This window comes from Lepidochelys kempii, chromosome 10 (assembly GCF_965140265.1).
Source record: "Lepidochelys kempii isolate rLepKem1 chromosome 10, rLepKem1.hap2, whole genome shotgun sequence".
Taxonomy (NCBI): Eukaryota; Metazoa; Chordata; order Testudines; family Cheloniidae; genus Lepidochelys; species Lepidochelys kempii.
The window spans coordinates 47,987,844-48,112,587 of NC_133265.1; the positions used below are offsets into that span (position 1 = coordinate 47,987,844).

At 51.0% G+C, this 124,744-nt stretch overlaps 3 protein-coding genes across 14 annotated transcripts; 2 read left to right on the plus strand and 1 right to left on the minus strand.

The window, feature by feature from the left end:
* The first annotated feature begins 3,814 nt into the window (after positions 1-3,814).
* Positions 3,815-6,732, plus strand: LOC140917931 (zona pellucida sperm-binding protein 3-like). Its single transcript, XM_073361461.1, has 9 exons — positions 3,815-4,222; positions 4,936-5,054; positions 5,137-5,240; positions 5,312-5,489; positions 5,567-5,687; positions 5,788-5,879; positions 5,968-6,113; positions 6,251-6,387; positions 6,709-6,732. Exons 1-9 carry the CDS (start codon positions 3,815-3,817, stop codon positions 6,730-6,732), a joined length of 1,329 nt encoding a protein of 442 aa, XP_073217562.1.
* A 9,763-nt stretch (positions 6,733-16,495) lies between these two features.
* Positions 16,496-50,799, plus strand: NEIL1 (nei like DNA glycosylase 1). 8 transcript variants are annotated; one of them, XM_073303457.1, is made up of 12 exons: positions 16,496-16,632; positions 18,079-18,150; positions 20,807-20,846; positions 29,791-30,278; positions 32,330-32,449; positions 33,425-33,488; positions 35,651-35,753; positions 37,309-37,433; positions 40,139-40,166; positions 40,778-40,839; positions 42,322-42,562; positions 43,071-50,799. In XM_073303457.1, the coding sequence occupies exons 3-12, from the start codon at positions 20,835-20,837 to the stop codon at positions 43,115-43,117; spliced, it is 1,290 nt and encodes a 429-aa protein (XP_073159558.1). In that variant the 5' UTR covers positions 16,496-16,632; positions 18,079-18,150; positions 20,807-20,834; the 3' UTR covers positions 43,118-50,799. The 8 variants fall into 8 exon arrangements, 5 of the variants coding, with proteins under 5 accessions (XP_073159558.1, XP_073159557.1, XP_073159559.1 ...); XR_012153950.1 differs by lacking the exons at positions 16,496-16,632; positions 18,079-18,150 and adding an exon at positions 18,815-18,880 and having other exon boundaries at positions 43,071-43,348; positions 43,762-50,799; XR_012153951.1 differs by lacking the exons at positions 16,496-16,632; positions 18,079-18,150 and adding an exon at positions 18,815-18,880 and having other exon boundaries at positions 43,071-43,348; positions 43,810-50,799.
* Positions 49,325-79,792, minus strand: MAN2C1 (mannosidase alpha class 2C member 1). 5 transcript variants are annotated; one of them, XM_073303451.1, is made up of 28 exons: positions 79,610-79,792; positions 77,400-77,525; positions 74,823-74,946; positions 74,114-74,190; positions 73,436-73,613; positions 72,807-72,996; positions 71,231-71,337; positions 70,744-70,854; positions 68,551-68,643; positions 67,716-67,832; positions 67,229-67,324; positions 66,592-66,737; positions 66,199-66,322; positions 65,039-65,160; positions 63,941-64,026; positions 62,333-62,494; positions 60,723-60,805; positions 60,455-60,549; positions 59,899-60,003; positions 59,370-59,526; positions 57,851-57,994; positions 56,979-57,088; positions 56,260-56,339; positions 55,901-56,046; positions 54,760-54,863; positions 54,570-54,683; positions 51,404-51,464; positions 49,325-50,420 (listed from the first exon to the last, which is right to left on the minus strand). In XM_073303451.1, exons 1-28 carry the CDS (start codon positions 79,708-79,710, stop codon positions 50,346-50,348), a joined length of 3,234 nt encoding a protein of 1,077 aa, XP_073159552.1. In that variant the 5' UTR covers positions 79,711-79,792; the 3' UTR covers positions 49,325-50,345. The 5 variants fall into 5 exon arrangements, 4 of the variants coding, with proteins under 4 accessions (XP_073159552.1, XP_073159553.1, XP_073159554.1 ...); XM_073303452.1 differs by having other exon boundaries at positions 49,326-50,420; positions 74,114-74,184; XM_073303453.1 differs by lacking the exons at positions 49,325-50,420; positions 51,404-51,464 and having other exon boundaries at positions 54,001-54,683; positions 74,114-74,184.
* Positions 79,793-124,744: the final 44,952 nt, after the last annotated feature.

Consider the following 124,744-nt stretch of genomic DNA (forward strand, 5'->3'; position numbering starts at 1 on the left):
CCCCACAGGGGGCCGCTTTGAAGGGACTTGAAGCCTGGGGTGCATTGATTGTCAATCTGCAAGGCAAAAGACAGGGCTGGGTAGTCCAGAGAAGAATGCTTGAGGGGCTGATTGCCTGGTTGCATTGGGGAGTTAACATCCAGCTGGCATAGGCAAGGCTCCCTCATACTGGAGACAGCCTAAGGGGAGGATCCACAACGTCCGGGATCTCAAGTAATTACAGGGGACAACTAAAGCTATAACAGGGACGGGTGTGAGGTCACAGGGCTGAACAAAGGGAACCTGACAGGGACACCGAGCAGAGAACCCTGGACAGTGCCAACTGCTCCTCAAAGGTGTCAAGGGAGAACTCCAGAACCAGCTTCCAGAGGTTGGCCAGGAAACTCAGGGCCGGGACCAGGGTGTTGAGGCAGTGCCAGAGCATGGACAGGACTAGTTGGTTCAGTACCAGTGCCCTCCCTCGGAGGGAGAGGCACCGGAGTAGTCCTGCCCATCTCCGGAGCCGCTCTGACACCCTACCCTCTAAACCTTGCCAGTTCTCCAGTGGAGACAGATGCATGGCAGAAAGATAAATGTCGAGACAGAGCAGCAGACCTGCTCTCCCCCGGATGGCCTGAAGAGCAGGTGGGAGGGAGCTCGCCTGCCACCCATCCCTGACCACAAGGTCAGAGCTCTTGACCTAGTTGACCTGGGCAGAGGAGGTTACCGAGTAGACGGCCTGGCAAGCCTCCATCCGCACTAGGTCGCCCGGGTGCTGGACAGTGAGGAGCACGTTGTTGGTGTACGCTGACAGGACCAGCCGCAACTCCGGCTCTCGCAGCACAAACCCCATCAACCTTCGACAGATGAGACAAAGGAAGGAATCAATCACCAGTGCATACAGCTGGCCTGACAGCGGGCACCCCTCGCCCAAAGCTGATCAGGGTCCAGTTGAGCTTGAGCAGACACTCCGCGGAAGCATACAGTACCTGGAGAAACCCCACAAACTGGAGCACGAAACCAAATGCTCGCAGAGTGCCCAGGAGATACTCGTGCTCCATCCAGTCAAACACCTTCTCCTGATCTAGAGACAGGAGGGCAAACGACAGACCATCCCTACACCCAAGTTCAAGGAGATCCCGGACCAAATACAGGCTGTCGAAGATGGAGTGGCCCGGGACAATGTAGGTCTGATCGGGGTGGACCACATCCACCAGCATGGATCCCAGCCGCAGCAAGATGGCCGTCACTATGACCTTGTAGTTCATGCTAAGGAACGAAACAGGACACCAATTCCGAAGGTTGCAGAGGTGAGCATGGCTTGCCCAGGCCCTCTCTTGGCTTTCAGAAACAAACCATTCTGGGGGAGGGGAGATATGGGGGCAGATATGGGGAACACATTGGGGAAAACAACTCAACCCCGCAAACTCCACCCCTACCCTGGAATGAGAACACCAGTTTTGGAACTCATCTGACGCGTTATGCATATATTAGAGAGGACACAAATTTCCCCTTGAACAGAATTCAGTTTTGCATTTATCCACAGTGGAACAGTCGTTGGGCCAGACTGAGTGAGCAAGTGACCAGGAATGCTGCTGTAGCCCAGTGGAAGGTGGAAGCACTGGGGTCTGGTCCCTCTTTCATTATTTATCCACAATAGAATAGCTTGAATGGGAGAGCAGGGGGAAACCCATCATCAGAATGTCCCCTAGCCCAGTGGTTCAAGCATTCTTCTGAGAGATGGGAGACCCCTGTTCCATCCTTTCTCTACCCTGCAGCAGAGAGGGGGGATCAAACCTGGGTCTCCCACATTCCAGGTGAACGCTCTAACAACTGGGCTAAAAGTTCTGAGATGGACACCACGTCCTGCTCCAGTAAAATTGTGAATGGGGACCAAGCCAGTAAGCAGCACACCAAGAAGATTGGAACCAACATGCGACTTAGGCAGCCAAACGCCTAACTTCCCCTGGCTAATGGGTAGCTCTGGGCTTAGGTCCTTTTGAGTGCAAGGATGTGGGCAGGAGCTAGCTCGCCCACTGCTAAAAGCCCCTCCCTCAGCCTAGGGAGGAGCTACTGAACCAAGAACCCAACCAAGTTCAGGGGACAACAAAGGCAATAACGGGAACAGGCATGGGGGTCAAAGGGCCAAAACTAGGGAACCAGAAAGGGACAATGAGCAGAGAGCTCCAGACAGTGCCCACTGCTCCTCAAAGGCAACGAGAGAGCTGGGGGATGCTGCCCAGAGGAACTCTTCCCAGATACGTGAACGGATAAAAGAACGAAAGACAGCCCCACAGTCGCAGGACCCCATCTGCCAACCTCCTCTCCCTGGTGTTACAAATGGACACATTGGCCATGGCCAGGGGGAGCCTGATGAGGTGGTCCCACGACTTCATGGAGCCTCGGATCGGATGTATGTAAATAAACAAGTGTGGGGAAAAGTGCAGCCAGAACCTCAATAAGAGGTTCTGGAGGAGCTGGAAGAGGAGCTGCAGCCTGGCGTACTGAAGGTACGCATGTGCCAGGGTCTCCCTCATGCCACAAAAGGGACAGGCTTCAGGGACAGAAGTGAACTGCACCAAGTAGGCTTAGGTGGGAGATAGGTATCTGGACTCCTAGAGGGAGGCAGCTGTGCACATGCCCAGAGTCTGAAACATGGGCACCTTGGGAACTTTATACTTAAGAACATAAGAATGGCCATACTGGGTCAGACCAAAGGTCCATCCAGCCCAGTATCCTGTCTACTGACAGTAGCCAATGCCAGGTGCCCAGAGGGAATGAACCTAACAGGTAATGATCAAGTGATCTCTCTCCTGCCATCCATCTCCACCCTCTGACAAACAGAGGCTAGGGACACCATACCTTACCCAGCCTGGCTAATAGCCATTGATGGACTTAACCTCCATGAATTTATCCAGTTCTCTTTTAAACCCTGTTATAGTCCTAGCCTTCACAACCTTCTCAGGCAAGGAGTTCCACAGGTCGACTGTGCCCTGTGTGAAGAAGAACTTCCTTTTATTTGTTTTAAACCTGCTGCCCATTAATTTCATTTGGTGGCCCCTAGTTCTTATATTATGGGAACAAGTAAATAACACTTCCTTATTTACTTTCTCCACACCACTCATGATTTTATATACCTCTATCATATCCCCCCTTAGTTTCCTCTTTTCCAAGCTGAAAAGTCCTAGCCTCTTTAATCTCTCCTCCTATGGGACCTGTTCCAAACCCCTAATCATTTTAGTTGCCCTTTTCTGAACCTTTTCTAATGCCAGTATTCAGAGTAGCAGCCGTGTTAGTCTGTATTCGCAAAAAGAAAAGGAGGACTTGTGGCACCTTAGAGACTAACCAATTTATTTGAGCACAAGTACTCTTTTTCTCAATGCAGGTATATCTTTTTTGAGCTGAGGGGACCACATCTCAAAACCACTGTAATAACTTAGATGCTGCTGAGTGAATTTAGGTGCCTACAGATTTGGCTGTGTGATTTGTGGATCACAGTGAAGCCAAACCCAGGATTTACAGGCCTCCATTGGGGATTGAGGGGCCTGGGTCCCTTTGTGGTGGAGCCCACTCTTAGCCTTCCATTGAACGAAACAGGGCAGGAATTTCCCAAACTGCAGCTGATGTACTGACCAACAGGTGGAGCTGATTCCCATTGGCCCTCCTATTTCCTTGCGCCAGGGTGTGGGCAGTGGGTGTAATTGGGCCCCACCTGCCTGCAAATTAGCGGAGGGTGTTAATTACCTGGGGCAGCTCTGAGCTGGCTTTAGGTGCAGGGTATAAAGCCCCAGAGCAACAGTGTCCCTTCATACTGGGTTTGCTGCAAGCAGGCAGGATGGGGTATAGCAGCAGCTTAGGCTTTGCTCTTCTGTGCTGGGCAGTCAGTAGGGTGACCTGTTACAATCCCTGGGATTTCTCTAGGAGTAACTCTGCCATCTGGAGACCCACCCCCAGGGCTGAGCCCCCTCGCAGAAATGCCAATGTGCCCTCTCTTGCCCAGCCCTACCCCTGGGCTAAAGTTTCCCAGCCCGGGGCTGTGTCCCTGCTGCAGCCTGTCATGCTGCAGTGTGAGGAGGCTCAGATGGTGATCACTGTGCACAGGGATCTGTTTGGGACAGGGCGACTGATCAAAGCTGCTGACCTGAGCCTTGGCCCAGCTGCCTGCCGGTACACGTCCCTTAATGCTGCAGAGAACACAGTGATCTTTATAGCTGGGCTCCATGAATGTGGCAGCACCTTACAGGTAAGGATTCGTGCAAGCGAGGAGCCCCTATTGATCCCTAGCATCACTGCCCTTGTCTTGTCTGATGGGGTTAAAAATGCAGGAGGGGAGGGAACGGAGGGTGGACTCTTGTTCCTGTCATTGACCAGCTCCCTGTTTTTTCCTGGGTGCTTCTTTCTAGCCTCCAATTTCATGCACTAGTCAAAGAATTCTGCCCTGCTCTGTTCCTGGAGCAGGCTCATAAGTGGAGCCTGAATAGGGCGCTCTTGTGGCTCAGACAGACTTTACTTCTACACACCCCTGTCCAAAGACTGTCTGGAAGCTCTACAGACAGGACCACTGAACTGAATATGGTGATTGGTATTTGCTGGAGCTCTACATAAGATGTAGGGGAGAGAAGGATAGACACCTGTCTTCCTGAAACATTGGTTAAAACTCACCTGAATGCAGTTAACAGGTTATATCTGGGGTAGGGGTGGGGGGAGGCTACTGTTTGACTCTTGCACAATGTGCACAGAGAAAACTAGTGAGTAGTTGTACAAAATGGCAGTACTCTGGATCCAGTATTCTGATGGCTGCTCCAGCAAACTGAGCTCTGAAGTTCCCAGTTGATCGCTTGTTGGAAAACTTGAGCTCTCTTCTATCTGGCTGAGGCTTGTTCTTAGGCTTTTCTGAATGACTTAACAAATGCTCTGTGTACTACTGTTAACGCTTCCATGTCTGCTCCTTCCCAGATGACCCCAGACTCCCTGGTTTACAGCACAAGCCTGAACTATAACCCCACCCCTGCCAGCAACCCAGTGATCCTGAGAACCAATCCAGCTGTGATTCCTATTGGGTGTCACTACCCCAGGTGAGTGTCTGAGGTGCTCAGATCCCTCCCTCCCATTTGGTCCCTGATATTGCTCAGTTATTGAGATTTCCTCTTCTCCCAGGAAGAACAATGTGAGCAGTAAAGCCATCAAGCCAACATGGGTTCCCTTCAGCTCCACCCTGTCTGCTGAGGAGAGGCTGGATTTCTCCCTGCACCTGATGAATGGTAGGTGGGAGAAGCCTCCAGGGGAGCCCTGCCTGCCTGTCTGTCCTGCTCACTGTGAACTTGCCTTGCAGATGACTGGAGTGCTGAGAGACCCTCCAATGGATTCCAGCTGGGGGAGGTCATGCATATCCAAGCTGATGTCAGCACTGGGAACCATGTGGCTCTGAGGCTCTTTGTGGACAGCTGTGTGGCCACCCTGAGCCCAGACAGGGACTCCTCTCCCCGCTATGCTGTCATTGACTTCAATGGGTAAGAGGTGGCAGCCTTTTCTAGACTAAAACAAGACCGATCAGGGACTCTTACTGACCTTTGGGTCTTGTGTGTAGGTGCCTGGTGGATGGGAGATCAGATGACACCACCTCAGCCTTCATATCCCCCAGGCCCAGGCAGGACACGCTGCAGTTCATGGTGGATGTGTTCAGGTTTGCAGGAGATGCCAGGAACTTGGTGAGAGCCCACATTTCTGCTCCAAGTCGACTTCCCCAGGCTAAGCAGCTGTTAGGGTCCCCTGGGATGGTCCTAACCCCTCTTCCCACTTCCCTTCCAGATCTACATCACCTGTCATCTGAAAGTCACTGCAGCTGAGCAAGCCCCAGATCGCTTGAACAAGGCTTGTTCCTTCAACAAAGCAGGCAACATGTGAGTAGCCTAGAACCCCATCAGGGGAGTGACAGGCAGCCTAGAACAGAACTCTTCACTGTAGATGACTGTTCCTGTTCTGTTCCAGCTGGTCTCCAGTGGAAGGCACCCGAGACATCTGCAGGTGCTGTGAGACTGGGAACTGTGGATTGCTTGCAAGACAGTCCAGGAGAGCAAAGCATTTGAATAGATGGCCAGGAGAGCACTTCCAAAGAGATGTGGTATCCAGACGCGGTAAGTTCTATTTCAGCCACTCCACCTGGAAAGATGTCTGGCTTGCTCAAACTGACTGGTCTTTGGTGCTCTCATCCCAAAGTGAGACTAACTAACCAACTTAATGGGTTCTTGCTTATGCCTCTTCCCCCATACAGGTCCTCTTTCCAGGAGGGAAGCTGATGTTGTAGTAGGACCCCTATTCATCATGGATGCCTATAAAGGATCCAGGGATAATCTAGCAGATCCAGTGGAAGTGGGAAAGGCAGCCTCCAACAGGAGGTGGCATCAGAGGGTATCTATTTTCTAGCTTATAAGTGTGTGTTTTGGCTGGCTGTCTTGGTCTGTCATAACTGCAGTGCTGGGTTGAAGCCCCCATTGGTGGTCTGAGAAGCAGAGGTTGATCAGGGATTTACAACAGAGGTGCCTGCATTGTCGTGCAGGCTAAAACTCCAGTTGAGTATGGATAACAGCAGCGTTAGCTCAATGGAGCACACAGAATGCTTCCAAACTGCTGCACTCTGTGAATTGGCCAAGTCATCTTGGTGGACTTGACAGGGCGATGGAGGTAGATAAATTCCTTGTCCTGATTTCTAACTACCTGTATCTCTCTCAGGGGCAGGAGAGAAGGCTTGGCTGAGGCTAACCATGGTGGCTGTATAGGTTTTTACCTACTTGTAGGAGGCCTCCTCCATTTCAAAAAGCCGCAGTTTCATTGCGGGAGCTGTTGTGTGAGCTGTACCTTCTGTATAATGACAAATAAAATCCACTGTGTGAGGCTGGCCTGTACTGACTCTGTAACAGGGGCAGCCCTTCAGCGCAATGGGCACACGAAGGGAATTGTAGGGAGGAAGAGGAGGCTCTGAATGGGTGCGGGTGACTGTCACCTTATTTGTTTTGTCAAGGGACAATTCTGCTTAGATATTAAATGAGCCGCCTCCTGCAGCCCCATCACTTTAGAAAAAACAGGGAGGGGTGTAGATACGTCCCCATGTAGAACATGAGATGGGATGAGATTGAGATTGTATCTGGTAAAGTTGGGAGTGGGGGCAAAAGAGGTGTAAAATGGCATGTGCTGATACCATAACCCCCCTTCCTTTATAGCAAACAATCCCCCTTCTGCCCCCCCCCACCCAAGGTGCAAGTCAGAGTTCTACAAATTGGGTGTTCTCCCTCTCCCAGCCACCGGTTCTCTGCATGAAATAGCTTCCAAGGCTGGTTGACTTTGGCAAGGTAGCTTTACAAAGCCCTCTACCCCAGTGCTACTCAAAGTGGCAGTCCACGGACCAGTGCTGGTCCACGAGCCATTGGCTGCCGGACTGTGTGCACCTTTTGTGGGGGGAGGAAATAGTGCTTCTCAAGCTGCTCTAGGCTACATCTAGGGGCACAAGAGTCTCTCAACAGCTTAGCTGAATGGTGGTTGCTTTAGTTTGCAGCAATGGCCAAAGTTCTGCCCAGTGCCCCTTATGGGCTATTGGTTGACCTGACCCTGTGGAGGGTCACAGAGGAAGTGCCTTAAGTGCTGGCAAGAGAAAGCTGGTGTTCTGTGGCCCAAGCCAGGGCCTGAACCCCTCCTTTCAGGGGGTTTTAGAGACAGCTAGTTTTGCCTTTCCGAGGTCTGTATCTGCTGCCTCATCTGTTCCTGTGGCAGAGATCCAGCCTCCCCTACCCATACAGTTTCAACCCTCCCATCGCTTCCTGATGTACCTAACATACATCTAGGCCCTTCACCTGTTTCTTCCTCAACTGAGAGCTCCCAGCTGCTGACTCCCTTCCCTGCAGGATGATTCATTTCCACCTCCAAGAACACAACTGAATTTATCTCTAGGGCAGCTGTGTGAGGCAGAGAAGCCTCCCTCTCTCTGGTTCACACAGGGGGAATAGAGCATCCCCAAGGTTAAGGTGAAACTGAGGTGCCAGTACCACAAATCCTTGTTTAGTGATTTGTCCCACAGGAAATCTGGCCGAGATGGCATAGATCCCTTTCCCTGGGCCTTAGTTCATTGACAGAACCATAATCTGTCCTGGAATTCCTCCAGCATCACTCATCCTGGGGCAGGGTGGAGGGAATTATTCATAACAATGGGGGTTGAAGAGGGAAGCAGCAAACCGAGAGTCAATGGGGGCGGGGGGTCTCCACTGAATGCCTGTTCCAGTCCATCACAGCTAGGCTGTGAAGAGCGTTGGTGGCTAGGCTGTGGTCTTTGATCAACAGCTGGAATTATAAGGCCTGTATGAGGAGCTTAAGCAAGTTAGCATAAGTGTGGTGAAGTAGGCTAGTGACCTTTTGCATAGATAAATGACCTAATTGTCACCCTTTTAGATTTTGGGGAACTGAACATCTTTACCTAAGTGTAGGAGATGGAACTTAACAGACAGTGACCACAGGGAACGCTGCAGGAACATGGATATACTCACCATAAACCAGTTCAGGCATGGAGTGGCAGGTTTGAGAATGAGCTAATTGGTGTTAAGATGTATAGCTGAGCAGACCATGAAATACATGAGTCTGCTATGAGCCTGCATGGAAGGTTGGGTATTAGCATGAACATTCATGATATTGCTCAGGCCCTGTACAAAAGGCAAACCACCCTGTGGAATTAGTCTGTCTTATTCTGTTATTTCTTCCTCTTCCTTTAGCTTTTAAATTTTGTAGCTGTCTATTAACTTAGCTACTCAGCATTTGATTCTTCAGCTCTATTCACCTTCATTGAGGAAGCTGGACCATAGGGCTCACTTGGCATGCCAGAAGCGAGGCTGGTCCTTTATCTCTTACCACCAGGTACCCCAGGAAGGGTGTGAGTGTCCTAATCTAGGAGCGTGATAAGGAATGATACCACAGGTTCCCCCGGTGCTGTACTGCGTGGTCTGGAGTTTTTGTAGCCTTTTCATTAACTTTAATAAAAGTCTCCAAGGCTGTTTTGTTCTCCAGTGTGAGTGTCCTTGCCAAATGCCCTGCAGGTCTGTACAAGACACTGAACTCACTACATCTGTGTAGCCTGATTCCAGGACAAGAACCTTATCTTCTGGTCAGATTGATGGGGGAGCCTATATTATACTAACCTCTACAATCAGGCAACAAGTTCAACCCTGGCTTTCCTCTTCCAGCAGCCATAGATCCTGCGCTGCTGGTGGGGTTGAGCGCAGCAGCTGCTACCCCAGCTTTGGCCTGTCTTACTCTGGGACCTTTTCTTGTAGGCACAAACTCCAGCCAGTCCCTGCCCGAGCTGTCAAGTGACACTGCCATCCTTGCAGAGTAAATGAAGAGCACTGAGGTGGCTGCTGCCTGCCTGAGGGGGATGTTCCCGCTAGTGAATGGGCGAGGAAGGAGGTGACCCCTTTAGCTGTATCCCAGACTCTCCCACAAGAAGTTCCTCCCTGGGGTGGGCTGGAGCGGGGGTGACCCCTGTATTGCCTGGAATGCTGCTATGAATGCTGTTTATGAGCAAGGGGGCCAGGAGGTCAGACCCCTGGGCACTTTGGAAAACACCTTTATTCCCCTTCAGGAGCCTCCCTGGGAGAGGCAGGGTATGCGGCAGGGAGCTGCATTTCAGAGTGTGGCTTTGTTTCCCAGGAGCCCCATGTTGCTACTCTTGGGGGTGTATGTGTGGAAATCCTTGTGTGGTGCTGCCAGGGAACTAGCTGCCGCAGGATGAAGGTGAGGTCAGCAGCACCCCATGTCTTCCTGTTCCGCCCTGGAGCTGCGGACTCAGCCCTGATGCTGTCTGTTCCTTGTCGCAGGGGGGAAGGTAGGAGTCCCCCAAACCCGCTGGCCTTCATGGATTTGCGATCTGAAGGTGTCAGCTTAAATCTGCCTCTAGCTCTCCATTGAAATCTCCTGAGAGCCTCTTCCTAGGAGACACTCGACCACTTCTCCCACCTAGTGTGCTCACGAATACCCTGGAGACCACAGTCCCCGCTCAGCTGGGATAACTGTCCAGCTCTCTTCCAGCCCCATTGCCCATCAGAGCCCCACCGCTCAGGGGGTGGGAGCAGGGACTCCACAGGTCCCGGGCTCAGTCCCCTCCCCAAGCCCCTGGTCCTGGCTGAATGGATTTGGAAGAGGAGTTAACAGGGGAGGGTCCCTCCTTTCCCACCCTGATTCCAGTAACTGACATCCCATGGTAAGCCATTTCCAGGAGCCAGGCACGAGTTAATGCTCGCAGGCTAGAGTGGCAAGATCCTGTGCATGGCTCTGCTGCTTGGAGGGCACGGCTGAGCCCACCTGCTTGGAACAGCTGGTGCCCAGCTGGTGTCTGTGGTCCAAAGGCCAACTCCAGCCTCCCGCAGTGAGCGTTTGGGCTGGATTTTGGTGCAGCTGGGTGTCCTTTGTCCTACAAAAGGAAACCTGGGCGGTCCTGGACCTACAGGCTCACTCAGTGCTTGTTCCTCTAGCACAGGGTGCAGGGAGAGAAGAACAGGCCCCTCCCTTCAACTACCCTTCCAGCGCTGCTCTGTGCCCAGTGGCCTTTGGCTAATTACAATAGTGAACAGGTGTGGCCAAACTTTCAAGACTCAGAACTGAGGTGGGCGCCAGGAATGTAAGAATGGGCCTGGGGAGTTTTCCGGGGAAGGGTGGCCCATGGAATGTTTTTTCTGCTGCCTCTTGTTCCCTGCCCAGCTCACTCCCTCAGGACAGCTCTGGCAAGACACTGGTTCCAGAGCAGAGGTGCCCTTTCTCCAAGGGGCTGTGCTGGGCGGGGGGTCCCCTCCCTGCCCTGCCCTGCCTTGGGCAAGTCATTTAGACCCAGATCCTCAAAGATATTCAGACTCTCAACTTCCATTGAATTTAAATCAAGGGAAAGGAGGAGTCAAGTACCTTTTGAGGATCTGGGCTTTAGTCTCTCTGCCTCAGTTCCCCTTCTGTGATATGCACTTCCCTCCCTCCCTCCCTCCCAGGAATGTTGTGAGGACAAATACATTAAGAGCATGAGGTGCTCACAGCCTATGCAGCTGGGGGCCATAGCTGTACCTTAGCTAGCAGGGTTAACAGGCTAGTGGACATCCAGTTGCTCAGTCATTGACCTCCCTTTCAGAGTAGCCCTGGGCGGAAGGCAAGGTAGAGTGTTTGCTTTGCAGTAGGGAATAGAACGCCTAAGAAACAGATCTGAAGGCCTCTGCTGCCCCCTGTTGGCAGCAGAGAATTATAGTGTTGCCACGTGATGCACCTTTCTGACGTGGTGCCTGGCTTTTACTGTGTGATTGTTTGTCACACTGGAAGTGGTAAGAGCTCCTTGACTCTCGGGGGTGGCTCTTTTATCTGCTCCCTCCCTCCCTCCCTGATTCCTCCATCAGGGGTTTACATTGAGTTTATTATAGTTTTGCTGCCATGGCCCTTCCTAGACTCTAGTACCTGGAGCCGCTAATCTCTGCTCTGCTGGGAAGGAAGCGGGGGGGGGGGGACAGGGAATCAGAGAAGGGGAGAAGAAGGAACCAAAATAAGGGAAAGGAGCAGGGATTTGTTTCTCCCCTTTTACTCCTAATGGTGCTAAATCTAACATGGCTTTTACTTACTTTGCATCAGAACCATAGCACAGTTCCCAGAACAGGCGTGGAGAGGTAACATGAGCCTGGCGTTGAGCGGTAACTAGAGCATTGGAGTAGGCCTCAGAAGATCTGGATCCTGCTCCTGGCTTAGGGTTGCCAACTTTCTAATTGCAAAAAAACTGAACAGCCCTGCCCTTTCTCTGAGGCCCGGCTCACTCCATCTCCTTTCCTCCATCACTCACTCTCCTCCAGCCTGACACTCACTCATTCATTTTCACCAGAATGGGGCAGGGGGTTGGGGGTGAGGGCTTGGGGGTGGGCTCTGGGATGGGGCCTGGAATGAGGGGTTTGGGGTGCAGGAGGCGGCTCTGGGCTGGGGCAGGGAGTTGGGGTGCAGGAGGGGGTGATGGGCATGGGCACCCGATGGCGCTTACCTCGGCAGCTCCTGGGAAGTGGCTGACATCCCTCTGCTAGGCCTAGGGGTGGCCACAGGGGCTCTGCATGTTGTACTTAAAGTATTGCACAGAATCTTTTCAGGGGGGATAAGGCAAACTGCCACATTTATATATTACACTCATGTACTCACATACACAAGCACACTCCGTCTTATTGTTACCAACTAGTTCCTCCCCTTAAGTTCACTGGCCAGGCGCATTAGATGCGGGAGGGGTGGAGTCGGGCTTCTGTCAATCCGGATCAATGCTCTGATGTTGACAAGACATCCTGGGGTCCTCTGCAGGATACCTCACATTTATAGCAGTTCCCCTCTCATGCAAATCTATACCAGATTCAAAATCTGTGTCAGTTGGTCATCTGTGGTGCTTCCTTCTGGGTGTTGTTTTCATGCTGCCACATTTATTTTCAAAGCGGGTGTTTTCAAAAGAAGGTGCTTGCTTCTAACTCCCAAGGCTGTCAATATGTCTGATCTTCTTTAATGAGACCGCTTGACAAGTTCTATTGTTCTTGAGTCTGGTTTCCATCCTCTCTCCAACTGTTGCAGCTGGCTGGAGGTGCTTGCCTTCCACGCCTTACTCATTCGCACCTCATTCATTCAACAGGGCAATTGATTAAAAGTGAGGGGAGATCTTATTCTACGCCTAGCAAAAAGACATTTTTCTTCTACCTTTATCCTTAGGGGCTATAACATTATACCAAGGTTCAATACAAAGTTTCTATATAAGGATTTGATACAAAGTTCCCATATCAAAGGACTTGACACAAAGTTGAATGAAAACAGAGGTCACACATGGATAGACTTAATACAAGGTTATATGAAGAGGCATAATACAAAGTCATATGAGAATGATACACAATTATGCAAAGATGCTTAATGCAGAGATTTATCTACAGGCGCACTGCCCCCCTCTGCAGAGGCTACCCCCACAGCTCCCATTGGCTGCAGTTCCCACAGAATCCCCATAGCTGCTCCTCCACCTAGGAGACAGAGGGACATGCTGGCCGCTTCCCGGGAGCTGGGTGGGAAGCCTGCCAGCCTTGTGCCAACTGGACTTTTAATGGCCTGGTCAGTGGTGCTTACTGGAACCACTAGGGTCCCTTTTTGACCAGGTGTTCCAGTCAAAAACCGGTTACCTGGCAACCCTATCCTGGCTCAGCCACACACCTGCTGTATGATCTTGAGCAAGTTACTACCTCTCTCTGTCTCAGTTTTCCTTCCCAGCCTGGGTCTGTCATGCCTAGTTAGATTGTGAACTGTTCAGGGTATTTTCCACTGAATGCATCCGATGAAGTGAGCTGTAGTTCACGAAAGCTTATGCTCAAATAAATTGATTAGTCTCTAAGGTTCCACAAGTCCTCCTTTTCTTTTTGTTCAGGATAGGGATTTCATGTATGCACAGCACCAAGTACCATGAGGCCCTGATTTCAGCTGGAGCCTCTAGATGCGACTGTAATCATAGGCAGCAAGTTATATGGGCCCATGGTGCCCGTGCTCCACCAATATTTAGGAATGTGAGCCCGGCTCCACCAATGTTTGGGCTTACCGTGCTTTGGGGGGCCCCACGCTTCGGGGGGATGCAGGGTCCAGAGTGGTCTGGAGGGTTAGCGGGGCGGCTGGCAGCAGCAAGCAACCCAGCCCCAGCCCACCCTCCTCTGCCCCACCAGCTCCTGGCGTCGCTCGGGGGAGGGACGGAAGCTGGAAAGAGATGGAGCGGGAGCTTGGGGGAAGGGGTGGAATGGGGGCAGAGCAGGGGCAGGCTGGGACCAGGTTGCTTGCTGCTGCTGGCACCAGGCCCCCCACTAACCCTCCAGGCCACTCTGGACCCCCTGTCCCCTGAAACACGGGGCCCCCCAAAGTGCAGGCCCTGGGGTGGTTGCCCTGGTCTGTCCTATGGACAGGACAGCTCTATCTGGACCCCTCATCCCCCCCAAAGCATGTGGCCCCCCCCACAGTGCAGGGCCTGGGGCGGTTGCCCTGGGGATGGCTCTGCTTGGACTTGTTCTGGGCACCATCAAAAATTATACACACCTGGCACCCATAACTGTAATATAAATTATAATAGGCATATTAAATGCAGCTGCACAAAAGATTAATGTTTAGGTCCTATATAAACATTGGCTTTTAACAAAAACCCTACTGTCTGATAAATTGAACACAATAGCTGTTTAAAAGCATGCCAGTTTTCTCTGCTAGCATGCAACCCCCTGATGTTATCTCGGGTGAGTCACTTAAACTCCCTGACCCTCAGTTTCCCCATTTGCTGTGAAAGAATGTGTGAGATCAGGATGAAGACAAGGTTCTGTCCCAGACACTTTACAGGCTAAATACCCAGATGAAGGGTGGGGCAAAGGATGCAGCAAAAACAGGCAATGGAGCAGTGACATTAGCTCAGGCCTTGTCAGCTCCAAGATTAGTGTTTCAATATTTTTATGGCCATTTTGCTCCAGCTGCTTTGAACAAGAGCTCTGGGCCCAAGGGTAGAGAGATCTTCTAGGAGACTGTTTTTAAGGTGGAGAGGCGAGAGGTGGGTTCATGTGTGAGAGGAAATACTACCACTGAAATCCTATTGAAGCCAATGGGGGTTTTGCTACTGCCTTCTCCAGGGCCAGGATTTCACGCTACAAGGTTCAGCTTGCAACATTCTCCCATCATTTTGGGGGAGTGTGTGTGGGAGGGGGGCTAATCACCCAAGCAAAAGAGGCAGGGAAGTTGGTGCGTAACCCACTGGATGTACCTGGCACCTGCATAGCCCTCCCCAGGTCCTCTGGGCAAGGTGTGGTGCTGGCAGGGAGCTGGTGCTCCTCCCTCATCCTCCTACCCTTCAGTATGCCCAGGCTGGTTCATTCTCATGTGCAGCCAGAGAGGGAACGATCTTTCCATTGACCTAAATCCTGGGTGTGTGCGAAACGCTATACCCTAAGCCAGGCCCCTCAGTGGCCTCCTTCCTTTTAGACCCAGCTTCACCTCCCTCTGCAGAGCTGCTCTTAACTCCCTACAGCTGTGGGACACTGTCTGCACCAGGAACACACAAAGGGGACCAGTGTCCCAGTGCAGCATGGGGAGATTCCTGGCCAGTTACTGAGCGAAAGGGAGCTGGAGAGGGGAAAGGTGTGCGGAGCTGGAGGCTGGAAAGCCAATGGGTGGCCAGGGAGATAGGAAAAGGCTGTGAGCAGGAGCCAGCCCACAGCCAAAGCCAGGCTGACCTGACCCTCCCCTGCCCATCTAAGCTATTAGCCCTTCCTGAAGGCATTGATGCCCTCTCACCCCGTCCCCAATCCCTCCTGCATTCCCCACAGCAATGTTAAGGAAAGCATCAAGCTGTTCTGAAAGTGACTGCATCTTAGTAATAACACAGAACCACTCTATCCCCTAAAGCTTCCCCCACCACCACCCCCGGCAGTGTGTCATAGGCACATTTTTGGAAGAGCTTGGACCAAACCTGCTCTGGATTCAGATCAAAATCTGAACTCCCCCCGAGACTGGACACGTTTGGATTTAGGGTTCCAGTCTGGCCCATCAGAGAGAGAAACCCAAGCAATGACATTTGGATCAGAACTTCCCTAGAATTTGGGGGAGGGGTGGAGTTGGGCTCCCATTCTTTGGCCTTTGTGACAATTACCCAATAAAACTGATCATTCACTGCTTTAATTTAGTGACAAAGTAGGGTGCTGGATTTGACTCAGCTCACTTTATCATCTGTCTCACTCATGACAATTGGTGTTTTGCCTTAAAGCCCCAACTCATGGAGTCATGAGATTATGTGAGAATCTCAGGTTCCATTTAAAACCCCCCCACCATTTTCCAGTACCCAGCATTGTATAGAAAAAGCTTCAAAACGTAAGACCTGAAGCCTCAAAAACCAGACACCAAAGGAAAAGAACCCCTAACGGTCGTAGCAGTCTTTTAAAAACTCATGGTTTTTTTGGATGCAGTGTTGTTCCAGCTGTGTTGGTCCCAGGATGTTAGAGAGACAAGGTGGGGGAGGTGATATCTTTTATGGGATCAGCTTCTGTTGGTGAGAGAGACAAGCCTACACAGCCTGGCCCGAAGAAGAGCTCTGTGTGGCTCGGAAGCTCCTTTCTCCCACCAACAGAAGCTGGCCCCATAACAGACATCCCCTCCCACACCCCTTGTCTCAGGGGACTTGGTAACCCCCCCTGCTGGCAGCAGGGAAGAGCTGCCAGGGGCTGAGGCTCAGTCTGTGCAATAAGTCAGCAGGCTCCACGGCTGAAGTGTCACTAACCCTGCGGTCAGCTGACTCGGCCCAGCGAGCTGCTGACAGGCTGCGGCGCAGGGAAGTCTGTGGTCAGCTGACTGCGCTCCGAGATCAGCTGATGGCTTCCAGCCCTGGCGTGGGTGAGGGGTCCCGTGCCCGGCGTTGCAGAGACAGCCGGAAACCATGGTGAGCGCAGGCGCCGGGCATGGCTGGCTGGGGGGTGTTAGGCCTTTGCTGGGATTTGGGGGCCGGCGGCGATGCAGAGCTGAGTTCCTGGGGCAGCAGGGACTCTGGGTACAACGGGAGCCATGCCTGGGGGCTCCCCGTTACTAGCCCAGTCCTTGGGGTTCGCCAGGCCAGTGTCACGAGCTTCCTAACATGTGCGTCAGGGAAGGGGGAGAGCTGGGGGGAGAGGGGAGTTGGGGTTAAACATTGTGAAGGGTCTGGCTTAAAAACTGCTTCCTCCCTCCGGTGACCTGAGATCAGTGGGGTCCCAGGAAGGAGTTGGAGCAAATGGAAAGCGCTGCCCCTTTGCACAGTGGGTAATTGGCCTGGGGAACCCACAGTGGCAGCTGGGGAATGGAATGACGCCCCTTTGAGTTCTAATACCTCTCCTAGTTAAATGTGCTCGGGATAAATGAATCTCCTGCTTCAGGGTGCAGGCCAGTAGCTTGCAGGGGTCAGGAAGGAAACGCTGCCTTCCCTGCCTCACTCCCACCACCCAGAGTACTGCCCTGCAGGATGGGGCAAGTGACAACTCCTTGTAATGCATCTTTCCTCTGAAGCAGCCAGCACTGGCCAGGGCTGGGGGCAGGATGCCGGGTCTGATGGGCTGTTGCTGTAGCAGCACCTGTGTTTCTAAAGCAGGGAGTACTAAAGGCTTCAGCACTGGATGTGCAGGGGAATGAGTGGGAGGGGAAAGGATCATTTCAGAGCCACGTTAATGTTAAACACTGGGGGGATCAGCCATCCTGCTCCCCTCGACCCAGATGTCTGCCCCCTGCTCTGAGCAGCTTATGCCAGGTTCTGTAGCCTGTGGACCTGTATACGTGAGCTCCCAGAGACTTGTTCCCTTGCACTCACTGCCTAACTGCAGCGGGTATAAAGCAGCTGCTCCAGGATGCAGGCTCATGGTCTGTACCAGCGTTTGCTGGGTTAAACTGCTGAAGCTGCGGCTTAACTGGCAGCTATTAGGAACGGAAGAGGTTTAGAAACAGGAAGGGGCCATCTGCCCTGTCCCACCTTCACCCCACCCCTTCATCAGACTGATCCCTCTGGGCATACCCCAGCCCCCTCCAACTCTTTCCTTCTCTGGGGATGAGTCTGTCTCCTTCAGACTCTGGGCCCAGTTCAGCCCTGGGGGAAGCCCTTTGAATTCAGGGCAGTTGCATCCCCTCGTGCCAGGGCTGAGCTTGACCAGCTGAGTCTGGTTGTTCTCCCCAGGAGCTTGCTCCAAAAGCTAACGGCCTCCGTGCACGGAGCCGCTGCGCCTGAGTTCACAGGGGCGTTATACAGTGGGGACCCAGGGCCTGAGGAGGAGAGTTATTTGTACAGCTCTGGATCGACCCAGCTGTTGTCCGACTCTGCAGCAGGCTCAGTCAGAGCAGAGACCGGAGATGAGGGCAGCCAAGTACCCAGAGAGGAGAGAAATCTGGGGGGCGGCTCTTCTGGTGCAATGGAGACAGGGCAGCAATAACAGTGGGAAATGAGGGTTCCCCTGCTCTGGCAAGAAGAGCAGGGCTGCCCTGCAAAGGACTCTCTGCCACTGACGTCCCCTGGCCCAAAGGCCACCTGGGTCCTAATTGCCCCCGATCTTCTCCTTCCAGAGGTTCCGGTTCTGTGGAGACTTGGACTGTCCCGACTGGGTCCTCGCCGAAATCAGCACCTTGGCCAAAATAGTTAAGTGGAAACTTCCTCTTTCTCTGTCTTCTGGATCTTATCCGGTGCCCAGCACCCTGGGATCTGAGCACTTTTTGCTCTTAAACCTCCCCTCAGAGACGGTATTGGGTGCTGTGAAACCAGACAGTCAGCACGAAGCCTTGGCCGTTGAGAGGGGTACGATGGCCTTGGGGAGCAATGGGAATATCTGAGTGATGCATCCCGATCTGAGCTCTGGGACTCGGGATGTCTGATGAAGGGGGAGAGCTCAAGTCCCTGAGCGACCGGCGTGAACTCTGCACCTGTCCCTGGTTGAGAGGGCGTCTCTAAGAGAGCAGGGAGAGGCTCGGGAAGTATGTAGAACAGGCTTTGATTGAGGGCTCGAGCAATACGCTCAGTGCACTACAAGAGCTGGCTGGGGCTTTAGCCTGAATGTTGCATCCAATGCTCAGGGAGTCTCTTTGTGGAATCCAAACCATGGTGTGCCCCAAAGTGGCAAGAAGTGAGTGGTTTATAAACAACCCAAACCAGTGGCTGTTTGGCTGGGGCAGGGCAAGGTTGAAATGGGTCCCCCTGATGTGGTGGAAAGCGTGTGTTTTGAGGGGAGCTCAGACTCCTGCCAGACAGAGCCCGCCAGGCCCAGCACTGTGGTGGGGTTTTATTTTCTTGCTCTCTCCTTTCCAGTCCTCGGTGAAGCTGAAGCTCATCTGTGGCCAGGTGCTCAAGGACCTGCAGGGCGAGGGGATTGATGTAAGTGAAGGGCGTTCTTCTCCCACGTTCAGCCTAGCTGAGCCGGGATCCAGCGATCGCAGAGACTCAAGTCTCCCCTCCCCCTGGCTGCGTGGCGTGGGCCATGTCGAGCTGGCCAGCCTTAGGGCAGGCAGTGCGGTGGAGTGGATGGGGTATCAGAGTGGGAGTCAGGACATCTGGGTTCTATTCCCAGCTCTGCCACTGATCTTGGGCAGGGTGCCTAAAGCCTGTGTCCCTATCTGTAAAAGAAGGCCAGTGATACCTCCCCCTCCCCCCTCTCCCATCGGGGAGATCTGCTGGTGGAAAAGGCCGTACGGCTGCTAAATACTTACTAGTAAATGTTAGTGTCTGTTGCTCTAAGGGTCCTGTGTGGTCTGCTTCACCTCATCCACCCATTGGCCCTGCCATCGCAAGGAGAAAGGCTGGTGGTTGACAACACGGATTCCCTTGAAGTCTTGCAGCAAAGGGGTTTGGCCACTAGGGGACATGGGGCTGAGCCATTTGTAACACCCATCGCATACAGCAGCTGACCCACTGTTTGGATCATGGAGGTTCCCTGTAGGACATTCCTGGAGCACTAGCAGCCAGTGGGAATGGCCTCTCCTGCACCCCACATTGTGAAGGCAGCTTGGTCTAGTGGGAGGCAGGAACCCAGGAGTCCTAGTCCCTGATAAGCCACATGCCATGTGGCCTTGGGCAGGTTACTTAGGCTAAATCCAGTAGCTTCTGGTAATTTGGGTTCCCCCTTGAGACACTTCGGCCCCATTACTCAGAAGTGCTGAGCCCCCACCACTCCTATTGACTCCAAGTGCACCCAAAACCAGAGGCCCCTTATGGAATTGTTGGCCTTAGCCTGGCTCTACTTGCCCCATGGGGGATCTGCTAAGAGGGCTCAAAGAACAGGAGGACTTGTGGCACCTTAGAGACTAACAAATTTATTAGAGCATAAGCTTTCGTGGGCTACAGCCCACTTCATCGGATGCACCAAATGGAACATAGAGTAAGAGAGAGAGAGAGAGATACAGATAAGTTGGAAGTTACCATACAAACTGTGAGAGGCTAATTAGTTAAGATGAGCTATTATCAGCAGGAGAAAAAAACTTTTGTAGTGATAATCAAGATGGCCCATTTAGACAGTTGACAAGAAGGTGTGAGGATACTTAACATGGGGAAATAGATTCAATATGTGTAATGACCCAGACACTCCCAGTCTCTATTCAAACCCAAGTTAATGGTATCTAGTTTGCATATTAATTCAAGCTCAGCAGTTTCTCGTTGGAGTCTGTTTTTGAAGCTTTTCTGTTGCAAAATTGCCACCCTTAAATCTTTTACTGAGTGGCCAGAGAGGTTGAAGTGTTCTTCTACTGGATTTTGAATGTTATGATTCCTCATGTCAGATTTGTGTCCATTTATTCTTTTGCGTAGAGACTGTCCAGTTTGGCCAATGTACATGGCAGAGGGGCATTGCTGGCACATGATGGCATATATCACATTGGTAGATGTGCAGGTGAACAAGCTCCTGATGGCGTGGCTGATGTGATTAGGTCCTGTGATGGTGTCCCCTGAATAAATATGTGGACAGAGTTGGCATCGGGCTTTGTTGCAAGGATAGGTTCCTGGGTTAGTGTTTTTGTTGTATGGTGTGTGGTTGCTGGTGAGTATTTGCTTCAGGTTGGGGGGCTGTCTGTAAGCGAGGATTGGTCTGTCTCCCAAGATCTGTGAGAGTGAGGGATCAGCTTATGCTCTAATAAATTTGTTAGTCTCTAAGGTGCCACAAGTACTCCTTTTTGCGGATACAGACTAACACGGCTGCTACTCTGAAACCTGTCATTCAGAGGGCTCTGTGATCATTCTGCACCGTGCTGTGTGCCCCGGGAATAGAGTGCCCTGGGGCTGATGGACCTGCGTGTTGCTCTTCTCTTGCAGTATGAAAAGATCCTGAAGCTAACGTCGGATGCCAAGTTTGGTGAGTGTCGTTCCCTTTCAGAGCAGTTGGGTGCCCGTAGCCTGGGCTCCTCTAGTGCTGTCCGTGAGGCCGTCACGGTGGATTTGGCTCTTTGCCTCACCCGCCTTCCAGGGAGCTTTGCTGGCTTCATTACTAGAACTGACATTCCTCTGTCTGTGCTTACGGCAGGAAGGCTGCGGAAAACCGGTGGCTTTGAGATGCTAGGCCAGGCTTTGGCTGACTCTTACCTCCCCCCCGGCCCATTCCACGCCCCAGTGCCCTGGCCTGAGGACATTTTACCTGCAGTGTTTATGGGCGCCAGGCTCAGCTTTGTTAGCCACATTGTCTGAAAAGCGTTGCTGGCTGGGGTCTCGAGTGGAGAGGCACGTCCTGAAGCAGTGAAGGCCTGAAGAGTTAATGCTCAGCCATTGGAAACCAACGGCACCCTCTGCTTGTGAGCAAGCACAGGAGCCCTGCTAATCTCCCAGGGTCCTTGCCCCTGTTCTGTCTGGGGGAGACGCTGCTAATTGGCAGCCTGACGAGTTTCCCCTTCTCACTCCAGACGCTGCCCTGGCTTTATATTTTTGGGTGGTTCTGGGCCCTTGCGTTGGGGAATAACACCATTTTCCTGAGCGTGTGGAAGAGCCCTGGGCCTGATGGTTGTGGTGATCACAGTAACAATCAAAACTTCCCAGGCGCTGCCCGAACAGCCCCCGTCCCTGCCCTGCAGAACTTGCTGTCTTAGTGTGGCAATGCAGAGGGGAGGGGAGGGGTCCCAGGAACTCAGCCTGGTCGGCGCAACAAAGAGAAGGTTAAGGGGTAATGTGATGGGAACCTGTAAGTACCTACCTGGGGAACAAACAGCTGATAATTGGCTCTTCAGTCCAGCAGACAAATGTCTAACATGAGCCAATGGCTGGAAGTTGAAGCTAGACCAATTGAGACTGGAAATAAGGTGTTTTTAACAGGGTCGTTAACCGTTGGAACAACTGCCCAAGTGCTCTCAATCACTGGCGATTTCTAAATCCAGATCTGCTCTGGTTCAAACAGGCATTAATTCAGGGACGCCCGGTGGGCTGTGTTACACAGATCAGACTGGACAATCGAGGCCAGATGGGACCATGATGTAAGCTGTGAAATGTCTGTTTTGGTTTTTATGAATGAGCTGACCCCAGCTGAGTTGCCATGCTGTGGCTTGGCCCTTACTGCCACTTGGGCCTGATGGTTGTACAGTGTTAACCTTAGGCTTTGGCTGTATGAATGGTTAGTTTCAGCAAACCAGGGTGTAAATCGGCCACATGCTAGGTGACCGGGTGGACCCTGCTCCACACCCCGAGTTCCGCAGTGTGCCTGGGATCTGCCCTGCTTGGAAACAGGAGTAGGTGAAAGTGCCCTAGGGAGCTGTTAGTCTGCAGCAGCAGGGTCCACGGACAGTGCGCAGCTGGCTAGGGCAGGGCAGCTTTACACCCCTGCTTGCCACGAGCTAAGTGTTCGGTTAGACAGGCCCTTACTCCTCTGGCCCTTGGCCATTATTAGTATTTGGATCCCTAGCATCAGTTGATTCTAGTTAGACTTAACTCCTGCCTGTCCCAGGCTTGTTTAAATCCTAATCTGTTTTGAGCCCTGCTGGTTGCATTGACTCCCCCCTCCCTCCCACATACATATCAGTCCGCTGCCCATTGCTGCTTCTCACCCAGGTTGGTGACAATGAGTCCAGCTCTTTATGCCTGTTTCCCTGCTGCCCCTCGTGGCCCAGTGCGAGGCGGCATCTGTCTGTGCACCCTCTCTAGTCTCTTGCAGACGATGAACTGCAAAGGGCAGGCCACGTCAAGGGCTGTTGGATCCTACGTCAGTGGACACGGACCCTTGCAAGGGTCTATCAAAGCTGCCTCCCTGCGGGGAAGAGCCCTGCTGCCATGCAGAGGCCCAAAGGTTTCTCCTCCTCTCTCCAGAGTCTGGGGATGTGAAGGCCACTATTGCTGTGCTCAGCTTCATCCTCTCCAGCGCGGCCAAACACAGCGTAGACAGCGACTCTCTGTCCAGCGAGCTGCAACAGCTGGGGCTGCCCAAAGGTAGGGGAAGTGCCAAGGGATGGGTCTCTTGGAGTAGGCTGCAGCACACTGGGGAGCCCTGGGTTTGGTAGCGGCAGCCTGACCCTCTGGTGCAATGTCAGCCAGAGGAGGGTGCTGGGGAGCAGAGCTGAGTCTGTCCACCCCATGCACCAGGCTGTAACCCTGGATAACTGTGTCCTACCAGCCTTGCTCCAGCCCTGTGTGGAATTCAGTACCTTGGCTCTCGGGGGGAGGAGGCGATTGCTGCTGGGTTGTGTGTCCCCCGCACTCTCCCATCCGTGAGAAGTTAGAACTCGCTGTGTTAACCATCAGGAAGGACTTTGGAGCAGTAGCTGGGCCATCTTCTGATTGAAATGCCCTAGGGTACCATCATCCGCCCGTTATCCCATGTGCGCCCCAGTGTCAGCATCCTGTTAGAGTCCCCCTGCTAAACAGGCCAACTCAGCTGTTCGCAGCCAGGGTCCCTTCTGAGCCTGTTGGAACCAGAGTCGTGTTGTGCAGGGACCGATCTGATGCTCTTTGGTGGGTGATTTCTTGGTCTCTGTGTTTTGTAGAACATGCCACAGGATTGTGCCGGTCCTATGAGGAGAAACAGAGCCCCCTACAGGACAGCCTGAGGGCACGCAGCCTGAGATGTAAGTGTTCCCCCTCTGGCCGTGCAAACCTGACACTGCTCCAGGCCGCGGATGAGAGATGGTCCTTCAGCAGGGGTACAGGCCCTGCTGGTACCCACTGCCCCCACTCCTCCAGCTGTTCTCCTGTGTCCATGGATGGAAGTTCAATAGGACTTTCCCCAGCCATTCTCCTCTGGGACTTCCTGGGGAGAACTTGCTTCTGAGGGCTGCGGGACAGGGTCAGTTTGCTGAGGGTGACTGGGTTTTCAGCAGCAACAGAGGGGATGACCAGGAGCTGGGACCAGAACCCTGTTGTCTGACTCCCTTGGGCTGTGACCTTGTCAGCCCGGTAGGTTAGGAGCTGCCCAGGTTAGTTCACCTCCAGGACAATCCAAGTGCAGCAGGGAATGGTGCAGGTGATGCACTAGGCCAGGGACGGGCAAACATTTTGGCCTGAGGGCCACATCGGGTTTCCAAAATTGTTTGGAGCGCTGTGCCTCCCCAAACAGCCAGGCATGGCCTGGTCCTCGTCCCATCTCTGACCCCCTCCCTGCTTCTCGCCCCAATGCCCCCCCGCAGGACTCCTGCCCCATCCAACCCCCCACCCCCCCCGTTCCCTGTCCCCTGATGGCCCTCCCAGAACCCCTGCCCCATCCAACCCCCTCCACTGTTCCCTGTCCCCTGACTGCCCCCGGACCCGCCACCCCTGACTGCCCCCCCTCCGGGATCCCTGCCCCCATTCAACCCCCCTGTTCCCTGCCCCCTGACCGCCCCACCCCCTATCCACAACCCTGACCACCCCTGGAACTCCCCTGCCTTCTATCTACCCCCCCCCGCTCCTTGCCCCCTTACCGCGCTGCCTCGACAGGCAGCCCCGCCACGTGGCTGGAGCCAGCCACGCAGCACAGAGCACCGGGTCAGGCCACGGCTCTGCAGCTGCGCTGCCCATCAGGAGCTCACAGCCCCGTTGCCCAGAGCATTGCGCCAGCAGCACAGTGAGCTGAGGCTGCGGGGGAAGGGGAACAGCAGGGGAGGGGCTGGGGGCTCCCCTCCTGGGCCAGGGGCTCAGGGGCCGGGCAGGAGGATCCCGCGGGTCAGAGTTTGCCCACCTCCGCACTAGGCGGTGCTCTGCCTTCTGAGCCAACACTGAAGCAGCGCCCCAGCAGGGCATTGCAGGACACTGCGTTACCTCTCTCGGCCGCACAGAGAGACAGAGCTGAGGCGGTGCTAACCACTTGGACTCATGGGAATCTTTGCAATGAGGGTTGTGGCTGGGATAACACAGCTATCTCGGAGCGCTCCACTCCACTGACTGAAACTCCCTTGTTATTTCAACTGGAGACATTTCCTTCCTGTAATGTCTTACATTGTTGCTGTGGGCTGGTAAGACAGTTGCTGTGTTGCGCACACACCAGAGGTGGCTGCATTTCAGGGGTGGGAGAAGCCGCTTAATGCTCTTGAAAAATGCTTCCCAAATCTATATCGCCGGCTCGTGCATAGAGAGAGTGTTTTACACTGACAGTGCAAACCTGAGACTGGCTCTGCCTCTGTCCTCAGTGAACCGTCTGGACTCTGTGTCCTGGAGGGTGGATCACACACTCAGCTCCAGCGAGCTCCAGCAGGTCAACGAGCCCCTCGTGCACCTGAAGTTCACCGTGCGAGCTGGGGACCGAGGCGGGACGGAGCCCTTTGCCATGACCATGTCAGCAGAGAAGTTCCGGGTCTTACTGGCAGGTGAGTAGACAGCAGATGGGCAGCTTGGAATCGCTCGCCTCGTCCCTGCCCTGCCAGCTGGTGCTTCCTTTCCTGTGTCCCCTCTGCTCCCCCTACTGGCTGGGGCAGAGATCGGCTGTCTCCTGTCGTGTCATTTCTCTGTTCCTGCTCACAGCGGAGAGGTTATTCTCTGCCCTGCTGTGACCAGTGAATTGGGAACTGGCTGCAGCGTCCCCTGTTGAGATCCAGGTCACTCTGCCCCCATTGGCTGTTTGCATCTCCTCTTCCACTTTCAGAGCTGAGACAGGCCCACGCCATGATGAAAACTCTCAGCTGAGGAGGGCAGCGAGCGTGGAAGGAGCCAGCTGATTGTGCAGAGGCCCATCGGAGAGTCTGGTGGGTGCGGTTCCTCCGCTGGGGAAGCCCCTCGCTGCACACAACCGCAGACACTGCCTGGGCAGAGGTTGGACTGGGCTCTCTCCTCCCTTCTCAGATCCCTGCAGCTGAAACTGATGACTGCTCTTCCCACTCTTGCTGGCTGCTGTCTCCCCTGCCCACCTCTCTTGCTGTCTCCTGCCTGCCCCTCCTCCAACCTGCCTACAAGCCCTTGTGCTTCCAGGACCCCCACCCCAGGACCCATCCCCAGAGCAATGGTGGATGGGGGCTTGGGGGCTTCTGCATCTGCTAATGAGATCTCCACCTCGAGACCAGCTTCAGCTCGGAGTTCCTATAACAAAGGTGTCCAAACCCTTGGGCCATGCCACCGTGTTACACACACACACCTCCGGAGAATACCCAGGCCTGCCGGCTGGAGGCTAGTTTAACATTGAAAGACCCTGAAATCCCCTGCCCAGCCCTTTGTTGGTGGCTCTGTTCCTGAACAGCTGCAGGGAGCTGATCTGCCCTTTTGCTTCTGCCTGAATTGTCTCCTGTGGCTACTCCAGGGCAGGCGCGCGGGTTCCCATGTCTCCTCTGGAGACGTAGCGTGCTGCAGCCCACCAAAGGCTGCGGCTAGGCCAGCTCCACATCACCTGTTGACTGAACTCCTGCAGCAATCTGGGATACCTGTGGCTGGGGCAACTCTCCCAGTCGTACATAAGAGGTTGGGAAGTTTCACCAGCTGAAGCAGATGGAGCGTTCTCTAGTCCCTTCTTGCTCCCCCGCATCCCACCCCTAAAAAGCACTTTGCCACTGTTCTTTCCACTTCCTCTAAAGGAGCCTTTTGCCTGTGGGGGGGATAGAAAAGCTGCATTTATCTTTCCTTCTCCACCCCCAGCCTCCCCCCTCCACACCTACCACCTTTTCAAGGGCAGCTCAGTGCATGGAATAAAGGATCAGCAGGAACATGCATCTGTGAATCTCTCCATGCGTTTCCGGTTGGCCTTGGCACATGAAGCCAGTTATATGTAGTTTCCTGTTTTGCCAGCGGGATCCAATAAAGCCACGTGGTTAACAAAGGCAGCGCCCCACAGAAGTGTTTTTAATTTGCACTGCTGCCTCCCTTGTTACCCCTGTGCCCTCATTTCTGAAACCCTCATGAGATGGGGAACAGAGACTTGTCTTTAAATAACTGGAGTAAATCTTAAGTCAGGGATCAGCAACCTTTTGCACGCGGTCGGTCAGGGTAAGCCCCTGGCAGGCCATGCCAGTTTGTTTACCTACAGCCCCTGTTGGCCTAGAACGGCGAATCTCGTGGCCAGTGGGAGCTGCAATCGGCCAAACCTGCAGATGCTGCAGGTAAACAAACCGGCCCGGCCCACCAGGGGTTTACCCTGATGGGCTGCATGCCAAAGGTTGCCGATCCCTGTCTTATCTATTTGAAAGGGAGAGACTGATGCCGCAGGCAAAATTAATCATACTGGCAGGTACTCTGTAACCTATTGCCAGCCCCTGCAGCTCTGTCAATGTCTCTCCATCCCACATACACCCTCCCTGTTCCTTCAGTCCTGACCTTTGTAGAAACCAGAGCCAGCGTAGGCAAAGTCCATAAACTATTCACTCACCCCAGCCTTGTCTTGTAGCAACCCTGGCTAGTCCAGCCGTTGCCCCAGGCACAGCTCTGGTAACACAGCCATCGAGGGACCAGTTGGGTTTTGGTAACTTCATTTAAATTGTGCTCCGTTTACATTGGCCCCTGCCACTGGTGCCCTATTGTGCTAACCCCCTTTCCTGGCTACAGCTCAGGGCTCTGATTTACAGGAACTTCACAGCTTGGGATCATGCAGTTGCTCCTTTAGAGCAAAGTCAACATAGCCCGAAGGCAGTGAAGTGGGTAACCATTTTAACTTTGAAATAATTTGGTAAATTGCTGCTGAACAGCAAAAGACCAGGGCAGCCCTGTATTTTTAAGAACAAGGCCGTGGTCCATTGAATTGAAAGGCAATACAATTAAAATGGTACAAACAATAGCTTGTTAGGTATTATTATTAACTCTTCTATCACACTTTCAGAAGTAAATCTCAACACACTTTAAAAAGGTGGTCAGTATTGTTATCCCCAATTTACAGGTGGGGAAACTGAGGCAGTGGGGGCGGGGGAGTGACTTGCCCAAGGTCAGCCAGCAGAGGAGCTGGGACTGGAAACTAGTTATGAGTCCTAGTCCAGAGGTCTGTCACCTCAGCCACACTGCCTAGGTCACACAACAGATAACTAACTGTTGTAAGATATTGTGGCAAATAGCTTGGTAAGATTTACCTTAGTGTTATACATGGATAAGAGTAGCTTGGGGGGTAGAAGATAGGGTAAAAGTTGTTACAGCTACCACACATCAGTGTGCTTCATTCTGTCGGTCTCTGAAGCTTACGCTGGAGGCAAGATTAAATGGTGCTGGGGTGGGGAGAGAGAGGAATCATCTCTATGAGAGAAGTTGGGGCATGTTGTGACCTTGTGCCCAGCAAGTAGGTGATGAATAACTCTGCTCTGTAGGCTGGTTCTGGTAAATCTAACTGTGGGGCAGGGAGGCTACCCATCCGCACAGTGCACGGGGAAGCTGGCAGCAGTGCTGCTGAGGTGGTAGCTGCTCTGGCTGGGGGCAGGATGGTGGTGGGATGCAGGGGTGTCCGTGTGGTAGCTGCTCTGGGTGGGTGCAGGACGGTGGGATGCAGGGGTGCCCATGCGGTAGCTGCTCTGGGGGGGCCACAGGACAGGGGGGCTGTGCAGTAGATGGTTGGGGGTGGGGGCCTGTGCGGTGCTTTTCCCCAGCCAGCCAGCCATAGACTACAAGGCACAGGGCGGAGGAGGAGAATTCCATTCCCCGCCCGTGCCCCCGAGCCCCTCCCCGGCAGCCACGCGGGCCTGGGGACCACCGCTCCCCACCCTGTAGGCGGGAGCTCCCCTTTGCAACTACTACTCCCATCGTGCCCCGCGTTGCCCCGCCCCTCCCAGCAGGGGTGGGGGGGCTGTTTAACCCTCTGGTTGCCGACGAACAGTGCGAGCGGGAGCTCAGGTGCCCTGGCCGGCTCTGTGCTGGGACAGGCTTTGGGGAGCCGGGCCGGGGGGGACAGGCTGAGGGGAACGGGGGAGCCGGCCCCGTGCTGGGGCTGTGGGCGGGGACTGCGGAGCCGGGCTGCTGCGGTGCCTGGTTGTGTAACTGCCTCCAGGCCCCCTGCAAACCCGGCCGGGGTGGGAGCTGGCTGGAGCAGGGAGCAGGGAGCCGGCCCTGTGCGGGGGGGGGCACTGGCTGCGGGGGGGGGAAGATGGCCCTGTGCGGGGGGGCACTGGCTGCGGGGGGGGAAGATGGCCCTGTGCGGGGGGGGGGCACTGGCTGCGGGGGGGGGAAGATGGCCCTGTGCGGGGGGGGGCACTGGCTGCGGGGGGGGAAGCTGGCCCTGTGCGGGGGGGGCACTGGCTGCGGGGGGGGAAGCTGGCCCTGTGCGGGGGGGGGCACTGGCTGCGGGGGGGAAGCTGGCCCTGTGCGGGGGGGGGCACTGGCTGCGGGAGGGGGAAGCTGGCCCTGTGCTGGGGGGGGCACTGGCTGCGGGAGGGGGAAGCTGGCCCTGTGCTGGGGGGGGCACTGGCTGCGGGAGGGGGAAGCTGGCCCTGTCCTGGGGGGGGTCACTGGCTGCGGGAGGGGGAAGCTGGCCCTGTGCTGGGGGGGGCACTGGCTGTGGGAGGGGGAAGCTGGCCCTGTGCTGGGGGGGCACTGGCTGCGGGAGGGGGAAGCTGGCCCTGTGCTGGGGGGGGGCACTGGCTGCGGGACGGGGAAGCTGGCCCTGTGCTGGGGTTCCTGTGGGGAGCTTCCTGGCTCACAGGGACCCAGGGCCCAAATCTGTTCCTGGTCCCAGCCAGCTTGGTGGTGCCTATCTCCTGGCTGTGCACTGGCTCCTCATGGAATGGGTTAGTGGCTCAGCCCATGGCCAGGTGGCCCCGTCCCTAATACCCATTCTCCATGGTATCCTTGTCCACTGCCTCAGCCTTGCAATTGTCCCCTGCACACCTACTGTTGGGTCCATATTCACCGGCCAGGAGGGCCCAGCAAAGCCAGGGACTGAGAGAGCTGCCCGCCCTGATTAGTAAGATGCATGTGCTACAATAGCTGCTCTGCCTTATGCTTGAGTCTTGTCTTAGGTGTCTAAGATGCCAGAGGGACCAGAGCTTCACCTGGCTAGCTGCTACATCAACACGGTATGTGCAGGGCTCATCTTCTCGGGGAAGGTGGAGAAGTCTGAAGTGAGCAAGAACCCAGAGGTGCTGTTTGAGAGCGACGCGTACCTGATCTCTGCCACCTCGCGGGGCAAAGAGATCAAGCTGACCCTGATGCCACTCAAAGAGGAGAAGAATACGCTCCCTGGCAGAGAGAGGGGCAAGGAGGGGCAGAGCCAGAACGGTCCCCAGCAGCCCATGGATCTTGTCTTCCGCTTTGGAATGTCAGGCAGCTTCAAGCTCACCTCCGGGGCCGAGCTGCCCAAACATGCCCACCTGCGGTTTTACACCAAGGAGAGCCCGCGCCGAGCCCTCTGCTTCGTGGATTTCAGGCGCTTCGGGCGGTGGGAAGTGCACGGGACGTGGCAGCTGGACCGAGGGCCATGTGTGATGCTGGAGTATGAGAAATTCAGGTGAGATCCACCATGACGTTTCATCTCTGCTTGAGAAACTGACTAGGAGTGTGTGTTGAATGGGCAGGGACACGGGCTGAATGATCAACACAATGTTCTAACAGTGAATTCTGTGTGGCGCCTGGTGATAGAATATGGGGTCTTTTGCCATTACAGGGATACTTCTAGCTCACGTTTATGGAAACTTTGTCTTGGATTGAAGACTGTCTGGTTTGTGTGGTGCTTTGTATTCCCTGAGATCTCACTATGAATAAGGGAACAGGCTTGGTTTAAACAACCTACTTTGTGGCTTTTTTTTATATAACAAGTGAACAGCACAAAAATAATTCTTAAGTGTTGCAAGAAGGAAGAGCACAGCTGAGCTATTTAACCCTCACAGCAATGGCTCTCCAGGGCTATGCAGACCACCTTGCTAGCCACGCAATTCAGCATGTTGAGAACCAAGCAGGGGGAGGCTGAATGGTTGAGAATGAGGTAGGTCCACGAGGAGATGTCTGCAAAATGGGAGGCTGGAAAAAGCTGGAGATCCCCTGGGTTAGGACCTGTTAACTGACTACGACAGATTTCCGGAGGGCTTTGGTTGAGCTCTTGTATTATTTTGTCCAAGTTAATGTTTCACTCTTAATGTGTCTGTTACAGTTGTGAAATAGTGCAAGAGAGTGAGAACCCTGCTGTAGCTACTTTAACACCCGCAAAATCCCATGGCAGGCAAGGAGGGGCTTTGTAGCTTGGTGGACAAAGGACCAGGTCCCCAAAGATAATGAGGGTCCTAACTTCTATTGGAAGAGCCTAAATACCTTAGAGGCTGTGGGCCAAAGTGCCCACTTTGTATTTCACAGGTAGAATTCGTAGCTGAAGGGCGTATCACAGACTGACAGAGGTTGGAGATTGAAAGGGGTCATTGGGTTCTCTGGTGCACACACGCATGTCTGCCCGCCCACGTACCATGTGGTACGTTCATTAGTGGATTTTCAGGGTTAGTTTTTAATTTGCTGAGCATTGGGGTTTCCACTGCTTCCCTTCCAATCTTTTCACCCCTCATATTCTTAAATCTTCCTTTCCCTAATTATATCCCATTCAGTCATCAGAGACTTGGTGAGTTTGTTGGTTAATTCCCTGAGCACCTTGCCAAAGGCAGATTGCATAAAAGGATTCCAGTATCTCAGGTATTGAGTCATTGTTAGTTTCATCCCTCTCCTCTTTGATGAATGAGCTACTCCCTCTTCAGTGCATTTCTGTGTGGCCACTTATGTTTATTTCCCTTTGGCAGCATTCCTTGTACCCTTGTCTCTTCATTGCAAGCCTCACCTGACTCTACGTGTTGGTGTTCCCTTATTTCTTTGCTCTTCTATGTGCAGATCTTAGAGCAGCCCTTCATAAAGCCACTCTTCAAAGGCTCCTTCTTGTTCTTTGTATTCGTCTGTTTCAGCGGACTCTTAGACTGCCTTCGATGCTTTAATGGCGATGTGTCTTACTGTTCCTCCAGCCTTCTTCACGCTGTGATGGGTCTTTAATGCTTCCTCTTATCACACTCAATTTCTTAATTTGCTTCCCTGCAATCAAATACCTTTATAACTGCTGCATTCCAGGAACCCGTTCTGTATGGGGCTGAATTCAAGTAGCTTACAGCACTGGAACTGCAAGTCCATGTGCTGCTCCTGCTAAGGAAACAGTGGGTCATCCCTGTACCTTTACCCAAAGGGTTTCTCCTCTACCTTTATCATTACCTGTCTTATTGTAATGCCTCTTGATGTCTAATGCTGCCCCCTCCTCTCTCCTACACAGACTGTTCACATCTATATTTACAGTCTTGCTATAAGAACCATCCCCCAAGGTTTCACTTGTGCCCGCTAGACCATAGCCTCCATCATTTTTAGTTTCACTTCTCCCTGCTTGTGTCGGGAGGCAGACCCTTCTTCAGCAGAAAACCCCACTGGAGAACAACCCCACCTCACATGTTGGTTACTGTGTTGGAAGCACATCACAGGTTGAGTGAAATGGTCATTTCCCCAGCCCCTCCTCCCTAGCTGACCGGCCCTGCTGTCTTCCAGGGAGAACGTGCTGAGGAACCTGTCTGACAAGGCATTCAACAAGCCCATCTGCGAAGCCCTGTTAAATCAGAAGTTTTTCAATGGGATTGGCAACTACCTCCGAGCTGAGATTCTCTACAGGTGAGCAGGGTGCAGAGCAGAGAGGAGGAGGCCAGCCCAGTGAAGAAGTGGGTCCAATTCCCTATTCCACCCCAGGCTCCCTATGTGACATTGGAGCAAACCAGGCCTTGTTTACTCAGGGACGCTGAGGAAAGTTCAGATGAAATAACTAAAGCTGTGAAGTTAATGCACGGGAGGTCAAGTGCATAAAACCCCCAAGGAGGATTCAGCTACTGCAAACTAAGGCCACTTTACTTCTGAATGAGCCTCTCCAAATGGGGGTTTATGATGAACTTTCACTGATGTGCCTTAACTTCACAGCTTCAGTTAACTGGTCTGAACTCCCTATGGAGACAAGCCCTTAGCTGCTCCTTGCCTCAGTTTCCCTATCTGTACAATGTCGATATTAGCACTGCCTTAGGGGTTGTGAGGATGAATACATTAGCGAGCATAAGGTGCTCATGTATAGGGTCCCTTTTACATAGTAAGTAGATATCAGACCTTGTTATTCCCATCACTGTAGCTATGAGACCAGCACCATGTAAGGATCCAAACTGTTGATAGGCCACCCATTTCCATTTCCCTTGCTGAAATGCAGCCAGCCCATATCCATTCCAGTGCTAAGCACCCACAGACAGCACATCCAGTGCACCTCAGCTTTGAGTACTTTGCAGTTCCTGCACTACGCTCGCTACCAACACAGCCCTGACCTTTATTTTTTTTCTGAGTACCCTATATGTGCTGGGCATCTCAGATTTGGCCTGCAGTGACACTTTCAATCCGGGACCTTGCCTGGGGAGCTGAATTACAGCATGCTCATGTGCTGTAGTCAGAATGCACCAATGTTTTACTGCGTAGATTGCATCCAGCTCTTCAGAGGTGAAAAGCCAATGCTTTCACCCACTGCGTCAGCAATCTCCCTCCTTAGGCCGGGACTCCATTTGCACTGGCTGGCATTTGTGTTGGGGTCCTCACGTAACAGATGGACTCTCCTAGGTTAAAGATCCCTCCCTTTGAAAAGGCTCGGACGGTGCTAGAGGCCCTTCAGCATCGGAAACAGGTGAGGAGGATGAAGAAGGCTTACACACGTGCACAGAAAAGTTGCAGCTCATCACACAGAACTCAGGGTTCAGTGCTCACCCTGTAGCGCCTGGGGATTGCAGCACATGGGGTGTGATGGCGTCAGTGGCTCTTGGACCCTCTGCAGCCCCAGTTACAAGTTGTAGCTTTAACCTTAGAACTTCCACCATTTCTGGTTTGGGTCCTGTTGTTCTTTGTTCTTGTTAGAAGTGGCTGCTGTCTTGGAGGTGGATCCTCATCATGAATCAGGAGGCCAGACACTCTGACTTCAGGGCCTGTTCTTTGTCTCTCAAAATTCCTTCTCACAGGGGAATCTCAGTTTAATTCTTCAGGCTTTACCCCCCGTGACGTGCGGCCACACTGCCATGGCCTGGAGTCTGTCAGATCCCCCTTGCTCAGCTAGATCGTTATGTGCATGGCTTGGATGGGTGACCTGTGCAGACAATAGTGCTGCCCATTTAGTTGTTGGCTCTGAGTCAGGCCTGGAGCAGGCAATGCCCCTGCATGGGGTTTGGAGGGGTGGTTTTCTGGAGAGCTGTGAGACGGGGCCTGCTCCCATGTAGTCGTTAAAGCTCCTCTGGCACCTTGCCCAAGCAGGGAGGTTAGCACCAGCACCCTCGCCAAATCCCAGCTCTGCTGACTGCATTCTGGCTCCTCAGTTAGCCATGCAGCTTGAGAAGGAGACGGACTTCTTCCCTCCCCATACTCAGACTTGCTTTAACAGTTCAGTGATTGCATTTGGCTCCTCCATGAAAGAATCACTCGCTTCCTCGTGTGATATACGGCATGTGTATGGTTAGTTTATAAAGCACATTTGGGAGGACAGATGCTACGCAAATGTCTGCTTATCTTCTGTTGCCTTTAACTCCTAGGAGTTGCTCTGCAAAAGTGCTGCATGTAAAACTTGTTTGCAAATCTTGAGCCAGATGGACCGTGTCTGCCTGTCATGGCATATACATCTATGGCTCCTGTGTCGTGTATGCACCATCCTTTGCTGAGGGGGACTGCGCTCTGCCTTGTACAGTAGCCTCTTGCATATTTCACTCACTTTACCATTCCCTCCCCCGACCAATCTCAAATATACTCAAAGGTATTTAGGCACCAAACTTCCACTGATTTCAAGGGAAGTTCAGTGCCTAAATACCTTTGGGGATCTGGGCCAAAGATCCTAGTTTGCTGTGAAAAGAACCCACAACTAAGAGGACCACGGTAGTTTAGGCTCCAAATCTGACTATTCTGGTCTAGTGCTGTGTGGCCTCTGGGTTTTTTTTAAAATAGCTACTTCCCCTCCAAATAGTGTTTTTGTCTGACCGGCCTTCCTCCCTTCCCCTCCCCCGGCCTGTCTCTGTAGTTAAGTTACAAACACCTGCAGTGCAGTCAGTGATGCGTCCCAGCCATAAGGGATCTTTAGCCTTCCAAAGCTGCCAGGCTAAATTCAGCCCTGCGTGGAGTGGTAAAGTGACTGATGTGTATACAAGTGGGTACTGTACAGAGGCAGGTCAGATTCCCACTCAGCGAGAGCAGCTGCTTCAAAGTCTATGGAGTTAGCCCTGTTTATGCCAGGCCTGAATTTTGCCTGGCATCTGGAAACAGGGAGCATTTAGCATGTGGAGGGAGAGGAAGCTGACTTGGAGCAGTCAGGGCGGGTTTAGACCTCTGGTAAGGGAAATCTGGGGGAGGGGTGAGGAGCAGGATGGCTTGGCAGCTGTGGAGGAGTTGCCTTATAGGAAGGGCTGGACAGCTGGGAGGGGACTAGGCTGGTTGGTTTTTGGGTGGGACCAGTAGCTACAAAGCGGCTTGGAGTAGGGTCTACACCGCAGTCAGAAGTGTAAGTGCAGCACGGGTCGACATACCCAAGCTCTCTTTGATTCAGCTGGCTCGCTAAAACTAGCAGAGAGGCTCTGGCGCCCAGGTTAGGCACCCGAATACAAGCCTGCCTGGGACCCTGGGTGTGTACGCTGGTGGCTATTAGCAAGCTGGCTCAGGTATGCCTGCAGTGCTCAGTTGCACCTCGGATTGCAGGGTGGGCCGACCCTTGCTGGGAGGAGGAAGGGCTGGATGGCTGGGGAAGGGTTGCATGGGAGAGGGTTGGCTTGGGCTGTGTCTGGGCTCCCTGTTTGAATCTCCTCCTCTCAAACCCAGCAGAGTCCGGACCTGACCTTGAGCAAGAAAGTGAAGCTAAAGCGGGAGAATCCTGACCTGCTGGAGCTCTGCCATGCAGTGCCCATGGAGGTCATTGACATGGGTAAGGAGATAGCTCAGGGAGCACAGCCCCGGGTTCCTGCCCTGCAGTGGGCCATGGAGCCTGTGATGGAGGTGACTCAGCCACACCAGCAGGAAGAGTTGCAATGAGATGTTGGGGTTGGGGTTGGATCCCTGCTGCCTTCAGCTGGGCAGACGCTCCGCAACGGGGGAGGGGTAGGGCAGAGCCCTACTCGGGTGGGTTGGGGCAGGGGTAGCAGGAAGCAAGGGCACCATATGAAAGCGCTCAGGCTGGGCGTTTAATGCCAGTGGGAGGAGGCTGGGCCTTTACATGAGAGGCAGGGTGACACCAGACGTGCCCTGTGGGGTGCGCAAGTGGCCCCTACAAAGCTACTTCCATCGTTCAGATTTCAATGGGTAGCTGTTGTCATCAGCCAGTAGCAAAAATCCCCAGCAGCCAGAGATGGGACACTTGATGGGGAGGGCTCTGCGTTACTACAGAGAATTCTTTCCCAGAGGTCTGCCTGCTAGGTCTTGCCCACATGCTCAGGGTCTAATTGATCACCATATTTGGGGTCAGGAAGGAATTTTCCCCCAGGTCAGATTGTCCAAGATCCTGGAGATTTTTTGCCTTCCTCTGTAGTGTGGGGCCTGGTTCACTTGCAGGTTTAAACTAGTGTCAATGGTGGATTCTCTGTAATTTAAGGTCTTTAAAGCATGATTTGAGGACATCAGTTACTCAGTCAGAGATTAGGGGCCTATTACAGGAGTGGGTGGGTGAGGTTCTGTGACCTGCAATGTGCAGGAGGTCAGATTAGATGATCCTGAGGGTCTCTTCTGACTGTAAAGTCTATAATAGGAGAGACCCATGGTGACCCTGTTCGCTAAAGAGCGGAGCACAGGTGCATGTCCTGTCACTCTGCTCAGTGTTCCCTACACAACTGTTGATTGCAGGGGACAGACTTCACTCCCTGTCCCAGCTGGGATGTGTTCCTGTCTTTCTCTCTGGGACTAAGCAAGGAGAGGCCCCATGGTCCATCCATTATTTTCCCTCTCTTGCATCCTTTTTGGGTCTGCCTCTGCTTCAGCCTGCCATAGGTTTTTCCCAGACTTCCCCTAAGGATTTCAGCAGACAGACCCCTCCGCCCCACCAGAGCTAACTGCATTGCACACTGACTGTGGTGAGCGAGCCAGACAGCTGCAGACATTGGTGGGGAAGCAAATGCAGACGAGTGAGGCCGGATACGAGAGAAATTGACGACCTCTTGGTTTATCGGAGCAGTCAATGTCTCCAGCTGGTGTGGAAATAGAGGCAATCCCTTAAAAACACCAAGCTCCAGAGAGCTGAATGCTTTCAAGCTGCATGTGTGCAGGCTGGAGAGGTGCAAATCCATCTCCAAGCTATCCCACATGGGGTATGTGAGAGGGAGCCCCTGGAAGGGTTCAGAAAGCTGGAGCTGAGCATTGCTGCAGCCCCCAGCAAGGGTCACTCTAGCATAGAGCAAAGCCCACAGCAGATCAGCCCCTCACTTCTGGAGTTGCAGGGGGAACCTTGGACCTGAGAGTTTTCCCTGATGCTCATTTTTGTGTCCCACCAGGGGGGAAGGGTTATGGCCCGGAGCCCTCTGATGATACCGCAGCCTTTGAGGAGTGGCTGCAGTGTTACTGTGTCCCTGGCATGAGGTCGCTGCGTGATGGCAATGGTAGGACCATCTGGTTTCAGGTATGAACTGCGGTGGCCTTGCACTCAGAGAGGCTTGACTCATCATTGCTGTCCTACCGTGGGGCCTGGACCCCGCTGTAAGAGGAGACCGGCAGGCCGTCTTCCCTAGGGCCGGATTAATGCAGGGGCTTTAGGGGCTGCAGCCCATGGCCTTGGGCTAAGGGGGGCCCCTGCAGGCCGTGGGCCAGATGTGGCCCGCTGCTTCTTTTCATCCAGCCCACAGCAAGTTTCTACGCCACAGGCAGAACACCGGTCCCTGAGCCTTGGCGCCCTACTCCGGGCCTGGAGCTGCAAGCGCCAGCTCGCCAATGCGGCCCCAAGGCAGGGAGTGTTGAGGGAATCTCTGCGCACTGCCCCCACCCCCAGTGCCAGCTCTGCAGCTCCCATTGGCCAGGTACTGCAGCCAATGGGAGCTGTGGAGGTGGCGCCTGCGTGCATAGGCAGGGTGCACCACGCAGAGCGGCCTGGCCCCTCTGCCTAGGGGCTGGACATGCCAGCCACCTCGGAGCAGAGCAGCGCGGAGCCAGGGCGGACAGGGATCCTGCCTTAGCCCTGCTGCACCGCCGACCAGGAGCTGCCCAAGGTAAGCGCCTCCCGGCCGGAGCCTGCACCCCAATCCCCTGCCCCAGCCCTGAGCCCACTCCAAACCCCCAGAAAATCTAATAGCCCCGGGCCCACAGGAGAGAGTTAATCTGGCTCTGGCCTTCTCCCAGCCCCTTCCGCTCTTCATCACCAGGAGACATTGGCTAAGCCTAGCACAAAGTCTGTCCCTTTGTTACCTGCACCAATTGTCTGTCACTTGCACACTCTAGGGCACCCACGTCTACCTAGTTCCTAGGGCTCAGGCATAACCCTCTTAATTTAGGCACTCTGTGGGCTCTGGGCTCTACTCCTCTGGGCTCAGAGCAAACACTCATTCCCTCTGGACTCAGGGCCTCATCTTTTGTGGGTTTATGGGGTCTTTTACCAGTGAAAGAGCCTTACACAGTAGTATCCTACTTAACCTCTATTTATTAACAATCACCAAAACAGAATGCACATGCTACACATACAATGCTCACCACTCCCAATAAAACAGATGAACTTTTCTTGATGGCCAGTCAGGATCAGATCATCTGGGGGACTCCAGTTTCTGCACGCTGTGATTGGCAGTGTGTAAGGTCTGGCAGCTCTGATCCTGGGGCTGTGTCCTGGAGTTGGTTCCCAAGAATTTCCTTGTAGACCCCAGTTTATATAGTGAAACTTGAGTCCTGCTTAGCTATGTCGTAACCAATCATTTTACTAAAATTTTAGTAACCAATCCTAACATATTGTAACAAAATTCTCTAACCAATCATACCCCACTACCTTAATTAATTAACACCTAGCAAAATTAATTATGTAAGATAGAAACAATCAAAGAACCAGACAAAGATCATACAGACAAACAATAGGTAAGTGGGGTCCATAAAGACAAAACAGTAAAGTGTAAGGTCATGCATTTAGGGATTAATAACAAGAATTTTAGTTATAAGCTAGGGATGCATCAATTAGAAGTAACAGCGGAGGAAAAGGACCTTGGAGTATTGGTTGATCATAGGATGACTATGAGCTGCCAATGTAATATGGCTGTAAAAAAAGCTAATGCAGTCTTGGATTGCATCAGGAGAGGTATTTCCAGTAGGGATAAGGAGGTTTTAGTATCGTTATACAAGGCATTGGTGAGACCTCACCTGGAATACTGTGTGCAGTTCTGGTCTCCCATGTTTAAGAAGGATGAATTCAAACTGGAACAGGTACAGAGAAGGGCTACTAGGATGATCCGAGGAATGGAAAACTTGTCTTATGAAAGGAGACTCAAGGAGCTTGGCTTGTTTAGCCTAACTAAAAGAATGTTGAGGGGAGATGTGATTGCTCTCTATAAATATATCAGAGGGATAAATACTGGAGAGGGAGAGGAATTATTTAAGCTCAGTACCAATGTGGACACAAGAACAAATGGATATAAACTGGCCACCAGGAAATTTAGACTAGAAATTAGACGAAGGTTTCTAACCATCAGAGGAGTGAAGTTTTGGAATAGCCTTCCAAGGGAAGCAGTGGGGGCAAAAGATCTATCTGGCTTTAAGATTAAACTCGATAAGTTTATGGAGGAGATGATATGATGGGATAACATGGTTTTGGTAATTAAATATTCATGGTAAATGGGCCCAATGGCCTGTGATGGGATATCAGATGGGGTGGGATCCCAGTTACCCAGGAAAGAATTTTCTGTAGTGTCTGGCTGATGAATCTTGCCCATATGCTCAGGGTTTAGCTGATCGCCATATTTGGGGTCGGGAAGAAATTTTCCTCCAGGGCAGACTGGAAGAGGCCCTGGAGGTTTTTCGCCTTCCTCTGTAGCATGGGGCACAGGTCACTTGCTGGAGGATTCTCTGCTCCTTGAAGTCTTTAAACTACGATTTGAGGACTTCAATAGCACAGATATAGGTGTGAGGTTTTTTGCAGGAGTGGTGGGTGAAATTCTGTGGCCTGCGTTGGAGGTCAGACAAGATGATCATAATGGTCCCTTCTGACCTAAATATCTATGAATCTATTTCATACCCACAACTATTGATAAGTGATTTCTTGCCAGACAGAATGCTGTCAAATTAAATGTTCTTTAACCATCTTAAGATCAGTTTCTTTATCTGGTGACTGTCTAAAAGCTCTGCCTTCCTTTGCAGGGGGAGCCTGGACCTATGGCCCCGAAAGGTGAACATCCGCTTTACTCTTCCGTGCTTTGCAGGGTTCTCTTGCTTCTGGTTGGGTTGGGAGAGGCAGGGAGATCCTTCGCTTGCTGTGGAATTATTAAGGTTAAGGAAACAAGCTACACTCTTCTCAAACTCTAGTTCACTGTCCTGAATCCAGTAGTGGTTACTCATCCTTACCACTGGGTGGCAGTTCAGCAGCCCGGGTGAAAGGAGATAGTGAGTCTCCAAGGGTCCCATTATTGTTGGCAGCCCAGTATCAAGTGGCCTGTGTACCCTACAAGTGTCCTTGTGAACGTGGGGAAGCTAGGACTGTCGCTCTTTGTACTATACCTGCTCTGTGGAGGGAGAGCTATGCAAACCAGCCCACTCTGAGCACCCTCTGTACACTCAGTTCACGTGTAGTCCAGGCAAGATGTCCACAAAACCAGGCCAGCTGTGTCCAACCTCTCTCAGAACCATCTCCAAGCTTCCAGACCATATGTGGGAGCTTTTCTTCCCTGGATGGCTTCCCAGAGGAAAAGAGGGCTGGGGATTAGACCTCTGACTCAGCTGCAGTCAGGCCCCTTTCTCGCCTCCAGAGTTAAACGGTCATCTTAACGTTCTCTTCTGCAGGGGAAAAGTCCCGCAAGAGGCGCTCGCGGGTGAATGCTGACCCTGAGCCTTCAAGTCCAAAGGTACAGAGCCTTAGTCTAGATGTCTTCTGTAACTCTCAGTGTTTATGGGGGCCCCTCTACTCCCAGACTCATTCTCCTGCTGCCCCCATTGTGCATTCCATTGGATCTTTGGATGGAAGAAGCTAAACACCACCTCAGCCTTCACAGCCGCCCATTATTCCCAGATGAGAAAACTGCAGAACAGAGACAGACCAATGTGTTGCCGTTAGGGGTCGGTGAATCAGGACTAAAACTAATAGAACCCAAACTCGCACGCTTGTCCTCTAAACACTGCCCTAGATAATACTGCCTCTCTCAACTAGCCCCCTAAGTCATGGACACTTTACTGACACATATCCTGACACTAGGCACATGTGTGCATGTTTTTACACTCTGTTTGTACACACATCTCTGTAAAGAGGCTCCTCATCCCAGAGATGTTCTGATAGCTGGGATCTCAACCCCACGCTCTCATTAAGCTCATCTCAGGATGAATTGAACGCAGAACACGAATAACAGGTTATTTTATTTTTTAGTAGTCTCTGCTGGTTCGGCAGTTCTAACTGTTGCCTGCTGGCCTCAGGGGTGGGGTTAAAGAAACACACTTCTATTGTCCAGACATTATTTAATCTCACGTTTGAAAGTGAGCAATGTACTGCAAATGTCAATGTTGCAGTAAGGGACAAATCGCTAACAGGGTCATGCTGATCAAGGAGTGTCTTTGGAACAATGGAAGTTGTGCAACCTGGCGAAAGGAAGCGTCTTAAGGGTGCATACAGATGCAGCTTTTTTAGCTGCAAAGTCCCTGCAAAGCGTTTAATCAAAATACAGCTGCTATTGACCCGAGGCTGTGGCATATCTTACTGGTACTACTGCCCTTGTTTGGGTTAATGGTGAAACAGCTAATCTATTCCCCTTTGTTGTTAAACTTTGCAAATCCGTAAACATCCCTATGCATATCTGACTGGCGGATTGCAAAATATCTCTCTCTGTCTGTCTGTGTAACATAGGCACTATCAGAATAAATATGATTCTTTCTAAGGGCCAGCCAAGAACCCCACTGCGCTGGGTGCGGTACAGACAGAGTAGTAGACGGTCCCTGCTCCAAAGCCAATGATGTGAGCTCTGTCTTTGCCTTGCACAGCACCAAATGTTCTCTCAGCATTTACTGTAAGGGTTAGTAGTAGCTGCATGAACAGCTGGTGATGTGCATTCCTGAGGTGGAGAACTTTAGGGAGAACAAGGCCAAATGTTCACATTTGGTGCCTGACTTTAGGCAGCTTACGTTTTAAAACTTGCCCCAGTTTTCTCCCAGCTGATGTGTGTGGAGTAAACTCCATAGGGCAGATGGTTAAACCTGTGCATCTGAAGGTCAATCCCAGAACAGCAACAGCACTTCCCACAACAGCCTTTGCCCCCGGTTCCCCTGAACTTTCAAACGTACAGAAGAAGCTCAAGTCGCTTCCCTGTGACTGAGAGTGCACATTTCAATCATCTGCCTAGGTCACAAAGCCAGTGCCTAAGAGAAGTTCGAAGGGCAGCAGCAGCCAAGAGAAGGTAGCAACGCAATCTGGCAGGAAGAAGGGGAAAGAGCTCGTCCCAGGAGCTGAGAACGCCAAGGGAAATAAAGCAAGAAAGCCAAACGCCAGGTCCAGAAGGAAAGCTTCGGCAAGCCAAGAGTCTCCCATGAGCAAAACTCCTGCTGCAGATAGGAAGAGGCAGGCATCTGCTCGGAGAAGCACAGGTTAGAATTCTGCTCTGGCTCCAGCGTGAGCATGGGAGGGGGATAAGCCCAGATGGCTTATGCTGGTCAAGGTCAATCAGGCTTTTTTTCAAAAGTGGAATAAAAGAGCTTGTGTTCTGCAAGGAAAGGGAAGCCCCATCAACCACCCACACGCTGTAGGATTGTTGGCCAGCCACTGGAATTAGAAACTCTGAAGCTAATTCTCTGTGCACGTGTTGTGTGACCAAATCACTGACCGTAGGAATGGTGGGTCCGCAACGAGTGAATCCTTAATGGACACCAGGATAGCAGACTGGTGGGTTGGGGTGGGTGATACCTTACACAGGATCCTGGGGCCCCAGATCTGGCCAGGACTGAGATCTGAGTTCTATTAGGAAGCAATTGGCACTCGCCTCCTCCCTCAGTCTTCCCACGGGAGAAAGTGAATTTCCCCTGCTGCAGGGAACAGGTAGCTTGACTGTCAAACTTTGCCCTCTCACTGCTCTGACTTTCTCTCCTGTCTTTTTAGGAACAGCTACTGTTGCCCCAAGATCCAGGCGGGTGAAGGCTGAATGACTGGTCTGGCACGGCATCTGTCCTCGCTTCAGCCTGGAGTAACTCGGATGGCAGCTCGCTTGCTACTGCTGCATGTGCTGAGGGAGATGCGCAGGGAGCAGCTGCTGGGGTGACTCTTCTCTGAAGCGAGCATGCCCGCTGCATTGTTTCTTAGATCCCTTCTTAGAGGTGGCTTGCTGCAGAGGCTCTAAGCAGCTGACGCAAGAGCCCCCACCCCATGAAATGGTGAAGGTAATGCCATGGCGTCAGCCTCCCTGCTCGGTTACAGGGTTTTATTCCTTTTTAAATGCAGCTTCAGGACCCAGCAATTGGGCGACTTTGTATCAAACCCCTTGGAAGCTGCTGGGGCACCCGCTGGTGACTGCAGCTGAGAGCTGGCAGCTCTGGGCAGAGAGATGGGAACACGCTGAGTGTGGGAAGTCTGAGTTGAAACAGTTTCCTGAGGGTCAGGTTAAAAATCCTCAGAAGACCATAGCTCTTCATTCCCTGCTCTCAGCTGCCCTTTGCAGCCTCCCTGCACGCTGCCATGAGATGGCTCTGGCTTCTGAGGCTGTGTTTGGCCCAAGTTAATGGGGACAGAGCAGAGTTTGCAAATGTTTTTATTGCCCTGGCTGATTCCAGAGTCTCTAACCCTTGCTCTGCAGGAGGGATGAGCTTTGCAGATCAGCAGCATTTTATCTCATGTAACTCAGGAGGAGGGCGGCAGTGGCATGTCTGAATAAGGGATCAACTTTGCTACTGGACACACGTGCAGACTCTGGGCAGCGGCCACGCAAGCTTTTCCTTGCTGTCCCCGCTAGTGTGCCTGAGCGCTGTCGCGGATCAGAAGGTAGGACAGCCTGGATGGCTCTTTCAGAAATTGACCTCTGCAAAGGGGATGTGCAAACACTTAGCTGTTGTGTGGAATGAGTCCATCAGTCAGTCGCTCCTGAGCTGGGCTGCCCAGAAACCAGTGCCCTGAGGTTACAGGCTCAGCGGCTGAGCCAACCTGCCCACCCTCCCTGTAGTGTGGTTCTCTGACCCAACTACCAGTGCTTCTAGCAATCTGATTTCAGTACTAACAATAAAAGCTTTCCATAAACAATCCCTTGTGTGGCTGCTTTGCTGTCACTGCAGGAGACTCTCTGCTGTTCTGGAGGCCAAGTATTAGGGCAAAGAGGCAATATAGCCATAGTATGGCTTACAGCCAGCTCAGGCCATTCTTCTGGGACCTGCCCTTTCTGGGTGCTAGTGATTTGGATGTGCCTCCTTTCCAGCCAGCTAAAGGGAGGTCCTAGTGGCCATAGCTAAGCTTTGCTGGATTCCTGTTGTGAGCGTTCACATGGGGATTCAATGTGAGGATTCAAATGGGGAAGGATGCTATAGAAATACCTGCCCATAAATGGAATAAAGAAGCCCTTGTAATAACTGGGAGTTAATGGCAGATTCTTCTGGCACCAGTTCAGGTGTTAGCCTGGATCATTTGGCTAGAACTAGTTTTTTCATGTCTGGAGGGAGTGGGGGCCTTTGACTGTGGGTGAGAGCCATGGCTCCCCATCTGAATTAGGAAACTGTTGCAGTGAAGCTGAAGGGCTGTTGAGAATGCCCCCTGTGACAGTCTGTACCCTTATGCTCACCACTTTTACAAAACCATGATCACTCTTGTACAAAGTATGCCTTGTGAGGTATCATTTAAAAGCCCATAATCTGCTGAACATTATTGTCCTGGTAAAATGCATGTGGCAACATTGTGTGTAAAATTATAAGATTCTACTGTGTGATTTTACTGAGACATGCTCCAAGTTTAGAAAAACAGCTTCAAACTATTTGCCCAGAGACCAAGGCTAGCCAGCACCTCAGCCAGCTGGCAGCATAATCAAATGGACTATCACCTGGTTAAGCAATCGTTCTTTGGCAGTAAGAAAGGTGTGAGTGAGAAATTTGGGAATCTTGGCAATGGAACAGCTGGGGTAAACAGAGTGGCTGTCGCCTGAACTCCAGCTGGAGATGATCTTCAAAGAGGAGGAAAAGATACAAAAATGAGGAATAGAGGTCCCAAATCACCTCTCTCCCCTCATCTCTACTCACTGCATCAACAATGTTTGAAAGACAAAGAGAGCATCACGGTACCTGGGGAGGAGTCCTGGTTTGGGAGGAATCCAGCCAGAGTGTTGTAAACCTATGGTGAGAGAAACCTTCTTGCTCTAAGTTCACTTAGCTTGTTAGGTTAGGTATTAGTTTGTGTTTTACCTTTTATTTCTTTGTAACCATTTCTGACCTTTATGCCTCATTCCTTGTAATCACTTAAAATCGATCTTTCTGTAGTTGTTAAACTTATTTTTCTGTTTTATCTATCCAGCAAATCCAGTGTATTTGGATTGAAATGTTTGGGGAAACTCCATTTGGATAGCAAGATTTGTGCATATTATTTTCTATTAATGAAATTACAGGCTTTCTATGAGCTTTCCTTGTCAAGGAGAGAGCTGGGCACATTTCTGGGGACATGTCTGGGACTGGGAATTTGCTCGTGTCCCTCTCCAGTATAATTCAGGAGTGGCTAGCTAAGAGCACTCATCTAACTCAGCTGGGAGTAGTCTACATGCTAGAGGCTGTGTGTGTGAGCAAGCCAGGAGTGGTTGCTCTGACAGCAAAGCAGCGTAAAAGGCAACCCATGTTGGAGAACTGGGGGGACACAGCTGTCCAACAGTCCAGATTGTACCCTGGACAGGGGTGAAAGGGAGCCAGTACGGTATCAGCCCGTACGCAGCCCACGTTAAAGTGCTGCCGTGGCAATGCTTTAACATCCCTGCCCCTTTTGCACAACATAGCTGAAGTTGTGTATCTGAGATCGAACACCTGCGGTAGTGTAGACAAGCCCTAAGAAAGACCCTAAAAAGCAGCACATTGTCTTGGCTGGAGAAAAATCTATCAATGGTTGAGCTACCAGACTCCTGTGAGCCAACATTAGCTATTACTGACATCACGAGGATTCTGCCGCCAGTGTGCACCAACCCTGCCAAGTGAAAAACTTTTGGGGAGCTGTCTGATCAGCTACTGAACTCTTATCCTTCGACTAAAAGGTCAATACCCTGCTCTTGGTGCAAATGAAGAGTTGCAGTGGGGAAGGTTTAGATTGGATATTAGGAAAAACTTTTTCACTAAGAGGGTGGTGAAACACTGGAATGCGTTACCTAGGGAGGTGGTAGAATCTCCTTCCTTAGAGGTTTTTAAGGTCAGGCTTGACAAAGCCCTGGCTGGGATGATTTAACTGGGAATTGGTCCTGCTTTGAGCAGGGGGTTGGACTAGATGACCTTCTGGGGTCCCTTCCAACCCTGATATTCTATGATTCTATGAAGAATCAAATGAATGAAATCAAAAGAATGAAAACTGGTGAGAGAGCCCACAAGGGGAATGTCCAAATATAAGAACTTTGGAACCACACTGTGGTAACACCATTACCAAAGCAAGACTTGAAGATCATATCAGATTCCAAGAATATGCGTAACAATGCAAACTTTCTCTTCAGTTGACGGGATCAAGGAGTGTGAACAGAGATGATCAGCTGGTTGTGAAGTATAGCTTGCTGGTGGGTTTCACGACATCGCACAAACAGTGAAAGTAATGCCTGGCACCCATTCTGCAATACCAGAACTTGAGGCAGATCACAAGGAAGCAGGTTTGTGAGCCACATGCAAGAACATGCTTGAAAGTCTCCAGGAAGGAGAACACCAAGCTGGAGTGTAAGGAAAAAATCCCAGAGTTAGGACCCTCCTTCAAGGTAAAGACATAGTATCCTCTCCCATTAAGGATACTCCTCCATGGGAGGTAACCCCAGTTATTGGGAAGAGATGGGGAATCATAGGACTGGAAGGGACCTCGAGATGTCATCTAGTCCAGTCCTCTACACTCATGGCAGGACTAAGTATTATCTAGATAATGGGGATTCGATTATTAGAAATATTGATAGGTTTTATGATGACTGGGAGAACCATATGGTGAATGGCCTGCTGGTTGCAAAGGATGTGGACCTCTGAAGACATCTAGATTGACACATGTGCAGAGTTGGGGAGGAGCCCTTGGTTGTGGTATGTGTCAGACCAATGACATAGGGAAAGGTAGGAGAGAGATCCTGCAGGCCAAATTTAGGTTGCAAGGTAACAGATTGAAGTGCAGGAACTCCATAGTCACATTCCCTGAAATGCTTCCAGTCCCACACACAGGGCCAGTTAGACAGGAAGAACTGCAGGGTCTCAATGCATGGATGAGATGCTGGTGTTGGGATTTAGGTTTATTAGGAACTGGGGAACCTTTGGGGAAAGGAGGAGCCGATACAAGAAGGATGGGCTCCACCTAAACCAACACGGAACCAGATTGCTGGTATGTAAAATTAAAACAGGTCATAGAGTTTTAAACTAAGGGCCAATAGCTGCAGAAGAGCACAGTGTTTAGACAGAGACATCCCTTAGGGGAGGATTAATTTAAAGGGGATACTCTATATCCTGATAAAGAGGAGAGGATAGAAGCTGATAAAGTGCAGGTAGGAACTGAAGAGTCAAATAAAAAAAGAGTCCCATTCAGTTATATCCCATGAAGGCAGATAACTAAATATTAACATTTTATAAGTGCTTGCATACAAATGTTAATATTCTAAATACAAAGATAGGTAAACGTGAGTGCCTCATATTAAAAGAGGCTATTGATATATTAGACATCACGGAAGCTCAGTGGAATGATGATAATCAATGAGACACAGTAATACCAGGGTACAAAATATATAGGAATGACAGAATACATTGTGCTGGTGGGGGAGTGGCACTGTATGTGAAAGAAAGCATAGAGTCAAATATAGTAAAATCTTAAAAAATTAAGATTTTCAAAGGAATCTTTAATTTTTAAGGAATCAACTGTACCATAGAATCTCTGTGGATAGACCAGGCTTGAATGATAAGAATATAGCAGTAAGGATATGCTACCACCCACCTGACCAGGATGGGGACAGTGACAGTGAAATGCCGAGAGAAATTAGAAAGGCTCTAAAACCAGAAAACCCAGTAATAATTGGGCGGTTTCAACTATCCTCATATTGACTGGGTCCATGTCACTTCAGGAAGAGATACAGTAAGAAAATGTCTAGACACCATTAAATGACTGCTGCTTGGAGCAGCTAGCCCTGGAATCCATAAGGGGAGAGGCAATTCTTGATTTCGTCCAAAGTGATGCCCAGGATCTGGTCCAAGAGGCGAATAGAGCCAAACTACTTGGTAAGGGTGACCATAATGTAATTAAACTTAACAGCCCAATAGGGGGAAAATACCAGAGAAACCCACCAAGGTAGCATTTAGCTTCAAAAAGGGGAAGGATACATACAAAAAGGAGAAGGCTAGTTCAATGGAGCCACAAGAGTGAAATGCCTGCAAGCTGCATGGAAACTATTTTAAAACACCATAATAGAGGCTCAGATGAAATGTACTGTATACCCCAAATAAAAAAAAAAAGTGAGAGGACCAAAGAAATGCCACCATGGCTAAACAATAGCATAAAAGAGGCAGTTAGAGGCAAAAAGGCATCCTTTATGGAAGTCAAATCCTGCTGAGAAAAATAGAAAGGAGCATAAACTCTGGCAAGTCAAGTGGAAAAGGTAGGTCCAGAAAGATTTTGAAGAGCAGCTAGCAAAAGTAACTGGTTAAAAGATTGAAAACTGACTATTCCTACCCTTTGTTTTCTAAGTGGAGAGAGGTAAATAGTGGGGTTCCCCCAAGGAGCTGTACTGGGACAAGTGATGTTTCACATATTCCTAAATGGTCTGGAAAAGGGGGTAAACAGTGAGGTGGCAAAGTTTGCAGACAAAACACAATTACTCAAGCTAGTTTAGTCCAAAGCTGACTGTGAAGCGTTACAAATGGATCTCACGAAACTGGCTGACTGGGTAACAAAATGGCACATGAAATTCAGTGCTGATAAGTGTGAAGTAATGCACATGGGAAAGCACAATCCCAACTGTTCACCCAAAATGATGGAATCTAAATGAGCTAGTCCCACTCAAGAAAGATCATGGGAGTCATTGTGGCTAGTTCTTTGAAAAAAGCCGCTCAGTGTGCAGCGGCAATCCAACAAAATGTGAGGAACCACTAGGAAAGGGACAGCTAAGCCAGAAAATAGCATCATGCCACTTTTAAAATCTGTGGTACCCCCACACCTTGAATACTGCATGCAGTTCTGACCTCATCTCAAAAAAATATAGATGTATAGAGTAGAATTGGGAAAAGTATAGAGAAGGGCAAGAAAAATTATTAGGGGGCCAGAACAGCGTCCACATGATAAGGGATTTTAAAAAACCTGGTCCGGTTCTGCTTAGAAAAGAGGTGACGGGGGTGGGTGATAGAGGTCCAGGAAATCATGAGTCGTATGCAGGAAGTCGTCTTTATTCCTTCACGTAACACATGAATCAGGGGTCACCCTATGAAATTAATAGGCAGCAGGTTGAAAACAAACAGAAGGAAGTGCTTCTTTGCACAACACAGTTAACCTGTGGAACTGATTGCAAGGGGATGTTGTGAGGGCCAAAAGTATAATTGGGTTCAAAAAGAATTTGATCAATCCATGGAGGATAGGTCCTTCAATGGTTATTAACCAAGACAGTCGGGGATGCAACCCTATGCTCTGGGTGTCCTTAACTTCTGATTGCCAGATGCTGGGACTGGATTGCTTAATAATTACCCTGTTCTGTTCATTCCCTGTGAAGCACCTGGCCCCGTCCACTATCGGAAGACAGGCTCCTGGGCTAGATGGGACCATGGGTCTGACCCATTATGCCCGTTTGTATGTTCAAAGCAAACACTCAAAGTAAGCAGGGTGATAATGTGGAGCTTGGACTCAGATAGAGCAAGATCTTGGGCTCACACGTGCACTATTCTTTGGGTGGTACTAGCAAGGAATTTCTGTACCCAATTTGTAGTTACTATGTAATTTAATTTTTTAACCATTTTTTTTCTTGCCTTCATGTTGTTTGCTGCCAGTGGTTTGTTGATTTTTACCTGTGTGTTGGTTAAATAGTTTAGCAAGGTTATGCACATTGTAAACGTTGTACAGCAATAATAGAGAAATCCAGCAATAACACAATTGGTTTGTACACAGTAGCCAAATTCAGTTAAATGACAGTTTAATTTGGTCCAGTTAGTGGTTTCTAGCTGATTGCCAATGTAATTGTCCATATATTGTAAACTGAGGTGTAGTTGACCAGTCTCTTATTTATAAAGCACTTTCCTTTTTTTTAATGCTTGGGGGTTCCTTCACTGTATACTGATGTCTTCTGCTGTTTTTGGTCTGTGGGATGCAACTTTAAACAGTTAGTTAGTTAACCTAATAAAGTTTGTTTGCTTGACATTTCTTCTGGCGTTTAATCCTCCAACTTTAATACACAGATTAACTGACTTTGTTTACAATGTAATGGTGACCGAGTCTTTTATAACGCAAGCTTTCCTTTTGCAATTGTAGAGATATTAATTTTTATTTGAGGTGCGTTACTAATATTTGATACTAAATGTAATGCTTAATTGCTAGAATAGAGGCTCACAATCGTCTTAATGTTGAGATTTCCTCTTTCATTGAATAAAAAATAAAAATAAAAAAACTGATTAATAAAAGAGAATGCTTTTGGTTTTTAATTGCATTATTTGTTGAGGCAGAAATATACGTACATATATTTATAAACAGACCTTTCTGAACTTTAAAAAAATGGTATTAATATTATGTGGTACCACTTTTTTATATATATATATTTAAAGGTATAAAATTGACTTTTGTTGCAACAAAATAAAAATAATTTAAAAAAAAAGTGATGTTACACCCATAACATACAACACAGGGCAGCATACGTGACAAACTTACAATTAAAAACAAGTGGCGCCAGAATTCTTACTGATACCTACGCCAGGTAAGACAAACAAAAATAAAAAAATATTTAAAATAATAAACAAAATGGTTAGCTCTTTAAAGAAGCAAGTTATTACTTTATTTAATTTTTTAATAAAAATAATAATTCATATTGATATTTGCAAAAATTGTTGTATTAATTCAGTAACGAGGCCTTTTCCGTTACTTTATATTGACTTTATTTTAAAACTCTGCTATGTGGTAATAAGGAACGCCCATGTTTCAAATATTAGTGAGTGGTTAGGATTAGAAGCAGAGTGTGCATTTCTGTTGCTTGGCAATCATAATTCAAGTTAGGAGTAATTCCAGCAACTGCATTCCTGAAGGGTTAAAATTATTAATTTACTGGATATTTTTTAAAGTAAAATGTTTACCTTGTTTTTTTCTTTGTTTGATTGTTGTTTTATGTTTTGGAAGTTTCTGTAAAACCTGTAACTTTTAAAACAGAGAGAGAGACCAAGTGAGGAGAGGAAGGGGAAGAGGGGATGAAGAGCAACTGAGGAAGGGAGCGAGACTTGAGCCAAGAGAAATTAACTCTATAAAGTTATCTTAAGGTACTGGCAGCAGCAGCAAGTTTAGCAGACTGAGAAAGGCGATAAAGGAAAACTTAACTGGTATGTAAAAATATTTGCGAAAGGTGGTTATATTTTTAGCCATGAGCAAGGAGCGTGGCTCCAGGGGTTAAAGCAGTTGGGAACTTGCACCCCTGGTTTTTATCTGGGCTTTGAAAGTGGGGGTCATTACCTGCTCTTGCAAAACCTCAATTTGTCTCCCCCACCCCGTCCCAGTGTCTGTTGCTTTTGTCTGCATGCCACCTGGAGTGCAGGAGTGCCCTTATATGCTTCAGTTAACTGTTTTGGGGCAACTCCATCTGTTAATGCATCTTTTCATTTTCCTAGGGCCACCTTTCTTCATTCCTGTTCCCACTCTTCAGGCACAGGGTAGCTACCTGATGCCTGCTGACCACCAATATATATAATGGCACAGCACCTCTCTTTTTTTGTAGGTTTTTTACAGCTGTTTCCACAATGTTTTATTCTATTCCTGGATTGCTTGCTGACCTGTTAGGAGAGCGGGAGCATTCCAGGGCTCTATGGCTTCCCCTGCTTCGTTGAACTCTTTCTTTGTTTCTGTTATTTGCCCTGCCAATGTTGTGGCATATTGTCTTAACCATTTAACAGCCATGATTATAGTTTGCAATAGTCTACATTTTAAGGCTACACTCTCTGCCCTAGCCTTACAGATTCCATTCCATGTTCCTTCCTCATGTGTGTCTCCGGCAGAGCAGATAACATCAAACTATGTTTTATAATTAAGAGGTAGGGGGTCTTATCTGCATAACTTCAGAAAAATAGCAGATGGAAAACCTTTTCTCAAATTAGTACATTCTACAAATAATGACACATATTTCGATGTAATACATGGTACAAACAAACTCATAATGTTGTGTGACCACAGACTTTTGTTTTAACCAAAGGCAAAACAACACAGGAATATGTATAAAATATATCACTGGGGGGACTAAATATTTCCCAATCTTTCCAAACCAGTGTTGCTTTGAGTATATAGTTTCATTACCAATTGTATTTCAATGCTTTCTGCCAATTTTGGTCAAAATTAAACCACCTTTCTATGAGCTGTGGCTCTTTTTGTGACTGGATGCCCAACATTTAAATATTGCATGATTTAGAAAACTGCACCATTTCCAGCATCTCCATCCATCCTGGTGATGAGCACCAGATAGGTGCCTAATGTGGTAGCAAGAACATTTTTCTAGCTGATGGTTACCCCTTAGCGCTCAACATAGGTCCAAGCTAGTAGACTACTTGGGCAAGCCACATCACTGCTCCGTGCCTCAGTTTCCCACTGTCAAGTGGGGATAATGATACTGAAAGCCCTAAGGCCTGTATCCACAAAAGGGTCTGAGGCACCACAATGCCTAACTTTTAGACACCTAGAAAATCACAGGAACAACCCTGCGGTAGGGGCCTTCACAGTGAATGGGGTGAGACAGGTGCCTTTGAGAACAATGCATAAAGCCAGTAAGGTAGGTGGGGAGACAATGGAAGAGGCCAGGAAGAGGAGTGTGCTAAGCCTTGCCCCTTTCTCTGAGATCAGCCCCTAAGTCTGGGCTGGTGGAAGGCACCTATCTTTGGTAGGAATCCACAACCCAGGAGCAGACAGGGGTTCGGCTGCCTAAGTCACAAGCGGGGCCTGATACAGTAAGGGTACTCAGAAGCTGCCTAATTCCACAAAAGAGCATGGACAAATGGGGTTCAAGTCCCTCCTCTGCCAGCTGAGAAGGGATTTGAACAGACCTCTCAGGTGAGTGCCCCAAGCAGAGTCATTCTAACTTTCTCTGGCCCTGTTAATTATTCAATTATTTAATTAAAGTGAAAACCTCAATAGGAGAGATTGAGGGAGACTACATGAGAATATCCCATGCTCAGGGCCCCTGACCTGAGAGGCAGCAGATCCCTGCACAAATCCCTTCTTCTTATCCAGCAGAGGGGAGACTTGAACCAGGGGTCTCCTCCCAGCAGTCTAATCACAGGGCTACAGCTGACAAGGGAAGTGTTGCCCCCCCTCCTCCCGTCCCCCCCCCGCAGCTGTCCTGTGGAGCTAGGCAGCCTCTGAGCATGTTCACTGGCCCCACCTGTGACTTAGGGGAACACCAGGCCGTGGCTCACTCGCTCTGGGGGGTAGGAAGGACACCTCGAATGAGGCAACAGCCTGCGTGTAGAGAGGCAGAAACCCTAGCACACACTGCAGAACCGAAGGGGCCTGCAGGGTTGGACGGCAGCCGAACAGGAGCTTTGAGAGTCACAGTTGAACCTAAAAACAGGACTTAGGAGCTTAGGAAGCTTTGTGGCTCCTACACTAGGGATTTTATTAGCGGCCGGGCACTGGTCTGAGTGAAGGGCAGCGGCCCCATTTCTGATGCCACAGGCAAGAGTCAAACAGTCAGAACTTTACTCAGCAAGTGACTCAGTGTTTAATGCTCAGTTTTTACAGAAAGACTAGGCCCAAAGAAGCCACGGCTGCAGAAACAGTAAAGCGCCTCGCTGTTAGTGTTGTGGAGAAAACCCCACCCAGGGAAGCACAGGACGGTTAGGAGTTGTAGGGCACGCAGAAAAAGGAACCGATTCTGCCATTATCAAGGATCAAACCCCTGCACCTCTCCCCTGAAAAGGACAGGATTCTATTTGGGATGTTCACTAGTGGGTTAAGCCAGTACAACACCAGCTCTGTGATCTTCCCCCACAAATCAAGATCTCCCCACCCCACGACGTTACTAAGGTCGTAGCCCACCAGTCAGGCATTTACACTCAGAATCAGTGCTGACTTGAGCCCAGAGGCAGCTGAGCTCTGCCCTGACGCACACTGAGAAGGGGCAACTCATTACTACCCCCATTGTGTAGCTGTGGTGCTGGAATCGACGTGTCCATGATTTGAGAAGCTAGTGAATCGCCCCGAGCACAGTGATTTCTGCCTGGTGCCGGGATAGGGGCTGGGCTGCCAGCAGGGTAGTCCTCTTACTGCCTCAAGATCAAGAGGACAGAGCGCACTTGGAACGGCGTAAAAGAAAGCTTCAGGCCATGCTCCTCCAGTGGCAGATGACTGCTCAGGTCTGGCCGCTCCAGGAGGTCACAGCTGGGGAAGGAAGAAGAAGAGAGGATGAAGGTGAAGCCCCAGAATATGTGGCCTCCCCCTTCCACCACCTACTTACCTGATTGCTTCCTTCACAGGAAGGGAGGTCTGGAGCCACGTGACCACCGTGCTGCCATGTGACTCATACAGCCTGACTAACAGCCCGTCCAGCCTGTCCTCAGCCTTCATGGACAGAGAGAAACGTTATTCTCAGGATCAGCCAGATGGCTAATGATACCTGATCTCCAAATGCTTTACCACCCCCGCCCTCCCTTTGTATCATTAACCCATATTAGAGACAGGGAAACTGAGGCACGGGAGGGGAAGGGACACACACCAAGTAGGCCTGTGGCAGAGCTGGGCCTAGAACCCAGGTCAGCTGAGCCCCAGTCCAGTACTCTAGCCACTAGCATATGCTGCCTAGAGGGCATGGTGCCTCCTGCCAATCATCAATGTTCAAGAGCAGCTTTGGTTCACCATTTCAACTAGACAATAGCCAGCAGAAAGAGGTCAAACTCTGAACCTGGCTGGGTCGCCCCCTTTTAGAACAGACAGATTCTGAGTTCTGCAGGAGGCTGTAATGAGGAGTAATGCTTTGCAATTCTCTTCCAGAGCCCTCAGAGTGCTGACACAGCCAGGAATTGTTCAGCCCATCCAGGCCTGAATTCCCAGAAGTGGCCACTGGGTTTAGATGCCTGTACTGTGAGTGTTCATGTTGGGCCTGATCTCCAGAGGAGCTCAGTCCTATCCCCACCCAGCAAAGTACGCTGGATTTGTGGGCGCTCAGCAACTCTGAGCATCAGGCCCAAGGCACTGTAAATTGCGTGCCCAAAAATGGAAGAGAAGCTGCCACAGCTATGAGTTCAAGATTTTGGCTACTGCAATTCCTCCAAGTCCAAACAGCGAGCCAGGCTGCCGGACTCGCAGACTCCTGCTATAACCACTAGCCCACACGGCTTGCCCTGTCAGTGTAGGGAAATTCCTGCTCAGCTCAGCTCAGCTGAATGCCAAAGACCTGGGAGGTGGGGGCAGATTAAGGATGAATGAAAAGGACCAATCACTGGACTAGGACTGAGAGCTGTAGCTAACTCTCCTGCAAGGCACTTGGCCTCTGTCAATCCAAACTGCTGTAACAAAGCACAATGCTAACACAAGAGCTGCCAGTGCTCTGTGTCTTTCAACACACCACCGCCCTCCTCGTCTCTCTCTGGGGCACGTGCCTGTTTGACGGTTTCCAGCACGACAGCTGGTGAGTGCACAGAGAAGGCACTCCAGGCTGGGCGCTGCGCTGACAAAGCTGGCCCGGTGTGCAGGGGGAAGTTCAAGTTGTAGGCATAATGGATCACACCCGCCTCCTGGAAGGAACCTGCACAGAGAATACAACAGCAGCTGTCAGGAGCTAAGCGCACAGCACAGTGAGAAACAGCAACGGCGCCGTCCCCAGTGAGAGGGGAGCGGTCGCCATGCCGCTGCCCCACACCAGGAGAGGGCGATCTTCTTTGCCCACATGCTCCCTTCATGAATTGGCAGGCTCCTATGGGGCATATCAGGGCTGTGTTGCTCAGCCCCCGAAACTCACCCCTGTGAGGCATCAGGGCATAGGTGAACTGATGGGGTCCAATATCTGCAGTGGCATCTGGTGACTTTGGCGCTCTCAGCCTGGAGGAGAAGGGCGGATTAAGGGGGTGGAGCCTCTTCCACTGGCAGTGCCTAGAACCGGCCCCACTCCCTTTAAACGCTAGTGCAAGCACGCTGCCGGTGTCAAACCACCCTGCCGTTCCAACACGCAGCAGGGACCCCTGCAAACTGCACCGCAGTCAGGCCCCGTGGTGGTGCCCCGTTGGAGGAGGAGCTCCTGCCACATGACCACTGCACTCACACGCCAGAGGCCTAGTTCTGACTTGACTTGTCACCAAACACTGACCCAACACCAGGATCAAAGTGTTCAAGAAGTTGATCCCACTGTAGAGAGCAAGGTGCTCTCTAGATCAATAACTAGATCAATGACAGTGGCATGCATTAGCAGCACGCATTCCTGACCGCTGCAGGAAAGGGTTAAAACCTCTGTACTTGACGGGACGGGGCAGAGAGCGGATCCCGTTATAAATGGGACACATTCTAAAGCACAGTATGCACCAGGGCTTCCATTTCCAGTCCAATCCCGCTGCTGTATACAGGGTGCAGACCACAGCGTTTGCAAAGTTAAACAATAGCGCACACGGGACTGCAGCATCCCCAGCGAGCAGAACTGTAAAACCAAGGCATCCATTGCCCAGACCTGCCCCCCTGCCCACTCACAGCGAGAGGCTCATCACGTTCTTGTGCATGGACGCGCCGTATTTGCAGTCATTCAGCAGTGCCACCCCGAAGCCGTGCTCAGACAGGTCCATCCACTTGTGACTCCACACCTTGGGGAAAACAACCAGCCTGGCATTCGGGGGCTGTCACCCAGGATGGTCATTGTGGAGCAAGGTGGGTGCTACACAAACTGTCTCACTGATCAAGAACACAAGGGGTGGCTGGGGGACGCAGCCGATGGCCCCCTGGGCTCTGCAGAGATTACTGGGGCCAATCCCTGTCAACGGCCTAGGTGCACCAATCAGGAGCGTAACGGGAAAGCTAGTCCCCATGAAGGAAAGGCGGCTCGGGCTCCATCACCAAACTGACCGGCAGCTGCAGTGAGGCCGGGATGCAAACTCCCTAGCTCTGGGGAACTGCATGACCCACTTCACACTGAAATGCAGCCTCATCTGCCCCAGGCCGGCAAACCACAGGCCTTTCCAAGGCAGTTCAGCCCCGACCTGGATCGCCCGGAGGGAGCTGGCTATTGGGCCGTGGGAGGCTGGTACTTTGCCATGTCAGTGTACAAAGCCCTGGTTGGGATGGATTTGAACAGCAGTGCCGACACAGCGACCCAAGATTTCGCTCTCACCGAGGTCCCTGCTTAAAGTGCTGCTCTCTTGGGATACGGGGAATCTGCTCCTGCCGGGTTCCCCTCCGCCCAGGAGGCAGCCTATCCCTGCAGCAGTTCAGCAAGCAGCTGTGGCCCGAGGCGAGCTGTTCTCAGAGGGCACGCGGGGTGGGAAAAGAAGGGACGGTGTCCATCTATCAGGGCTATTTCTACCTAGAGAGCTGGGGCAGCAGCAGGGCCCAGGCTGCTGCCCTCCTACCTCGAACCGAGCCCAGTCCCAGGACGTGTTCCAGTGCGTCGGCCTCTGCAGGTGCCCAAACTGAATCTCATACGTTGCATTCATGCTCCGAACCCGCAACGGGAACTCCACCTTCAGGAATCGGTGAGCCTCGTTCCAGTCAACCTAGAGCAAACCGGGCGGCCAAAAGGAGGCTCAGGTCATTGTGTGGGAGACAGGAAAGACGGCGTCATCTTCACCGCAGCGGCTCCCCTGTGCTCGCTTCCCCATTGTCTGCCAGCTCGTTAGCCCCACCAACAGGGACCTGGTTCAAGGGCAACAGCAGGAAAGTATCAAGCAAGGGCTAAAACTGGCCCTAGGACTGTACTCTTCTGCCTCTGAACATGGGAAAACCTGATCACATCAATCCATCCCAGTGGCTTTAAACAATCCCAAAGCTCTTCCGAAGTGCTTCGTTATACGCCAGGGGTGGCCAAACTGTGGCTCGCAAGCCACATGAGGCTCTTTTACAGTTAAAATGCACCTCACTGAATCCCCCCATTCTCCCCCTACCAGACTGGGTAGGAGAAGCGGGGGAGGCCCAGGGCTTCTGCCCTGCGACAGGGTGGTGAGGCTCAGGGCTTCTGCCAGAAATGACTGAAACCTGCTGAGGGTGGGGGGCAAAATTTAAACATTTGCCCCCCCCAACAGCTTGAGTGATGCCCTCCCAGGCACACACCCCCTCATACCCTCAGTGGCCCCTGCCTGCAGCCTCCAGGTGTTAGCTCCTTGTGGAGAGACAGCGGCAAATAGCTGGGAGCTGCAGCGAGGGGCTGCTGCTTTGGCTCCGTGGGGAGAGGCAGCAGCAAAACACTGTCTCTCCCTGCAGCTCCCAGCTGTGTGCGGCTGCCTCTCCCCACGACCGCAGCTCCCAGCTTGCCGGCTCCAGCAGCTGCTGTGCAGGGATGAGGCCTGGCAGCACCATGTGACCGAGTGGGGCTAGCAAACCCTGGCAAATATCTGGTGGGCACGTAACCCACCGTGTCCCATCCCTCCCCATGTCACCTCCACCTTCTGCCCAGCAGGGCAGGGGGTCTTGGGGCTCAAGTCCCATGGGACATGCCTGCCAGGGCGTAGGGCTTCAGCAGGAGTGGGGCTGAAGCCCCAAGCCCCAGCAGACATGCCCTGCTCTCAAACTTCTGTAGATTGTCGTATGCAGCTCAGACTGTCGGTAAATTTGGCCACCCGTTATTTGCAGTAAAGGCTCGGTGGGAATAGGGGCATCCAGGAAAGGCAGCAGAGGCTCTGGGTATTGCCTCCAGTGAGGAGACGTGGCTGTCTTTGCTTACAAACGTTCCCTATCTTGGCTGCTTCTTGACTCTCCTCCAGTTCTGGTCTTGGCTTGCCTAGAATGCAACCTTTCCTTGGACCTCGCCCCGGCCATCCACACCTTTGCCACTCTATGCTCCATTTCTGCAAAGCACTCGTCCTTCTGGGATTCTCTCCTCCCACCACGGCAGTCTGTATAAGGAGGGTTTGGCCTGCACAGGCCTTTCCAAACCTGGGTCAAGAATCGAAGATAAGGACACATGGCATCCAGGATGACTTCTTGGGTGATGACACTCCGCTCGCTGATCTGCAGAGAGAATTTCACACTTCCTCGCAGGCCCCCAGCCAGGACAATCTCCAGAGGCTTCAGAAGGGTTGTGATTGGCTTCCTAAAACAGATGTCAAGCATAAGGGTTAAGATTCAGGGGGTGACAGCAATGCGTTCAAAAGGTCAATATCAGGCTCCTACACTTGGAAGACAAGCAGGGAGCAGGGATACTGCCCACCCACCTGACGCTCCGTTTTTCTCACCAGAGGAATTCTTAGAACCCCTCCCAGGTGCTGTGTAATCTTACACTACTCTACGCTACTCCCCTGGACACAAAGCGCTGGAAAGAACAAGCACATAGTTTTCCACTGCAGAAGTTTTGTCCTCTCTCTTGGTTCTTTGCTACAATCCCAGAGTAGCAAAGAACCAAGAGGCAGAGATCTTTGCAGGGTCCTAAAGAAGTACCGGTACCCACAATGCACTGCTCACCTACCTGGTTTCCAGGTGATAATCCATCACATCCCAAGCATCCCAGTACAAGGGAACGTCATCAAATATCACAAACTGGTTAGCGCAGTGACCATCCTGGACTGACTCTCTGAAACAAAGCAGGGAGGCAGAGGATCAGCAATGGAACAAGAAGCTGCAGTGGATGACAAGAAATTCTGTGACCTGAAACAACATTCCAACAGCCTGGAAACAGACACCTGCCACTTTAGGTTCTCTGGTGAGAGAAATGAACCAGCCTTTCATTTGGCAGACTGAGGTTCAAGCCCCACAGGCAGCCTTAGTTATGATGAAACTGAGTAGAAGAGGCCCCAAATGAGTCCCCACTGGGTTTCACACCCGGTCTGTGGAATCACTGGATACGGTTTCAGTGACAGCAGATCCATATTCTACGAACATTAAATAAAAACAACGTAGACCGTCAGCTCTTTGGGGCAGGGTCCATTTGCTCCCGTGTTTGCCCAGTGCCTGGCACAATGAGGCCCCAATCTGGATTGGCCCTCAGGCACAGCTGCAATAAACACGAAGAATCATCATCATACCTCCCCGAGTGCACTAAGCGAAGCGACACCACACGCCCCATGGAGTCCAGGTGAGCCACGATAACCCCGTTCTCCATGGTCACAGAGCCATCCACCTGGTGAGAAAGAGGAAAGAATCAGGAGAGAGCACAGGCTCCGCATCAGCCAAAGAGTGAGTTAGTGTGTGGAATGCTACAAATTATTGAAAACGGTGTTGCAAATCCAGCTTGGGAGCTTTGCCCGTGGAGCTTTCTGATGTACAAACGAGGAACCCCACTGGGCGGCTCACCTGTTTCGTCACCGTCACGGGATGAGGGGGTGTTAACGAATCCTCCACGGCAGAGTAGCCCATGCTAGGCACCTTCACCAGGGCTGAAAGGAAGAGAGGCAGAGCGGTTCACTCAAACGCTTTGCCCTTTAAGAGATGTCTTCTCTCTCGCTCCGTGCATTGGGCCTCCTCTTCACTAGGAAATACCTCCCCCATGCTCTGATGCCCAGGAGCTTCCCATATAAAAATAATTTTCCATGTGGTGCTGAGGGAGATGGAGCCTATTTCTAAAGATCATGGCCAATGTTCCCTCTAATTTTTGACAGGCCGGGTGCACAAAAAATTTATTCTGTGCAAATTTCTGAAGCCGAGTTCAAATTTGTGCGCCATGAGGCAAATGCGTCCAATCAAGTAAAATACTTATACATTTACAAAGTTTTAATTTGCAATTTGTGTCAATTTATATGGGTTTTCAGATAGAGACATCATAAGTAAAAAAAGAAAAACAAGAGTTTGTTTTTTAAATTTAAAATTTTCCTAAAAAAAATCAATAAATGATTATCAGCCAAGAATAAGATATGTACTGTAATTACAAATGCATTTTAATTTCCTTACTGGTCGAACTGTCAAAGACTGCTAAACTAACCTTAATGTTTTTCCCTGCGATATTTTTCATTTGCCCATTCAATATAAACTCTGTCCAGATCTATCAGTCCTCCAACCAACTGGTAACTCTTAATACACATTAGCATGTCCAAATGATCCACTGCCCAGCGCCCTCCACCACCTCACAGCCCAGTCTCACAGACCCCCCAGACACTCACTCCATCATGCCCTGCCCCCTTCCCTGGCTGCACTCATCAGCCCTGCTGGGAGGTCTCTGGCTCCTAAGGTCAGAGTGGCGAGGGGAGAGGGCAGGGAAAAGTGCCAATGGGAGCTGCCGGAGCCGTGGAGCAGGGCTTGCAGGCGCCGGCAGTGTGCAGCGATCCTAAGAGCCAGCAGGTCCCTCTGGCTCCTAGGGTCAGATCAGGTTGGGCGGGGGAAGCAGAGAGCTCTCTGCCCACTGCCAGTGCCTGCAAGCCCCACCCCTGCAGCTCTGATTGGGCAGGAGGGAGCCAGTGCAGCACATGGAGACCCCCTCCGCCTCTATGCCTGGGGGCTGTCCGCACTGCCAGCGGGCAGGCGCACCGCCAGCAGCTGCCCCAAGAATCGCCGCCACGCCAGCCCTGGGACTTTGGCGGTGATGATGAGCGGTCCCCAATATCGGGACAAAGGGCGTCCCGACCGATGTGCAGTCGGGATGAGGGACTAATGCGCGCGCGGTGTTTCGCCGTGTGCGCGGGGTTTTGGATCTGTGTGCGTGCACATGGACACAGCTTAGAGGGAACAGTGATCATGGAGAACCCTGATCTAGAGATAATGGATAAGCCAATGTCCTTTTCAGCTGTGCGAAAGGCAATGGTTCTGTATCCTCCATGTGAGTGGAATTAGCCAGCCATCACTTTGTTGGCCTATTTTTCCTGGTTCACCTCCCCTCCTCTGCTCCTGTCCCTACCACCAGAAGATTTAGGGTGCATCTGTGCTTTGCGGGGGACGATCTGGAAGTCCTTAGATAGGCAGGACAATGGCACCTAAAGTCTTTGCTCCAGTCTTAGAGACAACTTCAGTCCGTTCCCAGGGCAAAGTGTTCAGAACAAGGAGGCTTTCTGCTGTCTCGGGACCAGTCAGCAAAAGTTCTCCAAACAAGGACCGAACAGCATCTTCAATGAGGAGACCACCCACGCTACGGATTTCTGGGCAAAGAAAAGACATTTCAGTTCAGAGCAGACTATTATTAATTATAGAGCACCCAAAAGTTGGCGAGCCCCTTTAGAGACATACAAAAAGACCATGGAGAGAGAGAAAGGATGTAGTACACACTGTCCTCAGAATTGCTTGTCCATTTGCCCCATTCATGCCTAATCTTACTAAGCAAGTTCTCTTTACTCTTAACCCTACTTCCCCCAACTCCCTTCCATTCATCTGCTGTGTTTAACTCTGTGCTGCATTTTTTCCAGTTAAACTCTGTATTCCCTCCTTGCACCATCCTAACATTCCTCCATCTTCCATGCAAATTCAGACTGGCCATAAAACATACTTTTTAACAGTCAGGGTAATTACCCATTGGAACAACCTACAAGGGTCGTGGTGGATTCTCCATGATTGGCAACTTTTAAATCAAGGCTGGATTTTTTTTTCTAAAATATCTGCTCCAGAAATTATTCTGGGGAAGTTCTCTGGCCTGTGTCATACGGGAGGTCAGCAAATTCTTTCCCAGGTGTCTGGCTGATGGGGCTTGCCCACATGCTCAGGGTCTAAATGATCTCCATATTCAGGGTCAGGAAGGAATTTTCCTCCCAAGTAAGATTGGCAGAGATCCTGGGGAGTTTTTGTCTTCTCTGCAGCATGGGGCATAGATCACTTGCTGAACTAGTGTAAATGGTGGATTCTCTGTAACCTGAAGTCTTTAAATCATGAGTTGAGGACTTCAGTAACTCAGCCAGAGGTTAGGGGCCTACTACAGGAAGGGGTGGGTGACGTTCTGTAGTCTGCAATGTACAGGAGATCAGACTAGATGGTCATGATGGTCCCTTCTGGTCTTAAAGTCTATGAATCAGTGATATTATCACAATGATTCCATCTAGCCTTGGAATTGACGCATCTCTGCAGCCATTCCTAGCACCTTCCCAACAATCCTCCCCGTCCCCACTGCTCAAACCAGCCCGTCCCATGCACGGTCTCTTCCAGTGTCACAGGGCTCCTGGGAGCCTCCACCTATAGGGGGAGGTCTCTGCTTGCCAGACTAGGACTGTGTAACCAGACACAGTTGGGACTTGTGTTCTCTGGGTATCGACAAATGGCATAATGCAGACTGGCTGAGTGCAGGGGGGCCATGGCCCAGGGCACTACATGCATCCTTCCTCCTACAAGCCTCACTGGAAGCAGGATGGGCAGGGCAGGAAATCAGGTCAGGTCCCATTAGTTATTACTGACACCAAGAGCACCCCTATTAATGTAGAGTCCCCGATGCCTCTCAGGCTTGTAACAAAACCAAACCACAACCAAACATTCACCAAACCAGGTGAGGAGTCAGGTCAGAAAGCAGGAACAAAACCTTTCAAAGCCCACCTGACAGAGGGTGTTACAATGAACCCAACCCACTTGGCAGGAAAAGCCTCTTAGCACAAATCACTCCTCACCTGCGTAGTATCTCATGGCATCCTCCACCACTAACTGGATACAGCTGCCCGGCAACACGTCATGGAACTGATTCAGGAGCAGCAGCCTGAGCACAGGGGACCGAGGCAAGAACCAGAAGAGAGCTACGGATTAGGATCGCTATGAATGAACCACGCCACCCTCATGCTAGAGGACAAAGCCCTTTGTATCCTGCAGCCGGCTGATGGGGACTGCAATAGTCAGGCAGTTCTCACATGCACATGGTAACTTCTGGCTTCAGGTCACCACTTTCATGCCATCCATCAAAAACGGGAGTTCTGCTGGACCCTGCTCTGCTGCTATTGGAGACAAGAGAGAGAGCAGCCGGCTCGCCGGCCCTGAGCTCTCTTAGCAGTCACCTGAGCCAGGCATTTCCTAGCCTTCTTCTGGGAGGATTCCCTGGGCACAGGTTTGGGAATTCACAGAAACAAAGGTACTTGTTCCTTCAATTCCCTGCCTTGGCAGTAACCTTGGGCATTGGTGGCATCTTAGTCTCTCCTGGTCTCTGCCTGTGGCACACAATAGTTCTGCCTCCTGAGGACCAGAGGGGTATTTCTAATCGCCTGTGATATACAGGAAACTATGACATACTTGTCCATAAAAGGAATTCTTCTAAATCAGTCTGTTGTGAGATTGTCTGGGGTTTGGTCTACGCTAAAAATGAATGAGGCTATTTTTTGGTTTGCTACTTAATACATTGTTCGTTACGATCTCATCTAATGAAAACACTGTGTCTGCTTGTTTTTTATATACCTGAGTGTGCTTATCACTAGACCCCTGCAAATCTGCGGTTATCCACTTTATACCCGCAGATATCTGCATCCACTGATGCAGTTGTGTTGTTTGCCATCTTTGCAGATCACGGATCAGATGCGGATCCAAATTTTTGTATGCACGCAGAGCTCTACCAGTGAGGTAGGGTGCGGATGCAAATGCATATAAAAGGGGGAGTGCGGACTGCAGGTCAGATACAAGTTAATTATCACAGATGCAGATCCACATTTCTGTATCAGCGCAGGGCTCCAGTCATGCTTGCAGCTTTATCCAATCAATGGTGGCACTCGGACGAAGTACTTTACCTCCAGAGATGCTGCAGTTTGATGGAAGGATACTGGAAAGTATTTTTGTGGGTCAGAGCAAAACTGCTCAGTACTTCAGCATCATGGAGTATCCGCTCGCACTCCCGATTCCCTTTCTTTATCTGATCCCAAAGCAGGAGAAAACAGGTTTTTAGGAAGAGCTATATCAGAGGAGATTATTGCAATCTTTAGCAAAATATCAGATCAGACATTGGGATGTAGACAGTATCTATTACGTATTCACAAATAGCAATCAGATTCTCTTTTCCTTGAGGGTTCCTTCTCCAGAGCCCCTCCCACTCTAACAGCAGAGATTACAGTCGCTCAGAAATTAGCTAGCTGTTCTGAAAGATGGTACTTCCCACAATGCTCTGTTAAATCGACAGCAGCACCCAATGCTGCCGTGTCAGTTTTGGAAACAAGGGGCTTTGGGTGGCAGCCTTTCTGTACCATGTTACAAAGGTTAGGCACAGAGACACACTAAACTGAGGGCTAAATGCCCCTTCCTACTACAGGGAAAACCCCAGTGGCTCAGCAATCAACCCGAGATCCAATGAGCAGCTTCAGATCATCTCTGGCCCAAACAAGAGCATCCCTCTTGTTTTCAAACACAGTTCAAAGAGACCCTGTCAAATAGTTTAAAGCTGAGATTTAAGACCTGTAAAGAAGAATTGAGCAATTCTTAATTCTGAATTAACCAAAAGCAGTGCTAAAAACCCCAACCCACCAATGCTGTCCCAGAGCATGAGACCTAGAAAGCGGAACCGACTAGAAACAGGGTGTGTCTACACTGGAACAAGGCTAATAGAAATGGCATTCAAAACGGGCCATCTGCAGGAGTCTTGTCTACACTAGGGCTCACGCCGATGGGAGTTTTCTGTTAATTTTTCAGGTGCAGCCAGAGCACCAATCACTGTAGCACATAGGGCTCTGTCCTGATAACTTATATTGGACTAACTGGGGAAATTACATGGGCTCACAGCTTTAGAGAATCACAAGGTCTTTATCGGGTCCTACTATGGTGCTAAATTGCACCAACGACAGCACACCAAGGAGGTGGATTCAGAGTGGAAGTGTTCCCTACTGGTCAGAGTTAACATTGAGCTAGATAGTTTCCACCCACTGCCTTATCTCCCCTCCCATCCCGGGCAAGTGGTAACCTGGGCCTGAGTGGTATAAGTGCCATTGTGCAGCTCCAGGAACAGTTCTCCTATCCAGGTGAACAGCTGGGTCTTCTCCTTCTCCAGCATAGAGAAAAACCGGTCAGGTGTGGACATCTGAACCCTATGGGGGAGAAATGCAGATAGTGACAAGACAGGCTTAGCAGCTGCTGCCCACTGCAGAGGGAACGAGGAGCCCTGTGGTTCCTTCCCTAGCATGAGTCGATGGATTGCCAGTGGGAAAAACAGCCCCAGCCATGAATCATCAGCTCCCTCCAGCCCCGCTCTCCAGAACGCTAGGACCAAAGGGGTTAGCAGAAAGCTTTCAGGAGTCAGCAGTCGGTACTGAGCTCTGAAGGACACACGAGAAGAGAAGGCAGTCTCTCCCTGGACCTGGGTAGCCCATCTGTGTCTCTCATTCTCTTCAGTCTGTCCAGCATCTTCTGGGTCGGGCCACCTCCTCCGTCTCCAAACCCAAAGAGAGCGGCGCTGTGGTTCACACGGCCTTTGTCTCTGTTGTTGTTCATGGTTTTCAGCATCTAGAGGAGATTACGTATACACATGACACGTAGTGTCAGGCCCTCACATAGTCAAGGAGAGCCCTGCAGGCGTAAAGATCAGGCACTAGCTTGTTGTCTTCTCACCATGTTCACTCTCTTTTCAGCTCTGCCTCCCGAGACACATCCACCAGGGCCCAGGGAGACAGGAGAAGCTGGAGAAGTTGAGAGCCCTCCTGCAGTGACTCATCAGCTCCCCACTCCCCTGTGGATTTATCTTTAAAATGCCGCTAATTATAAAAACTCAAGGATCTGACACATTGCACAGACAGACAAATCTGGGCTTTACTCTGAACATCTAAAACCCCCACCTGCTCGTCCTATCACCTTCTCCCCACCTCTCGCCATGTGGCGCTCCCCTACAACAGCCTTTGCTTACAGCCCAGATGGCGGTGACATTCCCTTGCAAGCTGGGTACACTGGGACAGAAAGGCAGATGCATACCCATCTGCCTACCATGTCACATCGCTCACCTCCTCCACTCGACCTTTTAGCTCATAGGAATTGCCAGGCGGGAAATGGGTCACAACTTGGGAGCCGTCGATGCCTTCCCAGAAAAAGGTACTGTGCTGGAAGAGAGCAAAATGTCACCAAGGGGGAGTCTATAACAGCCTCACAGGGGGACACCACAGTGACAGCCAGAGTGGGGCACATTAGTCCAGGGAGCTACTGAAAGGAAACTTCTGGTTGCCCACCATTAACTTTTCAAAGCTGTCAGCTTCATACTTCAGCACCTTACCACAATGTGATCAGTAACCAAATCTTCTCTTGTCATGGGCTATGAACTACCTGATCCAGTCAGTCTCACGTACAGCTCTGGTGAGCTCTTTGAACGAGGGCTTAGGCCCAGAAAGCCGAAGGAACAGTTCAGCTAGTAGGAAGTTTGGTCACACGCGAGCCCACTGGGCAGATTCCCATACACACCCACACACACACCCACAGCAGGAAAGCCCAGCTCACCGGGAAGGTGTTCACCAGGCTCCAGCTGAGTTTCTGAGTCAGGAACCATTGTATCCCACAACCACGCATCAACTGGGGCAGCTGGGCCGAGTATCCAAAAGTGTCTGGCAACCAGAACTGGGAGCAGAGAAGAGAGTGTGCGAGAGAGAGAGAAACACAACCCTGTCACCTGCTCAGGTGTCTCTCAGACAATGTATCCGGGTGCACCTATCTCTCCACACATCTCAAGGGCAGAGATGGGAACAGGCCCAAATTCTGGATACCCCATACAGTCAGCCACGTATCACTGTGGCCCAAATGCCCTGCACAGGGCCCCCACAGCCTGGAGGAAATATTGCTAGGTAGTACGTGCTATATGAACTGCTCAAGGCCTATATACTGGGGAGTAGGAAGAGGTACACTGCACTAATATATATAAGACCCTAGCAGCCTCCAGCTGGAGTTTCTTGTGGATGGTCCAGTGGTTCAGGCACTAGTTTAGGACTTGGGAGACCTGGAATAAAGTCCCTGCTCTGCCACAGACTTCCTGTGTGACCCTGGGCGAGTCACTGGGCCTGTCTGTGACTGAGTTTCCCCAACCTGTACAATGAGAATAGCAGCACTGCCCTACCCCACAGGGGCGCATGAGGATAGATACAAAAGGGATCGAAAGAACTCAAATACCACAGTGATGGGCCACATACATACCTTAGATAGATCACTCCTAAGTGAGCGTGTCCCACCAAGAATGAAGCAAAGACAGTGGGAATATCAGCTCTGGAAGGGACTACATGCATCACCTCCCCCACACACAGAGAGGGAACGCGTAGAGGATCCACTGAGGAGGAACACGTACCTCTGAGCAGAGCCTCCCAAACTGCTGCTGGAAAAACCGCTGTCCCTGCAGGAACTGACGCACCATTGATTCACCACTGGGAAGATTCCCGTCCTGGGAAACAATGGCAGCCCTGAGGCATTCTGTGCAGATCTCCCGAACCCCTTGCCAACAGAGAAAGGCGAGTGGCCACCCCAGTAGCATGCACCCCATGGCAGGCCCAATCCATACAGCTCCCCGCTGAGACACTGCAGTCATGTATGGACTTGACACACCCTCCAGAGGGGTGGGGGAGGGCGACAGGGTCTGGGGAAAGGGAAGAGCTGTGTTGACAATACAGCTGAGGGTGTTACCGGGTTACGGTTCCAGGGTATAAGGTTGCCTAACCTAGAGTTAGGGGTACAGAGGGTAGGACTCCCTGGAATAGGGTAAGGATTCCAGTTGGTAGGACTATCCAAGCTCGCATTATGCTTCCAGAGGGTTGGGCTCCCAAGCCTAGGGTTCACATGGATAGGAGTCCTGCAGCTAGGGTTGGGTTCCAGAGGGCAGGGCTCCCCAAGCTAGGGTTAGATTTCCAATGGATAGGATGCCCCAGCTAGGGTTAAGTTTCCAGAGGGTAGAGCTCCCCAAACTAGGGTTAGAGTTCCAGAATGTAGGACTGCCAGGGTTAGGGTTCCAGAGATAGGGCTCCCCAAACTCAGATTAGGATTCCATCAGGTAGGGCCAGCCCAAGCTAAGGGTAGGGTTCCAGAGGGTAGGACTCTGCAAGCTTAGGTTAGGGTTCCAATGGGTAGGGCTCCTCAAGTTTGGGTTCCAGAGGATAGGCCTCCCCTGGTTAGGGTTCCAACAGGTAAGGTTCACCTGAGTTAGGGTTCCTGAGGATAAGGTTCCTTAGGCTAGGGTTAGAGTTTAAATGGACAACAGTCCCCAATGGTTAGGGTTAGGGTTCCCAGGGAGAGGACTCCCCAGGCGAGGGTTAGGGTTCCCAGGGTAGGGCTGTTGTGAAAGAACAGGATTTGATATAACTCGCAGCCATCTTGTGCACTTAGCCCCCCATAAGCTGGAAGCGAGGACACCACATAGGAATAATCTGGCCTTGCTTAGGCAGACAGAACAAAAACAGTTGCAAGCTGCAGTTTTACTGGCTGGGATAGATAAAAGTGAAAGGACAGATTCATGGGAAGGCGTGTGTGGGAGGGAAACATGGAAAACTGACCCTGATTCTGGTTGTCTGTGTTTATCAGGGTTTTTTTGGCTGAAGCTGCTTTGCTTATATGGAGAATAATGAATTGTTATTGGCTGTTGCTAGGGAAATTGTTAGCCTGTTAGAGGCTATTGTGAGTTATGCGCTTTGTCTGGAGAAAATCTATAAAGAGTTTAGTTAAAAAGCATGCTTTGGAGCAGTCGGAGGAAGCTTTTCTTCAGGCAAGGAGCTGATACCTAAACTCCCCATCAGCTGGACAGAAGGGCCCCCGGAAAGCTGGCTGGCTATCACTCGAAACCATTTCAGACTTTGGGTAAATATAAATGTTTGGAATGCTCTAGCCCTACTGCTGAAGCATTTAGATGTGTGCGCGCTTCAGACCTCATAAAAAAGTAGTTTTAGGTAAAAGCACTCGTTTGTGCCAATCATTTATCAGATGGAAGAGCTGTGTCCCCACTGATTTATTCCTGACGCTGCCTGGAGAGAAACAGTTAAGTTACCACTGCAGCGCTGTGGGTTCTGAAAACCCGGGGTAACAGGGCTGCCCAAGCAAGCATTAGGATTCAAGATGATACGACTCCCCAAACTAGGGTCAGGGTTCCACAGGGTAGGGATCCCCAAGGTAGCCTTATGGTTCCAACAGAAAGGACTCCCCACACTATATTTAGGTTTCCAATGCAAAGGACTCCCCTGGCGAAGGTTAGGGTTTCAGAGTATAGGGTTCTTCAGGATACATTTAGGTCCCCAACGGCTAGGATTAATGTCCCAAAGGGTAGGGGTCTGAGATAGTGGTCTTCAGGTACTATTAGTGTTCCAAATGGTAGGGTTAGGGTTATACTTCCAGAAGGGAGGGCTCCCCGGGCCAGGGTCTGGGTTCCAAAACCCCTCTCATGGTTCCCGTTGAGGGTCTGAGCAGAAAAACATGTTAAAAGAAGGCATCTGAGACTCAGTAACTGATCTGTTATAGAGAAGACTCAGAGGGTGGTGCAGAAGGGCTGCTGTGATCTTACCATTTCTACCCAAGTGCCACCAACAGGTATGAACCGTCCCTCTTTGGCATAGTCCTGAATCTGAGCGTACAGCCCAGGATACCAGTTCCTCACCCACTCAAACTGCTGGGCCTGCAAAGAAAACGGAGCCAAGAAGCACATGGAAATTATTCTAGAGATTATCCAATTTGGCTAAAGCTTCTGGCTCACAGCAGCTGCAAACCTAAATTTTCAGCAGGCATTGGAGCTCAGTGCAAATAGGACTGGTCCCAGACCTGGCAGGACAGCTCTCTGCTGCCAGGCAGGAGGCTTGGGCTGAAATCTGCACCTGGCATCTGGGTTTGGGAGCATGGTAGAAGCAACTTGGAGACTAGGGATAGAGAAGTCCCTTGCATAGAAGCCCCCCTCCCAGCCACTTACCATGCTCCTTAGAATATGCACTGACCTTCCTCCTGTCTTTGCTCCAGGAGTTTTGCTGCCCACCTCGGGACAGAAGACGCCAACTCACCTGTGAGCAGACAAACGTGAACTCCGGGTTCTTCTCCATCAGGCGTATGACAGTCACCCAGCTGCGAGCACACTTGCGGATAGACTCCTCGTATGGCCACAGCCAGGCTGCAGGGACAGAAGCAGGCTGAGCTCACCGTGGCCACATGGCTTTTCCATTTTAAATGGCCATTATTTTATATACACACACAGCCTGAAGCCTGCCAGTGCCCATTGTGTGCTGCCTTCCCCTGGCTGGAAAGACACAACTGAGCCTCATCTGTAGGGCCCTACCAAATTCTCGGCCGTGAAAAAAGTCACAGACCATGAAATCTGGTCTCCCCCGTGAAATCCGATCTTTTGAGTACTTTTACCCTATACTATACTCTTTTATACCATAGGGTAAAAGTATATACAAGTACACAGCGTTTCTCAAACTGGGGATCCCAACCCAAAAGGGGGTCTCAAGCCCGTTGTATAGGGGTCGCAGTATTGCTACCCTTACTTCTATGCTGCCTTCAGAGTTAGGTGGCCGGAGAGCGGCAGCCGCTGGCCAGGCACCAAGGTCTCAAAGTAGTGCCACTTCCAGCAGCAACACAGAAGTAAGGATGGCACAGTATGGTATTGCCACCCTTACTTCTGCGCTGCTGCTACTGGTGGCACTGCCTTCAGAGCTGGGTGGCCGGAGAGCAGCGGCTGCTGGCCAGGAATCCAGCTCTGAAGGCTGCGCTGTTCCTGGTGGCGCCGCTGCCTTCAGAGCTCAGCACCCGTCCAACAGCCGCCATGCTCCAGCCACCCCGCTCTGAAGGCAGCACAGAAGTAAGGGTGGCAATACTGCGACCACCCCTACAATAGCTTTGCAACCCCCTTTTGGGTTGGGACCCTCAATTTGAGAAACGCTGACTTAAGGGCTTTACAGGTTTGTATTTTTCCGGTTTTCAGTACATATTCATGCTTTGCTACAACTCCGGGAAATTTAAGATTTAAATATCTGAAATCGTGACATTCAAGATTTTTAAAATGCTACGACCATGAAATTCACGAAAATAGACTGTGAATTCAGCAGGGCCCTACTCATCCGGGATCCAAACTGTGCTGCCTTTACAAGAATCAACTATTGCGGGGAGTGAAGACATGGGAAAAATCACACTATTAAAATGAAAATGGATTGAAGCACGGTTGTAAATCCTGAGGAGTCCCCACCTCACGGGGCGGCTGCCTGTCCTGGATGCTTCACTTCCTTTCCCCACAATAGCATGACTAGAGAAAACCCCACTGGGAATTTGAAATCTAGGGGCCAGGCAAAGGAAGTAAGGAATGGGCATGGAAGGCTTTGACATGCCCCTTTGGCAAGGATGCCTTTCAGCCCTGTGGTAAATCACCATCTCCAGCCAGGCTGACACGGCTACGTACATTTCGTAGCTGATGGCTGGGATGTCCCAGTCCCTTCCCCTAGAGGCTCAGAGCATCACTTCTACAGAATGCTCAGTGCCTGCTCGCCTGAGAACCGCTCCCCTCTGGCAGAATCCAGCGTCACTGGCCAGCCCTACTAACCACAGACATTTCAGTAAGGACACATCCCCTGGACTCATTTTTACCAGAATCGATGTGGCAGTGGCCCATAGCGTGGATAGTGTGCTGGCTCTCTCCATTTTTCTGGCTGAAGACGGAAGAGGCGAGCTGACGCACTGCAGGGAAGGTAGAGGGGTCAGTGACGTCAAGCAGGTTAACCATCTGATTGGCCACGTACAGGGTCTGGAAGCTCCGCTGGTTTTCCTCCCCGAGGAGCTGAGGGAGGGCAAGAGTGAGAAGAGATAGACGCTGAGCTCAGCAACTCTTATATTGAACAGGCTGAGTGTCTATACGAGGTGATGGACAGCATGCTGAACAGCATGCTGCACATGTGGACAGCCCATTAGCCGTGTCCTACCAACTTCCCACCTCTACCAATGACACGTGGAGCCTGATGCAATACAGACCCAAAGGTGGTGTTTCCTTCACCTAGTGTCTGCACCTTGCTTTTTTGGAACTCAGAGGCTGCAGATGTTAGCTGGCATGATTAGACAAAGGAGACATAAGCTACGATGGCAAATCTTCTTGGTCTTTTTGGTAGAGGCTGGAGCGCTGAGGGGAAGGAGGCTAAATCAAGGGAAAGACATGAAAAAAGGAGGCGGGAGGGAGGTAGAGGAGCTGGAGAATAAAAGAGACAGAAGATTAAAGTATTTACCTTGGCCATGTCCACAAGTATCTCAAAATCTACCAGCAGCTCATGGACATCCCTGTTGAAGACCACAAGCTCCGCCTTGTTCAGGGTGAACTTCTTGTCAGGGTCAGGAGGTGCAATCAGGCTGCCTTTTCCAGCCCCAAAGAGACCATTGCAAGCAACTTCCACATAGACAGTCAGGCTGTAGAAATGAGAAAAATGGAAACAGAAGTCACCAGAGATCAATGACCAACTCACTGTGTTCTCTGCGTGGAGACTAGGAAACAAGATCTGCCAAAAGCACAGGAACGGTTGGACCAGGCCAGACACCAGTGGCCTGTCTAGTCTGGTATCCCGTCTCTTATGGTGGCCAGTGCTTCAGAGACAGACATACTACACCTCCCTAACTCCGCAACACTGTTCCACAGGGGACAATTTTCTTTCTGATCCTAGCTAGTGAGCAACTCACACCCTGAAGCACAGCACTCAATAAACCTTGCCATTGTAATCCAGCCTGACGTTACCTCAGGAGCTGAGCAGCCAATGGGTGACAATGCTGCATCACTGGTCTTCACACAGCTCTGAACAGGGAGGCCTGGGCACTTTCCCTGCGTGCTGTGGCTGTGCCAAGAGTGCCTCATGGCCCCTCCAACCAGTTCAGGGTGGGGGTTTCCCTGAATTTCAGCAAGTGTCAATGCTCACCTGTGAGGCTCCGCCTCCTCGAGGCCTTCTGTCAGGATGTAGCTGGTCTTCTCCCCTTCTTTAGTCAAACCCTGTGTCTCAGGACAGGGAGGAGGGACATTAAAATAGCTCCATGATAACACTCACATCAGAGATGTTAACAGGTCCGATGGGAACGGCTGCCATTCTGCATCAGTACAGAATCACTAACCCACGGCTTGTTGATACATATCAGCAGAGGGGCCCCTTCTGACACATGGCAGATTACCATGGAGTTGTGTACTGAGATTGTGCTCACTGTTTGCCTATGGAACTAGTACAAAGAGTATTTGCAGCACCCCACTAAATGAAGATTTTGCTTAAACCCCCTAGGACATGTCTCCATGCCTCATCAAACACACACTAAAAACATTGTGGAAAGGGTTGGCTTCTCCTGGAGAGCTGCTGCAACCCCAGTGTGAACACCAATCCCATGGGTATTCCATGCCACAGACCAATGGTCAGGACTATTGCATTAAAAATCTCAGAAAACAGGGAAAAGCGCTATATAATTAGGAGGAAATTAAAATCCAGTCTGATTGAAACCATGTAACAAATGGCAGGGCATTCCTACAGCCCCGTTATAAAGGGCTGAGACAGAGGACACATCATGGAAACAGCATTGATTGCAGCACTGCCCAGGATGTACTTCTAATGAAGATCTAGCATTGGCACATGTACTTCCTCTTACCTGGACTGGCTGCGCATCCCTCCACACCATCCCCTCCCCATCGCTTTCCCACAGGAGATGCACTTCCTTCCCCGCCCATTCTCTGGGGATGCTAAGCTCCACTTTAAACCAGCAGGTCCACCACCTGAAAAAGACAGGCACATACACTCCTGAACTCATGTTGAGCCATTAATGATTAAGCATTTCCCTATGAAAGGTTAACCTGCACAGGACACTACCGCCTCAGTAGAATCTCTAAGGAGGTCTGTGGGGAAACCACGCAGTATGTACAGACACCAACGCACACACACACACAGGAGACAATCCCTCCAGGGCTTGCTTTTATTTTTTCCTAAGAGTGAAAGATGCTCAGCTGACAGCCCCACAGACAGAGGTCTGCTCTGTATAGATCAGATACAATAGGGCATAGTCAGCAGCAGTACAAGCACCCCACGCTCTGCCTCCACCCATACACATCAAGCCAGATGCGCCAGGAACATCCATGGGCAGTTTGTTCTCCATGGCTCAGTCAGTCAGAAGGTCACCAAGGAGGGGGAAGTTTAGAGGCGCTTTTACAGTACAGACACCTGTCACCTAGGAACTGGACTGAGACACCCACACATTCCACCTTGGTCCCCAAAGACCCAGGGCATCTCAGCCAGCTGTCTAGCAGTAGATTTCTCTGACAGCGCAGGTCAAACAGGACACTGAGATCAGCTCCCTTTTCCATGGCATTCCCCAATGCAGCAGGGCTTGGCAGTGTTGTAGGTAGCAATTCCAGGAGGACAAAGGAGCTGCCATGCTGGAAGCAGAAGAGGCACGCAAAGGGGGGGTCTCACATTACCAGCATGGGGTGAGACCAGAGGAGATTGTGACTGCAGGGATAGAGCAGCTACCCACCAGGCAGGAAAAGGCCTCAGAAGGGGAGAAAAGGGATGAAATCAACCCTAGTTCATGAAGCCCCAAGTCTCAAAGTTCCACTCCCCGCACCTCCGTAGTCTAACATGAAGTATTCCACACGGACAGCTGTCGGGGGAGTCAAGTTGAATGACAGGGGCTCTGGATGGACAGAGACAGCTAATTAGCTTCCAGAGATCTTGGGTCAAGTTTTAGTCCGGAGTTTATTTTTATGACCAAATTATAAACACCCAAGACAGAGGTATTTATGATAACTCCTTTAACTGCCCCAGCATTATCACAGACCTTCTGTTCTGCCTGGAGATTTGCTGATAGGCCCAAGGCATAAATCAAAATCCAAGTCCTAAACATGGAGCTGAAAGAATCCAAAAGAGTGAGGTAGAAGGCTGAGCGAAGAGATTTCAGAGTGCCTGGCTCGCAGGCTAGTCCTGCCTCTGACACTGACTTGCCATGCGGCCTCACTCAAGTTACTTAACTTCTCCATGCATAACTTTCTCCCCAAATGTAAAACAGAGACGATTAAATATCTTCTGTCCTACTTCATCAGGGGTTTCTAAGGATTAGCTAATATGTCTACAAGCAACCTCAAGATGCAAGGTGATAAAGATATCTTTAGGTGTAGAAAAGAACTGTATACACACACATGTTGCATACAGTTCTACTGATTAATCTGCAGCACCTGGGGAGTAAACCTCACACACGGAGCTCCTTGTGTCCCTCAAGGGGAAAACCAATGGTGTCTTCACACCACTTCCTCATTTAAATAAGAAACAGTTAAAAAACAAAAAGAAAAGGAGTACTTGTGGCACCTTAAAGACGAACCAATTTATTTGAGCATAAGCTTTCGTGAGCTACAGCTCACTTCATCAGATGTATATCGTGGAAACTGCAGCAGACTTTATATATACACAGAGAATATGAACCAATACCTCCTCCCACCCCACTGTCCTGCTGGTAATAGCTTATCTAAAGTGATCATCAGGTGGGCCATTTCCAGCACAAATCCAGGTTTTCTCACCCTCCACCCCCCCACACAAATTCACTCTCCTGCTGGTGATAGCCCATCCAAAGTGACAACTCTTTACACAATGTGCATGACAATCAAGTTGGGCTATTTCCTGCACAAATCCAGGTTTTCTCACATCCCCCCCACCCCCATACACACACAAACTCACTCTCCTGCTGGTAATAGCTCATCCAAACTGACCATCCAAACTGTATGGGGGTGGGGGGCATGTGAGAAAACCTGGATTTGTGCAGGAAATAGCCAGACTTGATTGTCATGCACATTGTGTAAAGAGTTGTCACTTTGGATGGGCTATCACCAGCAGGAGAGTGAATTTGTGTGGGGGGGTGGAGGGTGAGAAAACCTGGATTTGTGCTGGAAATGGCCCACCTGATGATCACTTTAGATAAGCTATTACCAGCAGGACAGTGGGGTGGGAGGAGGTATTGGTTCATATTCTCTGTGTATATATAAAGTCTGCTGCAGTTTCCACGATATACATCTGATGAAGTGAGCTGTAACTCACGAAAGCTTATGCTCAAATAAATTGGTTAGTCTCTAAGGTGCCACAAGTACTCCTTTTCTTTTTGCGAATACAGACTAACACGGCTGTTACTCTGAAACCAGTTAAAAAACAGTTCATGTCACTTTGTTCCTCTAAGGCTGGTACTTACGTGGGTCCAAAGGAATCCCCAACTTTCGCAGGTCTGAATTCTTGTCTGACAGCTTCATCATGTGGGATTCGCTGAGGGGTCTGGAAGCAGGAGAGAGACACCAGGGAGCAGGTGTCCCCAAACAGCCTGCAGTAAAGATGACAGGCAATAAAGCCAAACGCCCCAAGGTACGAGGATCTGTCTCCCAGTCTCCCGACCAAGACTAAAACTTTGTCACACTTGGTTTTTCTCAGTGGTTCACCACTGCAGAAACATTCAGTTTAAAAAAACCCCAAACCATGTTTTAAAAAACTAACAATCCCGTTTCTTGTTAGCCTGACAATAAGCCTGGGTGCCCAGAGTGGCACGTGGTCACCATGAGCAGCAGAACACCTGTATCTGCCTTGTATATTTTCACTACCACAAGTGCCAAGCCATGGAGATTTTCTTTGTTCACACAATCATAGAAATGTATGGCTGGAAGGGACCTCTAGCCCAGCCTCCTGTGCTGAGAGAGGACCAAGTAAATCTAGACCATCCCTGACAGGTCTTTGTCCAAGGGGTTCTTAAAAAACCTCCAATGATGGTGGTTCCACAACTTCTCCAGGTAACCTGTTCAGAGCTTAACTATCCTTATAATTAGAATTTTTTTCCTGATGTCCAAACTAAATCTCCATTGCTGAAAACTAAGCCCATTACTTCTTGTCCTATCCTGAGCGGATGTGGAGAACAATTGATCACCATCCTCTTCATAACAATGTTTCCCTTTTGTTCCTTTCTATTTAAATGGCAGTAGCCCCCATTCAAAGCTTTACAAATACCTTTGCAAGCAAAGGTTACAGCAGTATTCCCCATATTAGCACTGGATGAAGCTATGACAGTCTACACCAGCTGAGGATCTGTCCCTACGTGTACTCACATGAGCCACGTATAGCAATACCATGGTATAGTTATCTACTTGTACAGATTTTAAAGACACTAGCTGTACAGTAATAGTCACATTATGACTTAAAGCATCAAGAGATTTATAGTCCAGACAGAAATTCCACTCTTGAAGCAACAGAGTGACGTAGTCTTAGACCCGTCATGTCATTCGTTTATCTGAGTTATGAAGAAGAGGGTTACAATGCAATTATTGGTTTGTTCTTTTCCAGAAAAACAGGATTGAAGGATTTTTTTAAAATGTAATACAAGTGGGGGGTTTCAGACATCCTCCCAGGTTAGTGGCTGCAGCATGCTGCTATCAGAGTAGCGCACGTGGGCAGGAAGCTAGCTGTGAGAATAGCAGTATTGCTCTGAGGCTGGTTGGTTCCCACTTTCTCCCACCCAACCCAGCCTACATGACTCCTTTGTGCCCCATGGCAGGATTGGAAGGGGGGGGGGGGACGACACACGTGGCAATACTGTTGATCTCACATCTAGCTTCCTGTGCATGCGTAGATTCAGGCCCCAATCCTGCAATTTATTGTAAATGGACAGGCTGTGCGTCTATGCAGAAGCCCCATTAACGTCAGTGAGGCTCAGCCTCCACCCTGAGCTCCTCCTGAGCGGAGCCAGTTTCAGGAGCAAGGATTTACATGACAGCTGCCAGGAACAGAAGCAGTCATGGTAGGGTCTATGAAAATAGTCTTTTTATTTAAATATTTGAGAGCTAAACAACAGGAAGATTGTGGTGCTGGTAAGACAGATGGGCCTGTGAGAGGATCTGTTATGAGCTGCTCCACAGGGTGAAAAGGAGCACCTCCGTCCTACAGTGTGAGAAACCCAAAAGGATTATCAGAATCGGAGGGAAAGAAGCAGCAAAACTGAAACTGACCAGCCGAACTGCAGAGTGAAACGGCAAAGGGGAAGGAAAGAGCCGCAGAGCACCTTTGATTTTTCAAGGCTTTAATTTTAAACGCACAATGAAGGATCTTGTAAGTGTCCCTGTACCTCCCCTCCCCCGAGCCTGCGCCCCGCTCCAGAGCGGCGGCCCCGTGCTGTAGCAGGCGGGCCCCTCCCACCCGATCTCCCCCGCCCCGGGCACGGCTGGAGTCACCGCCACTCCCAGGCGGACCCACAGCCCGAGCAGCGGGTTTCCCCGGGGAGAAGCCACGTCGCTGTCCAAGCCCGGCCCCGGCCCCCGCGCTCCGCCGGGCCAGCAGGCACCAGGGGCTGGGAGTGCGGCGACGCAACTAGCGCCCCCCTCGGCCCGAGGGGGCGGCACTAGCGGGGCACGGTCCGGCTCCCACCTGCCCCGGAGGTTGCAGTCGGGGAAGCCGTGCTCGGAGAGGAACTTCTCGGCCCGCTCCAGCGTGGTGCGCCGGTGCTTCAGCACCCGGGGCCCGGCCATGGCGCAGCGCGGACACGGGCCGAGCCGCGGCTGGGGAGCCCGGTGTAACGCAGGCTACGGCTCCGCGTAAGTGTACTGCGCATGCTCTGTTCATCTGCGCATGCTCAGTAACATCTGCGGAACCCAGGGCCCTTCACCCTGCCCTTACTAGCCGTAAAAATCTGCGGCCTGCTACTTGCAGGGCTTAAAAGGGGGCGAATCGGGGCAGGGGGGTGGCCAGGGTCCGCGCAGGGGGCGGAAATTGACTGGGCGGGGGCGGGGGCAGGGGCAGGGGCAGGGTCAAGGTCAAGCAGCTGGAGGCAGGATAAGGAGAGGGGCTAAAGGGCAAAATCAGGGTGGAGCCGGAGTTAAGCTGGGAGCGAGGTGCTGACAGAGGGCAAAACCCGGCCCAGGCAGGGCACAGGGGGTAACAGGTACCCCAGTGGGGCTGAGACACCAGCGTTTGCCAAAATGGGGGGGGGGGCAAAGGGGCTTTTTTGTATTTCCCCTCTCACAGACAGCACCTCTCAGCATCGGCTTCCCGGGGCCGGGTTCTTAAAGTCACAGGCATCCAATGCCTCCTCAATGCAGCTGCTCTTTGTCTTATCTAAGCGGCTGAGGCTATGTCTACACTGCACACTTCAAAGCGCTGCCGCGGGTGCCAGTGCTCCTGGTAATCCGCCTCGACCAGGGGATTAGCTCCGAGCACTGGGAGCCGCGCCTGTCCACACTAGCGCTTTTCAAACTTGCGCTCGGGGGCCGGGGGTGATTTTTCACACCCCTGAGCCAGCAAGTTAGAGCGCTTTAACTTGCCAGTGTAGATAATCCCCGAGACTTAATTCAGTGAAACATTTTACATCTATCCCCTCAGAAACAAAGAATCCCTTATCACTGTATCTGAATGCATAGAGTCTCCAAGCAGTTTCCCAAGTTGTCTTATCTGCTGCTGGGATTCCCTGAATTCCCTGAACTTTTAATTCTAATTTTTTCTTCTCATTTTTAGAGCAGATGTTTATTCTGTTGGATCATCTGACTTCCACTGACTGAATTTCTGACCTATTGTCAAAACTCTGTTTTGAGTCAATCCACCAATGGTGTAAATATTGGTGGTCAGACAAATAGTCCACCTAATCTAATATCCTGTCTCGTGACAGTGGCCAATGCCAGGTGCTTCTAAGGGAATGATCAGATTAGGCAATGGCTCATTGAACCATCCCATTGTCCACTCCCAGCATCTGGCAGCCAAAGGATGGTTTAGGGACATGCAGAGCATGGGCCTGCATCCCTGATTATTGTGACAAAGTGGGAACATTCTTAATGTTTCCTCTGAATACTGTAGGGGTGCCTCAGTTTCCTCTTGTGGGGGCAATTGCTGTAGACCTAACCCCCTCCCCTTTCTACAGCTCCATCTATGCATTATATGCAACATATGCAAGGGCTGTAATGCAAGAGGCGTACAGGCCTGTCTCCTGTAAGACTTGGCTTGAGCTAAAGCATTGACGTATGCTAGGCTATGGCACTTGACACAAATAATGGACTAGGCCAATTTCTAACTAAATAAGAACCAAAGGGCCTCTGAAAAGGCCCTAGCTGCCCCTTGTATGCACCCTCCACCCTGCAAAAAGTCCCTAGTCAAAATGCTGCCATAACAAACCGCAGATCTTGAAAATGACAAGGTGCATCAGCACTGTGCTAATTATGAAGCTGTTTTTTTATTTTCCTTATAAGGCTTTATTAATAATGCTTGAGTGGTGGAAAATTACTAATCGGTTCGACTTGAACATGGAGCTATATAAGACTGGTGTTATAGGGGCAGGGCAGAGAGAAATCAGGCTGGCACCTGCGTGTGACCATCTCTGACTCTCTCCCTGCATGCTTGTACTCAATAAAAGGCCTCAGATTGTTTGAACCAAACAAAAAGTATGACTCATTTTCCACAACATCCTATGCATTTCTTAAGTCTCTAGGTGGTGGGATAAGGGGGTGTAATTGTTGCAAAGCAAAGGGCCAACATACATAAATGGCCGACACTCTGTCTCTTGGCAACTGATAGCCTGGGCCCTTCCCCCCTGCAAGGTGATAGCTAAAGGTGTTGGAGAACAAAGGAATCAGGTGACCTCCTGGCCCGGGAAAGGGACAAAGCCCAGAGGAGGAGGGGCTGGAGAGTGAGTCAGTTTGGGGCTGGCTGGGGACGTGGAGCGAAGTGCAGATGTGGTTGTGTGGCTCACTGCCCCCCAAAATGGACCCGGCTGAGGGGTTCTGTTCTCTGTACCTACAAGCTCTATTTTAGACAGTGTTCCTGTCATCTAATAAACCTCTGTTTTACTGGCTGGCTGAGAGTCACGTCTGACTGTGAACTTGGGGTGCAGGACCCTCTGGCTTCCCCAGGACCCCACCTGGGCAGACTTGCTGTGGGAAGCGCACGGAGGGGCAGAGGATGTTGAATGCTCCAAGGTCAGACCCAGGAAGGAGGAAGCCGTGTGAGCTTCTTGCCCTGAAGATAGTCTGCTCACAGAGAGGAGACTGGCTTCGTAGGGAGCAGTTCCAGAGCATCGCCCGGGGACTCCATGACAATTATCTTGGCTAATAGCCAATCTACTTATCCTGAGGGACTGATCTAATTCTTTGTTCAATCCATTCATAGTTTTTCCTTTCAAAGTATAATGAACACTCATCTACAATCCCAAGATATCTTTACAACCACAAGAATTCTAAATTTATGAGTTATACACCCTCCAGTCAAGAATTTTTAATAAAGAAATTATGTCTTCTTGTTGTGCCTCTTTGTTCCTGAGCCTGTAGGGTTCAGTAAGGCCAGTTCCAATGCCTTGAGCCGAAACACCTGAATGAATCTTAGTCTACCCTCATACAGTTCCTGTTAGCTTTGCCAAACATTTCGTATACCTAAGACCATATCTACACTTTAAGTGTGGGTTAACTCAAGTTATGTCAGCATAGATTCACTATGGTTACTATGTCACTTGTGTGCATGCCTCCTGGACTCCTTGCCTCAGCAGTCAGGGTACTCACCAGAAGCACTTGTATAGATTCAGAGTGAGGTGCACCATGACTAGATATCCCACTGTCCACCCACTGTATTTTGGGAAGCTTTGGTTTTGCAATATATGCTGGGTACCAAACAGGTCAGACAGGGGTGGTTGTGGCCATGGGATCAAACTTATTATAATGCATTGTTAACTATCCACTAATTTTATATGTATCCCATACATAAATGTATACATAATGTTTATACCTTTTTTTCTAAACCCACTAACCTGTCTGGCCCTCCTCATTGTCTGCCATCTCACACAGAATCATGGAGCTTGCATGGCTCTGCACTATTGTCATAAGCGTTTTCACCCAAAGCTGCATGCTCCTTTAATATTTGCAGATCAGCAAACATAGAATCATAGAATATCAGGGTTGGAAGGGACCTCAGGAGGTCATCTAGTCCAACCCCCTGCTCAAAGCAGGACCAATCCCCAACTAAATCATCCCAGCCAGGGCTTTGACAAGTCTGACCTTAAAAACCTCTAAGGAAGGAGATTCTACCACCTCCCTAGGTAACGCATTCCAGTGTTTCACCACCCTCCTAGTGAAAAAGTTTTTCCTAATATCCAACCTAAACCTCCCCCACTGCAACTTGAGACCATTACTCCTTGTCCTGTCCTCTTCTACCACTGAGAATAGTCTAGAACCATCCTCTCTGGAACCACCTCTCAGGTAGTTGAAAGCAGCTATCCAATCCCCCCTCATTCTTCTCTTCTGCAGACTAAACAATCCCAGTTCCCTCAGCCTCTCCTCATAAGTCATGTGTTCCAGACCCCTAATCATTTTTGTTGCCCTTCGCTGGACTCTTTCCAATTTATCCACATCCTTCTTGTAGTGTGGGGCCCAAAACTGGACACAGTACTCCAGATGAGGTCTCACCAATGTCGACTAGAGGGGGACGTCCCTCGATCTGCTCGCTATGCCCCTACTTATACATCCCAAAATGCCATTGGCCTTCTTGGCAACAAGGGCACACTGCTGACTCATATCCAGCTTCTCGTCCATTGTCACCCCTAGGTTCTTTTCCGCAGAACTGCTGCCTAGCCATTCGGTCCCTAGTCTGTAGCTGTACATTGGGTTCTTCCGTCCTAAGTGCAGGACTCTGCACTTATCCTTATTGAACCTCATCAGATTTCTTTTGGCCCAATCCTCCAATTTATCTAGGTCCCTCTGTATCCTATCCCTGCCCTCCAGCGTATCTACCACTCCTCCCAGTTTAGTATCATTCGCAAATTTGCTGAGAGTGCAATCCACACCATCATCCAGATCATTTATGAAGATATTGAACAAAACCGGCCCCAGGACCGACCCCTGGGGCACTCCACTTGACACCGGCTGCCAACTAGACATGGAGCCATTGATCAGTACCCGTTGAGCCCGACAATCTAGCCAACTTTCTACCCACCTTATAGTGCGTTCATCCAGCCCGTACTTCTTTAACTTGCTGACAAGAATACTGTGGGAGACCGTGTCAAAAGCTTTGCTAAAGTCAAGAAACAATACATCCACTGCTTTCCCTTCATCCACAGAACCAGTAATCTCATCATAGAAGGCGATTAGATTAGTCAGGCATGACCTTCCCTTGGTGAATCCATGCTGACTGTTCCTGATCACTTTCCTCTCATGTAAGTGCTTCAGGATTGATTCTTTGAGGACCTGCTCCATGATTTTTCCGGGGACTGAAGTGAGGCTGACTGGCCTGTAGTTCCCAGGATCCTCCTTCTTCCCTTTTTTAAAAATTGGCACTACATTAGCCTTTTTCCAGTCATCCGGGACTTCCCCCGTTCGCCACGAGTTTTCAAAGATAATGGCCAATGGCTCTGCAATCACAGCCGCCAGTTCCTTTAGCACTCTCGGATGTGACTCGTCCGGCCCCATGGACTTGTGCACGTCCAGCTTTTCTAAATAGTCCCTAACCACCTCTTTCTCCACAGAGGGCTCACCATCTATTCCCCATGTTGTGATGCCCAGCGCAGCAGCCTGGGAGCTGACCTTGTTAGTGAAGACAGAGGCAAAAAAAGCATTGAGTACATTAGCTTTTTCCACATCCTCTGTCACTAGGTTGCCTCCCTCATTCATTAAGGGGCCCACACTTTCCTTGGCTTTCTTCTTGTTGCCAACATACCTGAAGAAACCCTTCTTGTTACTCTTAACATCTCTCGCTAGCTGCAGCTCCAGGTGCGATTTGGCCCTCCTGATTTCATTCCTACATGCCCGAGCAATATTTTTATACTCTTCCCTGGTCATATGTCCAACCTTCCACTTCTTGTAAGCTTCTTTTTTATGTTTAAGATCCTCTAGGATTTCACCGTTAAGCCAAGCTGGTCGCCTGCCATATTTATTATTCTTTCGACACATCGGGATGGTTTGTCCCTGTAACCTCAAAAGGGATTCCTTGAAATACAGCCAGCTCTCCTGGACTCCTTTCCCCTTCATGTTAGTCCCCCAGGGGATCCTACCCATCCGTTCCCTGAGGGAGTCGAAGTCTGCTTTCCTGAAGTCCAGGGTCCGTATCCTGCTGCTTACCTTTCTTCCCTGTGTCAGGATCCGGAACTCAACCAACTCCCAGATTCCCATCCACTTTTGCTTCCCCTACTAATTCTTCCCAGTTTGTGAGCAGCAGGTCAAGAAAAGCTCCCCCCAGTTGGCTCCTCTAGCACTTGCACCAGGAAATTGTCTCCTACGCTTTCCAAAAACTTCCTGGATTGTCTATGCACCGCTGTATTGCTCTCCCAGCAGATATCAGGAAAATTAAAGTCACCTATGAGAACCAGGGCGTGCAATCTAGTAGCTTCCGCGAGCTGCCGGAAGAAAGCCTCATCCACCTCATCCCCTCATACATGTGGGGTGTGACATTATACTCTACATTCTTTATGAAAATATGCTTATGATATGGATATGACATAGCTAATATATACTTTATACAAGATGGCTGATATGGGGTATCATTGCAAAACTTAAGACCTATTGACTGCGTTTATCCAACCTGTATGCATGTAATGTTTGTATCTGAGGCTAGAAATATTGACCATGTCTCTGTATTTCAAATGTGCTCTGTTGGATGAGGCCAGACAATGTTAGTGGCTTATTGAATGAAAGCATAAACACATAAAGATTACCCCAGGAACTGTGTGCAATAGAAACCTCTGAACGATAGTGCTATACAATGGGGACTTCTTGACCAAGTTCAGATACCTCTACACAGTGGGTGCTGTTTGACCCAGGTCACAGCAAAGAGCCTTCCAGAAAGTGGGGGGAAGAAAGAAAAGGTGGACAATGACAGCCTACAAGAATAACTGGAAACAACCTGAGGTACAAAGACTGAACAGTGAGAAGTGATTGTCCCAGCAATCTGGATGATGGGAAGACAAACCCTTCAGCTCAGCATACTGAGAATGAGAAGAACTTACTGAAGAATAGTCCAGATGTGTCTAATATATCGGGTGTCCCCAGTATGCAGAGAGGCCTTTTCTTTTCTTTTCTTTTATTAGGCCTTCACTGCTAATAAAACTAATGAAAACAACACAAGACAAGTGACGTTTTAACAGTGAAGACAAAGGCTGAAGAAAACGTCTCAAAAATTAAATGAGAGAGCAATGAGGTGACGTGAGTACCACGGTTCTGAGTGGTTTCAGAGTAACAGCTGTGTTAGTCTGTATTCACAAAAAGAAAAGGAGTACTTGTGGCACCTTAGAGACTAACCAATTTATTTGAGCATAAGCTTTCGTGAGCTACAGCTCACTTCATCAGATGCATATCGTGGAAACTGCAGCAGACTTTATATATACACAGAGAATACGAACCAATACCTCCTCCCACCCCACTGTCCTGCTGGTAATAGCTTATCTAAAGTGATCATCAGATGGGCCATTTCCAGCACAAATCCAGGTTTTCTCACCCTCCACGCCCCCACACAAATTCACTCTCCTGCTGGTGTCATTTTGGTGGTGATACCTCTTTACTCCTTAAGTGTGTGTAACGGTGACAGAAGTGGAAGTCTGTATAAAGCACAATGGTAGATTGTCTCCAAAAATGAGTGAAGTTTCTTTCCGTCCAAAGTTCCATAAAGAGGCCAAGAGACATTTGGAACCAGTTACACCTGTTTCCTAGAGAGCTGCTTGCCTCAGAACTTTGGCACATGCATCTTGAAAAAAAACAGTGTGAGCACCCATCGCTCGGGGGCTGTTCGTTATAGAGACAGTCAAGGTTCCGGTTATTTAGGGCCTATGTTTTTTATAGTTCATGATTTTTTCCTTTTCCCGATGTTACTTCCCTTAAATAAATCTGTTGTTTGTTTGCAAAAATCATTTCTCTCTCACTCTTTTGTCCACTACACCACACAAGAGAGGTGGGAGGCACAGCAACTTCTATCCACCACCAGGTGATAGATCCAGAGGGGTGAAAATATCTGCTGCTGAAATCAGAATTGTAGTGGGACTATTTACTCTTGAGTTAACAGGGGAGGGACAGATAAAATGTTATACAGATAAAACTACACAGGATCGTTTCAGGGGACAAGGCAAGATGCCACGTTTATTATAACACAATTTGATCTATAACCAATAGCTTATACCTAATATTCACACACACACACACACACACACACTTCAAATGTTCTGCAGCTGCTGGATAGTTACCAGTCCTGAACGTAGCTTGAGTACGTGGCCTGATTTCGCAGCTTGGGTTCGTAGCGGCTAACTGGCCAGGAAAGCCGGGTACGAGGAAGGGCTGGGTCTCTGTGGGGCGCGCACAGATGCCCCTCGATGTTGGCAGAAGAATGTTACCCACAGTCTTCCATCTCACCCATCCTTTTTTATAGGCTTTTAGTTTGAATTCAGAGTCTATAGGTCGAAACAGCAGACTGGACTTCTACATAGAGTGCTTCCGCCGACGTGCACGGGCTGAAATTGTGGAAAAGCAGCATCACTTGCCCCATAACCTCGGCCATGCGGAACGCAATGCCATCCACAGCCTCAGAAACAACTCTGACATCATAATCAAAAAGGCTGACAAAGGAGGTGCTGTTGTCATCATGAATAGGTCGGAATATGAACAAGAAGCTGCTCGGCAGCTCTCCAACACAAGTTTCTACAAGCCATTACCCTATGATCCCACTGAGAGTTACCAAAAGCAACTACAGCATTTGCTCAAGAAACTTCCTGAAAAAGCACAAGATCAAATCCGCACAGACACACCTCTGGAACCCCGACCTGGGATATTCTATCTACTACCCAAGATCCATAAACCTGGAAATCCTGGGCGCCCCATCATCTCAGGCATTGGCACCCTGACAGCAGGATTGTCTGGCTATGTAGACTCCCTCCTCAGGCCCTACGCTACCAGCACTCCCAGCTACCTTCGAGACACCACTGACTTCCTGAGGAAACTTCAATCCATCGGTGATCTTCCTGATAACACCATCCTGGCCACTATGGATGTAGAAGCCCTCTACACCAACATTCCACACAAAGATGGACTACAAGCCGTCAAGAACACTATCCCCGATAATGTCACAGCTAACCTGGTGGCTGAACTTTGTGACTTTGTCCTTACCCATAACTATTTCACATTTGGGGACAATGTATACCTTCAGATCAGCGGCACTGCTATGGGTACCCGCATGGCCCCACAGTATGCCAACATTTTTATGGCTGATTTAGAACAACGCTTCCTCAGCTCTCGTCCCCTAAAGCCCCTACTCTACTTGCGCTATATTGATGACATCTTCATCATCTGGACCCATGGAAAAGAAGCCCTTGAGGAATTCCACCATGATTTCAACAATTTCCATCCCACCACCAACCTCAGCCTGGTCCAGTCCACACAAGAGATCCACTTCCTGGACACTACAGTGCTAATAAACAATGGTCACATAAACACCACCCTATACCGGAAACCTACTGACCGCTATTCCTACCTGCATGCCTCCAGCTTTCACCCTGACCACACCACACGATCCATCGTCTACAGCCAAGCTCTGCGATACAACCGCATTTGCTCCAACCCCTCAGACAGAGACAAACACCTACAAGATCTCTGTCAAGCTTTCTTACAACTACAATACCCACCTGCAGAAGTAAAGAAACAGATTGATAGAGCCAGAAGAGTTCCCAGAAGTTACCTACTACAGGACAGGCCTAACAAAGAAAATAACAGAACGCCACTAGCCGTCACCTTCAGCCCCCAACTAAAACCCCTCCAATGCATTATTAAGGATCTACAACCTATCCTAAAGGATGACCCAACACTCTCACAAATCTTGGGAGACAGGCCAGTCCTTGCCTACAGACAGCCCTGCAACCTGAAGCAAATACTCACCAACAACCACATACCACACAACAGAACCACTAACCCAGGAACTTATCCTTGCAACAAAGCCCGTTGCCAATTGTGCCCACATATCTATTCAGGGGACACCATCACAGGGCCTAATAACATCAGCCACACTATCAGAGGCTCGTTCACCTGCACATCCACCAATGTGATATATGCCATCATGTGCCAGCAATGCCCCTCTGCCATGTACATTGGTCAAACTGGACAGTCTCTACGTAAAAGAATAAATGGACACAAATCAGATGTCAAGAATTATAACATTCATAAACCAGTCGGAGAACACTTCAATCTCTCTGGTCACGCAATCACAGACATGAAGGTCGCTATCTTAAAACAAAAAAACTTCAAATCCAGACTCCAGCGAGAAACTGCTGAATTGGAATTCATTTGCAAATTGGATACTATTAATTTAGGCTTAAATAGAGACTGGGAGTGGCTAAGTCATTATGCAAGGTAGCCTGTTTCCTCTTGTTTTTTCCTACCTCCACCTCCCCCCAGATGTTCTGGTTTAACTTGGATTTAAACTTGGAGAGTGGTCAGTTTGGATGAGCTATTACCAGCAGGAGAGTGAGTTTGTGTGTGTATGGGGGTGGGGGGGATGTGAGAAAACCTGGATTTGTGCAGGAAATAGCCAGACTTGATTATCATGCACATTGTGTAAAGAGTTGTCACTTTGGATGGGCTATCACCAGCAGGAGAGTGAATTTGTGTAGGGGGGTGGAGGGTGAGAAAACCTGGATTTGTGCTGGAAATGGCCCACCTGATGATCACTTTAGATAAGCTATTACCAGCAGGACAGTGGGGTGGGAGGAGGTATTGTTTCATATTCTCTGTGTATATATAAAGTCTGCTGCAGTTTCCACGGTATGCATCCGATGAAGTGAGCTGTAGCTCACGAAAGCTCATGCTCAAATAAATTGGTTAGTCTCTAAGGTGCCACAAGTACTCCTTTTCTTTATAGGTCTTGCTGTGTCACGCTGCCTCAGGGTTCGGTGTGATTGATCACCCGTCAGTTGCACCTGTCTTTGATCTTGCTTCAGTTGTACCTTTGTTCTTTTCTTTTGGGGTGGACTCTTCTTACTTTGTCAGGCTGTTGTCTGCATCTTCAGCCGTTGGTGTTTGCACTTAACTTTATCAGGACAGGCTGCAGCTGGAGGTTGATATCTGTGCATACCTCATTCACACACCTGAACTAAGTTCATGAGGTTACAACAGGGTTTTGCAAAATGGAGTAAGCATTTTAAAATGGGGTTTTAGTTACAATATAGAATCTTATTAAAACAAGTGTAACGAACAATTTATAATGTTGGTAGGCAAACAGGAGTTACAATGTTAGAACAGTGAAATTTGGTTTGTTCATTTGATACAAAATAAAGTCATATTAATAAATAATAAATAATTAAAGAAAAGAAACAATTTCATCAATTCAGCTCTACATTGACCCGCAAATGACTCTTCAATCCAGAGGCATTGAATGGATCACACTTTATGTAATTGTCTCAAGGCTGTATAATTCTTTTGAAACAACCTGAGCTGGTGGTTTCAGCATCCAACAGAACATACCACACTTTACAATTAACATTAAACTTATCAGAACACAGAAAAGAATAATTGGGTGTAACAATTTTTAAAGTTGAAGACCAAGAGGGGGCCCATCTTTTAAGAATATCATACCAATGGTGTGTTATAATTTGTTCTGCTTGTGCAGATACTCTTTATATTTCAGATCCCTGATGTAAAATAGCCAGACTGCATGTCTGAACCTGGGCCTGTGTGATTTCAGTCAGTTGGATAATTTGGTTATTTTTCTTCATTAATTTGTACAGACTTGTCCAACTGACCCACAAAGAAAAGTTAAAGTTTATAATATGACTGGTATCCAGTGTGTTAGTTCTTTTATCCTCATGAGTTGGGAAATAATAGGTTAAGGTGAGCATTTTTAACATAGTTATATTACACATACATTGCTCTCCTGGTGGTTCTTGCCACAAAAGCTTCTCTAATCCAATGGCACTGTAGCGAGGTCGAGACTCACCAACGCAGCGCCTCCTGCTGGTAGTCTAGGGAATTAGCTCTCCAGTGTACAGAGCACCTCCAACTGGCCAGTGTCTCGCCTGCTGTTGGCACCCGTGTCCCTGCTGGACTCCGGTGCCCTTTACCTTGGGGTGCTGCCCCCGCAGTAACCTCTTATTCTGGGTTTCCCCTCCCAGGGGAATCCCCAACCCTCTAAACCCACCTTGCTTCAGTGGCTACTGCCAGTCATCATCTAGCCCCCGCTCACTGAGGCAGACTGCAGTGTAATGGCCACTCATCATTGGCAAGGGGTTAGGACCTGCTGCCTTTTCCTATCCCCGGGCTGCCCCTCTGCAGCCCCAGTACCTTTTCAAAGGCCTTCATCAAGACCTGCAGCCTGGGGGTAACAGGCTGGAGCTCCCCAGCTCCCCGTGCCCTTCCCCAGCACTGCTCCACTTCAGGTACCTTAGTCCCCTTCCCACTCACTCCAGGGCTAGAGTGAGACTTCTCCAGCTTCTGGCCCACAGCCCTCTTATCAGGGCCAGCTGGGCCCTAATTGAGCTGGCCACAGTTGTGTACCATCCAGAAACATATGTAAGGAAAAAGTTATTTTTATGTTTTGTCAGCAGAGGAGTTAAGACTGTCATATCTTTAGCTCGTACCCAATCCATCTCACTTTCTCTTAGCATAACAGCTAATGTTGTTCAGAACACCACAAGGCTAACAGGAACTGCTAATGGTAAGAACTCACTAAGGCCAGCTGACGTAGCTGATTCCTACAGATAACAGCCTTACATACCAGTGGCGTGAGAAAGTGCTGTCTGTAGGAATTAGCTTCATCGCATTGTAGTGTCATAGGCAGCACATCCCTATAGTTTGCAGCAGCGACAGGTCCAACTTTGCTAAAAAAGGCATTTCAAGCAGTCTCACATGTAAAACCAACCTGATCACTCTCTTTAACAGTGTAAAAAGCCTACAAGCAGTAGATGTGGTATATCTTGCCTTTAGTAAGGCTGTTGATACTGTCTCCCATGACCTTCTCATAAACAAACTATGGACATGAACCCTAGATGGACATAACGATAAATAAGATGGGCATAACGAGTGGGGTTCTTCAGGGATAAGTTCTGGATATGTTTCTATTCAAAATCTTAATGATTGAGATAATGGCATAGAGAGTACATAGAGTACACTTATAAATTTAAGCTCTAGAAAACATGACCTAGATCAGTGGTCTCCAAAGTAGCGTGCGCATGCCCCAGGGGGTGCGCCAGTGGATCCCAGGGGGTGCGCGGCAGGAGGAGCACAGCCAGAAGGCACGGGTGGCAGCTCTGCACACATGCAGCAGGTCTTCCCTTCCGGCGACATGCCTGCGGCAGGCCTTCCCCTCTCCTTTCTTCCGCGGCACCGTGGGGGTGCACAATCCAAAAACTTTGGAGACCGCTGCCCTAGATAATGGCATAGAGAGTACACTTACAAAGTTTGTGAAAATTTAAGGTCTAGAAAACATGACCAATGAGGGAAGATTGAAATATGATAACAGTTTTCAAGCATGTACAAATAAAGTAGCATCTTTTTACAAAAGCTGTTTCTTACAATCTATACGTATCGCTAACTGCTACAGATAGCACATTTCTACATGTAGCAATTTCACATACACAACAGTGTGAGAAACTGCTCTCTGTAGGCATTTGCTACATCAGGTAGCTGTTTAATACAATAGCAGTTTCTTACAATCTACACATATCGATAAGTGCTACTGGTAGCATATTCCTATACAGAGCAAAAAGAACAGGAGGACTTGTGGCACCTTAGAGACTAACCAATTTATCTGAGCGTGAGCTTTCGTGAGCTACAGCTCACTTCATCGGTTGCATGCCGTGGAAACTGCAGAAGACATTATATATACACAGAGACCATGAACCAATACCTCCTCCCACCCCACTCTCCTGCTGGTAATAGCTTATCTAAAGTGATCATCCAGTTGGGCCATTTCCAGCACAAATCCAGGTTTTCTCACCCTCCACCCCCACACCCACAAACTCACTCTCCTGCTGGTAATAGCCCATCCAAAGTGACCACTCTCTTCACAATGTGCATGATAATCAAGGTGGGCCATTTCCTGCACAAATCCAGGTTCTCTCACTCCCTCACCCCCCTCCAAAAACCACACACACAAACTCACTCTCCTGCTGGTAATAGCTTATCCAAAGTGACCACTCTCCCTACAATGTGCATGATAATCAAGGTGGGCCATTTCCAGCACAAATCCAGGCTCTCTCACCCCCACCCCCCCGGGAACACACACACACACACAAACTCACTCTCCTGCTGGCAATAGCTCATCCAAACTGACCACTCTCCAGGTTTAAATCTAAGTTTAACCAGAACGTCTGGGCGGGGGGGGGGGTGTAGGAAATAACAAGGGGAAATAGGCTACCTTGCATAATGACTTAGCCACTCCCAGTCTCTATTTAAGCCTAAATTAATAGTATCCAATTTGCAAATGAATTCCAATTCAGCAGTTTCTCGCTGGAGTCTGGATTTGAAGTTTTTTTGTTGTAAGATAGCGACCTTCATGTCTGTGATTGCGTGACCAGAGAGATTGGAGGTTTTTGGAGGGGGGTGAGGGAGTCTTATTTCCCAAAATTATTGTGAGTCATCAATACTAAGACTGTTTATGGATGAGCAAAATAATTTTAAGATCCTATTAATAACTAGACAGTTTATATAGATGAGCAAAGTAAGCAATTTTAACTAAATCCTCTGAAATCGAAGAAAGTAGTTAAATTACTTAGTTAGAAGAATGGTTTCAGAGTAGCAGCCGTGTTAGTCTGTATCCGCAAAAAGGAGTACTTGTGGCACCTTAGAGACTAACCAATTTATTTGAGCATGAGCTTTCGTGAGCTACAGCTCACTTCATCGGATGCATGTAGCTGTAGCTCACGGAAGCTTATGCTCAAATAAATTGGTTAGTCTCTAAGGTGCCACAAGTCCTCCTTTTCTTTTTTTAGTTAGAAGAAGCCATTTAAGGAGCTGTCTTGAGACTGGCCAATTAACAAAATATTTAGAATCTTAAATTCAGTTAAAACCCACTATTTCTCCTTTTCCCAATGTTTAGCCCTTGTCTCTCCCCCAAATGCATGGTCTAACCATTTAGTGGTTAACAGGAGAAACTGTTAACATCTTAAATTACAACACCATGTCCATATCTCTTGTTTTCACACACACACACACACACACATATATACTCTTCCTTTGCCTTTCAGTCCTTTCCCCCTCTAACAAGCAGATATGGATCTTTACGGCCACCTCTGCCGACTGGTGGTCTGATTTAGAGGTGAGTAGGAATTCTCCCCAGAAATGGAGCCTGCTCTCCCCCCATTGCTGCCCTCTCCAGACCACCTGCAGGAGGCTACTGGGAATGTGCTTGGAATCTCCATGTGCTTGGGGAGACAGGGTCTCCTGATGTAGGAGGTTTGTTTTCTCTAAGGTTCCTTGGAGCATTTTAGCTTTATTTAAACCCACAGACGTTTCTAGCCCTTCTGGACTAACAGGGAATTCCCTGATGGGACCGCAATGCAGCACTGCCATCCCGGCCTTGTCTACACTCTCCTCGTCTCCTGAGGGAGATCTGTTATTAACTAGAGAAGTGGAGACAAGCAGAGCTGGTGAAGTCCTGGCCTCTTGGGCTAAAATCTCTAATGGAATCCTGCTGGTTTAGGAAGAATTTGGAGCAGATTCTCCCCAAATTTCCCCCTGTTGTCCCTGTCCATGTTATCTCAGCTCCCTACCTGTGGGGTGAGGTGTTTGTCAAATACCTTGGAGATGGGTATGCAATATAAATGCTCTGGGCTGTGACTGGTGGCAGTCCCTCCCCAGAGAAGCCATGCAGTATGATTAGTTCCCCACACAGCTGTATTGTCTACCTCACCCCCCCTGGGGTTTCTATCAGTGACCAGGAAAGGAGGAATACCACAGTATTCTTGTCAGCAAGTTAAAGAAGTATGGACTGGATGAATGCACTATAAGGTGGGTAGAAAGTTGGCTAGATTGTCAGGCTCAACGGGTAGTGATCAACGGCTCCATGTCTAGTTGGCAGCCGGTGTCAAGTGGAGTGCCCCAGGGGTCGGTCCTGGGGCCGGTTTTGTTCAATATCTTCATAAATGATCTGGAGGATGGTGTGGATTGCACTCTCAGCAAATTTGCGGATGATACTAAACTGGGAGGAGTGGTAGATATGCTGGAGGGCAGGGATAGGATACAGAGGGACCTAGACAAACTGGAGGATTGGGCCAAAAGAAATCTGATGAGGTTCAATAAGGATAAGTGCAGGGTTCTGCACTTAGGATGGAAGAACCCAATGCACAGCTACAGACTAGGGACCGAATGGCTAGGCAGCAGTTCTGCGGAAAAGAACCTAGGGGTGACAGTGGACGAGAAGCTGGATATGAGTCAGCAGTGTGCCCTTGTTGCCAAGAAGGCCAATGGCATTTTGGGATGTATAAGTAGGGGCATAGCGAGCAGATCGAGGGACGTGATCGTCCCCCTCTATTCGACATTGGTGAGGCCTCATCTGGAGTACTGTGTCCAGTTTTGGGCCCCACACTACAAGAAGGATGTGGATAAATTGGAGAGAGTCCAGCGAAGGGCAACAAAAATGATTAGGGGTCTGGAACACATGACTTATGAGGAGAGGCTGAGGGAACTGGGATTGTTTAGTCTGCAGAAGAGAAGAATGAGGGGGGATTTGATAGCTGCTTTCAACTACCTGAGAGGTGGTTCCAGAGAGGATGGTTCTAGACTATTCTCAGTGGTAGAAGAGGACAGGGCAAGGAGTAATGGTCTCAAGTTGCAGTGGGGGAGGTTTAGGTTGGATATTAGGAAAAACTTTTTCACTAGGAGGGTGGTGAAACACTGGAATGCGTTACCTAGGGAGGTGGTAGAATCTCCTTCCTTAGAAGTTTTTAAGGTCAGGCTTGACAAAGCCCTGGCTGGGATGATTTAATTGGGGATTGGTCCTGCTTTTGAGCAGGGGGTTGGACTAGATGACCTCCTGAGGTCCCTTCCAACCCTGATATTCTATGATTCTATGAAATGACCCCCCACCCCCTTTGCACGTATCCACAGCCACAGACCAGGGGAAGGAGAATACAGCAGCCACTGGGTGTTGCAGCCCTTCCCTATCTGGGCCTGCTACTTCAGGTTAAATAGGAAACAGGGGTATATATAACTCAGATTCACCCCTTTCCCTGCGTAACCTTCTGTAACCTTGATGTTGAAATGTTTCCAATTCACAGTAAGTTGTTACAGGTAAGGCTGCAACAAAACCCAGGTTCAAGCATCTAGGTCAGTTACAGAAAATGTATTTAGGCAACACTATGAATGATAAAAACCAAACTTCATTCAAAAAGAAAATGATTAGTTCAGCAAACAGGTGCACAATTACACTTACACTGTCAACACCGAGTGTGCATATAGCTGTTGTGTTGTGGATCAGTGGGGGATCAGCCCACTGACAACAGAGTGAAGTACAGCCTGTGAACCCTGGGACATAACGGTACCCTTGGGGTGTTAATTGGAGCATTCACGGAATTAACAAAACAACTCCCAGTAGGAGCCATTCTCATACTATTGAACGTGCAACTGCTCCTTACACTAATTATATTTCCATCACCTCCTTATTGACTCTACATTACACGTGGTTTACATTAACATCTGCACCAATATCCTTCCCATACTAGCAGTATAGATAGCATTTTAATAAAACAGTCACAATTCTCAAAAACACTCATTAAAAACCCTGCTTAAGCCAGCTATAACCAAAACCTAACAGTAGCAGAACCCCAAGCCATGTCCTTGCTAACTCTTACTTTCCCATAACAGGATCTCCAACTTATCGCTAGCTTTCCTCACACTAACAACTTCAGTTTTCCAAACTCTTCTATACTTAAGCTAACTTAGGCCAAAAACCTAATTTCTATTTATTTCGTAACCTAAACCATCCCATTGGTAGGCCAAATTCACAGCCATGAAAAGTCATGGACCCTGAAATCTAGCTATTGGAGGGGCGGTGAAGGGTAGGCTCCTACCATGCCCCTGGCTCCAGCTGCTAGTCTCCTCTGGGCTGGGGAGGGACAGAACTCACACTTCCCCTGCACAACTGCCCTCGCGGGGGAGATCAGACCCCCCCCCTCCGGGTACATACCCCCACTGCTCGGAAGGCAGCGTAGAAGTGAGGGTGGCAATCCCACAACCCCCCTACAACACTTTTGCAACTCCTCCACAACTCCTTTTTGGGATAGAACCCCCACTACGACATTGTGAAATTTCAGATGTAAACGTCTGAAAACCTGAAATTGATTTTCAAATGCTGTGGCCATGAAATTTACCAGAATGTACCGTAAATTTGGTAGGGTGCTACCTATAGGCTATACCTGCCCTTTGCCAACTCCCTTCAGTGGGTCGGCCCCCTCCTTCCCATTAATGAGGTTATGCTTGTGCCTGGCACTCGACTTTTCCAGAGGCCTTGTGGTCTGCACTGCCTGAATGAGAAGGGTTCTTGGCATCCCCATCTCCCTGCAGTTCTCCCTCCCCAGGCACTGCACGTGCTAGATTTCTAAATCCTCCAAGCTGTGTTTGCTGCAAGCTAGTCCCCATCCCCTGCACTGCTGAGACCCCACTGCACACTGTGGGGGAGTCCGGAGGGCTGTGATTGTTGGCACCGACCTGTGACATTGAGAAGGAAAGTTGGGGTGGCTTTGCCTCTGTTTAGAGAATCGCTCCTTTCTGGGTCACACACATGTTCTCTGTAACTGAGGAAGTTCTTTGGTGACCCAGGTGTGACTGTATTTGTTACTCAGTGAAATCAGGTTAATTGAAGTTCCACAAGAGGACTGGAACCTGCTGCTTTGGGTACAGAAAACTCCCCTCCCCTCAGCACTATCATTCAGATCACTCCCCTGGCGGTTCAAGAGAGACCTTTAATGGAGAAATTTAATCCTTCTCTTCTGTTGACAGACACAGCAGAGCAAGAGACTGCAGTGTCAGCCAGGGATGGCAACGCACCTGACACAGAGTCTCCGGGGCCAGGTAGGCAGAAAGCAGCATGATACACAGCCAGAATTCCTTTCCGAGGCCAAAGTTGCTGGTCATCTACAATGTCTTTTACAGAATCAAGTGAGCTGTAGCTCACGAAAGCTCATGCTCAAATAAATTGGTTAGTCTCTAAGGTGCCACAAGTCCTCCTTTTCTTTTTGCAAAGACAGACTAATACGGCTGTTACTCTGAAAAGAATCAATATAATGTTTAGTTCTAGCTTGTGCAAACAGTATAAGCCCCGTGTGATCCTTCTGGGTGAAGAGTGGTATATTAACGCAGAGTGCTATATTAGAGCATCACAGCTGTTATTATGAGAGCAAAGGTTTCATCAGCCTCAAAATTCAGAAGGATGCCCACAACGCCTTATGAAGTTGTGTGCACGGTTGCAGCAATGATCCAAGCAGTTGCGGTGACTGCTTGTGCAAACGATCATTGTGATGTGTAACTGGCTGACTGTGAGTCAAGCCATCACGGCTGGGGCTGGAACTGTGGGGGCTACTGAGTCACACACACTCCATTCCTGGAAGCAGGCACCAATGCATTTTTCATGACTGAGCTGCCCGTGGTTTTCATATGTACATTACAAAAGGCTTTGTGAGTCACGATCAGATGCTGCCTCAGGCACTGCTGGTTTGGGGGCTGTGCAGTGAGGTGGGACAGAATAGATCACTTCTTGGCCAGAGTTTCTCCAGCCAGAATAACACTTCATAAACTCAGTTACCTCATGGAACCAATGCTTTAGGTGACAGAGCCGCCTTGCTGAATCCCAAGGAAGGAGGAGAGGTACCACAAAGGTTTTATCCCCAAGGAAGGGGGAATCCCACATTTCAGTGCTGCAGCTCCGTGCATCCACCTCTGTCCGAGCCTCGCAATGTCTCTGGCTCCTTGGGGTTCTCCAGCTCACGAATTACGTCCTTCTGGCTGAGGGGAACCCAGCGGAATCCCCTTCAAACCCCTTAGTCAAGCAGAGAGCCTCCCCTAGGAAATGGAGGCTCCCCCCACCCGGAGCAATTCCAGCCATCTTGGGAGCCGCAGACCAGCACAGAGAATTAAGCTTGGGTTTCATTCCACATGGCAATGCAGAGCACTGGGCACCAAAGTGCTAGCTTGGCCTCCCAAGAGTGAGGTGTGAATGTTCTGAAGTCCGTGCGATAGAAGAGAAACTCCTGTGATCTGTTTACATTGGTTCTTGTCTTAGGAGTCAATATGGGGCTTTTGGACCGTCTCTGCCAAAGACTGACTCAGACTATTGGTGAGTAGGAATTCTGCCCAGAAGCGTCCCACACGCTACAGATTTCCCCCAGTTTCCCTCCGATTCCTATTGCCCCTACATAGAATGAGTCACATGATACCTCACCCCACCACTGCCCTTCTGAATTACAGGATGGACACCTTTCCGAACGGGACAGGATAAATCTGGACTCCAGCCAGCCAGGCCCCACTGATTCTTCTGCCCCAGGTAGGAGTCAACAGTCTTTGGCTGTGACAAATCACCACATGGATCTGGTCTTCACCAGGCAGAGGGGTGGAGCCTAGACCTGACTCCACACAGGCCCTGGGCTGGTTATGGCACAGTCACAGCCAGGGTTGCGCCTTTTCCCTTCAAGCCCCATTTTCACCCCCTGCCATGCCCACTATAGTTACCGTGCCATGGAAGTCTCCACTGAATCTAAATTTCCCCGGTGTCTCCCTTATTTCTCACCATCAGGAGAAAGCAGACAGAAGGTGCACCATGGAGCTCGAGGTCCGCCAGCTCTGCTCCAGCACCCTGCAGTCCCCGGGTGACTCCCCCAGAATGGCCAATGTAAGTGACCCTGCCCCTCTCCTTTGGACGCAGGCCTCTCTGGATCTGAGCTTTTCGATGAGACAGGCCCCAACCAGACTTATTTATCTGAGCCTCCCCACTCCAGAACATCATGGGGTTGGGTAAAATGGTCCCTGGATCTGAGCCAGCCCTGGTTCTTTGTAACAGGGAACGCTCACTGGCTCAGTGCCCCTGCATGCTAGGGTTTAGTGTCACAGGGGCTCTTCCGCTCTAGCATCCCCTGTGGTCAGTCATGCTTGTTCTGCAGCTTCCATAGCTCAGTCCCTCTTCGTTGGTTGCTCTGTTAACTTTTTCCTGGCTGTTACAGGGTGGGGTCTATACAGTCCATTGCATTCTTGTTTTGCAAAAGCCAACCCTAGCCCAGGATTTCCTGCTCCTCACCCACAATACCCTGGTGCCTAAGAGAGAGTCCACTGAGCTGGGAGACACTACATCCAAATCTCATCTCTGCTGACTACTGCTTTATGTTTCCACACACTGCACAGACCTGATGACTGACCCAGGCCTCAAGCCTAAGCAGTTAAGTATTAGCCAGCCCCCTTCCCACACTGAACAAATTAACAGCCACGTTGCACAAGGTCACTTCAGGCAGAGCAGAGACTAGAAGCCACATTTCTAATAAGGCAGACCCAAGTATTGTGCACTCAGCTACACTGTCTTTCAGACTGAGCATGCCAAATATACGTGCTTTAGTTACTACAGGTGGGGATAGACCCCCAGGGGTTCCTGATCTCCACTATTCTATATTGTCTAGCAAAGAGTTGTGTAACCCTCTGGCATAGTGCGTGTTAAGTCCTCCTCTTGTCCACACAGCAGACAACAATTGTGTCTGTGGTTCAAGTGGCGCAGGCCTGTGTGGGGAATGTGAAGGTCAGAGCTCAAACCTTTCACTTGATAGTATCGGTTTTCCTAGTGTCCTCTTTATTTATCAAGCTGGTGTATTGCTTTCACGCCGTGAGAACGCAGCCTTTCCAAGTGGGCCTGGAGTTAGGAACTACAGTGCTGCCAATGATGATGTTACACTCAACAAAAGGCCAGGGGGTGGAGTGGGGGTGTCAGTCATCTGTCACTCGATTTGGTGCTGGAGGCAGACACCGACAGGTGTGAAGGGGGAGGGGGTGGGGATTGCTCCATGGTTCAGGCTGGGTAAAGAGGTCTGGCTGGCGGTGGCGAGGCCAGGTGTCCTGTCTAGTGTAGGAAACAGAACGCTGGTGCAGGAAGAGGATATTTCCATACTGAGCTGGCTTTTCTCTGCTCTGCAGGTTTTATGGCCTTGGCTGCTGCTTCACCTTAAACCAGCAGCCCATGGGCCAGCCCTGCCTCTCCTCCTGCAGACCTTAGTCGGAGTAGTGAGGATGATTCCGGAGGGAGGCAGGCTGCCCTTGGCCAGCAGGTGTGGCAAGGGGAACAGAGGTGAGTCCCAGTCTTTTGTCCACCCGCTCTTAGTCCTTCTGTAGCGAGAGGCGTCTGCCCCAGGTGGGGGCGGGGATCAGCTCCTGGCTCTGGTTCCGGCTCACGGCAAGGACACAGCCAGCTGCCAAGAGCGCAGGTAGAGCTCAGAGACAAATGCAAAAGATCCCTTCAGAACCTGGTGGGATGTGCCCCCTTTCTGTTCACAGGGTGTTGGTCAAGCCCCAGGGCCACTCTACCCCAGGACCTGCTGGCTCAGCTGCTGGTGAGTAACCCGCAGTTGGGAGGTTTCCTTATCCTCAGTGAGAAGGGGCTGCTTCTGGAGCTGGCCTGCAACGCGTGGCTCTTCTCCCTGCAGCCCCCAGAGGAGCTGGCTCGTCACATTCCTCACGTTCATTGCATATCGACCCAGCACCTCTCAGCATTTAACAAACCCAGCGAGCTCTCTGAGCCAGCCACCTTCCTGGCTCCCCTGATCCTGGGGTTGGATCAGGTTCCCCAACACAAGTTAGTGCAGCCCTCGGATGACTCCAATGTAAGCCAGATGGAATGAGCCCTTAGGGACTGTTGTGCAGGCCCCCTCCTGCCCCCTGGCCTCCAGCATCCTCTCTTACCAAGGGGCAGCTGGGGATTCCCTTTATGGACCAGCTGCCTCTTTCGGGCTGCTTCAAGCTCCCCTTGTGCTGCTCTAGCCTAGGCCAAGGATCTGACCCAGCAGCTGCCTCACGGCCTCTGGATAATCCTGTCTCCTTTCATCTGAGCTAGAGCCAGCCCAGGAGTGAGAGGATGGGAAGGAGCCAATAGCTGGTCCATAGAGTGTCCCTGATCAACTGAAATATCCATCTCAATCCTGTCCTGGTTGTCAGCTCCACCTCCCTGCTGTCTCCTTCCCTCCAACACTGAGCTCTCCCCCTGCACCTGTAGGGAGCGCCCTTCTCTAACTGCCTTGCAAGGGAGGAGTACAGCCACCTCTGTATTTTTGTCTGCCAGGTGCTTGGTGCATCTTCATATATGACGGTACAGGTCAGAAGGGCATCCATGTTCCCCCTCTTCCAGCTGATAAGCATGTTCCAGGCTGGGTCAAGCCAATTCTGGGATAACTACAGGAATGACATGCTCCTCTACATGGAAGGTGAGGAGGGGGTGTCTCCCCTTGCAGGAGCAAAGCACTGTGGTGCTGGGCTCAGAGAGGGAGAGGCCAGGACCTCCCTCTGAATCCAGAATAATATGATGCTGTGACCTTGGAATCAGAGAGGATCACATCAGAATCATATCCCTTGGGTCATCTAGCCCAGCCCGCCATGCCTAGACAGGAAGGATCCTTTCCAGGACTCAGAGTAGCAGCCGTGTTAGTCTGTATTTGCAAAAAGAAATTCACTGTATTTTCCACTGAATGCATCCGATGAAGTGAGCTGTAGCTCACGAAAGCTTATGCTCAAATAAATTGGTTAGCCTCTAAGGTGCCACAAGTCCTCCTTTTCTTTTTCCAGGACTGTATCTAACCTTCATCCGACACCTCACACCCTGGGGAAGGATCTTGGCAAGCAGAACTCCTGGGTATTTCACATCAAGGGGTCTGGGTCTGAGGGGCATTGTTCTCCATCAGCGATTTGCACAGAGCCATGGATCTCCTTGGGGCCCATGAGTCGGCAGCTCCTCCCTGCCTCCCGCCAAACCAGAGCCATGTTGCAGGCTGCTCCCCAGTAGACGGGTCTAAACAGAAAGGAAACTGATCTTCCCATCTCTTCCAGATCACGAGACTGGATTCTACCAGAGGGAGTGGGAGCAGCAGCTGCTGCAGTTAAGGGTCAGAGAAATGGAGGGCTGGAAAGGAGCTCAAGAGGTCAGCTCGTCCAGCCCCCACACACTGAGGCAGGATTAAGAGGCCCCCCCAGCAGCACTGCATTGTGGGACAGAGGAAGCGGCTGAGCCCAGCAGATACAATTGGAGAAGCACCAAGGGCAACTCACAAGGATTCACAAGCATTAGGAGAGACATGGGGGTGACAGTTCATGCTCCCTCTTCCCCTCCCCTCCCAAGTGTCGTGGGTTCCTGGCTGGAGTTATTGAGAGGACCCATTTCTTGGCCTGTCTCAGTTCTAACTGGCTCTTCTTTCCCTGGCAGTTCCTGGAAGACCTTCTCTTCTTAATCTCGGACCACACCTGGCTGGGCTGGTTCATCACTAGTATCAGGCGCCAGCTGGTCTACAGTGATAAGCTGCCCAGTGACAAAGTCATTGTCCTGGAAGGAATTAGGGCTCAGTGCCTAGTTCAGAACAGTGGTCGCTCCTCAGGGGCAGCTTGGGGCCAGTGAAGCAGACAGCTATACCCCGTGGGCTCTGTGCATGCCAGCAGCCAGCATGATGGTGTCTCTTTCGCAGAGCTGTCTCTACAAGTGCTGGTTCACCGGGCTGATGTTGTCTCCAGCAGAGACCATCAAGCCCCAGCTATGGCTTATGGTGGAGATGGTCAATTTCCGAGAAGAAGAGGAAAGAGAGGTGAGGCCCTTGCTCCTCCACTGACAAGAGATCACTCGTTCCTTGTCAATCCCCTGATGCTACGTGTGTATGTTCTGCCTTGGACACGGTCCAGGGGATTGAAAAGACCTTCCTTATACACATGCCCTTGGCAATGACCTTGAGAGCCCATCCTGGCCCCTTGGCTTGTTGCTCAGCATTCCCAACCTCCGTCTTTCTGTCTCTCAGGGATTGGCCTGAGGGCTTGGGCTGTGTGCCAGGCAACACCTAGGTGAGATTTTCAACATCCTGGAGCACTGGGAAGAGTTCGTCAGCAGAGTGCAGCTCCACCCTTCTGCCGGTAGCTCTCTGCAGGTACGGTCCCACCTAGCATCTCTGCTCTTTCATCCATCCCTCCACAAACCTTTGCAGATAAAGGGACCTGCCAGGGAGGACACTGCTTCCCAGAAGCCTGTTTGGTGAGGAGCTGAATTTCCAAGCAGTGGCTCAGGCTCCGTGGAGAGAGCCCTTTCCTTACTCCTCCATGGAGCTGAAATCGCAGCACAAGGGGGTGGATTCTGGGGGAAAGGTGGGTCCTGTTGTATAAGCTCTCCAGGGTATCTCCTGGGCAGCTCAGACATGCTCCACACAGCCCCATAAACAAGGCTCAGAGAGGGCCCAAAAGACACTGCCATGCCATCAGCTCCAGCTGACACATTTCTCAGCAAAACAGACCCTTGGTCTTCCCCTGAACTATTTCACAGACCTCCTGGCAGACTCACCAGGGCCGGCATGTCTGACATTTCCCCGCAACCCTCCAAACCTTCCTAGTAACTCTCTGGGCCAGATTCTCAGCTGGTGCAATCCACTGTAGTCCCAATGACATCTCTGGAGCTAGGCTGAATTAAAGCAACTGCTAGTGTGTCCCCTTTGGCTGCCGGGTCACCTCAATCACCCAACCCTGGGAAGCTGGGAAGGGCCTTGGAGTCCAGGCAATTCAGCTCAGCAGAGTAGCCTTTGGTTGCTATCCCGGCTGGGTGAAAAATCCTCCCCTGGCCCCATTCGTGAGTTAGGAGCAGCTGGAAGCCATCCCTTCTCCTCACTCTCTCCTTTGCAATTCTCAGGAGCCAGCTTCCATTGAGCAGCTGAGAAGCCTCCTGCTCCTCACCTATAGGCATGTGGTCCACTCAGGCCCCATGGATCTCATCCCAGAGAGCATAGGCTGCAAAATCCTGTCTGCCATCCAGAAGCCCTTTTGCCTGAGCCCACACATAAATCAAAGCCCTTCCCTGACCGCCCACGCAGCACCTACCCAGGGTGTGCACAGCAGCACAGAGCCATGTCTTTGCATAAACTCAGCTCAAAAGGCTGGCCCTTTGCCCTAGGAGGGACAGGAGACATGGGAGCAGCACCACTCTCTGTGCCCACCCCCCAAATCTTGATTAGCTTCTACTCTGATTCCAGGCCCATGGAAGCTAATGGAAAGACTCCTATCTGGGCCTTGTTAGAATGTAACTGTGCATCACTCGATGCTATTGTCCCAGAGATGACTGTACCCTGTTTGGTACCTCTAGGCTTGTGCTGCACTCAGGGATCAGAAGATAAAGCTTTAGGGCTTGTTTCCCCACACACTGTAGTCGATGGTGTAGCCGGGCACAAAAGGGGCACTGAGTGATTCAGGCCCCTAGCCCAGCAGACAGGCTCTGGTGCCTAAGGGGGATTTTTGAGATAACTCAAGGTTGTTTTCTTGCCATCGGAGATTTGAGGCCGGCATTCAGTCTTACGCTGGTTACAATGCCCATATGCGAGTCCTAGCGAAAAGGAGAGAGGATGCTAGTTTGGTTTAACTGAATGTTCTCGCTGGAGAACAGACCCATCAAAGGGAGAGCCCAGAAGACTCCAGAGGGCAGCAGATTCCTGTCCCAGATCAGACAATTACCATCTGATTGTCAGGGGAGCTGAGCAGCCCCAAGGCCCATTGACAGCTCTGGGAACTGCAAGCGCTCAGCACCTCTGGAAATCAGGCCATTCTGATACCAGTCAGCTCTGTGTTCTTGGGGAACCAGGGTGCAGTATCCAGCCTGTCTGACTCATGAAAGACACTCCCCCACCCCCACCTCAGCCTCTGTTTAAACCAAAACCCATCAGAGAAAAAAAACTTGCAGAGAGCAGTGAAGGGCGTTGGGATTCACACCTAGACCCCTCCTGACAAGGGTGACAAGATTAAGACATCTCCATTAGCGTACAACATGAAGAACAGAGACAACTCCCCTAGCCTCATCTGCATGAAAGATGGGACAGGGAGACATCTCAATTTGCATACAGAATGGAGAACGGAGAACCGCACTGAACTCTGGGACCAGAAAAGCAGGGACGCACTGCATCATGGGAATCTCTGCTCCAGATGTTAATGAACCTACGCCTGCACACACCCAGCTCAGCAATTATCAGACCAATTCTAGTAATAAATCCTTGATTGATATCCAAAATACTGAAGCAGCCTAGTTGCCTTGTGAGCTCCCTGGAAGAAAACACCACCCACAGCCAAGAGTGATCAGCTTTTATTGTCTAGCCTAAAGAAAACCCTTAAGTCATCAGTTTACCCATAAACAAATCTCTTGTTCTCCCTTGAACCATTGTATTTTCTCTACAAAAACCCCTACCTATGCCCAAGTAAGGTTATGATGCTTAGATCCAAACTATGCATCAGTTCCACTGGGACTCCATCTTCTCCTGACTGATTGTGCTGAGGGCTCTGCCTGTCTCCTGACCTCAGGACCCTGAGCTACCACCATCACTCAGGAACCCCGACCAGTTCAAGCCTCCTGAAGTGGGTGAGGTCCCCCTCTTTCTCTCTCTCTGTTTTCCTTTCTACCTCAGGTATTAACCTTTAATAATGTATGTTATGTTGGTTTAGGCTCTCCTTGTGTAGTTATCACTATGATTCAATAAATAACGTTTATGGTTCAGCTGGTTGCTTCTCTCTCTCTCTGAATTTTACTCTTTTTTGTTCTTAGCTTCCCCCATTTACTCTGCAGCAAGGCTTCTTTTACCTAAGCTACAGATCCCTGTAGTGCCCAAAAATACGGCGGGGTTTGCTCATCAAGTGGGTTACTGCCAGTACAAGTGTGACGTGAAAGGGGGATGGGGTGTGTTGAACCTGTGGCACATAAAGGGGGGGCAGGCAAAAGTGCTGCTCAGCTCAGCCTATTGAGACCAGGGGCACAGGAGGGTGACAGCTTGAAGGTGCGGCTTAACCCAGCCCTTTGAGTACAGGGACATAGGAGGGGATCAGCTGGAGTGTGCTGATTGACCCGGTCCGCTCAGACTTGCTCTGTTAGTGTGTGCCCGTGTGTTCATCTAGTCCCAGGGCTGGAGGAACCCAGCCCTGGGGAACCGAGGTCCTGCAGGGCAGCTCCATTGGGAGGGGACTTGCAGAAGGGAGGAGTAGAGCTCCATCTGAACACACAAGTGACATACGCAGTACATTAATAGAATTATAAACCCCCCCCCACCCGAAGAGTAACCCTAATAAATGAGCATACCCCAAAGTAACGGGCACATCCGGTAACAATTCCTTGCATCCGTCTCCAGAGATGTTCCCCTAGGGAATGCAGAGATGTTCCACTCAGCAAGCCAGGTCCTTTGCCTTAGGGTGTGAGGGCAATCCAGCCTAGGACAACAGCTCCCTTGTAGAGACTTGCCCTGTAGCCTTGTGCTTCAGCTCTCTATTGCCTGTGGCTGTTTCCTCCCTGTTCTCTCCCGCTCCTGCCTGTGAGTCCAGGGTCCACTGGTGAGATCTGCTTTTGTGAGAAGCCTTGTGCTGGTGGGTGAAGCTGTCACCCAAAAGAGCAGGACTCCCTTGGTGACCCAGGACACATGCACCCCGCTGTCCCTCCTGCTGGTGAGTGAGTGTGCTGGGGTCCTGGGAGGGGTCCCTAGGTCAGACGCACATGCCAGAGTACCCAGCGTTGAAGGCCATGTGCTTTGTTTGCGACTGGGTACCCAGGGCTCTATATCGTGTGCTGCAAACCCAGTGCTGATGCCAGATTCTTCTGGTGCAATTCCAGCCCAAGGAATTAATTGGCTCTATTTTCCATTAGTGGATTCATACTGCTTCCACCCGGGACAATTCCCCATCCCACTGCTGAGGGATCTGTCCAGCACCCAAAAAGTGCCCTGGAGTTTAACTCCAGGTTTTCATTCTGGGACATGATGCTGCGGAGTTAGCAGGCTCAGCCCTCCCTAGGTTTGCAGGAAAAGATTTGACCTCACCTGTTCAGGACTCTAATGCTCCCAGTCACAAAGATGCCTCTGACCAGATCCTCCTTCCCTGCTCCGTGGCAGATGCTGAGGTTTCCAGAGGTGCTGGCAGGAATGGCGAAATAGGGGCTTTTGTGAACTTCCCCTGCATTCTGGCCACGTGGCAGCTCCCAGGCAATATTCCCAGCTCCGTGCCCCAGTGCGTTGCACGTTGGGGCTGGGGGTTGGTGGGGGTGTCAAACAGCGTTTGGAGGCTCCACATCTTGCTGAGTAACCAGGCTCCCTCAAATTCTTTTGCCTTTGACTCTCTGCTTTGTGCTGCAGGAGATCCTCAGAGGCAAGGACCGGGCCTGGCTGCAGAGCCCTGATCAGCAGCATGCCCTGCTGGCCATCTCATACTTAGGGTACGTCCATGGGGCCTGACTTACCTGCAGAGCCCAGCAGCCGGGGAGGGGCGGATGGAGGGAGAGGAGGTGGGGGAGGAACGAGCTCTAATAAGAACCAGAGGATGCTCCTCCCTGGTGGCTCACAAACGGAACATATCCTCCTCGGCCTCCGGGTCACTTTATCCAGCCCCAGCTCTGCGTATTGTCTGGCAAGAGGGAGCCCCTCCCGTCAACATGAAGTGCTGTGAATGGGTGCAGCCGCAGAGCAGGGCCCAGGATCATCCCCAGAGAGCAACTTCCCCAGCAGAGCTCCTGCCGGCTGGGCCCAGGGGGCGTAGGCATCTCCAGATGGGACCATTCCTGAGGTGGTAGCTCTGCTGAAGATGCCCCCTGGAGCTCTGCTGCTTAGGGAGGGAGCTGTCCCTCGTGCCATCAAACCCAGCCTGACTCCGGCCGGGACCAGTCTCTGTTCCAATGGCCCCGTCTGCTCTGTTCCTTCCAATCAGGAAATTCCAGCCTCACCTATCTAAGGAACAGGAGGCTGAGAACCATCAACACTTGTATCGCTGGCACCATGGTTCAGCGCCCAGCCCTGGCGAAGCTGAGAGGGACTGAGGTGGCAGAAAGCTCCGCTATGCGGGTAGAGGTTAGTGAGGCATGGACAAAGCTGCAGTTCCCACTTGCCTCCTTGGCTGGGAAACTCAGCCACCCCCCTGCTGAGTAGCTGGACCCAGGTGGAAGGAAGGATTCTTTGGGAAAGGACAGCCCGTGGTCCAGGTGTGACCCATGTCTATGTGCAGGGGGATCAGTATCACCTGGGGAAAGGGACCCCGAATACCAACAGCACCTGGCTCCAGATGGGGGATCCACTCGTCCCCCTGCCTTGTGCACCCCACCTCCCTTGCTATTTACTTCCCCTCTTCTCTCTGCTCCAGTGTCTCCAACAACTGCCCTGGGAGGCCCTGGATCTCATGCTGCAGCCGTTCCTGGAACTGCACCTGACCCCCACCATGCTGCTGCGTCTGTTTCTGGTATGATGGGGAAGAGGGGCCCATTCACGCTGGCCATGTGGGGATGGGCTGGCTGGTCAGGTTCTACCCGAACCACAAGAGGGAAGGCTCCAGTTGATCCCAAGGGGGCTGAGCAGGCCTCCCAGCTGCTGTGAACTAGCCAGTCCCCACGGGGCATACATCTGACCCTGGGATCCAGCAAGACAATCCTAGTCCTGCTCCAGGGGGTGTCACTTTGGCCTCCTAAATTTGGGCTGGCACCCCTGTGCTCCTGAAGGAAACAGCCCCGAGACCCCACAGCATCAATGGGGAGAGTCCTCAAAGCGCTGAGTCCAAGATCCTCGGACCCGTCCCAGTGCCCCCGAGACAGGAGAGGAGCGCTGAGTTCCAGTGTCCGGCAGCGGAGGAGAAGGGGTTAAATGCGCCATCTCCTCTCCCTGCTGGGGCGGGAAGCAGGTTCTGGGGGTTGCCCAAAGGACATGGGGGGCAGGTCACCCCGGCATTGCTGTCGCTCACACGGCTTTCTCTCTGCTCCCCAGCACTTGCAGCCGTGGATCTGCTCTCCCCGGGCCCAGGAGCGGAGCCGAGCTGTGAGAGCCAGCGCCCGGTTCCTCATGTTCTATCGCTTCCAAGCCATCACCGAGGTGAGCAGCACGGACCCTGCTGCCCCCCGCAGCACTCACAGAGAGAGGGGGAGGGGTGATACAGACAGAGCTGGGCTCAGCCCCAGTCCATGCCTTGATTTTCTGTTCAGTGGCCCATTAGGACCTGAGACCCATGGCAGAGCAGGGCTACAAGCCAGGCTGCTGACAAGCCAGGCCTTCGATGCTCAGGAGGCCACCAGACACTGGGCATCTCAGGCTCTCTATTGGATCTTCACACCTTGCAAAGGTAAGATGGAGCGGAAGCAAACAGTCGCCACCTGCCAGCCCCGGCCGTGACCTAGCAAGCAGGGCTGTAGAGAGAACATGGCGCCTTCATCCCAGCCCTGACCAGAGGGACACAGAGCAGAAGTGGGTTGGTACCGACCAGGCTGGCCTGGCATCTGCCCTTCACCAGGTGCCTGGGACCATCTGGGACCTCCCCTGATCCCACCCCCAACACACCTTCTACATCAGGGTGATAGGTAGGCAGTTGGCCCAGGAGCCAGCTGAGAGCTCACCCTAGCTGGGCGTTCCCAGTTGCCTCCGGAGTCTGGCTTTTTGGCACCTCTGACTTGGCTCGACGGCGAGGGGGAAGAATCCGGCCCTGAGAACACTGCCTGAGCGCTGCTGGTTTCTTGGGCAGCTGTCGTGTACACCCAGACAGCGGCAGTGGCAACCATGCTGAGCAAGATGCAGAAGGATGCCAGCTGCAGAGAGAGCCCTGCCCATGTTCCTATGGTGAGTAAAAGAGACTGTGGCTGGAGAGATAGACACACACACATGGGAAAGGGGGCGTTATTGTCTCCTTCCCTCCATGAGGAGCCGGCAGATGGAAATTCCTGGGTATGGGCTCCAATGCTCACTCACATAGCCCTGGGCGCAGGCTGCCAGTGCCTCTGTCTCCATTCCCTGAGGAGCAAACCCACCTCCCTGGGCCGGAGCTCACTGCTCACACTCGGCCTGTGCCTTTCCCTGCAGCTCATTGCGAAGCACCTGCCGTCGCGTGACCTCATGCCCTTCAGCTTCACCCTGCCGGTGGGCCTGCTGGAGAAGGGGGAGCGTGCTGACTAACGGGCAGGCGTCAGGGAGGTGGTGTTGAGAGAGAAAGAATCAGAGCTACAGGGCCAAGTAATGGCTGGGCATTGGACATCTTGGGCAGCTCCATCTTGCCCCATGCCCAGAATTTCTGGGGCACGAGGGAGGATGTGGAGGGGAGATGTTCCTTCTCACCCTCATTGATCAATGGGACCCATCCCCTGTCTGCAGGGCGGCCGCTGGGCACGGCCCTGTAATCATTTGCAGGCATTGATCCCAGGAGTCTGGCTTGCCCAGCTCACTCCCCAGGAAAAGTGTCCTGTCTCCAGACTCATCCCCCAGCTGGGGGAACAGAGACCACAGTGCGGTCCCCCGTGTCCACTGGGCAAAGAGTCAGTGGACACGGATTGAAATGATTCCCAGATGCTTAGGTCCCACTCAGCCCAGGTGTGCTGTCACAAGGGGAGGTACAGCCAGGATATCCGGAGGGGGGCGGGGGGTGTCACCAGGCAGCAGAATTGGAACCCTTAGTGCTACAGAGCTGGATCAGGGGTGGGGGTTTCAAGGTACCAAACCCGCCTCGGCTCAGTCACGCACTAGGAGAGTTTATCCATGGCCTCTGCCGGGCCACGTGACCGCTGACTTGTTTCTGAGCCTGCCCAGCTGCTCCTGGCCCTTGCCTGCCAGACACCCACAGCGGGGATAGGGTCTCAGCCCTTGCTTTGCCTCCACAGGTGCAGGATCTGCACGCGGCTCTTTCCTACACACTGTGCCCACCCCGAGAGGGGGGCGGCTGAGTGAAAGGATGAGACATCCTACACCTACTGGTCAGACAGCACACCAAGGCCGCGGTCAGCATCCTCCTGCAGATGCCCTGGCCTTACGAGCGGCACGCACTGGCCCCGGGGAAAGGATAGAACGCCCCGCTCCAGCCTCCCCTTAAAGGGGTCACTCCACAGCACCATGGTTACACGCAGCACAGACCCTCCCCTTGCACACGGGCCCCCAGGGAACAGCCCTGCCCCGGCATGCTGTCACCATTAGCCTCCCTGTCCCTTGGAGGGCTCTGTGTGCTCTGTGACCCCCGGCTCAGGGCTCCCCCAGTTGAGCTATTCCTAACACAGCTGTCATCCTCCCCCACTTCGTTCTGTGCCAGCCAGTCCACCCCGTCCCGGTTCAGCTGTGCAATGACTTAGCTGGCTGGAGGCCAGAACAGTCCTCCAGGGCCCCCCATCACAACACAGACCAGGAGAGACCCCATGTGAGCAGGTTCACCCCCTCTGTCAGCATGGCCCCCCGCTCCCGGCAGGGCATCCTCCAGGCTGAGGCAGGAGAGGGGCCAGCCTAACTGCATCGCCCACACAGATGCCCCTACACTGAACATGTTCCCGCAGGGGCACCCCTTCCCCCAGCTGGGAAATGCCCTCTCCCCCCCGGAATCCCAGCCTGGTATCTTCCCCATCACATGCTTTTATATGCCTCATCCCACCCTAGAGGCTGGTCTTCTCCGATTCACCAGCCTGCCAGGGTCCCCTGGGCCAGCAGCATCTTCCCTGCATCCTGCCCAGAGCCGACAAGCACAGCACCCATTTTACAGCCTTCTCCAAACCCTACCACCCCAGAGCCATGGTGTGGCCAGAACTGGAGCCTTGTTCCTCCTGAACCCCCCACCCCCTGCCCCATGGGGAAGGAGCTCCTGCTATCCATGCCTGCAGCCCCCACTCTGTGCCCCTCCCCCAGCTCAGGAGATCCAGCCCAGCACCTAGCCCTACCCCCCACCAAGGGTGGGCACCTCCTCACATCAGCCCCACCGCTGAGCCTGGAGTCACTACTTTCCCACGTGGGGGCTCTAACCCCAGCCCCTCTGGTTCCCATCAGGAGAAGGCGGCAAGGGAGGGAGGGGGCCCCCTAGCTGGGAGAAGTGAGTCTGGCCACCTCTGCCCATCCCTTGCTGTGACACAGTGCCCCCTGGCAGTGCCCAGGCAGGAGGGTATGAACTCCTTAGGACTGGCCAGTGCCTGAAAGACCTTGAGGTCAGCCAGCAGCAGGCTCAACCTGCTGCTTCTGGCCCATCGCCCCTCGGAGGGCATCATCCCCGGTGTGTACCAATGGGGCCCGTCCTCTGTGTTAATTCCTTACCTGCCATGCCTCTGTCTGTCACAGCCAGGCCAAGGCCATCTGGAGATTCCTGGGTGCAGACCCCATGTTGGCCAGGGCGGTACTGCACATCCTGCTGTATGACAACCCGGAGAAGGGCCAGGCTAACGCTAAACAGACCCAGGACAGGAGCTGCCCCCAGCCAGCCTGGCTGCCCCCGGCGGTAAGTTCCCAGCGCTGGCATTCAGCCCTCTTTTCCAGCTGCATTCTGCACATGGCCACTGTCCTCTGACTATATCTTGTTCCCTTCCAGACCACAAGCGGCCTGTGGGAGCTGGTCAGGGCCCTGCGGCAAGTGGACACGCTGGAGGGACTCGAGGACGACCTGTTCGCCTCTTACTTCCTCACCATCACCTGCTCCCCGGCCCGGCACCTCTCAGGAGCCCAGCAGGACCCGCCCAGTGACGCCAGTCCCCACAGGTAACGTGTGGGCCTGATGGATCCCAGCACCCACGCAGTGTCTGTGCTAGCCCCTAGTTGGGGGAAGCTTCCCGCTTGGATCCTTTGTTGTCCAGGGACCCCCGACACCTTCGGGAGACTGAGGGTTCAGATCAGCCAGGCTTCTCGTGCTTAGGAGTGGGCAGAGCTTCCCCCGGATACTCAGGGAGCCAGAGAGCTCCTCAGAGTGGGCAGCTCATGGGGGCAGGGCTCAGGGCAGCAGGGTGTTCAGGGGGGCACTGCATGTACTTTTCTCCCCGGGGTCAGTTTCCTGGCTGGGGGCAGAGGGGGCAATTTTCACATCTTTGGAGGAGAGCGAAGGTCACATCTGCAGACGCTCCCCGCTGCCCCTCCAGCCTTCACAGTTGGCGGCAGGGGAACCAAAGGCAGAAGTGGGGCAGCTTCTAGTCTCACCCTGATCCCTTCAGTGCTGCAGCAAGGGAGTCCTGCCCCCCCACCCTGCCCAGAGAGCAAGCATCCCTGCATCACCGTCTCCTGCCTCCTTCTCTTCCCAGCATGGCTGTGCATGCCCTGGCACGGGTGCTGCACCTCAGGGGCAGTCAGCAGCTGTGGAGCTAATGGACCAGGAGCGAGACTGGCAGCTGCTGGAGGAGGCCCAGCCCTAGGGGTTCACTCTCCTTAGCAGGTGAGGACAGAGACTGGAGGAGTCACATTCTCGCTCTGGAGCCTAGTGGGGCAGAGATGAGAGGGGGTGGCCAGGACCGGGCTGGATTCTGGCATGTGCAAGGTTGTCATGCACACGTCAACAGGAGCTCCTGTTCTCTTCCAGGGCCATGGTGATCCACCCAAAGCAGGCCCTGAAGAGCATCCCGCGGCTCCTCCTTCCCAACCTCCAGGCCAGCCAGGAGGGTGAACGCATGGCCTGCACCGCCCTGTTTGCAGAGGTGAGCTTGGAGGACTTGGGGGAGGGTTAACCAGGCCCAAAAGCTAATGGAACAGGAGGCCAAGCTGGTCAGCCAATGAGAGATGGTCCTGGTGGTATATTGCTTGTAAATTAATCCCTCTGCTGGGGACTCTGTGGTGGGGTTTGGGAGCACCCCACTGGAACCAGAGGGAGTGCTCTGCCCTGCTTGTGTCGCTTCTGTTAAGCTCAGCTGAAGCCAGCCTCTCATGAACAGCAGTCGGTACGGATTTAAGTCACCTCCTGACCCCTGATCATACTCCCTTCCCCTTGCTCCGGCCGGGCTAGGACCCACTGACCTCACCCAGCCCTCTCTGACAACTCCATTCGGTCCCTTTAGTTCCTCGGCAGCCCCTTGCTGATGGAGAATGAGCCCAAGGCGATGCAGAAGCAGGTTGTGAGGGCCACGCTGCAGTGGACAGAGGACAGCAACATCCATATTCAAGGCAGAGCGCTGCACGGCCTCAAAAACGCAGTAACCTAATTCCCGGACAAGGTGGGTCTGGAATGGCAGGGTACTAGGCAGAGAGGGCTGGATGGGAAGCTCCTGGTTCCCCTTCTCCCCAGCCCCTGGCTCTTGTGGAGCAGACTGGGCTGTAGGCTCACTTGCCCGGACTGTGGTTACACTCAGGCTGACAGAGCGTTGCTCACCGAGCGGCGTCCAACCCCTTCTCTGCAGGTCAGGAAGAAATGAGACCAGATCCCAGGGAGCTTTGTCCATGCCATGTGCAAATGCTGCGACCCTGCGCCGTTCTGGACACCATGGAAGGGCTCTGCTGGATGCTGCGGAAACCCAAGGTGCCTCTGATGGGGCACATCGCCATCCCGCTGGCCCTGCAGGCAAGAATGTTCTTTGAGGATGTAAGTACCAAGCAGGGCAGGCCCCATGGCACTATAGGGCACCCCACAGGGGGAGATGCTCAGAACCTGCCCTCATGCGGAGGGGGCTCAGTGTCCGATGCAGGCATGTTCCTGGACTTGTGGGGAAGCTCAGCTCCTCTGCCAGGGGAGGCAGGGATAGAGTCATTCTTGGGCCCTGGGCCCACAATTATTTGGCAGCCCTGTGGCCCAGCAGGAAGGAGGGGAGTTTGCAGAGAATTGTCCTGTTGTTTGAACTAGCTGAAACCTCTCCGGGCTCTGCAGCTGCCAGGCTGATTCCCAAAGCATGTGAGGGCCTGAGTCTGTCCCCCACTAACCACCCTGCACCCCCTGTCTGCAGGAGAACAGCGGCCTGAGGCAGATCTCCATGGAGCTCTTTGGCCACCTCAGCAAATTTGTTTCCAAGAAGTCGTCCCTCTTTAGGGCTGAGGTGGAGAAGAGCATGGGGACGCTGCTCATTCACCTACAGGACAGAAACCCGCAGGTGACCCAGGTGAGTGCAGCTGAGGGCTCATAGGGGCAGGAGTGGCTGGGGGCATTATAACAACATGGCAAGGGTGGTGCAAACTCCACCCTCCAAGCCCCAGCTCTCCTCAGTGCTGACCTGTGGTACCCAGGACAGGGACCCCCCCCCACTAGTCCAGCCCTCCCTCACCCCACACAGAGCTCTGCCAGCCCTCAGAGTGTAGCTGTAGGGCAGATCTGTGGAGTTTCCTTCTCCTCCTCCATTCCCCACAGACACTTCCAGCCTCCCTGCCCAGCCAGACTCTCGGTGGCTTTGGCTCCATTTTACAGCCTGCCTTGTTTAGTGGCCAGGCCCAGGTCTATCTATGGCCCCTAGCAAGTGACCTGACCCAAGCAGGGCCTCAAGGAAGGGCAGGTCGCTGAGGCCAGCTGGCTCTCCATTGCTGCTGCCCTGCCCTCACTTGTGTGTTAGCTCCTGTCTGGGAATGACTAGCATCCTGCAGCAATCCCCCTCCCCCGGCCCCCCGAATAGCAGCCCCCAATAGTGCCTGGATTGAGGGGAGGCCACGTACATTGGTCACTGGGCAGTGCTGTTAACGGCCTGAGAGGGACCCACAGGGAATGGCCCCAGCCCTACTTCCTATCATCTCTCCCTGCCCCACGAGTCTGGGGCCCAGTGCCACATGCACACGGCCAGCAGGGGGGAGGGGCTGGCCTCATCTGCCCACACATAAACCCACCCCATTTCCCCCCTGTGACGGGTTGGATCACAGAAACCCCCTTGGGGCTGCCAACTGATGTGCCAAGACTACTTCTGCCCCAGCTTTCCCTGCCAGCTTGGGCCTCCAGCACCCTGTCTTGCTGAGCCAAACACCCAGGGTTTGAACCACGTGCCCCAAAGCTGCAGACTTAACTGAAAGCAGCTTAAGAAGTGTTGCTCTCTTTAACACTCAGATGCCCAACTCCCAATGGGGTCCAAACCCCAAATAAATCCATTTTACCCTGTATAAACTCATAAATTATTGGCCCTCTATAACACTGAGAGAGAGATATGCACAGCTGTTTGCCCCCCTCCCCCAGGTATTAATACATACTCTGGGTTAATTAATAAGTAAAAAGTGATCTTATTAAATACAGAAAGTAGGATTTAAGTGGCTCCAAGTAGTAACAGACAGAACAAAGTGAATTACCAGGCAAAATAAAATAAAACACGCAAGTCTAAGCCTAGTACAGTAATAAAACTGAATACAGATAAAATCTCACCCTCAGAGATGTTTCAATAAGTTTCTTTCACAGACTGGCTGCCTTCCTAGTCTGGGCACAATCCTTTCTCCAGTACAGCCCTTGTTCCAGCTCAGGTGTAGCTAGGGGATTTCTCATGATGGCTGCCCCATTTGTTTTGTTCCACCCACCTATATATCTTTTGCATAAGGCGGGAATCCTTTGTCCCTCTGGGTTCCCACCCCTCCTTCTCAATGGAAAAGCACCATGTTAAAGATGGATTCCAGTTCAGGTGACATGATCACATGTCACCGTAAGACGTCATTACCCACTTGCCAGTGCACAGGTATACAGGAAGACTTACAAGTAAAACAGAGCCATCTACAGTCAATTGTCCTGGTTAATGGGAGCAATTAAGATTCCAAACCATCATTAATGGCCCACACTTTGCATAACTAAATAGGACCTCAGAGTTATATTTCATATTTCTAGTTTCAGATACAAGAGTGATACATTTATGCAAATAGGATGACCTCACTCAGTAGATTCGCAAAAAGAAAAGGAGGACTTGTGGCACCGGTGCCACAAGTCCTCCTTTTCTTTTTGCGAATACAGACTAACACGGCTGTTACTCTGAAACTCAGTAGATTATAAGCTTTGTAATGATACCTTACAAGAGACCTTTAGCATGAAGCATATTCCAGTTACATTATATTCACACTCATTAGCATATTTTTATAAAATCATATAGAGTGTAATGTCACCCCCCGCCACCTTCCCACCTCCCTGGGACAAAGGGGTAGCCAAGGCTCCTTGGAGCCAGATGCAGGAGGGCTCTGCGGCCAGAGGGTCTCCTCTGTCCTGGGCCCGGGCGAGCCCAGCACCTGCAGCAGGAGAGATCCTGCCTCCCAAAGGTCTCACCGTGGTTCCCCTCCCCCCACCCCACTGAGGCACTGGCCCCAGTCAGGTCCCCCCACAGCCTGTACGGGGAGTGGGGAGGCAGAGATTCACAGGAAGCCCCAGCCCTGCCCACCCCAGCTACCACCTGCCATGCAGGCAAAGAGCCAGGGCAGCAGCTCTGCCACACTGTGCTTCACGCCAGCTCCCAGTGGGGCTTGTGTGCCAACGTGTGCCTTGGGCACAACACCTCTCCTGGCCTTTGTGGGGCACAAGGCCAAAGGCAAAATGATCCCAGTAATCTTGGAGACTGACTCTCCACCCAGCTCCTTCCCCTCCTCTGCTTGGATGGATTGGGGACAGGGGGGCATCTTGAAGGACAGAAATACAAGCGGTGGATAGTGCCCTGCATTCTGTTAAATAACCAGGCCCGCCTGCCTCCCCTAGGATACATGGTGGACAACTGAAGCCAGAGAAGAGAAGGCTTGGAACGCCTGCCCTGCTGTAAGTCACAGCTGAGGCATATTGCTGTGGTGGTGGTGGGGGGGGGGGGGGGAACGGGATGAGGAGGGGTTCTAGGGGCAGGGGGCAGCAGCCACATTGCACAATGGGTGGGAGCCAGAACCCAGTTGGAGTGACATGCAAAGTGTAGGAGCAGGGAGAAAGCCCTCAGGGCTGGCTCTGGGGTATCCTCTCCCAGGCCATAGTTTGAAACTCCCTGCCCTTTGGGGTGTTCTCATCCTGGCCCAGGCAGGAGCCATGGCTGGTCAGCAGGGTCTGGGAGTCAGAAGTGGGTCGTTCCTGGCAGGCAAGGGGCAGTGGCAAGCAGAGAACCCCCTACTGCCTCGCCAGCTGTGGTGCCGCCAGCAGGGACTCTGAGCAGCCCCAGCCCAGCGCGAGGCAGGGGGCTGCTATGAGCCTCATTTGGTGCTAACTCTGCAGAACCCAGCCTGGCATACGCCAGGAAGTCGTGTTGCAGACCCACCATGAACCATGTCTCCCAAGGATTGCTGCCAGCCCCCTGCACGCACAGAGCAGCTGACCACCACCCCAAACCTCCACACAGCCCCAGCTAAGCTTATGGGGATACGAAATCTAGCTCTGAGCCTCCCAGCCTTCAACAGATGATCATGCCCCAAAAGGCTGCACCAGAACAGAGGAAACAGAGCCAGATGCTGAGGAAATACATCCCAGGGCTGGAGTGTGCAGTCCAACACCCCGCCCCATCACAGGCATTAGTTCAGTCAGAGGCTGACCCTGTCAGCTGCTCCCTAGGCAGAACCCAGCCAGGTGCTGAGCAGGCTGTCCTAGGCCTGGTGCTTCAATGCCTATAGAGGCTGCAGTCAGCGCAAGAAGGGTGGGCAGGGGTTGGCATAGAGCCACAGGCTGAACTGCAGGCCACAAGCAGATCCAGTATCGCTTCTCACAGCCCCAATCCACAGAGCAAAGGAGGAATAAGGCTGCTGCAGCCAGAATTTCCTTCACTCAGGCTGCAGGTCCTGGGTTCTCCCAGCATGCGGCCCTGGCTGTCAGAAAACTCCCCAACTCCCTTTAACAAGCCACTCTCCTCACCCCACCCCCTGCGGGCACTGCCTAGGACAAACTGCAGGGGGCCAGCTCTTGCTTACGGAGGGGGAGTTTGAGCTCTTTACATTAGCTTTGTAGTGAAGCGAGCTCCTAACCAGCAAGACCACTAATAACAGCAAGAGCCACGAGGTTACTTGAGCAAAACAAATACTTTAAAAGAGGCAGGGCGGAGAGTAAAGAGGAACCTGAATTACAGCGGGTAGCATGTAAGCGGGAAAGTAGAAGTGCTAAGATGGCTTGTGAAGAGCAAATAACTGAAGGTATATAGACAAACACTAAGAAACACTTTAAGGCATCAGAAGCCTGTGAAAGAATGAGTGGATTCAAGAGAGCAATTAAAGACGACAAGGACATTGCTGAGAAGCTAATATTTGTGTGTGCACACATCTCCTGCCCTTACCACAGAGGCTGTTGGAGAGAGATCTGTCCCAGACCGGTTTTCTTCTCGTAATAGAGGTGCCACTGGGGCTTGAGATTGCAGCAGAGGCGGTCCTGGACCAAGCTGATAATTTACGAAAAGTAATCCCCCCCCAGTTCTTCAAACTGGATTTCATCCTGCTCTTGCATCTAGAACCTTCCATTTTTTCTTTCTAAAATTCAGAAGTCCTACCTTGGACAAGTCCCCATCTGCGTGTGAATTAAAGCATGAGAGTATCAAACCCTGAACACAAATTTGTAATATTGTTTGCAGTAACTAGCATCCCCAGCGTCCAGGCCGCCACGACCAGCAGCTGCGGGATGGCTGTTGGGTTCTCAGGGCCTCGCTGCAGGGTCTGTCCTCACAGCAATTGCTGCTGCATACTCCAGCCTAGTGAAGGGGAAGAAAATCTTTGTGCAGAATCAGGCTTATATATTCTGTTGTGCCCTCATTACAGGTCAGCTTTATAAAGCAACACACAAGAACACAAGGGCATAACTGCCTTTCCTAAGTGAGGGTAGCTGCTAAGTCTGGGGGTAGCTGCATGCTAATGACTACATAGGGATGATACTCAAGATCTCATGTTCACTCCCCAGATAGACTTGCAAAGATCCACACCCACAGTAGACACCTCTCACCACAAAACTCAGCTTGTTACATTTCCTGACACCCTCTCTATTTACAACCTATGCAGTTGGCTGCTTTTTAAAGACAAGTGCGTGTTGCAAACTCAAGTTTTGTTATCCATTTCCTTCTTTGCAAACAAAGATTCAGGCGGAGAGAAATTCAGTCATAGTTTTTCCTGCAGGTCTAGCTACTTAGATGCTCTGCTCACACAGGCAGGCTGATCATGTGGGCTGGACCACGCTGCTGTGTGGATGAGGGAAGCCTATGAAAGGTGGGGTGTAAAACGGCATACTCACTGAAGATGCTCAGACCAAACTTGGGTCAGGATGCAATGCTACAACAGTCCAGCAGGGGGAGCCACCCCAGAAGTAATGGGCAGGCTGCCAGTGGATGTCCCCATACAGGCAAGAGAGCACTTGCAGAGACCTGTGAGAAAGCAGGAGGATGCCCAGGTTACTGCCTTGCCAAGTTCCAACAGGGAGGTGTCTCTTTCTCACCGAGATCTACCCGAGCTCTGATCTCTAGGGCAGGAGCCTTTTATTTAACGCTGCAGGCCTCACTCATACACCTGCCAACCAATCAAGGCCTTTGAGCTCCATTTGCACCATACAGAACAAACGGGTGGTCAGACTCACTCACCTCGAGGGTGCCCTTTTTGTATGTCTAGGACTTTTCCATCTTCTCCTCCTCCACAGAGGGGAAGAGATTGGAAGCTCCAGCTCCTGAATTGGGCTGTTGGGGACACACACTGATCACCAGTGACTTATTGGGGGACTAAATAGGGAACCCTGGAGACAAGAGTATTTCCCCAACCTGCCTAGGGTGGAGAAACTTTAAGATTCAGGTCCCAGGAGTCCAGAACCTCTCGAGTTTGCCCTCTGCAATCCGTTCTCTCCGGGTGGAGCCTGACAGAAAAACAAGAGATTAGTGGCCAAGGGCACAGAGAGCTGCCGTGTATCCCCTCCGGGAACCAAGGCTCAGGAGAAAAGGCTAGTGGCCTGCCAAGCAGCAGTCATCAGGCTTGGCTTCTCTGGCCCTTCAACAAATCTTCCCCAGAACTTCTGAGCTACATGCAGGCTGCAAGGGGGGTATCGCTCAGTGAGAATTCACCTCTGGCAGGCAGCCCTATCAAGAGCGGGGGTAGGGGGATCGGAATGACATGAGCCCAGGATGGGCTTCCTTTCTGGGACAGTAGAGCTGGGCAATCTGCAGCAGAGGCTCACACTGCAAATCCAAGACAACATCATCATCATGTTCAGCCTCACCACGAGCAGACGCCTGGCATGTAATCAAGTCTCCATTCTGTCCTTGTCCAAAACTTGAAATCAAACTCTTACCTTCTCGACATTAAAGACTGCGACAGATGCCCGTGTTGTGTAAACAGGCAGCGAGGTTATGCAACCTAGGCAGAAACAGGCACTCAAATACTGCACTGATGGGGGCCTTGTAAGGATGTAAAGTAGTCAGATGAACAGTAGCATCTTTATACAGGAGGATCCTTGAACAATGCCCCCAAGCTATTGGACTCAAAGCAAGACCAAGCATCTCTTGTTCACCTCTCAGTAGGAGGGCTCAGGGAAGAGAAGAGTGAAGCCACAGCTCGTATCGAATCTGCTCTTCAGCAGACTTAGGGTGACCAGATAGCAAGTGTGAAAAAGCAGGACAAGGTGGGGAGGGGTAATAGGATCCTATAGAAAACAAAGCCCTGAATATCGGGACTGTCCCTATAAAATCGGGACATCTGGTCACCCTAAACAGACTACACGCTGCACATCAGTCATACAGCAGCAGCGTTGATGAATTAATCTAGAATGAGAATACGGTATCTGCACCATCCGAGTCTAAAATGGGGTAAATGCACACAAGGCAGACTTTGAATAATGCTTGGACAATACAAAGCCAACTCTCTCCTCCATGCAAGTTCTGCTGGTTGGATGTGAAGATACTAGGGTGGGGTTGCAGTCGTGGAGGTGATGTTTTATAAAAATACTCCTGGAAGACCAATAAACTGCTTCTACTACACAGCCACTTCCTAGGGGAATCCAAAGAGATTAGGTTTCATTTGGGACACTTTCCAGAAAGCAGCTGAGGAGAGAGGTGCTTCAGCTGCCTTGTGAACATGTACTTCCAACAGATTCTCTACCACCCAACTGGGAAAAGTCTCCATGTGTGTCAAAGACGGGACCGCTTACAGCTGAGGGTGAGAAGTTTTAAAGCACCCCTTAGTGAAACCACTCTGATGACCAGACAATGCCAGGATTAACTGCCTCGAGTACCATGTCACTAATCCAGCATGCCAGGGACATCACAGAGTGCAAAGGCAAATGCAGTGGTTTACTAGCAGCTGTTTTGCTTGACCTAGATACAGAATTCTGGTTTTGCCTGGGAAGGAACAAGAGATTCTTTAAAACCTTTGAAAGCGTTGCAGCTTTAGGCACCAGAGAGGCAAATGCTTCCTCAGATTTTCAACCTTCAGTAAGATGTGGCAGCTCTTACAGAGACAAGCAAGAAAGTGCCTGGAGACACAGAAGGGCTACCCTGAAGTCACAACTCTTTGCTGGCCTGTCACCAACAGCTGGCGAAGGAAGCTGCACATGCTGCAGTGCTCCTGGTCTGGCCGCTCCAACACGCTCGGCAGCATCACTGAGTCAAGACAGCACTCACCAGATGGTCTGGCTCCCTGGAAAGTCCTCCAACAGCCCAGCTTTAGACGTGCCTGTGGGGCAGTGTCCCAGGACAGGCAAATCGGAGGATTTTAAAAAAATATTTTTTTTGTGCAACAGCCTCAAAACTCAAAGAATGGGAGATGGACAAATGACTCCACTGAACTGAAGCCTGTGGGCTGCACTTCCACACATGCATCTTTGTTGGATTTATTTATTTTTTTAAAGCTGCAGTCCCAAAGGAATGTTTCGGGGGAAGTTCTGGGTTCTACAGGAGGTCGGACAAGGTTCTAAGGCCAGAAGGGATCATTGTGATCTATGACCCTTGCTTGCTAGCATCCCTAAGTTCAGAGTCCAAAAGGGATGACTTCAAAGGGAGGCTCAACGGCACTGTTGAAAATGAATCAGACAGGCTATCCAGTGAGTTAGAGCACCTTCTGACATTGCCACTATTTGCATCTCTCGGGTCCCCCTATTCATTATTAGTGGACTTGCAGTCTGTATTCAGTGTGCCTTAGCATATGGCTTTGGATACCCAATGGCAGCTGGTTGAGCTTTTCTGGTAGTTCTGTGTATTTCCACAACACAATTACCTCATGGGGCTTCCTCACCCAACAGGAAGAGACAGAGGAAAAACTATTAAACTGTTCCAGAAAATACTGAGTACAAAGTGCAATGTTACCATTTAAGCTAAAAACATTCAACGTTCATGTCAGGGTGGCTGGGTGTTTAGTGGCCCTAAACTCCATGACTGGGTATGTGACAGACCTCAATCTCGAAGCACTGGATGTAGGCAAAGGGAGTGCTGAAGACAGCTCTAAATCAAAAAAGAATCCGACTAAAGAGATCTGTTAATTTGTTAAGCAACCAAAAAGGATTGATTTGTTATTGAACAGCCCTGCTGCTAACACAATAGAGGGAGAGATTTTTTTTTGACATTTCCACTGGCTGGTAAATTGTATTACCCCATTTCCCAGATTGACTCAAGGGATGGGGGCAGGAGTGGGGATGTCAACCCCTTCCCCCAGCAGCTTTAGTGGAACTGAAATTTACATGGCTGATAACTTCCTTATTTGTTCTGATCTATAGCAGCTGGAATGACCTCCCAACTCCAGGGGAAGAGGTGCTTAATTATTGGCTCGTGGCCACCACAAAAGGTTGCAACTGCCACAAAATAAAGAGTTTATAACCTCTGAACAGGAATTGCTTACAAATTAGTATCTGGAATCCAGAGGTGATACCCTAGCAGATA

Coding starts and splice junctions, on each gene's coding strand:
- LOC140917931 (XM_073361461.1), top strand. CDS start 3,815: ATGGGGTATAGCAGCAGCTTAGGCTTTGCTCTTCTGTGCTGGGCAGTC. Junction 5,241..5,311: donor CTCCCTGCACCTGATGAATG/GTAGGTGGGAGA, acceptor CTTGCCTTGCAG/ATGACTGGAGTGCTGAGAGA. Junction 5,880..5,967: donor TTCAACAAAGCAGGCAACAT/GTGAGTAGCCTA, acceptor GTTCTGTTCCAG/CTGGTCTCCAGTGGAAGGCA.
- NEIL1 (XM_073303457.1), top strand. Junction 32,450..33,424: donor CGAGCTGAGATTCTCTACAG/GTGAGCAGGGTG, acceptor GGACTCTCCTAG/GTTAAAGATCCCTCCCTTTG. Junction 40,840..42,321: donor CTGAGCCTTCAAGTCCAAAG/GTACAGAGCCTT, acceptor TCATCTGCCTAG/GTCACAAAGCCAGTGCCTAA.
- MAN2C1 (XM_073303451.1), bottom strand. CDS start 79,710: ATGGCCGGGCCCCGGGTGCTGAAGCACCGGCGCACCACGCTGGAGCGG. Junction 67,833..68,550: donor TTGGGAGGCTCTGCTCAGAG/GTACGTGTTCCT, acceptor CTCTGCTCCCAG/TTCTGGTTGCCAGACACTTT. Junction 59,527..59,898: donor GATTATCACCTGGAAACCAG/GTAGGTGAGCAG, acceptor CATCTGTTTTAG/GAAGCCAATCACAACCCTTC.